General features: G+C 42.6%; 1 protein-coding gene and 1 long non-coding RNA gene across 2 annotated transcripts; both read left to right on the top strand.

The window, feature by feature from the left end:
* Positions 1-16769: 16769 nt before the first annotated feature.
* Positions 16770-74154, top strand: EPM2A (EPM2A glucan phosphatase, laforin). Its single transcript, XM_075924371.2, has 4 exons — positions 16770-17086; positions 40378-40552; positions 70668-70909; positions 72897-74154. The coding sequence occupies exons 1-4, from the start codon at positions 16825-16827 to the stop codon at positions 73169-73171; spliced, it is 954 nt and encodes a 317-aa protein (XP_075780486.1). The 5' UTR covers positions 16770-16824; the 3' UTR covers positions 73172-74154.
* LOC142827903 (uncharacterized) lies at positions 17369-21117 on the top strand. The gene is made up of 2 exons (XR_016349198.1): positions 17369-17507; positions 20929-21117. It is a non-coding gene; the product is annotated as an uncharacterized LOC142827903 (long non-coding RNA).
* Positions 74155-131222: the final 57068 nt, after the last annotated feature.

Raw genomic sequence — 131222 nt, 5'->3', positions numbered from 1 at the left:
GCAGCCGCGGGGGGGTCCCGCCTCTGAGGCTTTGCCAGAGCAAAGCCTCAGAGGCGCGGGGAACCGCCGCTGCTGCCGCTTTGACTGAAGCGGCAGCAGCGGCGGTTCCCCGCGCCTCTGAGGCTTTGCTCTGGCAAAGCCTCAGAGGCGCGGGACCCCCCCGCGGCTGCGGCTTCAGTCCGGGTGCCTGTGGTCTGCTGGGGACCGTCCCCAGCAGACCACAGGCACCCAGACTGGAGCGGCAGCAGCGGTGGTTCCCCGCGCCTCTGAGGCTTTGCTCTGGCAAAGCCTCAGAGGCGCGGGACCCCCCGCGGCTGCGGCTTCAGTCCGGGTGCCTGTGGTCTGCTGGGGACCGTCCCCAGCAGACCACAGGCACCCAGACTGAAGCCGCAGCCGTGGCTGGGTCCCTCGCCTCTGAGGCTTTGCCAGAGCAAAGCCTCAGAGGCGCGGCACCCCGCTGCCGCTGCGGCTCTGCTCCCCGTGTCCCTGGTCTGCTGGGGGGGGGGGCGCAGCTAGTGTGCTCCCCCCCCCAGCAGACCAGGCTTTTGTTTTGGACTCTGGGGCAGAGCAGCTGGGGCGCTGCCGATTGGTCCTGCAGCACCCGTGGGCACTACTGGACCAACCCGGCAGCACCCCAGCTGCTCTGCCCCAGGTCCTGATTCAGCCGCTGCTTGTCAGTTTCAGCAGCGGCTGAATCAGGACGTCTGGGGCAGAGCAGATGGGGTGCTGCTGGGTTGGTCCAGTAGCACCCCAGCTGCTCTGCCCCAGGCGTCCCCAAGTCAGCTTCTGCTGAAACTGACCAGCGCTGACTACAGGAAGCCCCAGGCAGAGTTGCTCTGCCCCGGGCTTCCTGGAATCAGCTGCTGATCAGTTTCAGCAGCAGCTGACTTGGGGACGCCTGGGGTTCTTAAGTTGATTCTGTATGTAAGTCAGAACTGGCGGTCAGTTTCAGCAGTGTCTGAATCTGGACGCCAGTTCCGACTTACATACAGATTCAACTTAAGAACAAACCTACAGTCCCTATCTTGTACGTAACCCGGGGACTGCCTGTACATGCTGATTCTTTTTTTTTTTTTTTTTTTGCCCTGGAATTTAAATATGACTTTGTATTGGCTGCCTTATTCTGCATCCATGAAGACTTTGGCTACGTCTACACTGGCCCCTTTTCCGGAAGGGGCATGTAAATTTCAGCAGTCGTCGTAGGGAAATCCGCGGGGGATTTAAATATCCCCCGCGGCATTTAAATAAAAATGTCCGCCGCTTTTTTCCGGCTTTTAAAAAAGCCGGAAAAGAGCGTCTAGATTGGCCCCGATCCTCCGGAAAAAGTGCCCTTTTCCGGAGGCTCTTATTCCTACTTCCTACTTTGAAGTAGGAATAAGAGCCTCCGGAAAAGGGCACTTTTTCCGGAGGATCGGGGCCAGTCTAGACGCTCTTTTCCGGCTTTTTTAAAAGCCGGAAAAAAGCGGCGGACATTTTTATTTAAATGCCGCGGGGGATATTTAAATCCCCCGCGGATTTCCCTACGACGACTGCTGAAATTTACATGCCCCTTCCGGAAAAGGGGCCAGTGTAGACGTAGCCTTTGAGTTTAAGGTGCTTTAGCCCCCTGACACCTCCCCACTCTAATCCAATGCCCCAACCCTCCAGACCCGATTTCCCCCAGCACCTTCTCTGTGGGAGGCAGAGGCACAGTGGGGAACAGCACGAGCAAGGAAGTAGTTCCCACTTGCACAGGTTCCCACTGTGGGTGATTCTGCTTTTGAAATGTACAAGAGTCTTGTGGGGCTCTTGTACATTTCAAAAACAGGATTGCTGCAAGGAACATTGGGTGAGCAAGGACTCAAGCAGTCCCCACTCACCCTGTGCTCACTGTGGTGCCCTCCCCTTGCTGCCTCTATCAGAGGCAACAAGGGGAGGGACAGGAGCCAGTGCTGGAGGGAGCCAGCTTAAAAGCCAGTTTCCCCCAGCACCATCTCCAGGTTGCCGCTTGCCCCCTTGCTGCCTCTATCCAGAGGCAGTGGAGGGTGGGAGAAAGGAGGGAATAGAGGATGCTTCTGCGAAGCAGCCCATCCGCAGGGGTCCCAGTGGGGAACTGCCCCCAACCCCTATGGACAGGGATTGTTGCTGCTAAGCAACCTGGTGTGGCAGCCAGGGCTAGCCACGGACAGGGGCTATTGCCTGAGCAGCCCATGCCTGCAGCCAGTGCTGGCTGCTGCGAACATGGGCTGCTCCACCACAATCCCCTGTTCACAGCAGACAGAGCCGTGAACAGGGGCTGCTGGAGTACAGGTGGCTCTGAAGCTGGCACGAGCCAGGACTGCTCAGTCCCGGCTCGAGTAGGTTCTTCTGGAACTACCCCCACTGCAGCCCTGCTTAGGCACTTATCAACTAATTGTATAGTTGATATGAAATTGTATCAACTATACAATTAACCAAACAATCGCATTTTAACATCCTTATCCTAGACCCTCAACTGCTTATTTTTTAAATTTAAGGTCAAAGTAAGTACCAAATAAATGAGTACTATTTGAAAAGAGACAATTGCATATAATTGAGCAAGGAGTAAGGATTCAAAATAATAAGGCTGACTCTGCTACATACCAGCACTGCGTGATGTAACCTTATCCCCCAAGATGTCCTCCTGCAACATCCTGTATATCAGGACTCACAAAGACATCTTTAAGCCTTTTTTCTGCAGTGCTGGCTCTTCAACAGATCAGGGCTATTAGGGCCTCCTTACATTACTTTGACCTATGGCTGTCAATTAACACACGTTAATGCCTGCGATCAATGCAGCACAGAATTAACGCGTTAAAAATATTAATGTGCCTTAATTGTAGGCATTTCCACGCAGCTACTGGCGTTTCAAAGGGGCAGCGTAACGCGGAGCCCAGGGTCAGCTGGAGTCTTGTTATTGTTTATAAGGGTGATTAATCGTGATTTTTTTTAATTGCACAATTAATTGTGATTTTTTTTTAATAACTTGATAACCCTACTTTGACCCTTTAACTTCACATGAAGAGGATTTACCAGCGATACTTACCCAGCTCAGGGAGTGCTGAAACTTAATTAGCATTTGCAAAGTAGGTCTGAGATCCTCAGGTAAAAGGTGCTGTACCAGTAAGTGCAAATTATTACAAAATCAATCTAATTATAATTTTTGGAGCCTTAAATGTACTGTTGTTAACCCTGGAATGTCAAGCTTCTTATTAAGTATGAAGCTTAGAAGAAGAAAAAAGATTTGGTTGTTTAAAATGAGGCACACAACAATAGAACAACATATTTGTCTGTATGTGACTTCACAATACTATTTAATTAATCAGAGCAGGGAATGGGTGACCCAAAATTAATGTGACATATCATATGAGTGTTTACAAAGAAAAAATGTGTTTCCTTTGTAGAGTGTGACAAACATAATATAGCCTTTTCATTTTTCAAAAGCACAGCATGAACTTCAATGGTACCCAATTACAGTAATATAGTATCTATAACAGTGCATCGTAGCAGTCCTTAGAAGGGAAGCACTTCAGCAACTTCTACCAGTTTGGCAGAAAATTTCTGTATTTTTCCTTCCTTCTTTGAGAAACAGGTATTGCTTAGTTTTCACTATTATATGGGGTTTCCTGTTGTAAATGCATTATACATGACTAACAACACTTCAAGAAGTCTCAGCAGCCGAAAGGAAAACATTAGGCACTGAATCATCTGGAAGATCTGAGTTTCACTTAAGTAATGTTTCACTTAAGTAATGTGGCTGCAATTTTTTGTCTTAAATTCAGGAACAAACCAAAAACCCCACTATAATATAAAGGGGAAGGAGGTGGTCAGTGGGAGTGCTATAGTCAGTTTCCAAGCAACCATGGGAAATGGAGTGAAATAAGAAAAAAAGATTTGCACTCTGCTCTCCAGCACCAAATGTTATGCTTTTAGCATTGCCCTGGTTGCATGGTTATGTTAGAAGTTATAATGGTAACAGAAAAATGAGAGTGATTATGTCTTGACGGGAATATACTTGAGACTAGATCCAGCTGACCACATTGTAACAATTAATATAACAGATGTAACCCATTTCTTGTTCACAAAGTAAAGTTAATTATATTAATAATAATAGTAATAGAACTGGGATGGGGAGAAGAGTCAGGTATTTAATAACTCTGTACTTCTTGGATCCTTTAACTGTATTTCCATCAACCATCTGTAAAAAGGGGAAGAAACTATGAGGAGCAGGAAAACATAGCTGGATTGGTTTATCATCATTGTTATTAAACATACAGTGCCCAGATGCTCTTTGGTGTGCAACATACATATTAAATCATGTTTGGAGATGGTCAATATACTAGAGGAGGTTGTCAAGAACTGAAGGAGGTTGTCAAGTGGTGAAATGAGAGAGCAGGTGGTCTTTCATTTTACCACTTGACAACCTCTTCCAGTTCTGTAAAAATCTAGGCTTGTAATCTTCTCCAATTGTTGTCTTCTTTACACAGAAGAGTAATCAAACATCTTACAGTGTTGTTTATCATGGCAGGAGTAAAAGGCAGAATAGAAGAAAAATGGTTTTGTGATTAAAAACTGGGAGTAGAAAGCACTTGTCATACCTGAAATGTGAATCTAATTAATGTATCACTTCCACCTTTTTTGGTCTTTACTCTAGTCACACTTATAGGGAAATACTTGATTGGCAAGATCTCCTAAACTCAAAGCTGCTTTTGCAATTAGCTATGACACTTCTTATCTCTGCATTGGTCAGCTATGTGAAGACAAGAGGGAACAAATTCACGATTCTGGCTTCCATTCTACCCTGACCTTAGGTACTCTTTTGTGGACCCCCTGTGGTAGATATCTCAGCTCAAGAACTAAGAATGCATTATAAATAAGTCATTTGTTTTTTTCTAACACCCACTGAAGTCCAATGGGGTGTCCTTCCGTTGACTTCAATTGGCTTTAATCAGGCCCATCTAGGATTAATTACTACCTTTTCACAACATCATTATAACAAGAGCACATAAATAACTACAAATTGGTGTGATTGTGTGAAAAAGTCATAAAGGCAAAGTTAAAAAGGTGAATGTTATTTTATATAAATTATAAATAATACTGCCTAAAGGAAAGGTTTTGAACCATTCATGTTTTACTAAGAATACATCAGCATGCTTCTATATGGTAACAGTACAGGCAGTCCCCAAGTTACGCGGATCCGACTTATGTTGGATCCGCAGTTACGAACGGGGCCCGTCTCCCTGGTCTCCAGCAGACCAGGGAGAGGAAGCAAAGCGGCAGAGCACACGGGCAGCGGAAAGCCCAGACGCGTCTGGGCTGTCCGCTGCCCGCGTGCTCCGCGGCTTTGCTCTGCTTTGCTCCCCGTCTCCCTGGTCTGCAGAGCAAAGTCTGGGCTGTCCCGCTGCCCCCGTGCTCCGCGGCTTTGCTCCGGACGCCTGTGGTACAGCAGCTGGGGCTCTGCCGGTTGGTCCCGTAGCGCCGCTCTGGGCGCTACTGGACCAACCTGGCAGCACCCCAGCTGCTCTGCCCCAGGCGTCCCCAAGTCAGCCGCTGCTGAAACTGACCAGTGGCTGACTACAGGAAGCCCCTGCCCCGGGCTTCCTGGAATCAGCCACTGATCAGTTTCAGCAGCAGCTGACTTGGGGATGCCTGGGGTTCTTAAGTTGAATCTGTATGTAAGTCAGAAGTGGCGTCCAGATTCAGCCGCTGTTGAAACTGATCAGTTTCAGCAGCGGCTGAATCTGGACGCCAGTTCCGACTTACATACAGATTCAACTTAAGAACAAACCTACAGTCCCTATCTTGTACGTAACCCGGGGACTGCCTGTATAACTATTTTAAATTAGATGAGCAAAGTTCATGCTGACACAGTTCATTTAATCTTTTTGTTTTGAAAGAAATCACATATCTGTTCATATCAAATCAAAGACACTAAAAGAAACAGCTTAGATATTTAAAAGAAAATAGTAGCATCTCATTGTGTTTCCGCAACTGTGGAAAATGCTAGAAATGTGAAGCATCATTATTAAAGCCCTCAAAACAGGATAGCAAATGTCTTTATAATACTGCAATCCTTTACAAAACAGCACATGCACATACAGGCTACGTTTACACTAGCAGCTTCTTCTGGAAGAAGTCTTTTGCTGAAGAGTTCTTGTGCAAAAACTCTTCCACAAGAGAGCATCTACACTGGCATGTGCTTTTGCATAAGAGATGTGCTTTTGCACAAGAGCATCCATGGCAGTGTAGACGCTTTCTTCCACAAGAAAGCTCTGATGGCCATTTTAACCATAGGGCTTTCTTGCGTGAGAAATTCATGTTGCCTGTCTATACTGGCCTCTTCTTGAAGAGCTCTTGCGCAAGAGAGCTTATTCATCGTGGGAAGAGGAATAACTCTTCTGGAAGAAGCCCTGTTTTACAAAGATCTCACCAAACTGAGTGATTGGGCAACAAAATGGCAAATGAAATTTAATGTGGATAAGTGTAAAGTAATGCACATCGGGAAAAATAACCCCAACTATACATACAGTATGATGGGGGCTAATTTGGCTACGACAAATCAGGAAAGAGATCTTGGAGTTATCGTGGACAGTTCTCTGAAAACTTCCACACAGAGTGCAGCGGCGGTCAAAAAGGCAAATAGGATGCTAGGAATTATTAGGAAAGGGATAGAAAATAAGACCCAGAATATCTTACTGCCTCTGTATAAAACTATGGTACGCCCACATCTTGAATACTGTGTACAGATGTGGTCTCCTCACCTCAAAAAAGATATTTTGGCCTTGGAAAGGGTTCAGAAAAGGGCAACTAAAATGATTAGGGGTTTGGAACGGGTCCCATATGAGGAGAGGTTAAAGCGACTGGTACTTTTCAGTTTAGAAAAGAGGAGACTGAGGGGGGTTATGATAGAGGTCTATAAAATCATGAGTGGTGTGGAGAGGGCTGATAAAGAAAAGTTATGTATTAGTTCCCATAATATAAGGACTAGAGGACACCAAATGAAATTAATGGGTAGCAGGTTTAAAACTAATAAAAGAAAGTTCTTCTTCACACAGCGTGTTGTCAACCTGTGGAACTCCTTGCCAGAGGAGGCTGTTAAGGCTAGGACTATAATAGAGTTTAAAGAGAAGCTGGATAAATTCATGGAGGTTAGGTCCATAAAAGGCTATTAGCCAGGGGATAAAATGGTGTCCTTGGCCTCTGTTTGTCAGAGGCTGGAGAGGGATGGCAGGAGACAAATCGCTTGATCATTGTCTTCGGTCCACCCTCTCTGGGGCACCTGGTGCTGGCCACTGTCGGTAGACAGGATACTGGGCTAGATGGACCTTTGGTCTGACCCAGTACAGCCGTTCTTATGTTCTTAAGAACGCTCGTGCAGTGTAGACAGCCAGCAAGTTTTTTCTGGAAGAACGGCTGTTCTTCCAGAAGAAGCTGCCAGTGTAGACGTAGCCAAGAGTATAATTAATTCAGTAATTTCTTACATCTTCACAAACAGCCAGTAACCTCACATAAGCTTTCCATTTGTGAGCCCAGTGGCTCAGAAGGCCTTTGCCTCCAAGTCAGCTAGGTCAATACAATGTAAAAATAATTCAGTTTGATTAAAGCAATTAGGACTGTTTTAGTCTTGGGATTAACTCTTAAGAGCTAATAATATAATTTCCCCCTTACATGCACTGTACATAAAAATTCAAATAGGTTTGAATATTTTCATAAATGAATTCAACAGTCCTGCAATGCCTATGTTAGATTTGGAATTGTATTGCAGATACAGGCTTCTGGAAAATCAAATACATACTCAAAACATTAGCAATTTATTTACTGTATAAAATGGTTACTGCATATTCATACTACCCTGTGCTTCCTTTTAAATAACACTATGCAGAACTATAAATATAATTGAAAGCAATCCCTCAAAATTAAGAACATAAGAGCATTTACTAACATGGATATTCTTGACATAATTTTTTAATAATCTTTTCAGCACAAAATACACTCTTACATTATAAATCAGCAACAACCAGTTACATTAACCTCTGGAGTTATTATTTCTGCCATGCAATAGCTCCAAAGCATTGCGCCTCTCTTTTTACCAACAGAGTTTTAGGCGATAATCAACTTCTTAATTTATTTCATATTCTTCCCCCGACATCACATATAAAGCTAAATTTCCACTTCTTTTCTCTGTTACTGTGGCATCATCAGATTAGAGAAAACAGATCTTAAACAGTTTAGTCATGCAGTTAGACTTTAATTACAGTGGTTGAGTCAGTGCCACATTTATTAGTTTAGGCAGTTCATCAGAGTCCCTTATTAGCTTTTGTTTCTTAATATTAGCACAATCATTATAACATCATGTTTTATATCCCTGAGTTAATTTTGTGGCGTTTCTTTAAAAAAAAGAAATAATGGTTGTTGAAATTTTCAGTGCCCATCTTCCTGGTATCTGCTATTGGCTAGTTTATGCAAGGAATTGCATGGTGTCCTGGCTTTTTTGGTCAGTTTGTTCTTGCGTACCTATATCTCCTGCTGCATTGCATAGGGAGCCTAATTGGCTACCTCAGACTTTGTGGATTCCAGTGATTTTCTAGGTGCCAAAATGTGAGATGTTGCAATACTCAGCACCTAAACACCCAAGCCCCTTCCTTTGTGGATCCAGGATTCTTAACTGGATGCAAGCTTTTCAGAGTAGGTGTCTGTTATTTGGTTGACACAAGTTTATCAGTGTATGCTACCTTATAGAAGTATGGAATGGCTGTAATAGAAACAAGCAGAAAAATCAGAAATTCGGTATTACAAAGATGGAAAGTGAAGATAACGAGGCAATAATTGTTGATAGTGACATGTTGGACTATGATTTATTTAGACAGAATAGCTGTGATAAAAACTCCAACTGCTAAAAAGAGAACGTTGATACTCAAAAACTGGGAGAAGGGAAATATACATTGAGAAGATAAATCAGAGAAGAACCAAATTCTGTAATAACTATCCCAAAGAGAACGTGATGTTTCCTAGAGAATTTCCATAGAAGTGAAATACTAAGATACAATAACATCCAATGAAAATGAAAGTTTTAATGCAATAGTCCTGTAATTTTCTTTTAGCTATAATACCAATATATTAATGTAAGACAGTGATCCCCAAACTCTGGGATGTGCCCCTTAGTGGGTCACGGAGGAATATTTGTTGAGGTCAAGGGCTAGTCCTCATAGGTGCGGGTGGTTAGGGAGTGCCACCCAGTCCTGCTGTGATTCTGCTTCTAGCTCTAGTCCCAGCCCTACTCCCAGCCACAGTCCCAGCTCTGCTCCCAAGCTACAGTCCTGCTTCCTAGTCCAGCTAATGGCTATGCACCTGGCCACAGTTCCAGATGCAGCTCCAGTTATACATCCCCCTTGGCCTCGGGCTCTGCTTGCAGCACTGTTTCCAGCCCTGGATCTGCCCCCAACATTGGCCTATCACCACAACTCTACTCCCAGCACTGGTCCCACTCCTGGCTACAGATCCACCCCTGGCTACAGCCATGGTCCCAGCTCCCAACTGTGGCTTGCGGAGAGAGAAGCAAGCATGAGAAGTGGTGGGGACCACTGATGTAGGGGTCACTCCACTCCTGGAAGGGGTGGGGTCTTGGGTAAAAAGTTGTAGGGCCTCAGGTGAAAGGGTAGAGCTAGGGTCAGCCAACCGTCAGACCAGCCTGGACTGTGCTGTGCCACAGTCCAGCCAGCCCCTAGTGCCATCCAGAGCACGCTGCCCAGCACTCTTTCAGTGATTTAAAAGGCCTGAAGTTCTGGCCACTGGCACAGTAGCAGCAGTGGCAGCTGTGGGCCTGTTTGAATTGCCAGGTCCTACGGCCGTTGCCCTCTTTGCTTCCCCCATCAGTGGGCCTGGTTTTGGGCATAAATTAAAAGAGCATAGGGGCTTACTCAATTTATATGGGTTAGCCATTTATGTATATTCTGAAGTTGAGAGAACAAGTAAATGAGGATAGCTAAAAATTCCTTTCCCTCCAAAACAATTGCCCTTTTTTTCTTTGGCATACACTGTTCAAGAATGGCCAGTGAAAAAGCAATTATGAAAGTTTAAAGCCATTTCAGTATGCTCTTACACTGAGCTGCAGAGTTAACTCTGCTTGATCTCCCTTGATGTGGGAAATTGCAGACATGAAAACCATTTAAAAATGTGAGTCTAACTCCATTAGAGTTAATGGAATTGCTTTAGATTACATCTGATTTGAGATGCTGGTTCAAAGTGCCTCTTTTGAAGACATTTCCACTCCTACCTCGTTGTCCATATTTTACCTTTTGTTTGTAAACGGACATAAATATATAGTACCAGATATATAGTCCTGCTGTAGTCCAGACACTAAAAGGAAGTATCTTGGAGCTTTGCATAATACTACAATGTAGTACTGGCAGGAGAATTCTTTTCATTTTGTAAGAAGGCTGTGCCAAAAGCAAGCAATTTTAAGGAAACATCTAGTTAGAAAGAGATGGGAATACCTTTTGAAATCATACCAACATTACAAACACTAGAAATGTATCAATGTTCAGGATAGTCCTACAGTAGACATACACACTTTTGAAAATCTAAATCAAGTATTGTGGACATGGCCCACAGTTCTTCTTTCACTTAGGTTTCAGTCCTGAAAAGACTTGTGCATATGCTTAACTTTATGCCCTGTGAGTACTGAGTAGTTTTCATTACTGTAAGTGCAAGTTAAGCATGAGCGTAAGTCCATGCAAAAATAGGGCCATACTGTAGTAAAAACTAAGTGTGCTTCTTCCCCCATTGCTTAAGCTCGAAACAGCACGTATCATTTAGCTAATTGCGCATGCCTTTGAAGCTGCTAAACTTTCTGCTAGCTTTTTTCATATAAGGGACCTAAGTAAACTTGCAGCAACCAATCACGTTGCGACACGCTGACCAGAAGGAATGTGAAATCTATAAAAGTTTCAGCTCAGGCGCTGCTCAAGGTCGACCTTGCTTTGAGCACTGAGCTCCTTTGTCGACCTTGTTTGCAAACAATAAATGGAGTTGGACCCAGCCTGAAAGTGTGACTCTCTTCTTGAGGCAAATTGGACTAGCCTCCAGAGGACGAAACTAGCAATTTATGCAACAATACCATGTTAAATATCTAGTAATTCTAGGAATTCAATGTGTTATACCAGTATAAAATTAATGCAAATGACAGGAGAATTAAATCAGGTCCATATCTTAATACATTTTTGTTGTTACCAGAAATTTACCTATACCAACTACATTCAAAATACATTAAATATATTTAATGCAATGTCAATAACTGTTTCTCATTCACACTTCATTTGAAGTCATTTTATATTTCAAAGTCTGCTTAATGTTATGCTATTGAGTTGACTTTATTTATTCAGAATTGTTCTAAAGATTTGCTCTCGTGTAGCAATGAAAAAATTGTTGTGGATGTCTCATATTTCAGGGCAAAATTCACAATATTAATTTACTAGTGGTTTCTTAGAGACAAGTTAATATCTAGTTTAAATTCTTCAGAATGCTAGTGATGCTTATAATGCATGAATTCTATTATATAGCATCTAGGGATTCTTTAATACCTACTGTTACCAAGTCTTCATATCTTAGGTAAAACATGCTTCTCTGTATGTATTTGTCTATATGAGAGCTTGGTATTTAAAAAGATAAAGTTAAGAACTTCTAAAGATGTTAAAAACAAGATGAACAAGTGGGATTCATTTAAATAAAAAAGATTCTAAGAAAGTGGTTTTAATGTGTACATCATATTGATTTGTTCATTTTTAGTAACCAAAATATAACCTGTATGTTCTTGGCCACATTTTTACAACAAGGTCTTTGCCTGCCTATTTAATATATAAAGATGAGTATGAAGCCTCTTCTGAAGCAAGTAGAATAAAGTAAGAAACCTATGGCTTGCTAAAAGCACCACAAGCAACTAATTGACAAATATAATACTGAACAGAAAAAAGCAGCATCTGTTTGAAACAAATTAGGAACTTTCTATTTCAACTGGTTTCTCTCTTTTTTTTCATTTGTTCTTGAAGAAACAATATCAAATTAAAAAAAGTCAATCTTCTGTCTGGATTTTTTTAATCTACCCTTGTTACAATTTCTACTTCAGTTTATTATAACTTAAAGAGAAAATCTCCCTTTGAGAACATAGGAATGTAAGAACGGCCATATTGGGTCAGACCCTGGGGTGAAAGTAATTTAAATTTCTCACAACCTGCCCCTCTTGGAAGGTGGTGTGGGGAGTTGTGATACAGTAGTACCTGTAAGAAATTTAAGTGTGGGATGGAGAGCAGGGGGACTGAGGGCAGAGGGTTGGGAGGCATGAAGGGCTGGGGGGGAACTCAAAGCAGGACAGATATGGAAGATGTAGGATTCAGGGAAGGGGGGCTTAGGGATGAGTGTGTGTGGGGTGTCATTTCAGGGGATGCGTTTCTCTTCTGCCCCTCTGGGGCAGCCAGAGCAAGAGGACACAGCAGGCTCTGCACTTTTTCCTCACTTCCTAGTAACAGCGAACAGGGGGAAAAACCCACACTGACCAGGTAAGTGTGGCTGCAGCTTCCCCCAGCTCCCAAAATGGCAGCTGAGGGGCCTGGGGCAGTCCCAGATGGGGGATCATCCCTAGACACCTCTGCTAACTTACCTTCTTTTCCCCAACTTTACTCAGTGATGTCCATTTAGGCCATCTAATGATCCTGGGTTTCCTATGCCCTGGGCTCAGATAATTTGTGCAACCATTGGGTTGCACACTTGGCAATTTTACCTCATTGCTCACTCTGCTCTCTTAGACGAAGGACCATGTCCCCAGGACCAGGTGCTGTCTGATACAGATGTTAGGTACTTTTCAAAGCCACTGCAGGAAAACTTAAGTCACCACAGCTCCAATCTTGACCCATTTAATGATTTGTGGCTTTATTAACTGCAAGTAAAACTATGAATGAACCAATTAGAGCCCCTTCCTGGCAGTGTCAGCTAGGTCCCAGTAATCAAGCTTTCAGCCGGCAAGTCTTAATGCTCTTACAAAGGCTCTTACCCACCTGCTGCAATTCAACTGAACATTCCATCTAGCAATCGAAAATGCATTTACTGTGTCCTCAGATATTACCATAGGCATGCGTACAGGGTGTGCCGGGTGTGCCTAGGCACACCCTAATGTCTTGGGCCAGCTAGTGACTGCTGGAGGAGGAGAGGAATTTGTGACGGAGCGCCACAAACCCTCACTTTAAATTCCCCACGGCCATCTACGGGGCACTGTGGGGCAGAGTGCGCATGTGCGGCGTGCTGAAATGCCGCGGAACAGGTGAGAGGGGAGACGCCTGGCTGTGACGTGACATCACGGCCCGGGACTTTCAAACTGTGTGGCCCAGCTCCAGAAGCAGCTGAGGCCCTACTACAAATGTTGGTTGGCCCGAGCCATTTTTGCGCTCCGGGCCCCGCAACACTGCCCCTTAGGCACCCGGGGGCGCCCCGTCCGGCCCGGCAGCACCGTGTGGCCCCCCCGAGGCACCTTCCCCTCAGCCTGGCAGTACTGCGCGGCGCCCCCTCAGGTGCCCTGGGGACACCGTGCGGCCACCCCTTGAGGCACCCTCCTCCCCGCACGGCAGCACCACGCAGCGCCCTGGGGATGCTCCTGCCCGGCCCAGCAGCACCGCACAGTCCCCCCGAGGCGCCCCGGGGACACCCCTGCCCAGCCTGGCAGCACCGTGCGGCGTCCTGGGGGTGCCCCAGCTAGGGCCTGGTCGGCCTGTAGCTTGGGCCAGCTCTGACTCCAGCCCTGCGAATTGGAGGCAGAAGCCGAAGGGAAGGAAGGGAAGGGGAGAGGAGGGGGAAAAATAAGAGGAAGGGGTGGGAGAGGAAGGGGATTGTGCTGAAGGGAGGGAGCAGATCAGGAGAAGAAAGGGGAAAGCACTAAGGGACAGGGTAGAGGAGAGGCAAATGCCAGAGGGCCAAGTGGAGACAATGAGGAAAAGGGCAGGAGGGGAGGTGTCAGTGGGAGGGGGGACAGGGTGATGCTGGGAGAGGAGAGGGTAAGGGTTTTGGGGGCTAGAGAGGAGAAGGGGAGGTGCTGGGAGAAGGCTTGAAAGAAGGGGTGGGAATGAGAAAGGCAGGGATGGAGCAAGGCATGTGTGAGGGCACAGGAGCATGAAGGGAATGGGGGCAGAGGGTGGTGGGCATCAGGAAAAAAGGGGGCAGAGGCACTGAGGGAAGGGGGACACCAAGAGGGTGCAGGGGTAAGGGAAGGTACAGGTGCCAGGCAATTCTGGGGGTGAAGCAGAAGGGTAGACACCTGCAGGGGAGGGACCAGCACCAGAGAAGAGAGGCAGGGCAGGTGTGTAGAGGGAGGTGTTACGAGAGGGGATGAGGAGGGGTAGCTCACATGATCAGAGTGGGGCTACTGGAGGAGTAGGCACGGGGGGGGGGGGGAGAAGGGCTGGTGGAGGGGGGCAGGTCTCAGGAAGGCTGAGGGCAGTGAGAAGGGCAAGAGTCAGGACAGCAAAGGAGGGTGAGAGGTTGGAGGGCAGCAGGCACCAGGGGAGCTGATGGAGCAAGGGGAGGAGACATGGCAAGAGGGAAAAGGTAGAGATTTATGAGATATTTATTAATAACTTGGGTGCCACAGTGACACATCCAAACAAGCTACATGAACTCAGTATTGGCGCACAACTCAAAATTCATTCTGCTCATCGGAGGAAACTCTTAGAGGGAACACTTCCCCCAGCCTCTCCACCCTGAGTTAATGTCTCACACATTGGGGTAATGCAACTGCAGGATAGTTGCATGAGGGGAGTTTTGGGGGGGCAAACTAATCCCTATTGGTAGGAAGATAGTGGGAAAAGTCTGGGGGGGAGGTCACATGACACCTTTTGGTCATGTGTCCATCTTGCCCAGAAAGTGTTGCCTCCAGAGGTGTGGCCACTGGGGGTCAGGAGCGTGGCTAACAGGGTCAGGGCTAATGGGGGTAAAGTACATTTTAAAAAAATTCTTTGGGTGCACACCCTAATGAAATGTGTTGCGCACGCCTATGGATATTACCTGTCTCGTGTCCATCCACAGGTTTCACTTTGCCTACAATCCCATACATAAAATGACACTACTGAACACATTAGCTAACATTCTTCACCGATATCAATCCTGCAAACACTTCTACCTGTGAGAAGATGTTTGCAAGATTGGGGGCTTAAACTGTAGTGTAAACTATTCAGTGTGGATCAGTGATGGGCAATATAGGCAGCTAGTGAGCGGGCCACAAGTGCCCCTCCATCTCACTGGAATGCAAGATTGTTGTAACCAAGATGGTTTCCATGAATAGGGTAGTTTTTCTACCCATGCCTTCATACCTAGAATTTGGGAGGAGGGGGGGGCTGATTAAACTGTAGCAGTGTGTTGTTTGGATGGATGTAGAGGGAGCACATGGCTTCCAGAATGTTTTACGCATTGAGCACACAACTCGCTTCATATACCTGCCCGCTGCGTCTAGACTGGCAAGTTTTTCAGCAAAAGCAAGTGCTTTTGCCGAAAAACTTGGCAGCTGTCTACACTGGCCACTTGAATTTCTGCAAGAACACTGACTTCCTACTGTATGAAATCAGTGCTTCTTGCGGAAATACTATGCTGCTCCCGTTCGGGCAAAAGTCCCTTTTGCACAAAGCTTTTGTGCAAAAGGGCCAGTGTAGACAGCTCAGATTTGTTTTGCGCAAAAGTGCACCTAGATTGGCACGGACGCTTTTCCGCAAAAAGTGCTTTTGTGGAAAAGCATCCGTGCCAATCTAGATGCCCTTTTCCGCAAATGCTTTTAATGAAAAACTTTCCCGTTAAAAGCATTTGTGAAAAATCATGCCAGTTTAGACGTAGCCTTACTGTATGTGCATGTACTTTAACACAAGTAGGAAACAAACTATACAGACAGAAAGCAGCTGACTCTGGCAATCCGGTGGGCAGGCAACAGTAAACAAAATGTCCCTCAGGCTACAAATAGAACCCCAATGGGATGCAGATTACTCACCATTGTGCTAGCCTGTTTCTATGACAAAGACACAAATGTAAATGGGGCACCCCAAAGAAGTGGGGTGCATAGCTTCAAGTAGTAAAAATCTCCCTATATATAAACCACTAGGAGGCATTAGCCTAACACACACATTAGCAAAGCTGATGACAACAGTGAGAATGATGACCAACACACCGGGGCATTTTCCAGGAGATATAAATAGCGCGAGTGCAAGTAATGCAAATATTACGGGCTCTGTGTCCCTCTCTCTCCCCTTTACTAGACTTCTGTTTGGTTTGCTAGTAGAACTCAAGCGATTATTGGTAACAGCGCCCCGTGTCGTCCCTGCTGCGCACGCTGGGGCCCCTTCTACTGCTAACTTTTCCACTGCAGCCAACTCCAGGGGTGAACTTTCCCGGCGCGAGCGAGGGGTCCCCTGGCCGCAAGAAGCCCCCCGCCCCCGAGGAGGCTCCGGGGCTGCTGCAGAATTGAGCTGGCGGCAGCCACAGTTCCACGCGAGCTAAACTCACAAGCTGCGCTAGGACCCGAACGAGCCGCGTGCCCAGCGCCCGACACGTCGGCTCCCCGGGAGCAGCACGCGCTCAATCCCCCCCTCCCTCCTCTTCCCGCACATGCGCGTGAGACCCTACACACCAACAAGTGGCGCGCCCGCTTTTCGTGCCTCACACCCCTGCGCCAGGTGACGTCACATCCCAGAAGCGCGCGGCATGTGGGGTCCCTCTAGCGGTGGGGAGGTGACAAGTCTCCCGGGGGGGGGGGGGGTGCAGGACTCGTTCACCTTCCCCGCGGCCGGGAGCGGGCCGGGCGCTACCATGTTGTTCCGCTTCGGGGTGGTGCTGCCGGCCGGGCTGAGCGCGGGGGGCGCGGTGCTCCTGGTGGCCGGCTCGCGGCCGGAGCTGGGCCAGTGGGACCCGCAGCGCGCGCTGCCCATGAAGCCCGCGCGCCCGGCGGCCCCGCTCCCCGCCCAGGAGCCCGCGCTGTGGCTGGCGGAGGCGGCGCTGCCGGACGAGGAGGCCGCGGGCACCTTCTGGTTCAAGTTCCTGCGGCGGCGCGGCGCCGACACCGTCTGGGAAGGTAGCGCCGGGGACCTCCCCCCGCCCCGGGCTGCTGCTCGGCCTCTGCGGGGCGGGGGCGCAGCCAGGCCGGGCCGCGCGGAGAGCAGCTGCTGCCGCGGGACTCCCGTTGCGTCTCGCTTGTAGGGAGCTTGCCCCCCCCCCCCCCGCACGAGGGGTTTTTCTGGACGGTGTCCCGGCTGCGGGCTCTGAGCGCCCCCGTCTAGTTCCCCAATTATCCGCTTTCGAACAGCCCTAACTAACCGGCGCTGCGGAGAAACCCCCTTCCCTCCAGAGAGGAAGCCTCGGCTCTACAGTAGGGTAGGGCCCCCCGGCTGTGCCGCTGTAGTGCAGGGGAGCCCGAGTGTCTAGTATCAAGGAGCACGGGGGGAGAAGTACCGCGAGGTGGGCACCCACGCTTTGGAAATGTAATCACGTCATTGGTGCGTGTCTCGGATGTTTATTTGCATGTGTGAACAAGCCTTTCAGCAATAAAGTTTAAATTCCTTTGTTGGATTATACCCTGAGTGGAAGATGCCAAGAAAGGGATGTATAATGTAGTTGTCGAATGGAAAAAACACCTTCAGCTATGCACCGTGAAGTGTTTGGTGTATGGCCGTTACAAAGGCCAAGAGAAATCAACCCATTAAGACACGGTGGGGAACCTAAGGCCTGGGCTGCCTGGATCCGGCCCCCAAAGGGAGTTCAGTTCCCCGCCCCCAGCCTTTAATAACTCCAGTTACTTTTAATAACTCCATTCATCTGAAGTAGTCAGTTGTACCCACCAAAGCTCATGATACCATCTATATGTTTTGTTCCTCTTTAAGGTGCTGCAAGACTATTTGTTGTTTTTTAAGTTTTTCCAGTTACAGATCCTGCTACCTCTGAAGCTTTTCTCCTCCTCAGTCAGGGGCCACATCTGTGAGTGTTTGTGTGTGTGTGTGTGTGTGAGGGGGGGGGGTTGCTTCTCAGTTGTGTGTGGCCCCTGGCTGATTTTTCTGTGGGCCAGTGGTCCCCAACCCAAAAGAGTTCCCCACCTTTGCATTAAGAGCTTTATTATGTGTTTACTGTGTAAAATTTGCTACTTAACACAGCAAGTGAAAGGGCTAATTATAACAATGGCATATCAATTAATTGGATTGCTTCATTTTGTAATTATTATTTGTCTTGTGGTAGCATTCAAAATGTGCTCAGTTTTTAACAGACAGTCTCTTTCTTGAAGAGCTGAAGAAACCAGATACTGATAAAAAGATGGGATTATAGTAATATAGTAAACCACTAAGCGCAGTATTTGATCCAGATAAATCTCTCAACTTGTAATTCTTTCCTTGTAATCAGTATTCATATAGACTTAAGAGTCCTATTGTGCAAAACTGTCACTGTAGCTCTGATATTATCCAACAGGATTGTAACAGTCTCCCTCAAAATATAGAAAGCTTAGCTTTCTTTGGAATAAAATTGCAGCCTCAGGATTTTGGGGATTTTTTGGTCAGGAAAAGTAGAGAGGCAGATTTTCAGTATTTTTTCTCTTGTATATTGTGCCAAACTCCGAGGTTGGTTGAGAGACCAGAGAAATACAGTTGGAACTTTCTTTGCTATTAGATCACTCACTTTACAGTCAACTTTAAGGATTCTGTCTTTATTGGGTATATGTGAAGAATCCAGAAAATATGTGCTGCTATAGTAGTAAAATAGGGGTGAGGAACCTAAAGTCTGGGGGCCAAATGTGGCCCTCAGCTTACCTGGATCTGGCCCCCCTCCCCCAAGACTCAGGGCTTCCCCTCAGCATTTGGAAGCTGCACGGTGGTCCAGTGCCCCTGCTGCCCCATTGTGGGGCTGGAGCATACAAAATCTACTAGCCTGGGCCACTCCAGGCTCTAGTGCGTCGGGGGAATGTGGGGAGTCCCTTTTTCCTCCTCGGTCAAGGGCCGCCTCAGTGAGGGTTTGAGAGTTTTTTGTTTTGTTTTGCTTCTCGCTTGTGTGGACCCTGCCTGATTTTTCTGTGGGTCAGCAGCCTGCGACCCAGAAAAGGTTCTCCACCCCTGTAGTAAAGACTTTCTGCCTTTATCAGCCATCTGATTGCTTGCAAAATAGGTGTTTTCTTTATCGAGTGGATGGGTTTTGGTACTCATCTTTTTGAAGGTATTAGAATAGTACCTTGGACTTTTTTCTTGTAAACACAGAATAGTTAAATTATGCATCCACAGATGATTTTCTAGGATTTTAGTTAGTTGTTGTCTTATTTTTAAAATGAAAATGGAAAAAGTCACATAAAGCATCTTCTAAATTTTTAAGACTACTAGAAAAGAATTTGATTTATCATTCTTCCATATAGTCTTTCTTCCATGTTGTGCATTCACAGAGTTTTAATACAGGCTGTCCTCACTATAAGTCCAAGATGCATTCCAAAAAACATGGATTTACAGTGAAACAACTTAAAGCAGGCAATTTTTTTCCTGCGACTGACTTCCCTTTGTGCAAATTAGGGGGTTTTCTTGCATGACTTAAGAGCGGGAAATGGGAGGACTTATAACACATCAGTTCCTACAAGCATCAACGTCTGTAGTGTGGAACAGATGTATCCTGCAATGTCTTATAGCACGGATGCCCTGTACAACAGAAGACGATTATGATTATGTAGTCTGACATAACACAGACCACAGAATTACACCCAATGTTCCCCGCTTCAAACCCATGATTCACTAAAATATTTAAAAGGAACTCAGCATCTGAACTACGGGTGTGGCCTTTTATATCTAGTGAGATTTTCCATTAAAATAATAAGGTAGACTAGGAAAAGGCCTAGGTTATTATATCACTTTTTTTGTATCAGTTAATTATCTAATCGAGTAGTCAATGGAATTTCCATCGACTACTCAATTAGTCGATATGGGGGGTACTACCACTGCGCCTTGGCACTTTAAATGTAATAAAAGTCCACAGAGCTCTTACTACATTTGAAGTGCAAAGCCACAGAGGGGTTAGCTCCCTGGGATGGCGTGAGCCAGGACTGCGGAGATGGTGCTAGGGGATCGACTTTTAAGCAAGCTACCCCCAGCACTGGCTCCTGCTTCACCCTTCCCTCCCCCTTGCTGCCTCTGAAACAGAGGCAGCAGAAAGTGGGGGGAAGTAACTAGTCAAGTACTCACTTGACTACTCTATGAACCTGTGTTTATCGGGTAGTTAACTACTTGACTAGTCGCCTACATCCCTAACTATAGTGACATAAGCCTTAGGCCTATCATGGAAAGTGGAATTACGTCAGTGTAGTAGGGCACTTTAGACTGGTGGGAGGAAGGCTGTAGTGTAGACACTGTCATAATTAGTTTGTCATAAGATGCCTTATGTCAACCTCACTGTGTAGTGTCCACCAGCCCGTAGTGTGTTTCAGTGAATTACATTTAATATCTTTGACATAAGAGAGTATAAGCACTTAGTTTTTTGCTAAATCTGTAAAGATCTGATTCTGTGCATTTCTCTGTGATGGGAACATGAGAACTTGAGACTTAGTGTAAGGCAGAAGGTGAATTAAAGGATATTCTCTTTTTAAATAAGGAGCAACTCATTCATACATTTTGAAGTACTATTAAAGTTTAATTCAGTGCACAGAGTAAGCAAGTGACAATACTACTGTGCTTCCTACATTAGGGAGGATATATATGTAAAATTTCAGTCATTGGCATATTCAGGTTACGGAGGAAAGCAAAATAAAAAAATTACAGAGAAACTATACAGCTACAAGTCTGTGTCTTTGAAAACAGCACTTGGTGCTATGATGTACCTAGGATATGTGACTAATGAAATCTCTTATGTCTAACTGAATTAGACATACTTAGCTTGTTTGACAATTTCTTTCTTTTGCAGAAGTCCAGGAAAGGTGAACTTATGAAATCAAAATCTCTCATCCATCCAAAGGAGCAGTAAATGAGGCATTTTTCTAGAAGGGGCCAAGTTCAAAATAATCCATTCTCTTATCAATGATAGTTCCTACAGACCGCTACTATACACATAAACACTATGTGACATGCAATAAAGATAAGTGATTCAAACTTACTTTGGTGTCAGTCTGAAGTTATTATTGTAGAGCTTCAACGAAAAGAGAAATGCTAGGGAAATGGGGCAACTTTATCACCAGGTGTGTCAGAGATACTTTAAATAATTGACTGCTAATAATCATGGTAGGACCCAGGGCACATGAAGAAAATGTACAAGCGAGGTTGTTAAGTGATAGACTTTGATCAGAAGAGCTCAGTTTAGCTAGATTGAAGTCACCCCTTTAATTTGTGTTAAACCATCCTTCAGTTTTCCATAGAATGTAGTTGTAGTGAGACTGTCCTGTACTTATTGGGAAATGTTTCTCCTTCTCTTTTCTCTCTGTGTGTATATATAAACACATTTTTCCTGCCAGGCGACAGAATGACGTCATCAGCATCAACAGGCTCTCTCAGTGAAGGAAAAGTGGCCAGAGAGAGGGGGGTTGGCAAGCATTGCAAGCAGGGGGCACAGCCCCCTAGTACATTATGAAAATGTCTTGAACCAATTTACATGTAACCCTAGAGACTCAGGTGCTGTTCAGTTCAGACATATAAAAATATAAAGGCTTCTATTCATTCGTGAAGTGTTTTGTTTCCTGGGTGGTATATTGATTTTACTCTACTTTTTTCATAAATGCTCCTTCCGGCCTAACCTGCATGGAATTTTATTCTTTATCATGGTGAGTATTCAGAAATCTGTGCTTCCTACCTGGCTGCAATACCATGTGTGTTAAAGGTGAAAATGAACCAGTCCTCAGGAAAATAACATAGTTATAGGAACATCTGCAATTCTGAAGGCATACTTGCAATCGATGGTCTGAATGATATAAAAAAGAGCAGAATTATGTTTATTACAAATATGTGGATCGAGGCACTCCTATACAATTAAGGAGATTTCATCCAATTATATGTGCTTATTTTAATGCTTATTTTTTGCACATTGATTGCTTTAGGTAAGACAACTAATTTTAAATAGGATTTTAGTCAGGTAATGTTCCTTAAAATATTAATAAAAATACTATGTGTATAATACTTACATATTCAAATTATACTGCAAACAAACTAATCCTCGTAAATGTGGTGTTTCTTTGAAATAAGTAGGTATTATCACTATTTTACAAATAAACTGAGGTAATGGGATCCTGTTTCTTCCAAGCCAGTGAGAAAACTATCATCAAAACGAGAATTAGTTAGGGTATGTCTACACTACCCCGCTAGTTCGAACTAGCGGGGTAATGTATGCATACCGAACTTGCTAATGAAGCCCGGGATTTGAATTTCCCGGGCTTCATTAGCATAAAGCCGGCGCCGCCATTTTTAAAAGCCGGCTAGTGCGAGCCCCGTGCCGCGCGGCTACATGCGGCACGGGCTAGATAGTTCGGAATGGCTACGTAGTTCGAACTATCTAGCCCGTGCCGCGTGTAGCCGCGCGGCACGGGGTTCGCACTAGCCGGCTTTTAAAAATGGCGGCGCCGGCTTTATGCTAATGAAGCCCGGGAAATTCAAATCCCGGGCTTCATTAGCAAGTTCGGTATGCATACATTACCCCGCTAGTTCGAACTAGCGGGGTAGTGTAGACATACCCCCAGTTACTGGCTTACATTTACACCACAAATCTATATGCATTGTGGTCAAAATAATGTTACATACAGTACCTTATTGTTTGCTTTTTATGCCCTTACCCTCATTACATTCAAGTCCCTTCTGAAGATGCACCTCTGTTTAATGGAAAAGTTAATGACTAACAATGATAAGCTTGAAGAGTCTTTAGGGAAAAGTTTTCTATTTAAATATTTATATAATATATTTACTCACAACTATCTTGTACACCTTCTCTTACACTATTTGTCTGTCTTTGTATTGTAAACTCCTCAGAGCAGGGATTGTGCCTTTTTCAGTATGCAAATTAGCAGCCGCAACATGCTGGCATCAGAAATAACTAGTAATATTTGAAATTCTTGACTTGTGTTTATAGTCTTTTAACATACTAGTTCAGGTTTTTTCCCCGTGAATTCACTAATTTAAATGGTAGAGAATGGGTAGGGTGTGTTTACTATAAAATGACATGATATACACTCAAAGTACTTAACCCTGATTAGTTTGGAAAAAAATCCAAACTATCTTGTTCACATTAATCTTCCCAATTTTGTTTTCTAGGGATTCATTGCTTTCCAAATGAAATTGTGCCGATCTCTCATTTTTCTTGTTTTCAGGAGCAGCTGATGCCTTATGGCAAACTCTGGAGAAAAAAAATCAGTTTAGAAACAATTATGCTACAAAGCCTGGGGCTGAGCATGCTTTTCTTTGCAGCATTCCCAGTCCCTGCCAAGTTGGGTTAGGCAACTGAAGTTGGATTTTTCTCAATTGGGAAATGGCACATTATAGTTCAAATAATAATTAAAGCAAACTGCATATTTTATAATAAGCACACTTTTGTGTTGTTCAAGAGCAATCAAGCAGGCTGGACAACTTTAAATCAGGCTTATGTTTTAGCTCCTTCCATGAAAGCATTCTACATACATACCAGGCTTTGCTCTTGTCATTGTGGAATAAAAATAACTCCGTAAATGGTAGTGGATTCTTTGTCTTTTAAAATGTAACTATGTTGGCTACCAAAGAGAAGAGGGCACTATTTCACATTAAACTAACTGGTCAAGATACTGGTGTTAATGCCTACATGCTGGGTGCTTTAGAAACAGAACAGCTGTCCCTGGGTTTAAATGTTACTCTTCCCAGTCCAGTGGGTCTCCTTGCTTCCCACAGCTAGGTCTGTTCAGTTACTGTTTCTTGAGCACTGTCTCAGTGCTCTCATCACTGCCTTACTCAGCATGAATTATCAGCCCAAGTAGTGAGTGGTTGTGTGATCAGTGGTCTACTTTTTCTCAGGATCCTGTTTCACATGCCATGTGCTTTTCTTTCTTCAATCTCGCTTTTCCTTCAGCTTTTTTCATTCCCATCTTGCGTCGTCTTTACTTTGTATTATTTTATTGATTTTTTTTTTTTTGTAGCTCCCCTCTTTCAGTTTCTTCCACTCAAGAAAACTCTGCATACTTCAGGCCTCCGCTCTTGGCTCTAAGTGGCCAGGACACATGATGTCATAGCTGAGCGGAATGTTATAAAAGACGTGCAAAGGTGCAACCTCTGAGATTCTTTCTGAGCTTGCAGAATTCTGGCTGTGTGCAGCTTGTTAGAAACTTTTAATTCATTTGCTCATGGCATTGTGTTGACAATGTGGAATTTAGTGAATCTATGTAATGAAACTTTAAATCTACAATAGTGATAGAAATGTAGCTGTGTTAGTCTGGTGTAGCTGAAACAAAATACATGACTATGTAGCACTTTAAAGACTAACAAGATGGTTTATTAGATGATGAGCTTTCGTGGGCCAGTCCCACTTCTTCAGATCAAAACTTTGATCTGAGGAAGTGGGTCTGGCCTACGAAAGCTCATCTAATAAACCATCTGTTAGTCTTTAAAGTGCTACATAGTCCTGTATTTAGTTTTAAATCTACAGTTTGTGCAGGTTTCTTCTGGCTTAGCTCTATAGCACGAGGCTAGTAGGACTCTGTTTAAGGGGAAACTTTTTAAAGGAGTGAATGTAAGTTATATGCCGAATTACAATTTTTGTTTTTAAAATTTACTTTTCAAATGTATGGCAGCAGTAGGGGGATTGCAAGGGGATAAGTAAGAATTCTACATTAAATCTCTAAGGAAGCGGAATTTCAGGCAATTAATTTATTTCTTCCCTGTCCTATTATTCCTTTCCTTCCTCCAAACTAATATGCTGATCCCCTGAAGGAAACAGCTGTAAAACAAAAGAGAGGTGAATTTCTCTATTCTTTTTAAGGTAGCCATTTTATTTACTGATCATTACTTCCACTAGGTGTCACCATTTTACTTGTATATAACAAATACCTCCCCAAATCTTGTAGAAGGCAGCTTCATAGGAATATACTTCATTTTTAAGGCCCTGTAGGATTTTATTCTCTTTTCCCACAGCAAACTTAGTTTTAAATTAGTAATGTAAGGGAGGGAAGAAAAGCATAATGATGTTGACATTGAGTAATTATGTGTAATATAGAATGATTTATTGAAAACCTATAACTTCCTTGAGAGAGTAAAGGGTAAATATATTAATGCCTTTCATGTGAGGAAACATTGTTGATGAGAGTAAATGGGAATCAATTTGAAATCAGCCACAGGATCATGCTTTCCTATTTTTATGTGACTGCATTTAAACAGTTTCTCTGTAAATTTGTGCAATCATGTTTCAGATCACAATAGCATTTTTGTCCACCTAAAATATCACTGTGACTTTGAATTCAAACTTAAAGATGGGCAAAAATCAACATGACTGATCTTCAAGTGTATGTGATTCAAATATGCACATCATACCATCCTTGTATTTTACTGATTTCTCTTAATGAGTCAGCAAAGGATTAAAATTGGCTGGCATGACTTTCATGCTCTGAAGTCCCTCAATCTATAGGGAATTTTTTAATTTCATACTTTTGTTATCTCAAAAATCCAAGCCCAAATTCTCTATATCTTTGCTGGAAAAGATCATGCCAGGATTTACTGTATGGCTAGTTGAAACTAATCACATGTTATTAACTTATGGCGGGGGATGTATTTAAAAAACAATGTTTCTGTTCTAGAAGTGCTGTAAGTCTGGGAAATGAATACTAGTGTCATGTCATTATACTTAACCAGTGTAAGAAAGTTAGCTGCTGCTTCTGAACCTATAGAAAAGATTGCATATTGAGACAGCAGGAAGGCCAGCACTGAAAAGCACAATAATTAAGTATATTCAGTTCAGGAGTAAGAATCTCTCTGAGTCATAGAAAACAAGTGTTTTATCTTGGCAATATTCATAAGCTGTGTGAAATCAAGACCACAGCTGAATTTTCCATTGATATAATTTTCATATGTCGACATGATATAGACAAGAGACTGAAATGACACTAAGAATTTCTACTAGGATCAATTGCCATAATATCTGACCCTGCTAAATTCAGGTGGTGGAAGTTCAACCCTCCCATACCTCTATCTTGTAGCAATCAATAGCAATTCAGTCTTGGTTGGATTGAGGCACAGCTTATTCCAAGACATCTAAGATTGAATTTTATTCAATTAGCCAACAGGGAGACTTTAATAAACAGTTCTACTATAAAACATAAGTAAATTTGAGTATTCTATGTGTACCAGTGGAAGCGCATTTGTTGTAACTGCTGATACTGACACCGTACTGTAGACGATATACAGCAGAAGAATTGACTTTTTGTGATTATTCATGGTTTTCAAGGCCAGAAGGGACGATTATGATCATCTAGTCTGACTTCCTGTAAAACACAGGTCATAGAACATCTCAAAACTGAGGGTTTTCTTCACTGTAATGTATTAAGAGAAGGAGACCAAGAAATGCATGCCCTTTACAATCTTTCAATTTTCTACATCCCCTTTAGATCCTACAGGTTTTTTTAAACTTGTTGTTTAAAAAAAAAGTTATACAGAGTAGGAAAGTAAAAGGTTAACCTGTTACCCGGTAAACTTTAGCCTTACCAGCATGCTTTCCTGGTAACTTGTTAACTGGAAGGCTGGGCAGGGGGAGTAGCCCTAGGACCTCAGCTGGCCAGAGCAGCCCCCCCAGCTCGCAACAGGCTGGCTGGACCCCAGTTGTATGGTTAACTGATTAAATAATTATAATTGTTTAACTGGTTCACTTTTTTAATGGATGTTTACACCTCTAAAACAGAGAGATCTTTTTGGTTTATGGTGCTTGTGATGTCATTAATTTTCAGGAGACATTCTAGCCTCAGGATTTTCTCTTCTTGGTGCAAATACCTAATTTAATTTTTAGATGAATTTATTTGTAACATTTTAGCCTACACATTTAGGGTGTGTCTTCACAGCAACATTATTTCAAAATAACATAGTCTACATCTACACAGTAGGCAGTTATTTTGAAATAACGTTGAAATATTGTCAAGCTGGAGGAATTCTTACTCTGACTTCTGTAGCCCTCATTATACGAGGAGAAAGGAAAGTCGGAGAAGAGTGCTCTATTTTGAAATGAGTGCTGTGTAGATGCTCCCTTAGAGTGCGTCTACACAGCAGGGCTTAACTCAAAATAAGGTTCAAAAAATTGAGCTACATCAATTGTGTAGCTTATTTCAAAATTGAGCGTGTCTTCTTATTCCTCTTACAATGAGGGTTACAGGAGTCGGAGTAAGAAGTCCTCCTGCTTGACAGTATTTCGACATTATTTCGAAATAACTTCCTGCTGTATAGACACAGACTAAGTTATTTCAAGATAATGCTAGCTATTAAAAATAATGTTGCTGTGTAGATGTACCCTTAGAGCCCAACTTTGAAGGTATGATGAATGTATATCTCCTGTTATGTCCATGGGAGTTTTATGTGCATAATAAATGCAAGACAAAAACTGGGCCCTTTGGGGGGATTTGTGCACATAGACTCAAACCCTGCATAGCCGAGCCAAGAACTGGGCGGATGATTAGGGTAGGAATTTTTGTGTAAACCATGTAGCCTCTTCATAGCCACTCTGAAGAGGCAACTAACTGCAAGAGCTAATACACTGACTGCCAAGCAAACTACACAAGGAGTTTATGTTGAGCAGGGATGTGGGCAAGCAGGGTGTCAGTTTGCTTTTTTCTGTCAATGGATCCACGGTGATTGTGGAGGAGGAGTAGGGCTTTCTCCTGGGAGCCTGATTTTCAAAAGTGCCCTATTCTGATTGACTTAGACACTATGGCTATGTCTAGACTGGCGTGATTTTCCGGAAATGCTTTTAACTGAAAAGTTTTCAGATAAAATCATTTTCGGAAAAGAGCGTCTAGATTGGCACGGACGCTTTTCCGCAAAAGCACTTTTTGCAGAAAAGCGTCTGTGGCCAATCTAGACGCGCTTTTGCGCAAAAAAGCACCGATCGCCATTTTTGCGATCGGGGTTTTTTTGCACAAATCTCAGCTGTCTACACTGGCCCTTTTGCGCAAAAGTTTTGCACAAAAGGGACTTTTGCCCGAACGGGAGCAGCATAGTATTTCCGCAAAAAGCACTGATTTCTTACAGTAGGAAGTAAGTGCTTTTGCGGAAATTCAAGCGGCCAGTGTAGACAGCTGGCAAGTTTTTCTGGAAAAGCGGCTGATTTTTCCGGAAAAACTGGCCAGTCTAGACACAGCCTGTAGGTCCATCAGGATCTTTCTTATAATCCCCATTACCACTTATATAATCCTTCACAATTTTTTGTTTTAAATCTGTTTTTTAATATGTTATATTCATGACTATTCCATGTGAACATTTTGGTTTAATTGCTTATATATTTTTGCAGCATACCTTTAACAAAAGTAAGCAAATGGTCTGGTAGTACTTTATAGACTAGCAAAACATGTAGATGGTATCATGAGCTTTCGTGGGCACAGCCCACCTCTTCAGATGTGTTACTGAATGCTCTTTTTGCTTTGTCTTTAAGTTCAGCTGTTAAAGGCGTTATCCTCTCTCCCATCTATTGGGTCCTATACAGCTCCCTCCATCTTTATTTGGCTGCCCTTGCGTCAGCCATTTTTGTTTGTCAAATTTGTGCCTTGTCCTCATGCCAGCACTTTTTCAGTTGATTAGTAATTGTTTTTAATCTTCATTGTAATAGAGACAGGAGTCATGTGTGCTTCATGTGCAGGAGTCATATGTGCAATCCTGAAAGCTTTGAAATAATAGTGAAGATTGATCTATATGAAATACTGTTAATTGCTTTATTTTTGTATAACTCTTTCTTCTAGCAGAGTCCATAGAATGGCTTTCAGCAGCAATGAGAGCCATCAAGTAAGGCACAAAAACATCAGGCCCCGATGATCTAGTCACCATAAAGATATTTTTATATTTCCTAATTTAGTTTCCTCTTAAAAAAACATTTTTGCTTTTGAAGTGCCGTTCTCAAAGATGGTCTTGTAACAAGCCAAATACAATTATTCTAGACCTCACTGATGCAGGAAAATAGGGCACTGCATTTCCTCATTTCAGGATGCATATTAGTCAAACCTATATCTGTTCATAAACTTATCCAGATTCTTTGCTCTTTAATTAGAATGACGTGCATGACACTGAAATAAATTGCCTTTTTTGAGGGAGGTTGTGGAATCTCCATCGCTGGAGATATTTAAGAGCAGGCTGGATAGGTGTCTAGGCATCTATCGGGATAGTGGTTGGTCATGCCATGAGGGCCGGGCACTGGACTTGATGATCTCTCGAGGTTTCTTTCAATTCTAATGTTCTATGATTCTATGACTGGAGAGAGAGGTCTGTAGATTAAGTCAAGTCATGGATTAAATATTTGAAAAGCATTGGACATGACTGGATTTTATTTCACAACATTTTTAAAGTTTGCCTTCATCTCAGAAATTAAACCAACATTTGTTCCCAGAGGAAAAAAATCAATACAATCAAGATTAAAGAAAAAGATCAATTTATAAAGTGGTCTGAGCTTTTAAAAATATATCCTTTTTGTTGTGCGTGGCCTTTTTCCCACAGGATATTTTGCTTGATTTTCTTTTACCCCAGGGACGAAAGGGTGAGTTTAAAATTGAATTTATTTTTTTTAACACTGGTTGTAGAAGGGAAAAAAAGTGAAAAAGAAATGCTGGTGATTAAAACATACAGGAACTTTGAAATGGCATAATACTGATATTTTGTGATTATTCATAGATTCCAAGGCCAGAGGGAATGATTGTGATCTTCTATTGTACGTTTACACGGCAGGGCTAAAGTCGGAATAAGCTATGCAACTTGAGCTACATCAATTGCTTAGCTTACATCTAAATGGCTTATTTCGGCTTTGGCACTGTTTACACAGTAGGCAGTCAAAGGAAGAACGGTCTTCCTTCTACGTTCCTTACTCCTCATGAAATGAGGGTTACAGAAGTCAGAGTAAAAAGTCCTCCAGCTTGACATTATTTCGAAATAAAGGCTGGTAGTGTGGACCCACACTATGATATTTCGGAATAACATGAGTTATTCCGAAATAACGCTGCTGTGTAGACATAGTCTTAGTCTAACTGCCCATAAAAGACAGGTCCCTAAAATAATATGTAGAGGAGATCATTTATAGAAAACATTGAATTTTGATTGAAAAAATTAAAAGAGAGAGAGAATCCACCACAGTCACTAGTAAATTAGTCCAGTAGTTGTTTACCCTCACAATTAAAGACTTATGGCTTATTTCCAGTCTGAATTTGTCTAGCATCAGCTTCCAGCTACAGGATTCTGTTATACTTTTATCTGCTAGATCAGTGTTTCCCAATTTTATTTGGCCACAGAACCCTTTTAAGCTTGAAAGAATTTTGCGGAACCCCTAATAACAGTCTTATATATGGAGCTGAAAAAGTAGACCACAAATAAATAAGGATAATAATAAACAAATGCTAAACAAGGTCATGAGATCAACAATTAGTTTAATTGAACATATTTAAAAACAAAATTCACATTTAATGTGTACAAAAATAAAGCTAAAAAACTAATATTCATTATATTGGCAGTTTTCAATGCAAACAGTGTTTTTTTTCTTGGCAAATTTTTTTGTATTTGGTTTAATACTGGAAAGTTGGATTCGCATATCACATGCAGCATTCAGTCAATTTCTGTATTTCATTTTTGTTGCTGCATAATTTGAGAACCCAGTTTCGTACAAGTACGTGCTGGTGAAGGGTAACAACTGATGAATTGCACGTCTTGATAAAGCTTAATATTCTTGACATAAGCCCCTCCCCAAATGTAATCAGAGAAACGTATTTAAATTTTAGTATTAATTGGCTGTCTGAAGTGATTTCAATTAATCTTGTGTAGAAAAACCGACTGGCTTTTCTGTTATACTTAATGGATTTCAAATCCAGTTATTGTTGTCATTTATGGTTGGAAAATACTTCATGCTGTATGTGTATAAATCGTGAAGATGATCTGCAATGTCCTGACCAGGAGGGAGGATACAGGAGAGAGCTTGAGGAAGGGTGTCTGGCCAGGAGGGAGGGTACAAAAGGGGACTTGGGGCAGGGTGTCAAAGCAAGCTGGGAATGCGGGGTCTTGGCAGGGGAGTGAGTGAAGGGGATTTGGGTGAGGGGTCTGGCCATGAGGGCAATGCGTACGTGGCTTGGCACCCTGCTGCATCAGGGAAAGCCTCCAGGCAGCATGCTGTCATTCCCCCAGCAGGGGGGTGGAAGAGGGAGCTCAGTCTCCCTCATGCAGCAGGGATCCCAGCACAACTGCAGCACCAGGTTAGGCTTCCCGCTGGTAGGGCGAGGGGAGAGGTGTAGAAACCCCAACCTTCCCCACCAGACCAGACTCTGCCACTTCTCCAGCAGGGTGGGGAGGAGTGCAGGGGAGAGAGAGCGGCAGCACGGGGGGCAGCAAGCCCAAGCGCACCCTGGGAGGGGGGGAGGTAAGCCCAAGCTCACCCCAAGGGGAGGGGGCAGAGCCCTAACCGAGTTCTGCGTGGCCCTTGTCAGGGCGCAGGAAGCAGTTTAAAAACACCAAGGTCTGGGAGCAGCTACTTGGTGCCTCAGACCTGGCCATCCCTTCCCCTGCTGGCAGCAGTGGCCACTGTAACAAGCCGCCGTCTGCACACAAGTAGGAGGAGGCTGCAGGCCACTGGAGGCCCCGTGGGACAGGGCTGTCCTGTGGGGTGAAGAGGGGGCCGCGCCATGCACAGTAGTAGGGCAGCCACAGTGGGTGGTGGAGTGGCCAGAGCTGTGCACCGCCAGAAGCCCACCCCCGCTGGCAAAGCTCCAATGGGACCTGCCTATGGGCTCGGCAGGGGAGTGAGTAGAATTTTCTCATGGAACCCTTAGTTTCATTTCACGGAACCCCAGGATTCCACGGAACACCATTGGGAAACACTGTGCTAGAATGAAGAGTCCATTATTCAATATTTGTTCCAATGTGAGTACTTATAAACTGAGACTAATTTACCTATTAACAAGTAGGCTGCTCTCAGCCATGGCTATAGTGGCTGCATTCCTTTTAAGGGCAGGAGTGTATATTAATGCCTATCTACATAACTGTCTTGTCAAAGGCCAGTCCAAATGGCAAGTGCTTAGTGTTACCCTGATACAAAAATATCTCCTCTCCCCAGTCCAGAACATTAAGGCAATGTCTACACAGGTTCCCTCTTCCACAAAAGCCTTTACAAATTAAGCATGGATTAGCATATTGCTGCACTTCATTTGCATAATTAATTAGGAGCCGTTTTTACGCAAAAAGGTGGCATCTACACAGCATCTTTTTGTGCAAAACCCCCGCTTGTGCAAAAACCTCTTGCGCAAAAACAGCTCCTAATTAATTATGCAAATGAAGTGTGACAGTATGCTAATCCATGCTTCATTTGCATAGGCTTTTGCAGAAGAGGGAAGCTTTGTAGACATAGCCTAAGAGTTTATAGGGATTGCAGTGGAATTATCTCAAGCCAGGGCCTTTCTTCCGGATTCCAAGCAATTCAATCAATTGTCATAGGTTTGCTGATCACAACAACACAAAACTGAAACTTTTGGGTCACATGGCCTCTTGCATGTATGTGGTTCACTACATCAGGCTACGACTCAGAACCCTTGCAGGGCTGAGAGACATCTGTCTAACTAGCAAGCTACCATCAGATGGACTCTGCGGTAAGAGTGCCTTTCTATATCCTCACATCCCTACATTGGTTGATAGATCTAGCCAATATGTGTGCATGTGTTCCATTTGTCCATCCACAACCAACTTTCGTGCTATGGCCAAATGCTTCAGTCTTGGGATGGGGAGCCCATTTTAGTTCTCTTCAGATGCCAGCTTTATGGTTCTCAGAGAACTTAGTTTTACACACCAGTGACAGAGAACTGAAAGCTATTAGATTGACGTGCCAACTATTTCTATTGCAGGCTTCTAATTCTCACAGACATGACTGCAATGTTTTACCTTAGGGTGCATCTACACAGCAGGGCTTAACTCAAAATAATCTACGCAAATTGAGCTATGTCAATTGTGTATCTTATTTCGAAATACCTTATTCTGAAATTGGAGTGTTTACACAGCACTTACTTTGAAATAGAGCACTCTTCCTCCAACTTCCTTTATTCCTCCTACAATGAGGGTTACAGGAGTCAGAGTAAGAAGTCTTCCAGCTTGACAGTATTTCAACATTATTTCTAAATAACTACCTGCTGTGTAGACATGGACTAAGTAATTTTGAAATAATGTTGCTGTGTAGACATACCCTCAATGAGCAGGCATAGCTCACTCATCTTCACTCTGTCATGAAGTGAGTCTATTCTGTATTGCCAGTTTAGAGTGGTTTCTTCACCTAGCTATGGCCAAATACATTTTATTGCAGGGAAGGTTTCCCCTACTAGAGTTATTTGTGACACAGTCCCACAGAATGTGTCAGCAGTTCTGCTCCATATGGGGCCACAACTTTTTATTATTTAAATAGTTATGGAGGAAAAAAACTAAGACATGAATGCTGAATGCTATTAAAATCAGTATATGAATTATAAATGATTATCTCACTTCTTTTCTTCAAACTCATCTTCCCTTCCTGTTTCAAATTGTGCATTCTGTGTTGTTGTTGTTTGTCAGTGGTGAGTGGAATGATTGATGTGTATATGATGTGCATAAAAATTGCTACTAAAGTAATTTGATGTGATTTTGAGTGAAATGCACTATTATAAATAGAGGGTGTTTTAAAAAAAATAAAACCCAAGTGATGATTGCTTATTCCTTCACCTCTTTTAATGATAAATAGCGATCAAAGAGAGGAAGCTACTTGAAAGTGACAGATGAGAGATACCAGGGTTTAGTGAAGACTATTAACTTGAAGAAGTGGTAAGATTTTATTATGGTTGTAAATTTAGTGCCATGTGGGAAAGGAAGTGACTGATGGTAAAGTTGAAAAGAACTTCAACTGCCAAGTTAATGATATCAAGAATTAAGGAGGAGGACTAGGAAGAAAGGAAATGGAGGACCAGGAAGCCAAATTGAAGAGAAAATAGGATGAGGAGATGAGGAAGCTAGTCAGCAGATTGCATAAAACTCAAGAGGAAGGAGGGAAAAGAGTTAGAAAAGGGAGAGCATGATGAATGGGAATATTGCCTCTATTGTTGCCTTCTCCTTTGACTGTCTGTGGTATAGGGAGAAAGCCTTTAAGAACAAAGATGGAGGAAGTGAGTGTAAGAAATGTCACAGATTGTCTGCTTTAAAAAAAATAAAGCAAGATCCCCAGAGCAGGGAACAGCATAAAGGAAGTTGAGCACCCCTACACTGCACTAAAAAGAGACAAGGGTTACATCTGGAAAAATTCTAAGCCAAAATAAATGTAACTATTTTAAAATTCTGCATTTTTTTCAAAAAAACACACTATAATCATGTCAGTTTCAATTATTTTAATTTATTTAAAAAAACAACCCTGTCAGCAAGTTTGTTTGTAACAACATACAGGCGACAAAAAAGTTTCAGGTTGCAATACCTAGAGTGTGTGAAACTGGGCCCAACTTGCAGAGTAGGGTATTGTACATGGCCGCCTGCCCCAATGCCCATGGGAAGCAGAACCCACCCCAGGTGAATAAAATGAAATAACACACACATCCAAAAAGAAAAAAAATGTTTAGCAAAAGAATTTTGTAGGGTTTTCATTCAAATAATCAAATATAAAACGTAAAAATCACAACTGTTAAGAGAAAATAAAGTGAAGTAAAATATCTGTATTATCAGGGAAGCCTTATAATGGAGGCCTTTTTAGTGGATTGTCACTCTAAGCAGAGTATGGTTCACAAAACATTGTTCGTATGACCAAAGTTCATTGTCCTTTAAGTCATTTTGAGTAAACTAATGTTCAAACTAGGGCACAAAGTTTACACCCCCAAGAAAAAAATGCTCCTTGTCCCTGTTTCTATCTGAAAAATAATCTATATGGAAGTCAATCTCAGTGCTTGGTAAAATAAAAGTTGTGATCTAAATGGTGAGGCAAGTGCAGCCCTGTTAAATGAACCCCACACTAGGAACCAGGAACTCTAGGGTTTTCTCTGGGTGCTCATTTGCTGTGAGACTTTGGGCAGGAGGTAACTTAAGCTTTCTGTATCCTTGTTTCCCAGGATGTAACGTGAACAAAGATATTATTTCTGTACCTCTGCAGAATGCTGTGTAGTCTCGTCAGGGGCATATTAACTTTATATAGTGCCAAGCATTTTTAGCATGGGGAATGCAGGGAATTTGATTTCCTTATACTTGTACCTTTAATGAATTAAAACTTTTGAACTGACAATGGGACAAAAAAAGAGAGCATGAAGGAAATAGGAGTATGAGGGCAAACTGTCCAAATGCAGGTGGCTATGTGTCCAACACCTTAAAAAGCTGATGCTTGACAAACTTCCTAGTGTACCTTACGTCAAGTTTTGAGGCAATAAAAATGAGCTCTGAGCTTGAGGAGCTCCCTGGCTGTTAGTGCATGCAAAGATGGAGGTAGACAGTGGCTGGACTGTCCCACAGTTCCTCAGAGACCTGCATTGTCCTTGGGCAGAGGGCATCACATACCTGACTGCGTGGCACTCTTGGGAGTGGCCTGAGGAGCACAGCTTGCAACCAGTCACTGTGCTGGACGCACCCTGGTGCCCGTTTCCTACACTGCTCTGCCTAGCAGTGTCCCCCTGAGGGGCAGGGAGCATAGCCACAAGGCACAGCTCCCCTTCTCTGCCAGTCGTTGGGTTCCCCTTCTCCTCACTGTGTGTCTTCCATGCCCATGGGAGCCTACAGTGTGAATGAAATGAGTGTCAGCAGTTATAGCTGCTGTATCTAGGCTCTTGGGTCCCTGCTGTCTCCATGTCTTTTGCCTAGCACTGGCAATACCGTCCTGCACCCGCATCCTCTTATTTACTCTTCAACCACATGGACCCCGTCCTTCTATAGGAGGCGGGAGCAGCCACAGTAGCAAATGCTGCATGAAAAATAAAGTTGTCTAACGACCATTGATTCTGAGCAAATCCTGCATCGCATAATGTTGCAGAATTCCAGCGGGAGTGATTGGTGGAGAAAAGGGTAAGAATAAGAGGAAGTGGAGGAAGAGAAAAAAGTGAAAAGGCCAATGTGGGCTTGGAATGGGTGTTGCCAGAGGTGAAGGGAAAGGGCGCAAGAGGAAGAGCTGAGAAGTGATGTTAGACCAGTAGAGGGAAGGTGCGCCTCTGTCAGTATGAAGGGAGAGTGAACGTTGTAGAATAAATTGAAGCAGGCCAGGAAAGGGGGGAAATAATATAGTGATATGGAATTAGTAGGTGAAGAGGGGTGATAAGAAAAGTAAACATTGAGAAAGAGGGCCAAAGCTGTTGAAGAAGGCAATCAATGTGGCCATTTAGTGGATGGCATCATTTATACATTTCATTTATCATTTATATATTTCAATGAATATAACATATTCAATGAATATAACAAAGGAACGTTTCAGAATTTATAAAGAAAAATATTTTATTTAGACTTGTTCACATTGTAAAAAGTGACTTCAGGAAGTTATCATAAGTGGGTTTCATGAAAGTTCTGCAACCTTTATTGGCACGAGTCATCCATATACAGGAGAATTGTTCTGTGCCTTCAGGACTGGGCCCTTTAACCTTACCATTGAAATAAGTTTTATTATAAACTTTAAAAAAGAGAGAGAGAGAAAGAGAAAATGGAAGCTGTAGCTCTACCCAGATAGTCCTAACCATCGTGTATTCAGATGGTGTATTTGTGTTTATAAATGTCACTGTTTTTCTACTTTAATTGTACTTTTGATGTAGTCTGCTGTCTTGAAATATTATTTGAAAGCATCAAGAAAAACATACAATGAATAGGGTTGCCAGATGGTTTCAACCAAAATACCGGACACACTTGACATTACATCACAATCTACATTACATCTTATTTAGAAAATACCGGACACTTATATCTTCTCATTTATATTTTCTCAATTTGTTTTCCAACCGGAAAGCTTAAATACTGGACTGTCTGGTTCAAAACCGGACACCTGGCAACCCTAACAATGAAAGATGTGAAATAAAAATATGCATAAAAGGACAAGATTCATAATGTTAAAAGCTATAAGCTGGTCCTGAGTACCATATTTTACTAGCAGTTGTATTGTATCATTGTATATGGAATATAATATTTAAGCAACAGGTGTGGCAGAAGTGTTTTTCTCCCTTGTACTTTTATATTCCTTATTTTATATTTGAAATAATAACACATAACTAGGGCAAAAAGTGCTGCATTAAAAAAAGAAAATTAAGAATTATTAAATGATGATCCTAATAATTTGCATTAGTATTTGTTACTTGCTCTCATCACAGTAAATTTCCTATAACTCTTATTTGTCTCTCATATCTGTTTACTCAGTAAGCAACAGTATAATGAAAGTAGTTTACATCTACTCGATTATCTATCCACACAAGCAACCATTCTGTTACTTGTTAAGACCTCAGTGTTATTCAGTCTCATTTTTTTTTTACAGTTGCAGTGAGTTTACTGAAATATATCTTTTTTTTTTGTCCCTATAAATTATAGTTTAAAAAAACACACAGTTTCACTGAACTGAGATATTCCCTGGTTGGTATTAGACCTTGCAAATTTAGCAGATATCGTATTATAAAATAAATGGCAAAATAGAAACCCTAATTATATTTATAGTTTTCTTGTGCTCCACACTAATTCTTTAATAGAAAAACAGTATTTTCATCTTTCTTTAACTGTAGATATGAACTGTAGTTTTTAAAATTGATCTTTGTATTAGAAGGATAGGGACAGATTGGTCATTATGCCAGTTCAATAACAGAGAAAGAAAATAGATATTAGTATGTGATTTTATACTTCAAGTACTATTGCTTGAATGTTGTTGCTTTTGTGAGGAAAAAATAGATATTGCTTTTTATTATTGATTGAGCTACATATTATATGTGTAACGTAAAACTTAAAAAACCCCCAACGATATAAGATCCAATCTCACAATCACAATAGGGCTATGTCTCTTGCGCAATGCCGCTACACTCATTATTTTCAGGAATGAGGGCATTGCGCAAGAGAGTTTTTCTTGCGCAAGAATGGGCAGTGTAGATGCTCCTTCTGGCGCAAGAGCCTCTTCCGCAAAATGGTGGCTCATTAGATATGCAAATGAGGCTCGGCAATATTCCACACTTAGCCTCATTTGCATATTTCTGGCACAACAACCCGCCAGTGTAGACATAACCTAGGAGTTTAATTACGCCTCTTGTGGGACTGAGGCAATATCACAATCAGGATCAGCCCTTGGCGATATAGTACCTTTAAAAGTTGTGATGTTTCCTGGGTGCTGTGGAGAGCATCCTTTGTTATTTCCCTATACTAGACAAAGTCACTGGTTTCCTTTGAGGTTCCATACTGCCTTCCTGTGCCTCACCCAGTTTCTGGGACCAACAGACTGATGGCAGAACAAGCTAGTACACCTTTTGCTTTCCACAAATCTGTGTTGAACCTTGATTTGGGTTCTTTAGCTATCTCCCCTTCTTAGCATTCCTCTGAAGGAAGAGGCATAATTAACCCTTTTAACTCTAACCTTTAAAAATGACAAGTGAAAGCATTATAACAATGAAATGGAAAGGCTCTTTATCTGTCAAGACCTGAGTTTTTTGTTTTCCTTGCAACATTTGACAAAACCACAAATGTGTAAATGGAGAGAGGAAGTTGGGTTTTGGTTGGATATATACTTAAGTATGGGAACTGCTAGTGTGGATAGGACCCCCAGCATTTAAACACCCTGCCGAGAGCAGACTGACACAACATGGTACTTAAAACCTGTTACATTGTCTATTCTAGATTTCTTTACCACATGGGGAGCTGAACTGATGATAGCAATAGTGGAAAATTTTATGAAAAATCTCCTATTGTAGATGAGATTTTCTTTAGGTACTAGTGATGCTCTCGAAAGTTGCAGGGAAAATGCAGAGCTTTGCAGGGAAGCAGCAAAGAGACATACATTTGAAAAACTGTTTAATCTCTCCCATTTTGTAACCTTTAGGTGCTTGTAATAGCCTGTTGAGGATTTGGGTTCCTATACAGCACCTCTTATTTCTTCTTTTAAAAGGTTTCAGTGATGGTGATTGCTAAGCATTCATTTTGTGGTTGTGTGCAAGGACAGTCAGATTGGGTAATATGAATTGTGTTATGCTGGGTGTTCTCCAAACAGATAGTAAGTGGGAGTCTGTCATAGAATAGCCTCATCTGGAGTGTTCCATTTCTTCAGGGTGCAGCACGACAGGCAAACCTGCCTCTATTTTGCCTTTTAGTATCCTCAGTAAAGCTAATGTAGGCTCTCTATTAAATAATACCCTTGGGTCTAGTGTATTACCAAAACGCAAACAACAAAATCCCCGACATGTTTCATTTCCCACACACAGTATAAGCAGTCATTAAAACTCAAGCCATCTTGCGCGTGAATGCTACCATACACTGGCACTTTTGGCCATGGCCACACAAGGCGTACAGATAGTTCGGAATGGCTTGCTAGTTCGAACTATCTAGCCCGTGCCGCGTGTAGCCGCGCGGCACGGGGTTCGAACAAGCCGGCATTTAAAAATGGCGCCGGCCGGCTTATGCAAATGAAGCCCGGGAAATTCAAATCCCGGGCTTCATTTGCAAGTGCGGTATGCCTACATTACCCTGCTAGTTCGAACTAGGGTGGTAGTGTGGACATACCCTCTTTTAGAAAAGGTGTTCTTCCTCGTAGAATGAGGTTTACCAATGTCAGAAAACCCCTCTGCATTCTTTCTATTTTCTTTCGAAAGAATGCAATAGCAGCATGGATGTAAGTTACATTTTTTCAGAAAAATGGCTGTTTTTCCGAAAAAAACCTGTAGTCTAGACGCACTCTTTCTGGGTTTGGGATGCCAGCCAGAAAGCCCCTTTTGCTGCTTTCCTTGCTTTCAGCCTTCACCCCGGAAACACCTTCTACCTCTGGCAGTTCTCATCTGCCCTTTCTGACCGTCACTCAGGCATCTGATTCACTGTCTCCTATTCCCCCTTTTTTCTGTAGAGCATCAAGTGTTTCCCTACCCTCGAACTTGGGCAAGTGGGAACACCGATTCTGGCAGAGAAGAGAGCTATATCTACTTCATGTACTGAGTTCAGCCACCCTGTGTTACAGTCCCTGTTCAAAGACCTTACATTCATATTTAAATTCACATCTACTTTGATTGTGTAAACAACATTGTTGATTCACAAGCTGTGTACGTTGCTGCTTCTGTTTCAGGTAATGGACCCCATCACGACCGTTGTTGTGTCTACAACGAAAGCAACTTGGTAGATGGTGTTTACTGCCTGCCAATAGGACACTGGATTGAAGTCTCTGGACACACTGATGAGATGAAGCACACAACTGACTTCTATTTTAATATCGCAGGCCATCAAGCCATTCACTATTCCAGGTAAAAAACAAACAGTGAGAATACTCATGAGCTTATTCAATCCTGGCAGCTAAAGAGGAAATCTCAACTACTCTGGGGCCCGATGATTCAAAAGGGCCTGGGAGCTCTGGGTCCTTTAAATTGCCCTTGGAGCACTAGGTGTTATGATTCAGGTGGCACTGAAGGACTGGTGGGGGGAGGCAAGCTTGCACCCTGCCCCTTCTGCCCAAGGTCTCACCCCTTCTGGGAATCCAGAGCCAGCTTTACCTCCCCTTCCCTCTTGCCCAAAGGCCCAGCAGTTCTGTTGGCCCCTCTGGTCAGTGGTGATCTCCCATGGAGTGGGAATACTGATCAGTAATTTGAGGGTAATTTAATCTTTGCAGAGCTGTTGTAGTTATTGCAAAACCAGTATAACAAACCCAGAAAACTCACAGTTCTACTTAAAAGAAGCCCAAATATGTTATTACAAGAGTGCACAATTAAAGCAGCCAAAGAACCTTACCTTTGCAACAGTGATACTGAGCAAATGAAAGAAGATGCAATTGTATTGCAAAGGGTCTCTGTGAGGATTTCATATTTCATGCTTCTTTAGGGTGACCAGATAGCAAGTGTAAAATCTGGATGGGGGTTAATAGCACCTATATAAAAAAAAGTCCTGAATATCAAGACTGTCCCTATAAAATTGGGACATCAGGTCACACTAACCATGTTAGCTATGAAAAGAAAGTGTGAGGGCTCATTGTGCCAAAGCACAAGATGCTTTTGTGGGTTTGCTGCAATGGGCTCAGTAGGTATTTTTACTAAGCCTTAAGCAAGCTTCATCCATAGATGTTTCCTTTGGAACATTGGTCCTGTGATCTGGGGTGCAGCATGTTCCTCATACCTGCCTCCTCAAAGTGTGTAGTTTGAGAGTCACACACAGTGAATACGCAAAGGGACCTGCACTTGGAGAAGACACGTTACTTCATATTATTTGGAGTTCTTCAAGATGTGTGATCCTATGTGTATTCCATGACAGCCCTCTCTTCTCTTTGCTTTGGAACCGTACTATAATTCATAGTACAGTAAGAACTGAAGAGGCAGGCAGGCAGTCTGTGCCACCTCTTTTGTCCCCTGATTGGAGCATGAGGAGGCACAGAGCACAGACACGGACCAGCAGACACCACTAGTGAAAAATTTTTCAGTCTCAGGCACATGGGGCACAGCCATAGGAATGCCGAGAGGGACTACACATCTCAAAAAACTCCAGTTACTCCGTGGTGAATAGCCTTATTTTATGCAAAAAATATCTTATTCAGAATCTCTGCTTCTTGTTTATCTTTGACTTCTGTCTGTTTCATTTGTTGGGGGAAAATATTTTTATTCCTCTATGTGCTGCAGAACTAATAAAAGCTATGGAAGAGTGAACATGGTTCTGTAAAGCCTCAGACACCAACCAGACATTTTCAGCTGAGCTGTGATTGCAGTATTTTTGTTGATAATGGTAGAGGCAGAAAAGAGTAACCTGATTTGCAGGTGTCAGGTTGAATTTGGGTAAAAAGTGAACATTTGATTTTTTTTAAATTGAGCAGATGAGAGAGTGAAGTCACTGAGCATGATTAGTCATGGAAACCTTGCATCATTTGGCAGGGACAAGCGGGTTTTAAAGGTATTTATATGTACTTTAAATACAAGAAAGTTATTTCAGTCAGGGTAGACTGAAAATGAAGATTCTGACCGCTTTATGGGGGTATGTTGGAGTTAACTTGTCAGCCTGACTAAGATGTTGCAATCACTAATCTCTACTGGTGCCCTCAAACTTTCCATAAATGGACCCTACACTTGTTTGGATTTTATTTTTATTTTTTTTATATTAATTAGTTTGTTTTATTTCAGCTCCTACTTAGTATTTCCAAATCTCCCTCAACTAGGAAACTGAGACAGGCTATGTAGGCAGTGGTGTACTGATGTAGTTTGCAGCAGTTGTAGCAACATTCGACTACTAACAGGCAGTGTCTCAGTCTACAAGAAGTCTGCTTATGCACAAGAAAGTCTCTTCCTCATGTTACAGCACAGTCCTGAAGCTGCCCTTTCCTGCCATTTATCATTTTCCAAAAAGATATTTTTTTTCTCACATGTGATTCATAAATTGGTTCTTAAATCGAGCACCTCTCTCTTCACCTTCTACTGTAATCGCAAAACAGGAAAGGAAAAATACTGCCATGGTTTGGATCTGCCCAGAGTTGTTTAAGTGCTGTGGTAACTCCACATATCCCAATCCTTTAGAAAGTTCTGTAGCCACTTTATTCTCTTACAGGTTTCAAGCAGGATTTTTAAGCTTCCCAAACAGTGTTCTTGAGGTTTTCAATCTTGTATACAGACCCTTCCAATCTTTTGAGAGCATAGGAGCTAACCCTGAATGGATGAGGAACGGTGCAAGGCAAAACCCTGATGCTCCTTTTATATTTTATTGAAACATTAATGCCTGATGTAGAATTAAGTGTATGAATTCAGAGTTCCAAGATCTCATGAGGGGCTCACTTTTTTGAGTAAATGAAGACTGGGATCTGAATGCCTGCTCTTATTGTTTTTTTTCTTCCCCACACAGTTATGTTCTGTTTCACTGGACTCTCCTTATTTAGATTCAGCTTGTTTTCTCTCCTACGTTTTATATGAAAACTGTGTTTTTGAATCTCACTGGTGAGACTACATCACAATCAAATTTTGCTCCTTACATATGCTTTTGAGTCCTTGGGGCTTGGTTATTCCAGCATAGACACTTGCCATCCTTTCTCCCTCCCTGTATCCCAGTTTCTTAGTAAACTATGCAGTTCCTTTAGAGTTGTGGTAATACTCACCTGAAAAAGGAGTAGGGCTACAGGTTTTAGGTGTGGTTTCACAGGGGAGTAGAAACTTCAAACTGATTGATGTTTTGCTTAGGTGAACTAGTGAGGAGGAGGCAACCCCATTAGCCTGTGCCAATTTGATCAGATCACATAGGTTAACAAATAAGGAATAAAATATGACTTTATTTTAAAAGTCAAGATTGTGATGGATTTTTTTTAAAAACCCATTGATTTCTATTCTGCCTTAATGAATAATATTTACTATTCACCCTTGCAGCCATCTATGAATTATTTAACCTGAAAAAAAAAAGCTAAACCAAAATGCTTATGTTTTCATTCCTGTAACTTGAACTAAATGTGCATTTAAGAAATCCATTCAGCTACTAAGTGTCCTCCTGGGTTGAATTTTTATTACAAAATTATAAATTCAGCTACTTTTAACTAATCGGCAATGAACTGGTGCTACAGTAGAAAGTTGAAACAATACATTATGGTTAAATTATAAAGTAAGGGACAGTGTCTGCTGATGTTTACTGGGCTTTCCACTTTTAGGACTAAAAGCCAAGAACAAGCTTTCTCTGTGGTTCACAAAGGTGATCATAGCAAATTGATGTTGGTTACAATTTTGACAGTGAAAATATTAAACTAGTGCTAATATAATCATGTGATTATTTGGAAGTGTCAATATAAAGAAAATAAATCTCTTCCATTTAAGGAATGATATGTACTTCTAATAATACCACTAAAATTACCAGTTGCAAATGAACTAGTTTTTATTTCAAAGGTTCTTGACAGGAATTGTTCAACACTCCTCTCTCTCAGGGCTGATTCCATTCCTGAGCCAGAGGCAGCTGCCCTACTACGCTACACTGAAACAGCACAAGGCTCACCATGGACTTGGGCTGCTGATGGAAAAAAGCAGCACCAGTGACCCATGGCAGAGAGCTTAGGGAAGGGGCTCTGAGACCCCAAAAGTTATGGTGTCAGCGTGGTGACCATATGCAGCTCTAATGGCCTCACTTGAGAATCGCAGCAATACAGTAATAGCATCAGTAACCGGACTAAGGAATAATGAGCTACAGAGCAAAGTCATCCCTTTGTATTGCAAGTAAATTTAAAAAAAATACAAGGCAGTTTTTCATTAAAAATAAGGAACAAGATGGGAGTATTTGTAAAAGGTCACTAAGGGCCTGCTTCTTCCTCAGTTAAGTTAATGGTGTTTTACAAGTGATTTTAAGGGAGAAATATGGGGATGTGAATTATACAAAAAAGCCAATAATTTTAGTGAGTCACTTACAAATTAAATGTAAAAAAGTAATTTTGTGCCATATTTGTAGTACAAAGATCATCCAAAGACAGGACATTTGAAGTGAAGGCTTGGCTATCCATCCTTGAAATGTTAGTTTTATCTAATTATTATTAGTCACAATTTTAAACTTATTTACATCTGTTCTAATGGTTACTTAACAATAGAAATAACCTTTTACTGAATAGTTTAAAAAGTCACTTTATTTATGTGTGCTATGTATATCTATGTTTAATGTCATTTGGAGTTGTATGATGCCATTTCTGGGGGAAGAGAGGGATTAAATGCAGAAGATACTTTTTAAAACAATTTAGAATTTAAGTTATTTTAAAAAACAAGTGCGTATGCACGTGTGGAAAGGGGAGGAATGAGGAAGGTATCCACATTATGGGAACAGAACCTTATCTGTATTCTCTGGGCTCATTTATTTAAAACTGTGCCTATCCCTAGCTTGAACAAAATTTTGTTTCAAGCACTGTCAGCCGAGATGGTCAGGGCAGTGTGTGTGTGTGTGTGTGTGTTACACCCAAGTCTTCAACTGCTGAGACGCAAAGTCTTGTTTCAGTGGGCAGCCTAGGAGGCTGGAGGGCACCCCGAAAAATAGTTTAACGTCTGTGACTTTACTGCTAGGACCGGGGTCCCGTCGCAGAGGGCCGCCAACAGGCTCTCAGACGCCCCGAGTTTATAGGAAGAGCTTATTACACCTCAGATTTTAGCTGCTAGGATACAGAAATCCCTTCGCAGTGGGCAGTCTGGGAAAGACTGAGAGATGCCCCAACGGATCTGTCACCTGGGAGTGACACAATCCAAAACGCCCAAGCTCTTCCTATACCTGTCCTTTTGACCGGCTGAAGTTCTTTTGTTTGTGTTCGGTTCGGGTACAGCAGCACGGGTTCAAGTCAGAAGCTTGACATGCACTGGCTTATTTATAGGAGAAAGAGAAAATAAAATAAAAGAAACTTGGTTCAATATATATATATATTTATAAGTGAATGAGGGCACCCACTTATTTCCAAAGTTTATGGCTAAATCACCTTACCAAAGGCAATTTACAATAGAAATGAAGCAGTTTGCCTTAAGAAACTATAATAAAGTAACTAAACTTATAACAGAGTGACAATTAAAGTGTACACATAAAGAAACACATTGCAGGTACAATTCTCACCCCTGCGTTCCAGACTTGGCATGGCCAGCGTCTTTCTCTCAATCCCTCGGGAAGAAGTAGGGCGAAGTTGGGCGTCCCACGGACCTCGGGAGGCAATCAATACCTGCCAGCAGGTGTAGGTGATTGGAGCTCAAATGGGGTGGGCTACTAAACCCCTCTTTATACCCCTTGGGTCACGTAGGCTTCTTCCTGGTCTCCAGTGGCCAATTAGGAAAAATGGCTTTGAATGCCAAGTTTCCCACGAAGGGTGCAAAGCATAATTCACACCTGGGAAAATGCAGACAATAGGCACCTCTGGTATGTGATGGGCGAAGATTCCTCTCCTGGGACAGTGCAGGCGTGTCAATTACTGATACTAGCCATCAGGGCGACGGGAGGCCTCCCAGTAGTCAGCTAGCCCATTTACTGTCTGGTTTCTGTTTATGGTAGAGTCAGGGACAGGTAGCACACCTGCGTTCCCAGGGCATCAAAGACTAGCTGCCTTTCTCTTGCTCTCTGGGGGGGACGGGGGGAGGGAGAGGGGAACAAGATGGGGTTCATGTCTGGCTACAAGCACATACAAATAAAAATTGGATTCAATTTCTCACCAGTGAAAGATGTTACCTAACCTACCCAGATTGAAATTCTTCTTTCTCATTAACCTCCCACTATCAGCCTTTCCCACAGAGTGCAAGGGCTTGTCTACACAGACATTTAGTTCACAGCAAGCTGGGGTGTGAATCTATCTCCACTTGCCTGCCACAGTCTGACTATTCAGGTGGATCCTGCTGACATGCATTAACAATCTGTTAACGTGCATTGATATAGACCAGATTCAGAGGACAGATTCTAGTGCTCTAGACCTTCATCCTCATTAACTTTGCATAGTCCTCACCTACAAAGCCTAGAAAATAGATAGGAATTGCATTGTGGCTTGAAGGGAAACAAATTCAGACTGAAGGAAGAGAGAAAATAAGTTTAGGAGACAAAGGATCCTCGTCCTCAACTTTCTCAGATGTAAACCAGAGGACTGTTAGCTCAGATAATTCAGCTGATTTCAACTTTGGTGGTATTGCAGTTTCTAAGATAAGCAAAGCCTGATCCTTTTATAGATTCAAACCAGCCCCTTGAATTGCAATCAGAAATGTATAGGAAGCCAGTGCAGGTCAACGGGAACAGGTATAACATGCTGCCTGAGGGAAGTACTATTGAACAAGCAGAGAGTTGTATTCTATACTTCCTAACATTTCTGACAGGTCTTCAGGTAGGACACATTCCATAAGAACATAAGAATGGCCATTCTGGGTCAGACCCATCTAGCCCAGTGTCTTGTCTTCTGATAGTGGCCAATTCCAGATGCCCCAGAAGGAATGAACAGAACAGGTAATCATCAAATGATCCATTCCCTTTCACTCATTCCCAGCTCCTGCAAACAAAGGTTAGGAACATCATCCCACCGCATCCTGACAAATACCCATTTGATGGACCTGTCCTCCATGAATTTCTCTAGTTCTTTTTTGAACTCTTTTATAGTCTTGGCCTTCACAGTCTCCTCCAGGAAGGAGTTTTGCAGGTTGACTTTGTGTTGTGTAAGGAAATGCTTCCTTTGTTTGTTTTCAACCTTCTGCCTATTAATTTCATTTGGTGACCCTTAGTTCTTGTGTAATGAGGAGTAAATAATACTTTTTTATTCGTTTTCTTTGCACCATTAATGATTTTGTAGACCTCAATCATATCTTCTCCTTACTCATTCTTTTTCAAGCAGAAAAGACTCAGTCTTATTAATCTCTTTTCATATTGAAGTTGCTCCATACGCCTAATCATTTGCCCTTTTCTGAACCTTTTCCAATTCCAATGTATTTTTTTTGGGATGGGGCAAGCACATCTGCACGTAGTATTCAAGAGGTGGGTGTGTTATGGATTTTTAGAGAGGCAATATGATATTTCCTTTCTGATCTAGCCCTTTTTTAATGATTCCCAGCTTTCTTTTTGCATTTTTTGGTTGCTGCTGCATATTGAGTGGATGTTTTCAGACCGTAAACGTTGGAATTGACAAAAGATATAGGGGAAAGCAGGGAAAAGTCTGCATCTACTAAAACAAATCATAAATGGAAAAGGGCCACTGCTGGCTACTGACCAGACATTGGGACAACCAATGAATGTAACATCTGGATCTGATTAACTGAAAATGTCAGCCGGAGGAGGTTGCTCAAGAGCAATGGGGAAAACTTTTTTTTGGCATTTGAGACCTAAATTTGCACCTTCTGCATGGCAGTGCATTGTTTTGCCACTAAACTGCCAACTAGTTTCTTTATTATGCCTGTCCTAACAGTACTTTAATTATAGTATGCCATGCATCCATACATATCATGTACACACGTCTAAACAGTTAGGCATGGAAAGATTAGATTTTTACTAGTAAATGTGAAATGTCAATTTTGCCAAATGCACACACAAATGTTTTTCCATTTTATCTAAATTTACAGATAGGCAAAATAAACATACATGCGAGATGAACATGTCCCTTCCTGCTTCAACCACCACTCCAAAGGACATGCATCCATGCAAAGGAGTGAAAACTGACTCAGGTTAATTTTCATCATTTGAGTCACTAGCCACCAGCCGAAGATTGATTTTCTTTTTTGATAGTTCAGGTTTTGTAGTTTTCACATAAGAGTGTTGCTTTGGTAAGACCTGAAAACATGCTCCACACCTTATATCTCTCAGATTTGCAAGGCACTTCAGATTCTTAAACCGTGGGTTGAGTCATGTAACTATCTTAAGAAATCTTGCATTAGTACCTTCTTTGTGTTTTAGATCTGCAGCAAAAGTATCCTTAAAAAAGAGCAAAATGTGCCGAGTCATCATCTGAGACTGCTATAATCGAAATATATGGCACAATGTGGGTAAAACAGAGTTGGAGGCATGAAGTTCTCTCCCTCTGAAGTTCATTCACAAATTTAATTAATCTATTTTTAATGAGCGTCATCAGCATGGAAGCATGTCCTCTGGAATGGTGTCTGAAGAATTAAAGGCCAAACAAATGTTTAGCATATCTGGCACATAAATACCTTGCAAAGCCGGCTATGAAAGTTCCATGTGAACACCTGTTCTCACTTTCTGGTGCTATTGTAAATAAGAAATGGGCAGCATGTTTCCCAAAATCGTAGACACATTTGTTTGTCTTAAGGTGTGTCTACACGGTAGGGCTTAACTCGAAAGAAGCTACGCAAATTGAGCTACGTCAATTGCATAGCTTATTTTAAAATTGGGAGCATCTGTACAGCACTTATTTTGAAATAGAGCACTCTTCCTCCAACTTCCCTTCCTTCTTGTTCAATGATGGTTACAGGTGTCGGAGTAAGAAGTCCTCTAGCTTGATAGTATTTTGACATTATTTCAAAATAACTGCCTGCTGTGTATTATTATAGTTATTTTGAAATAATGTTGCTGTGTAGATATACCTTAGTGATTAGCTGAACTAGTAATAGGACTGTGTGGACTTGTAAGTTTCTAAACTTTTGCTTTTTATCTTAGTACAGTTATATAAAAAAATATATATATTTTAAAATTTCACTTTCATGATAAAAAGATTACACTGCAGTACTTGTATGAGGTGAATTAAAAGTACTATTTTTTACAGTGCATAAATTCTTAATTAATAAATATAAACTGAACACCGTACACTTTGTATTCTGTGTTGTGACTGAAATCAACATATTTGAAAATGTTGAAAACATCCAAAATTTTTAAATAAATTGTAGTCTGTTGTGGTTTAAGTGTCATTAATCACATGATTAATCCTGTTTAATTTTTTATTGCTGGACAGCCCTCATTTTAAGTGTTATCAAGTTTTAACCTTGCAATGCAAAATCTACTGTCAATTATCTAGTCTCCCCACCCCCAATTTCCCACAACTCTGAATATATAAATAGATAAGAAATTGGGGGGGAAAATCATTGGTCCCCTACTTTTGTGCTACTGTGAACATTTAAAAATGCTTAAAAATAAGCATTAATATTATCCATTAAAATTTAAAAAAAATGCAAATTTAATTCTGCCAAGACTAGTAATAGTTGTTAAATAAGATCCACAGGCTACTGGAAAGCTTAAGAATAAGTATCAATTTTAATTTTGATACTGCATAACAAAAATATGTAAATATGTGAGATGTAACAAATTACAATTAAAATCATTTCAGAGAAACTATTTAAAGATAATAGTTTCTGTTTTATCATCACCTTATAGCTAATTAATGTTGAAACAGGTTCTAAATATTATTTATGGCTTACAACATCCCTGTAAAGAAGGTTATTTGACAGGTGAACCAAAGTGGGCAAGAGACTTATTTTGTTTTCTGAATGCAAACAAGATGTTCTTATTCATATATCCCAGTGTCAGAATGGGGAATGAAATTAGGACTCCTGGCTTTCAGTCCTGTGATCTAGCCACACTTTGAGTGATTATTGCAATTATAAGGAATATGGTATTATAGAGCAGATATTATAATTTAGATTGAACAGAAGATTATATGGAAGTTTGTTCTAAGATTGTGCGATGATAGAGTCATTTCAGAGCAGGATTTTTGCTTGACTCTCATCAGTTGTTAAACTACCATTATCATAATTATCTGCATTTTATCTATTCAGCCTGAAGAATTGCCTTTCTTTAGTACTCTGTCAGATTTACTGTATACTGTTGTATCAGCAGGACATAAAATATTGTCTAGACATTGGAGTGACACTATGGAATTAACTACCGAAGAATGGTAGATTGTCTGGATAAACATGATGAAATGGGAGAAAAACTAGTGTGACAGCAAATGGTCTGTTTAAAAACCTTACCAACTTTGGCAGCCATTAATTATTTTTTATGTCAAGCTATTTATTAAGTGATAGCCATCAGTAGTATTAATGTGCATCTGGTTTGGGGATAATTTGTTTTCCTTTTTCCTCTTTCCAGGAAGTTACCCTGCATGTTGCTTGTATTATTAATAATCCAGTTAACTCGAGATTTTCTATTTGGGATTTTGCCTGCCTTTGGACCATAAAGCAGCTGGTACACATTCTTGATGTATACTTGGATTTTTTTTTTCCAATGACACGTCATGTTTTATTTTGTTGATTTAGCCTGGTTCATGTGACATGGATATATGGATATCCCTTTTTAGCCATATATTTTTGATCTTGTCTCTGTCATTAAATAAGTAATTCTTTTTACAGTTCAAAGATAATTCAAACCCATTAAAATGTCAAAAGCGCATTAAAAAAAGAAACTTCCTCCCTTTTATTTCCTTTCCCCTCTTTCTTTTTCTTCTGTTTCACTCTTCTTTTGTAGGCCAACAAGTTTTGTGAAGGACTACTTCTTCCTCCTCCCTGAATAAATACCTCCCTGAGTTTGTATTTCTTTTTTTTTTTTTTAAAAAGTAGCTTATTCCCAAAAGCATTGTGTCACATTGAAAAATGATGTCAAAACGAACACATTTAAATTCCTATGGAACTCACTCAGCCATGGAACAACTGCAGCTGTACGTAAGTGGAGAGGCAGAATGAATCATAGAATCATAGAATATTAGGACTGGAAGGGACCTCGAGAGGTCATCGAGTCCAGTCTCCTGCCCTCCTGCAGGACCAAAACTGTAGACCATCCCTGCCAGACATTTATCTAACCTACTCTTAAATATCTCCAGAGATGGGGATTCCACAACCTCCCTGGGCAATTTATTCCAGTGTTTGACTACCCTGACAATTAGGATCTTATTCCTAATGTCCAACCTAAATCTCCCTTGCTGCAGTTTAAGCCCATTGCTTCTTGTTCTATCCTCAGAGGCCAAGATGAACAAGTTTTCTCCCTCCTCCTTATGTGCAGTGCCTTTCTGCCATTATTGCTAGGAACTCAGGGTATGTCTACACTAGCCACCCTAGTTCGAACTAGGGTGGCTAATGTAGTCATTCGAACTTGCAAATGAAGTCTGGGATTAAAATATCCCGGGCTTTATTTGCATGTTGCTGGGTGCCGCCATTTTTAAATGCCTGGTAGTTCGAACTTCCTGCCTGTGGCTATACACGGCACAGGCTAGGTAGTTCGAACTAAAGCCCCTAATTTGGACTACCGTTACTCCTCATTGCAGGAGTAACGGTAGTCCGAATTAGGGGCTTTAGTTCGAACTACCTAACCTGTGCCGCGTGTAGCCGCAGGCAGGGAGTTCGAACTACCGGGAATTTAAAAACGGCGGTGCCCGGGAACATGCAAATAAAGCCCGGGATATTTTAATCCCAGGCTTCATTTGCAAGTTCGAATGACTACATTAGCCACCCTAGTTCGAACTAGTGTAGACATACCCTCAGGCAGAAAGGTGACATGGATTCAACCTCTTGATCAGAGTGGGGACTTGTCACATAGCTCTTATGTAGCTTGCCATTAAATGTGGGTTTCCTCTCAAAAGCAAATACGACTTTGTGGGCCTGGAATAAGGATGGGCTTTCAGAGGTCTATTTAGTTTTGTGCATGGTATTTGGCCATATGAATGGCAGCCCCAAAGAGACTGGACTTGAAACATACATTTTGATGGCCATTCAAACAGAGTTCTTTTCATAACCAAATGGGTTCTGAAGTTCAAAATGATGTCACTTGTTATATGCAACGTAGTTGTAGTCCTCTCAGTCCTGGGATGTTAGAGTCGGTGAGATAGTATTATTTATTGGACTAACTTCTGTTGGTGAGAGAAACAAGCTTTCAGGACAGGATGAAAATAGATGGCAATAAGGTCCATTGTTCAAGGTACTGGGGGATGGGAAAGGTGCATACGGTTGCACTAGAAATAATGCTACAGTTTCACAGAAGCAGCTGGCAATTTGTCCAGCACTAACAGCATGCAAGGTGCTTGGCAACAGATATAAAGGCAAGGATTTTGCTAAAAGAGTGTACAATCGAATTACACATTCTACAACCTCAGGAGTTGGGAATGGTCGGCAATAATGTAAAATGAGTGAGTGAAGAAGTTTAACACTCCACCTAATAGTTTCCTGTAGTTATTTTGTTATCAGGGTTTTTTTTTTATGCTGTATGCGTGTGAGAAAGGGAACTGTCTGTCTGACCGAGAATAGATTATTTAGGGAGATGGCTATGAGTGAGTCACTGTGCAGGGTAGAATGATCTCCTCAATGTAAAACAAGTGAGCTGAGAGAGGCTGCTGATGTCAGAATTGACAGTTTTCCTAAATTAACTGTCAGTGTGTAACATTTGTTTAAAAACACTGCTGCTCTTTGAAATGGAAAGTCACATAGCTGTGGTGTTGTCCTTATTTCTTGTGGAAAAATGACACTGATTTTCTTCAGGAAAAAGAGCAGAGAGAAAAACAGGAAACCTCTTGGCAAAGAAACCACAAGTGTAAACAAACTGATTTGCACCATTTTTATCCTGTGGGTTATCAAAAGGCAATTTTTGATGATCCAATTCATCAAATATAAGGTGAGGTACCATGGTTGGGGGGAAATTGATTTTGGTCATTACTCTTGTAGTGTCTACTTTTCTTTCTTTGTTAGTCTGTTTTTCTGTTCCTTACTTTCTTTTCCTTCTGATTGTTTTTTCCCATTTTTACTTTCTTTCTGTACTTTAAGGGCCAAGCTATAGGAGACAGAATAGCATTGCACTGCAATAGAGAAGCAGCTTGCCTACATTACCAGCTGTGAATGAAATTGATTAGGATTCTGAAATCTGAGTAATTTTCACTCACAGCCAGTACTGTGGGGAAAGTGCTTCCAAGCTGGAATGTACTATTCTTTCTTGGAAACTGATTAACCATCATCAACAAGCTGATATAATTACAAATGACTTAGTTTTTTGCTAGGATTTTTTGTTAGGTACATGCCATATTTCTGAAACAAGTACCTTCCTAATTGCTGAGGCCCAGATTCATAAAGGGACTTACATGTTGCAACATTCAGCATTGCAATATGTACCTGTTAGCTGCCTAGATAATGACTGAAGCAAAATGCAGGACAATGTAGCACTTTAAAGACTAACAAGATGGTTTATTAGATGATGAGCTTTCGTGGGCCAGACCCACTTCCTCAGATCAAATAGTGGAAGAAAGTAGTCACAACCATATATACCAAAGGATACAATTTAAAAAAATGAACAAATATGAAAAGGACAAATCACATTGCAGAACAGGAGGGGGATGCGGGGGGGAGGGAGGAAGGAAGATAAGTGTCTGTGAATTGATATTAGAGGTAGGGAGAGTGGGATGTTTGTGAGTTAATGGTATTAGAGGTGATAATTGGGGAAACTATCTTGGTAATGGGTGAGATAGTTCAAATGTTTGTTAAGTCCTTTTTGGAAAGTGTCGAATTTTAACATGAATGACAGTTCAGAGGATTCCCTTTCAAGTGCAGATGTAAAAGGTCTTTGTAGCAGAATGCAGGTGGTTAAGTCATTGAGAGAGTGTCCTTTCTGGTTAAAATGGCAAGAAACTGTTTTTTCTTTGTGATCTTGTCTGATATCTGTTTTGTGGGCATTAATCCTTTGGCGAAGTGTCTGAGATGTTTGTCCAATGTACATAGCAGACGGACACTTTCGGCACATGATAGCATAGATTATATTTCTGGATGCGCAGGAATATGTGTTCTTGATCTTATAACTCACTTGGTTAGGTCCAATAATGGTATCAGCAGAATGAATATGTGGACAAAGCTGGCAACGGGGTTTGTTGCAAGGGAAGGTACCAGGGTTGGTATTAGTGTGGTATGTCCTGTGGTGGTTGGTAAGAATCATCCTGAGGTTAGGTGGTTGTCTATAGGAGACTATGGGTCTGTCTCCCAGAGCGTCTTTGAGTATGGTATCCTGTTCCAATATAGGCTGTAGTTTATTGATAATGTGTTGGACAGGTTTAAGTTGGGGGTTGTAGGTGATGACAAGTGGTGTTCTATTGTTGGTTTTCTTGGGTCTGTCTTGAAGTAGATGGTTTCTAGGTATTCGTCTGGCTCTTTCAATTTGCTTTTTTATTTCTCTGGGTGGGTAGTTGAGATTTATAAATGCTTGGTAGAGATCCTGAAGCTTCTGGTCTCTGTCAGTGGGATTAGAGCAGATGCGGTTGTATCGAAGGGCTTGGCTATAGACGATGGATCGTGTGGTGTGTTCTGGATGGGAGGTAACTGTATGAGTCGGTGGGTTTTCTGTAGAGAGTGGTGTCTAATTTTCCATTGTTGATTTGTATGGTGGTGTCCAGGAAGTGGATCTCTCGTGTAGAATGGTCCAGGCTGAGGTTGATGGTGGGGTGTAGGTTGTTGAAATCTCTGTGGAATATCTCCAGTGTTTCTTGGCCATGCGTTCAGATCATAAAGATGTCATTGATGTACCGTAGGTAGAGGAGAGGTGAAAGGGGACGGGAGTTGAGGAAACGTTGTTCTAGGTCAGCCATAAAGATGTTAGCATACTGTGGGGCCATGCGTGTACGCATGGCTGTGCCGCTGATCTGGAGGTATAAGTTGTTCTCAAACTGGAAATAATTGTGGGTGAGAACAAAGTTACATAGGTCTGCTATCAGGTTGGCAGTAGTGTCCTCTGGGATAGTGTTTCTAATTGCTTGTAATCCGTCTTCATGTGGGATGTTGGTATATAGAGCTTCTACATCCATGGTGGCAAGGATGGTATTATTGGGGAGGTTATCGATGTTTTGTAGTTTCCTTAGGAAGTCAGTAGTGTCTCGGAGATAGCTGGGGGTGTTGGTTACGAAGGGTTTGAGAAGAGTGTCTACAATAATGACTGGTACACAAATGGGATCTGAAAAGTCTACGCTAAGTGCCCAGATTTCCTGTACAATGACTAGGAAGAAACAAGCATCTAAAAATGATTTAAAAAGCTGGCCAGCTACAGGAGGAGCCACCTACCAAGCTGATGAGAAGGGTAAGCACTACAGCCTCCTCTGCAGTCAGTGTGTAGGTGCCTAAGCCATTTCTGCTTCCATCCACAGCCAGGAACCCCTCCTTTGGAGTCAGACTATGTCGGTGCCTAAGCCATTACTTGTGTAGCATCCTAATTTTACCCAAAAGGGACCCATTGGGGAGGAGCAGGGAACACCTGTTATTCTCTTATTTGTGTATCATACTGAGGCTTAGGTAGGCTATAGGTGTCTGTGGGTGTGCCTAGACTACAGGGTTTTTTCAAAAAAAGTGTCCCTTGTTCAAAAAAACTTCCCCTGCATCTAGACTGCCACCGTGTTCTTTCGAAATTAAATCGAAAGAATGTAGTGGGTTTTTTTGACCGCGGTAAACCTCATTTTATGAGGAAGAACTCCTTTTTTCAAAAGCGCTCTTTCGAAAATAGGTGTTCTTGAATGCAAACAAGGCTTTTTCGAAAGAGAGCATCCTGACTGCCTGGATGCTCTCTTTCGAAAAAGTGGCTCGCTTTTTCAAAAGAAGTGGTTGCAGTCTAGACACTCTCTTTCAAAACAGGTTTATAGTCTAGACGTAGCCTGTATGTATAGGAAAAGCTTATAGAACAACAAATAGTCTAGTAGCACCTTAAAGACTAATAAAACATGTAGATGGTACCATGAGCTTTCATGGGCATAACCCAATTCTTCAGATGACTGGAGTATTAGAAGCCCAGATCCAAGAATAAATAAAGGAAGGGGGAAGGGCAAAGGAGGGAAAAAAGAGAGATCAAAGAAGGGGGGAAAAGAAAAAAAAGAGAGAGACTGAGTAGGTGGTTCAAGTAGTTTCAAGAAGCTGATTAGGAATAGTTAGCACCTCCAATGATTAGTTGGTTAGTTAAGTCATTAGGATGTGGAAGATTGTGTGTGAGCCAGCTGATGTTCCTATTCATATCATTTGCATAAGAATTAAACTTGTCAATGACAGGAAGTAGTGCTCATCCTCAGATGTAAAAACTTAAAACACCTACAGAATTTTTACATCAAAAATGTAGGTGCTCAGATGAGTTTTGACACCTACAGTGTTGGGTAGCAGCTGAATAGGAGGTTTGAGGATCTTAGTAGAACTTACAACTGGGCTGTAGGTACTTATGTGCCTTTGTGGATCTGACCCAAAATGCCCTAAGTAAAGTAAATGAGGTCTGGCCCACGAAAGCTCATCATCTAATAAACCATCTTGTTAGTCTTTAAAGTGCTACATAGTCCTGTATTTTGTTTCAGCTACACCAGACTAACACGGCTACATCTCTATCACTAAGTAAAGTAAGTATAGCTTGCTTAGTTGTAAGGATAGAAGTAGAGTAGAGAATATCTCTGAAAACTAGTGAACTACAGCTAAGCTACACATTCTGAATTTTCCTGAATGCTTTAAGAATTTATAAAACAGATAATAAATATAGTTGCAAGTTTATGGCTTAAAAATCCTTGATGTTTGAAAGATAAATTCAGCAAGGCTCCCCTGGGTAAATATATGAGGGATCATATTTTAACTGTTAAAAAAGCTATTTGAAATGAAACTTGATCATCTCCTTTTGTTTCCCTGAAGTTTCATTTCAGAAACTATACTGTTTTATTTCCTGAGAGTAAATAAATATTAGAGTTGCTGCTATATTTTCTGGAGTTTATTTTATTTTTGCGGAAGAAAACAAAACAAAAACAAAATAGATGAACTGCAGCTGCCTTCTTAGCTTTAATGCTCTTCAGTGAAAAAAAATTCATTTAAGATTCAGGGAGTTAGGTATGTAACTCCTGTTATTTGTTAAGGAGTGTGGTGAAAAGTCCTCAGTGAACCATGACAAAAATTGACCAAAGTGTCATGCGGGTTGCCAACCTCTATGAAATATGGATTTCAAATACTCTTGATTAGTGGGGAAAATATCCAGCCCCAAAAGAGTTGCCAATTAGAATGAAAAGTCTGATGCTTCTTTTTTTTTTTTTTTTCCTGTGGTAAGACTGCATAATGTGAAAATAATTATAAGCATCCTGGGAGGAAAAAAAGGAGAAGAGGGAGGAACTGCAAAGAAAACATGAATTTCATGTTTAATGTGGAGAAAAGTAAAATGCAAACAACATTGCGAAAGCAATAAATGTTAGTAGTTCTTTTTTTAGGTATTCTCTTTAAGGGTGCAATTAACCCCTTCAAACACATAGTCCAAGTATTTGGACTTTGTACATGGTGTTGAGTGAGGAAGGAGAAACAGTGAGAGAGCCCAGTTCACCCACAGAATATATTGGTGGGCTGTGGCCACAAAATCAGCTCTCTCAATGGCTGCTGCCTCTTGGCTCTGCAGTTTTGGGCCACTGGATAGTGTAATTATGTATATTGGGGCCTGTCTAGTCAACCCCAGAACTGGCATATTCAGAGCCTTTTTTGGAAAAATGCTATGCTCTCCACCAGATAGGATGTGCAAAGTTTCCCAGCATGATGTTCCTTTGGTGCTCTCCCCTCTGTAACAGGCTTCAGAGATGTAAAAGACCTTTTGTGGGCCCTTCAGATTTGTGTGAATTTCACCTTCACCATGAGCATCACTATAGAAGGCTAGATCCTTTAATGCTACTTAGTGCTAACCTACTGTAAACACTAAGCTTCTGTCATGTCCAACTTCCTGGTCCTCACATTGGGAATCTTTAGAGCTAAAAGTCTGAGCTGCTACAGATTCAAGGCATTGTAGCTGTGGGCTATAACAGCTCACATCCATTATGGTAAGGTGAGAGAGTAGTTTTCACCACTCTCCACTGGGTAACATTTCCACCACAAAAGATATAACAAAATAACAAGCCAACCTGGTTTCCCCTCTACACTTGTGGTGTGGGAAGTAAGGGTATGTCTACACTACCCCGCTAGTTTGAACTAGCGGGGGTAATGTAGTCATCCGCACTTGCAAATGAAGCCCGGGATTTGAATTTCCTGGGCTTCATTTGCATGAAGCCGGCCGGCGCCATTTTTAAATGCCGGCTAGTTCGGACTCCGTGCCGCACGGCTACACGCGGCACGGACTAGCTAGTTCGGATTAGGCTTCCTAATCCGAACTAGCTGTACACCTCGTTCCATCCCGGGCTTCATTTGCATCCCGTTCAAATCCTGGGCTTCATTTGCAAGTGCGGATGACTACATTACCCCCGCTAGTTCGAACTAGCGGGGTAGTGTAGACATACCCTAAGACTGTTATCCAGGATTGGGTAACACTTTACAGAGTTACAATAAGAATAATTAGCAGAAGATCTCCAGGGGGTACTTCCATAAACTACAGCTGATCACTTTTAATCCAGTTACCAAAGTGCCCACAATTTCTATTCAAAGCAGATGAAATCATAATCCTAGGCAACAAAGACAATTTAAGTAAAAAGTAGTTTTAAAAATACAGATAACCACTTTCCCTTCCCAGTTTTTGTTAACTTTGTGCTTCCATAGAAACAAACTGCTGTACCCCAGCTTCCTAAAATTTCTAGTCAAACTAATTATTTGCCCTCCTTGACTTCCAAACCTTTCTCAGTACTCTACAATATGGTTGCTAATCCTGGCTAAAGAGGACTGGTCACAGTTCCTCCTGGGATCCCTCCGCAGCTGGAAAAAGCTCTACCTGTTATTGCACTTAGCCCTCTTTGGCTACGTCTACACTGCACATTTATTTCAGATTAAGCTATTCTGAAATAGTTATTCTGAAATAGCTTATTTCAAAATAGCACGTCTACACTGCAGAGACTCCTCAAAATTAGTCCAAGGCAGCCTTCCATAATGTAGACGTGCTGTTTCAATTTAGAGCCCCAGGAGGCACTGGAGAGGCATAAGTTAGAAGAGCCCTGGTGGGGCTATTTTGAAATAGCAGACGTGGAGTATCTACACAGCCCCTATTCCAAAATAACTATTTTGTAGAATGCACAGCAAAGTTATTTCAGAATAACAGCCATTATGCGAGCATCTACACAGCCATAGCGTTAATTTGAAATAATTTCAAAATAACAGGAGGCTTATTCCGACTTCTGTAAACTTCATTCTATGAAGAATAATGCCTATTCCAAAATAGTTATTTTGGAATATGGGCTGTGTAGACACTCCACTTCTGCTATTTCAAAATAGTCCCTTACCAGGGCCTTTCTAACTTATTCCTCCCCAGTGCCTGCTGGGGCTTTAAATCAAAATAGCATGTCTACATTAGGGAAGCCTGCCTTGGACTAATTTTGAGGGTTCCCTGCAGTTTACAGAATAAGTTAGAATAAGCCTCCCATTATTTTGAAATTATTTTGAAATAACATACTTGCTGTGCAGAGACTTGCATAGTTATTTTTGAATAATGTCCATTATTGTGAAATAATTTTGCTGTGTAGACACACTCTTTGAGTAAGGACTAAACTACCTGCTACTGCTGGGGAGAATTCCCTTCTTATACCATCTCTCAGGGTATGTCTAAACTACATCCCTCTGTTGAAAGAGGGATGTAAAATAGGCAAATCGAAAGTGCAAATGAAGCAGGGATTGAAATATCCAGCACTGCATTTGCATAATGGCATCCGAGCGCTTTTTTGAAAAAGGGTTTTTTGAAAATAAAAGCACTGTCTAGATGTAGTTCTTTTGAAAGAAAAAGCTCCTCATTGAGGAGTACGGAATCTTTTGAAAAAGGTTTTTTTTCTGAAAGAACCGTGTCTAGATATTTAAATCCCTGCTTCATTTGCACTTTCGATTTGCCTATTTTACATCCCTCTTTCAACAGAGAGATGTAGTTTAGACATACCCTCAGAGTACTCATAACCTTGTCTCCCCTCCTACTGCTTCAGTGCCAGAAGAGAATCAGATTCTAAAACCAGAAGGGGTCATTGTGATCTTCTAGTCTAGAGGCTCTCAACCTTTCCAGACTACTGCATGCTTTTCAGGAGTTTGATTTGTCCTGAGTACCACAGGTTTCACCTCACTTAACTACTTGCTTACAGAATCAGACATAAAAAATAAAAATGTCACGGCATACTATTACTGTAAATAGCTTACCTTTTCATTTTTACAATATAATTATAAAATAAATCAATTGGAATAGAATTATTGTACTTGTATGTCAGTGCGTAGTATATAGAGCTGTGAAAATAAGTACATTATTTGTACTGACTTTGCTAGTGTTTTTAGGTAGCCTGTTATAAAATTAGACATAACTAAATGAATTGATATACCCTAGAAGACCATGTGTACCCTCGGGGTATATCTACCCTGGTTGAGAACCACTGATCTAGTCTTATCTCCTGTATAAAACAGACCATAGAACTTCCCCAAAATAATTGTTAGAAGTTCTATGGTCTGTGTTATACAGCAGCTCAGAGGTTGAGAATCAGAGGTTGAGAATCTACCAGGATACTTCATAAATTGTCCCAAAAGTTAATCCCACTCACTGTTAAGAATTTGCATCTGATTTCCAGTCTGAATTTGTCTAGCTTCATCTTCTAGTCACTGGATTATGTTATACTTTTCTCTGCTAGACTGAAGAGCCCATTGTTGAATATTTGGTCTCCATGTAGTTATTTACAGACAGTAATCAAGTCACTCCTTAATCTTCTCTTTGTTAAGCTCTTTAAGGGAAGAGACAGAGCTCATCTGCTGTTGCACTGAGTGGGAGTTCTGAAGCCTTCCTCACTGCTGGCTATCTAGTCCAGAGTTTGAAGACCTGGAAATTGGAGAGAGGTTGGTGCCTTGTTCTCCAATAATTCCTCACAACTCCAAAGTAGGTAGGAGGCCACTCCTCCCTGTGACACACACCACCTAAGGGCCTCTTCCAAAAGTCAGGAGAAAACCTCTCAAATCCATCCGTTCTGCCTCACCTCAAATCCACCAGCCCCTCCTCACGCAACCCAGCCCAACCCAGTGCTTCTCAATTCATCACGCTTCCCCTCTTCCCAGTATCATGGAGGCTCCTATAGGTAGCTTTCCTATGTGACAGCTGCAGTGATGATGGTGAGAGTGGCATGTATGACATTTTATGGTCTCTGGCAGTGGAATAGCTAGTTGAGTATCCAGTCATCTCTGGTGACAGACTACATGGTAGGTTGGAAATTGGAGGTTTTTTTGGTTCTTCGGGTGAATTTCCACATGAGTACTGGAGGTGTCACTCATATGGCATTTAAAAGTATACAGTGTAATTGTTTATTTAACATTCAGAGAGGAGTATTTACCCTGAGAATAATATGTGGCAGCTACATATTATAAATCTGGTAGCAAACAACCCTTACCTATAAAAGTCTCCCTTGGTTTATAATGTAACAATTGAATGGCATGTTATGTACAGTTGTAGTATCCTGCCATCTTGTCCCTATGCTTGGGCGTTGGGATGTAACCTTGTTTTAGAACTTTTTGGAGTTCTCACTGTGGTCAGATGAGTTTTTTCAAATTTTGCTTGTAATATTTATAAGGCCTAATGTTCCCATCTGTAGTTCTCTAGCCCGTGTCTCTAGCTTTCTTAACAAGTCTTAATATTCATTGTGATGTTATTTAAAAAAACAAAACAAAGACAATTTAAATGCAAATAACTGTTCAATTAGAATGCATTTGAATGACATTAACGAACCATTTCCATCCTCTTCACATACCACAGATTCTGTATGTATTACCTCCAGAGTTCCTGGTTCTTCCTGTCCAGCAGAGACTTTCAGTCATTTTCATGTTATGTGCTAGCCCTAGCCTACACAGCCAACTGTCAGACAGAATAAATTAATTTCCACTTACTTGATTTTCATCTTCAAGGGCATGTTTCTAATGTGTACCCAATGGATTACCTCTAAAGGATTTCAGGCAGTAGGTTCACAGCTCATTATTTGGGAAGTTTAGATTTTGAATTAACCACTGTGATTAACTTAGCACAAAGATGAAATAAGACATCTCATTAGCAATGTCCAAGTCAGCTGAACTAATTAAAGTTCAGCTGTAGTGGCATTGTCCAACGTTGTAAGGCATTTTAACTTAAAGGTGTTAATGGTAGCCTCGCTCCCATTGTGAAGCACTAATATTAGAATTCCTGGTTCCTCATGCCAAAAGATTGATGGCTCATTGCTATCTGGCTTAGTTATGTAGTCTGTTGTACCTCTCACTCATGATCATTAGTTCTAATTCAAAACAAATTTGAATGCTGGCAATACGATGAAGACATATGTAGCAAGTAATTGGTGGCAACTAATGCACTGAGCAGAGTTCTGTAATTAGAGCATTTAAATATTAATTTTCAGAGAAGCCATCTTCATGACTAGCTCATCAGATCATTTGGCATGAGCCCACTGGACCTGATTCTTCTTTCACCCTAGCTTTTCAGCAGTGACATGCCATTTACTTCAGTGGAGCTTCACCTGGTTTATACTGGTGAAAGTGAGGAAAAACTCAGGTCTCCAAGGACCAAATTCTGTTTTCTGCTGTAGATAGAATGCAAGCATCTTCTGACAGCCAAAGGGACCTAAGCATGAATGTTTCACAGGGCTAACTTTGGACTTCAAGTCCTATAAGGCACTGGTGTGTGTATAAATAACCACCTGGACCTCAGATTTTCTTAACTTGGATGCACAAACATGAAATGCAGCCTTATGTTAAAGTGATGGGAAAGAGAATGCTTCATTTTTTAATGTGAAGGATGGTCATATATTTAAAGCCATGTATGACCATGGCTAGTTGTGCCAGGATATTCCCAGAACAGAAGACAGAATCAAAGTAGTGTATTCTATCATATATCATTTTATAGGGTTGATCTCATGAGACTTTAACATAACCTTATATAGCTATAAAGAAACTAAGGGATTTATTTTGTTTTGTTTATTTTACTTGTAGGGCCAAATTCACTTACATCACAAATAGGAATATGTCAACTGAATTTAGGGGAGTGTGCTCTGTGCAGTTGAGGGCTAATTTGACTTTTTAAAAAATATTTGGTCATATCCGTAGGTCCAGGTGAGTTATAATTGGCACAAAGGAGCAAAGATGGCTTAAATCCACCTTTTCATTTCCTCTTTTCATGGAGGAAGCCAGGTTCAGGCTGTGACATAAAACAGCATAGCCTCTGAGATGCTTCAATTTATGCCATCAGTTATTTATGCCTTAGTGGTAATTCCATCTACCCAGGATGACTGGAGCACGCTACACTCCTTGATGCATCTACCAAATACAGGATGAGGGAGTGGTATGAAAGAGAATCTGTAGCCACCTTGTGAAGGCAATATTTCAACATTTTTGCATCGTTGGAGCAGTGGGGGGCTGCAGATTTGGCCTATGGATGTAATTTAAAATAGTAAACAGGAGGACTTTGTTTCCATTTCTGGGATTTTCTAACAAATTTTTCCTTGCCTCTAATCAGTATAGGTTGAGGGTGCTGTGCATCTGCAGGCGTTGTTTAGCATCTTGATGTCAGCAAATCTTCATATCTCAGTTATCAGCACAGTATTCTTTGTATCTCTTAGTCTTTGTTTTCATTTGATTCCATTGTTAACTAAAGGTTGATTTGCTTAATGCCTTTTCACATTGCAAATCAGCGAACCAGCCTCTCTGATGCTATATGTCATACATAAATTTGTAAACAGTGAATAAGTAAGAGCTTATTAAGCATATCACCTCACATTTAAGGACTTCAGAATTTAGTAGACTGATAAACAATGGTGTTCTGCAGTGATAAAAACAGGTGTTTCCCTTCCAGTTGCCAAGTCTGCTCCCATCTGAGAATCCTAGATGATAGTTCATATTACATCTAAGAAGAAAAATTTCCAGCTCTTAATTACTTTACATCAGACTGCTGCACATAATGGGGGGGGGGGGGAGGGAACATTGGATATACCTTGTCATTTTTTAAAAATTCTCCTAATTTTAAAACTCTGCAGTTGAATTTATAAACTGTATATCATGGAGTAAACTAAGATGAATTTCTAATCACCAAATTTCTTCTGCTTGTGGCATTAGATAAAAGTAAACTGTTCTGGAGCGTAAGTAGCCTTAACAAGGCTGCTGCTATGTCATTACAGCAGTCTGTGTTTTCCGTATTAATCAGCTTTTTCCTGTGTAGGCTTCTGCTCAGTTTATAGCCATTTTGTGTGTCTTTATTGATAAAATTGATGTTATCATGCCTGTTAGATCAGTTTTCACTGAATAGATCATACTGCCTGCAAATCCTTGTATCTTCTTCTCTTAAGCCAGTTAGTAGTGCTTCTCCTCATTCGGTCAGTAGTTCAGTACATCTGGCTGCTTTCACTCAATCCTATTCAAATCAAGCCTCTCATTGTAAAACTTGATGTGACTTGGCTTCTGTGGTGAACTTTATCAGTAACAAGTCACTAACAGAATTGGTCTGGTCTTCAGGGTAAACAACTGCAGCTTTGAAAAAGCCATGTGCCTCAATCTGCCAATTCTACACCACTGTTTCATCAGATAAGGAGTGATTTTGATGTTTTTTTCCCTGCTGGGGTAGCACTGCAACTGGCAACTGGAAGTCATAGGATCCTGCTGCCTGAGCCATTTCCTAGAACTTTGATGGCACAGGCAGCAGGATATAAGTAGAAAGCAGCCAGATGCAGTCCACAGGCTCGATCAAAGTGTTCATCGGGCCAGTTCTGGCCCCGGGCCATATCTTGCCCAGCTCTGGTTTACCTCCTTTTCTTGTGAAAAATGTTGACAGAACCTTGGAGACTGAATTCCTCTACAAATCCACAGAATAGGTGTAGTGCAGGCAGTGGCATTCCCAGTCAAAGCACAGCACAGAGTATTCCAGTTCTCAACTGGAGAAAGAGCACATTTAACTGTGAAAAAGTAAATCAGTCACCAACTCTCTCAATCCAGAGTCTTTCTAAATCTGTTGGGTATTAGGAATTATATTTTCGAATAGAATTGCAATAATAAGCAACAGAAGTAGATGATTAGTAGTGGAAGCCTAATCACTGGAATAATTTAAAACTAAGCTGGATAAAATAAGAAAAAATATACCATAAGGGACAGGTTTTACTGAGATGGACATGGAATAGACCCAATAGATTTAGCTATACTAATATAAATCTGTAATAATTTCATTAACAGTACTGAAGTTACTCAGGTTATACAAAGATATAAGTGAGATCATAATATGGCACTGTAGATCTAAGTCATCTGGTCTCCATGATTCTGTGCTACAGTATAATTTGATTAACAGAGTAAAATGAACCATAGACCATTTAATTTGTGAGAAGAAAGTGAAACTAATTTATTAGCTTCTTTTGCATTTTAGTCATATGGGTCTGGAAAGATTGAAACATTTCCAAAAACAGTGTGCTCCATATAGTTTAGGATAAGTTGTTCAAAAGCCCTCACTGTTGACCTAACTCTACTGCCCCTGAAGTCATTATTAAAAATCCAACATAGCCCAGCAGATTAGGTTATTACCTAAGTAATATTTCTAGTTTGCTTGGAATATGCCCTCCATCATCATCATCGTCATTGTCCTGATAAGCTGCAAGGACCCTCTGGACACTAAATACTGTTATTCTCACATAGGTTTTTAAGGAGATTGAACTTGGAAGGCACAGAAGCAGCAAGAACAAATAGGTACACAGGTGGGAAGATTCATAAGAACAACTGCATATATGTACGTTAAAAAAGGTCACCACAAAGGTGTGGGTGAGCATGTTGTTGTGATGTTACACATTGGTGTGATATGACATAAGAACACTGAAGTCACTAGGTAGAGGGGAAAGATAGGATAGCAGAGTTTTGCAATGCCAATCAAGGAAGGAATCAGAAATACACCCTGAACTGAAGCTCTGAGCAGCAGGTAGCACTGAGCACCCCTGACTTTTGTAAAGGACGTAAAGTATGTGTGTGGCATGAGTGTTTGCAGAGTTGCTGTAGCTGTGCTAGTCACAGGATATCAGAGAACCAAGCTGGGTGTGGTATCAATTATTAGACCAGCTTCTGTTAGTGAAAGCTTGTCTCTCTCACCAACAGAAGTTGGTTCAATAAATATCAGGAGTGCAGAGCTGGCAGAGGGAAGACTCCATGCATATCTAGGCACTGCGGAAATCTGGTGTAATTCAGACTTGATTACTTGTATTCCTTTTCTTGGAATATAAAACAGTTTTTTTCTTTTGCGGGACGTATTGCATCCTTAGCCCCTTGGGGAATAAAAGCCTTGTGAGAGAGCCTATTCAACCTAAAGTCTGATGGGGTGTCTGTGTCTGAGTTGGGATGTGACCACATCTTCTGAATGCCTATGTAGTGTTTTAGTCTTAGTAACACAGAGTGCACAGGTACATCAAATAAGAAAGGGCCATTTTTACACAGAGATTAGGTGGGCGAGGCAAAATCTTTTATTGGACCATCTTCTGCTTGTGAAAGATATGAGCTTTTGAGCTACACTGAGTTGGTGTCTCAGCAATGGGAGTTGGTCTAATAAAAGATATTTCCTCTCCTACATAATCTCTCTAATGCCCTTGGACCACTGACATATTCTACTTATAATTCCACTTTAAAAAGTGTGTCATTTTATTTTGACTCATTGATTTTTAGGAAAAGAACAGGATTAATGGTTGAAATGATCTTACATTTACATAGGCCCTTTAATCTGTAAATGTTTTTCAAACTATATGGAAGAGTTATTTTAATAATTGAAATGTAATCACTTCTAGAGCTGCAAGGCAACAACTGTTGAACAGCTCAAGTACTACCCCAATCCAATAGGAAACACATTTTTTTAAAGCATAGTTGTAGGCAAGAGAAGTTAAACTATGAAAAGATCACCCGCTAGCATTACAATTATTTAACTTTCATTATCTATCAAACAGTGAAACGGTCGTGAGAAATATGAGGCATAAATATATAGAATACAATTACTGAACTGTTCATCAATTTCTGCAGATTGTATTTGAACTAAAACCCTTTTTTATGTGAAGAGAAAATAAAGGAGTGAACCTGATAAAACCAAATGAAAGCCCAGGCATCTAAGAAAGAAATAATCATAATTAGATCTCTTAAATAAATTGGCTAAATAAACAAATCTGCTTAGTGTCATTGTACAGAGCATGTTATCTATAATGAATGTTACCCTGATAAAAGAACAATTAAACCCAATTAAGTAATACATGCACTGTATACCAAGCCTTTATAGCCGTTACTGGTAAACTGAGGAGAAAAGCCCAGAAGCCAAGCCCTAATCCTGTTTATGTTAGTGGCAAAACTCCTGAAACTGGTATCGAGGAACCAGTTCATAAGAGTTAACTGATCTAAATCCAGGCAGGTGACACCCCTAGTCTTGCTTATGTGCTGTGTTCTGCCATTTTTCTCCATTCCATTGAATATGGTGATGTTCAATGGTAAAGCCACTAGACAATTCACCAATTGTGAACTGAGGTACAATAGGGATTCTAGAAGGTCCAGAAGTTCTGATGGAAAGTTTCAAAGCTTTTGGTAGATAATCTGGCTATAGAATATGATGCAAGTATAGCTTTTCATCTATACATATAGGCTATGTCTACACTGGCATGATTTTCCGAAAATGCTTTTAATGGAAAACTTTTCCGTTAAAAGCATTTTCGGAAAAGCACGTCTACATTGGCAGGATGCTTTTCCGCAAAAGCACTTTTTGCGGAAAAGCGTCTGTGGCCAATCTAGACGCGCTTTTCCGCAAAAAAGCCCCGATTGCCATTTTCGTGATCGGGGCTTTTTTGCGGAAAACAGTGCTGTGCTGTCTACACTGGCCCTTTTGCGCAAAAGTCTTTCGGAAAAAGACTTTTGCCCAAATGGGAGCAGCATAGTATTTCCAAAAAAGCACTGACGATCTTACATGAGATCGTCAGTGCTTTTCCGGAAATTCAAGTGGTCAGTGTAGACAGCTGGCAAGTTTTTCCGGAAAAGCGGCTGATTTTCTGGAAAAACTTGCCAGTCTAGACACAGCCATACTGGCTAAGGATAGGAAAAGATTTCGAAAGTAGCTTTTTCTCTGTTGCCCAATTTATATATTGCATCATTGACCTAAGGGTTCTAGTACCCCCTGGTTAAATCATCTACTAGAGTCTATACTATCCCCTGGAAGAGATGATAAATCTGTATATTAGTTGATCATACAAAATTGGGGGTTTATCATAAGAATGTACTGAACTCTCAGAAAAAACTGTGAAGAAAAATACCAACTGCTCTTGTCTTCAGAGTACACATTTGTTTTCTTATCCTGTACTATCAAATGTTGTGGCCCAGGCATATTCAGTGCAACTTGATATGGGGAGAGGAGATATAAAAGTGGCATTAAGCCACCGTTTTGCTCTCTCCATCATAGGATGATCCAGGCAATGATCTGTTCCTTATTGAAAATTACAGAAGTCTGAGCAACTGGCTTTCTGGTTGGGAGCTGTAACAATTCATGTTGTCTATGGATTGGCACAAAGTGGGACCTGTCACACACACTCACCAGTGGAATATACTTACTTTCATCATAGATTGAAACAGCTCATGGAAGCTTCCTCTTAAAGATGCCATATTATTTAGTTGTGAATAACTAAGGGCCTGATTTTCAAAATTATATGTGCAACTGTGTGCCTATTTTGCATGGGTGTTGACTGTGACTACATGTGCAAATTAGAAATTTGTACATGCCAAAGACTACTTAAATGTATTTAAACATGTAAATAATCTATTGGGAATGCAATCACATTAACTTCATGTGCAAATAGGGCACCCACTTCTGAAAGCAAGCCCCTCCGTGTTTCCATTTGTGTACCAAAGCTTGCTAAAGCGTATAATAGTTTTATGATCACTAGAGATGGGAAAACCACAGAAGGTTCAGAGGTTTGGTTTAGCTAAATACCAAAAGGTGCAGATGTTCTTACAAATTATCCAATCCTCTAGTATTTTCCTCACAGAATTTCTGGTTCTTCCAGGATCAACACACACAGTTCATATTTCTGAAACTGGTTCTGTCTGGACTCCAGATATTGCATAGGCAGGCGGGGAAGAAGTATTCCAGACTCTTTTGACCACAGAAAGTATGGTTTAGGCTGATGGTGGCTCACCCAGATCTGATTTGCCCACGGCGATAGTACTAGCTATAAAACAGCAAGTGTTATATGGCTTATATTTTGTACGGTAACATTCCACATTTGAGTTTTGTGAATCTCTTTCTGCACAGAGATTGTGTGAGTCTTCTGGGTTTCCCTATCCTCATCAGTGCTGCTAATAGGCTTCAGCTGTAGCAGTGAATGACTAGTGCCTCAGAGACCTGTGCTACTAATTATGCCATGGTTTTGCTGGGGCTCCAGTCTACACAGGCAAAGTGAGTTTAGCCATGTGTGCTGAGTTTACAGTTTGGTTCTTAAAATACAGATTGAACCTCTGTGGACCAGAGAACCCCAGCCGTGGAAGTTGCCCATGGCTGGCAACTCTCAGGCCCAGTGGCCTGGGGCATGGATCCTAGCCCAAAGTCCCCTGGTGGGAGGGGCCAGGGAGCCTCATCAGCGGCTGGTGGCACGGAGCCCTGTTGGCCGGAGTGAGGCCAGCAGCTGGAGAGAAGTCTCACTGGCTGAGGGCAAGGAGTGCCACTGGTGACTAGAGAGCAGAGCCCTCCCAGCAGGCTGGGGGGCAGCAGAGCCCAGCAGGCAGTCTGGGGGCAATGCACTGGTTGGGGCCATGGCCAGTAGGGGAATCCCATGAGAAGCCTAGGCCTGACCTCCCTTGGTCCTGCAAACTCCCTTGTCCAGGACTGCTCAGGTCCTAAGGATGCCGGACCAGGGAGGTCCAAACTATGCAGCATTTTAAACATTTTACTGGTTAAATTGTACTGAAACAAGAAGTATGTGATATGAAACGGGTGTGTTTAACAGTGCATCTCATATGCTGATGTTATCCAAGTATGTTAGAACCAGCGTGCCTTTTAATCTGACAGAATGTGTGAGTTTTGTGCAGGGGTGGGTGAGTTCCTTTGCTGCAAGTACTTAATGAGCTCTGCTAAGTTTTTGTGTTTCAACGCTAGGATTCTGCCAAACATCTGGCTGGGAAGCTGTCCTCGGCAAGTGGAGCATGTGACTATCAAGCTAAAACAAGAATTGGGTGTTACAGCTGTAATGAACTTCCAGACCGAGTGGGATGTCATTCAGAATTCCTGGGGCTGCAACCGCTATCCAGAACCCATGAGCCCAGAGATCCTTATGAAACTGTATAAAGAGGAAGGTCTTGCTTATGTCTGGATGCCAACCCCAGACATGAGCACTGAAGGTAATATTCAAATGTGTCTTACAACTGGATAAGTAATAAACCTTTCAGTGATGTGACTACATTATTTTAAAGTGTTTTTTTCCTGAATAGCTTTAGTTTTTTATTATAGGGTTCGTCCACAAAGCAGCCTAAACTTGAAATAAGATACACAATTTGTGTAGTGCAAATTTGTGTATCTTAGTTTGAAACTAGTTTGAAATAGCTTATTTTGAAATTTGGCACATCTGCACTGTGCCAAATTTCGAAATAAGGTGCTATTTCAAGCCATCCTTTATCCCTCGTACAATGAGGTTTGCCAGGATGGTGAAATAGCATGTCCATTATTTTGAAAAATATTTTGAAACAATGGGCAGCTTGTGTAGACATAGAGTAGCTATTTCGGAATACTTCCTGTATCCCGAAATAGCTGTGCAATGTAGACATACCTATAGTAAGTGGTAACTTTGTGGTGTTGCTCCTAATGGATTCAGTACCCTTTGTCATACACAGAACTCATTCAAACTATTTCTGATACAGATCTTCCTCTCTCAGGATATCTCTATTCCCTCCAAAAATTGGTGACTGCTTGAAAACCTTTTCTTTCAGCATTAATTTAGTGAGAATGCAAATGTAGCAGGTTGATGGTCATTGGCTTACACATCAGCATTCTGAAATTGCTATAATTCTGGTTTTAACCAAAGAGGCAGTGCTAGGTAACCTACTTTGGCTCCCTCACAACACAACTCTCCCTTTTGCAGTCATGTGCCACTACTGAGCTGCTGTATTGTTACATAATCATTTTGAAGTACCGCCATTGTTACTGGTCAGTGGGAGCTGGAAACCCTGGCTTCCCCTACACTTAGGGTACATCTAGACTATTTTTTTTCCAAAAGGAGATATGCAAATTTGGTGCTAATTTGCATATCTTCTGATTGCGTTTTTGAAAGCGGTTTTTTTGAAAGTGAAAGGTTTCTGGACATGTTTTCCGAAAAAACCCCACATCCAGACTATTTCACTTTCAAAAAACCCACTTTTGAAAAAGCAATCAGAAGAAGATATGCAAATTAGCATCCAATTTGAATATCTCCTTCAAAAAAATGTAGTCTAGACTTACCCATAGGAGCTGGAGGAGTGACATGCTGCTGCTTCCAGGAGCCATGGTGAGCCAAAGCAGGCAGGGAGACTGCCCTAGCACTACTGCACTGACAACTGGACTCTTAACCCAGTCAGTGGTGCTGATTGGAGTCACCAGGGTCCCTTTCCAACAGTGCATTCCAGTCAAAAACCAGACACCTGTGAACCCTAGTTTCATAAGCAAGTAATTTTTAAGTGAAATGAAATTTGGGGTATGCAAGACAAATCAGACTCCTTAAAAGGATACAGGAATCTGGTAAGGTTGAGAACCACTGTTTCATTACACACATTTTGTGCATAACATCATTTGTTACCAAAGAAGTCCTAGGTCCAAGTTATATGTACTTTTGTATTACCTGGGCCTAATACTTAGGAAATGTGAGGGTTGGAAATGATTTGAGAAAACTGACACTGTTAGTTTCACAGATTGGCCATGATTTTCAACAAAGATTGTGGATTTTGTGTGCCTAACCAGAGACAGGGCCTAATTTTTAGGAGGTGCTTTGCTCCCACCCTTTTAAAACTGAGCCTCTTTAAGGCATCGTATTGTGGACTTTTGGAAATCTCAGGCCCTACCCTGTGCAAAAAGTACTTAATTTCTGACAGTGCAGACAGGCCCAGCCAAAGAGTGTGCAGGGGACCCAAGGCAGCATGCTGAGCTGCATGGCCATGTGGTTCCCGTCTGGGTGGATGGGGCGGGGAGCTGGGCAGCACGGGGCCCTGAATGCACGGAGAGAGAAGAGAAACTAGCTTTAATAGATTTCTCTTTGCCTGCCACTATGATTTCACAGTGCAGCAGAATACAGAGATATATATTTAACAGTGATCCTTCCTTCCTTGAGTTCATGGGAACATGCCCTGTTTTTAATCCTAGGAAGAATACAGATGTTACCTCAGGCTGTCTGTCTCCTGCACGGGCTACTAGAGAATGGTCATGTCGTCTATGTGCATTGCAATGCTGGTGTCGGCAGGTCCACAGCCGCTATCTGTGGCTGGCTAAAGTATGTGATGGGATGGAATCTGAGGAAAGTGCAATACTTTGTGGCTTCCAGGAGACCCGCTGTCTACATAGATGAAGAAGCTCTGGTTCGCGCTGAAGATGATTTTTATCAGAAATTTGGACCGCTTCGCTACTCATGCAGACAGTAGTGGTAGAAAAGCTGACTGGAGCAGGGGAGATGTTTGCAGTGTTGCCAACCCTAAGCATTCAAAATTCCTAAGTTGAACTGCCCAGATTTGTTGCTTGGGGAGAGAGTGTGTGTGAAAAATCATGAGGTTTGAAAACAATTAATGTCTTTTTATTTGCCTTGCGGGGAGGGGGTCTTGTTTTCAAATTTTTCTCTGCAGCAAGGTGGGCTAGGAACTTATTGTTCAAAATGAAAGCTGAGATTCTCATGTAGTCATGGGACTCCGGGAGCTGAGGAAAATCTCACAGGATACAAGCATGAGGAATGGCAAGACTGGCAGGAAGAAGGCGGAAGCATTCAGGAGTACTATATACAGAAATAGAAATCAGTGGTGTGGGTTTTGTATTTTTCTGGCTTAGACAGACAGGGATGTTGGCCATTTTAGGTAGAGCCTTCTGTTTTGGTGTGTTTACAAAGACATTTATAATGAAATGGCCTTATTGGCCTGAGGGCGGGGGAGCATGCAAAGTCTCTCACTCCCTGCCCCTGCCTTGCCAGGGGCGTGTGGTGCCTAGAGAGATCTGCCAGCTGGTGGGGGGAGGAGACTCTGTGCGCTCCCCAGCCTCCAGGTTGCGATTAGTCTGGTAGGGCAGCCATGGGCTGGATCAACTGGCTGGGTGGGCCAGATTCAGTGTGCAGACCCTATCTTACCCACTTCGACCTTAATTATAAGGAAACTCTAATAGTGGAGACTTGTTAGTGATCAGACTGTTACAATATTCTAGGCAGTATTCAGGGAGAATGTCCATCATGATATATTTTGCTTTATTTTCTGCCCCAATGCCTCCAGATGGGAAAAAGCCACTGAAAGTTATTGTAAGTTTATTTATCTGACCACTACTTTATTTCTGTTTTGAAAGAATGTATGTCTTGTTAGATACTGGGTGGAACTATAGCCTGTTAAATAAAAGCCTGATGACACTTCCATAAGTGGGTGTTTTCTCATGTGTTTGGCTCATATGTTCGTTATCTGTACATAAGAGGAGACAGTAGCCATTTGAAACATTTGTTTATTTCTTGACTCCCATGGTCTGAATGGAACAACAATGTTTTGTATCTGTGTGCCTGCCTTTGTGAACCAAAAGGTTTTGATGATGCCCAACCTATTCTCAGAGCACAAGAGTGCCCTGGACAAGCAGTGGTGTAATGGGGTAACTCACACCTGACTCCCAGTTCCTCCTCCTTTTCCTATTTGATCTTAGGAGGTAAGTATTTAACACTTGCCTATACCAGAAGTAAATTACACCTTACCCAGGATGACTTAGCTATGGTTTCCAGTGAGTAAGGGATTTGGGTCAATTCTTTGCTACTTCCCCTCCCATTCTCTGTCTTTTCAATATCTCTGAGAACTTCTTGGATTTGATTCAGTATCCAAATATAGAAAACTTATCAACAGAATTCTTATGAAGTTTGCAAAAACAACGAGAAGTCTTTATAGTCTAACAGATTAATTAGAGCATAAGCTTTTGTGGGCAAAGACCTACTTTGTCAGATGCATGAGAAACAAAAATCTGCTATAGTTCTGTGTGGGTGCTTTTGAAACTGCAGGCTTAAAGGATATTCCATGGATCCCTTCAGTATAGCTGGGTAGGATACACCTAGTACTGTTTTCAGTGGTTACATTCATAGTTGTTGCATGCTAAGGATAATTGAATTCTGTACTTCAGAGCATCCACTCTTTGGCAGAAGGAGCCAGGCAGGAATTCTTCATGTTGTGCAGATCTGATGTACAAGTTTACACCACATTGAGTTCCAGGTCTTTTGGACAAGAACACCAGTAATTTAGAATCCAGTGGATACCATCAACATCAAAGAGCTGCAACTAGTAAATAAATTGTAGTGCTACTGAATCAAATCTCGACTGGTGTTTCTATATTTAAATGCCGATGAGGCACTGTGGTACAGTAGTGACAGGGGGACACAGTTGTTGGATTACATAAATGGATTAGATAAACGAATGCCAAAAATGTACTAGGAAAAGTCACAGAGTTCCCAAAGGTTGTAGACCCACGGTACATAATCTGTAATATACCCACTTGTCACATTGTCCCCAGAGCACTGATTCCTGCCTCCTTATTGAAAGCCACTCTAGTAGGTAACGCTAATTGAAAGTCCTGCCTGCCAAATGCAATTAGTAAGCACCAGACATTTAAATAAAGAGCCCACTGCAAAAGGCTACAGCAAAAGAAAAGCAAAGGTTTCATAATATTCAATTTTTCCAGCTGCATAATTATAGGATAAGCCTGTATCTAATGCTTATCTATTAAAATCCTAATTTGAAATGTGTTCTTGTGCTGATTGGCTCATTAGCCATTTGTGCACACTAAACTGCGTATGCAATTTAGGTGAAAGGATGAGGGCACCGTTGCTGTTAATATGCATGTGTGTTTCCTCCCTGTAGTAGCACCTTTATGGCTAGATGATATTAAGACAAAAATAACTCCTAAGAAGAGAATTAAGAATTGATAAACTGAAATACTCATTTTAAAGTGGGCAAAATAAACTGAAATAGTGTGTGAGGACAGGGAGAGAAAACAGATTCAAGAGCTCAAAGGTCATCACTGAAAGGTATCAGTGGGGAAAATGGATGTCATTTAGAATTGGCACATTGAGGATTTGTTGCCCAGGTAGAAATAAAACCCTCATTTTATTTTATCTAATGTAATTGAAGAAGCAAATGGAATTTGCTGCATGAACTGGAACCATTTACAACTCCCGGTTACTAATGATCAATATTAGGATAGACACTAATATACATATTTATTCCTATAGCCAAAAATCACAAGGCACACAGGCTGTGTCTACATTGGCCCCTATTCCGTAATAGGGATGCAAATGTAGCACTTTGGAATAGGCAAATCTGTGGGGGATTTAAATATCCCCTGTGGGATTTGCATTTTCATGGCTGCCGCTTTTTTCCGGCTTGTAGATAAGCTGGAGAAAAGCGCCAGTCTGGACGCGATCCTCTGGAAAATAAGAGGAAAGTAAGAATAAGAGATCCTCTGGAAAAGAACTTATTTTCTGGAGGATCGTGTCCAGACTGGCACTTTTTTCCGGCTTATCTACAAGCCGGAAAAAAGCGGCATCCATGAAAATGCAAATCCCGCGGGGGATATTTAAATCCCCCGCGGATTTGCCTATTCCAAAGTGCTACATTTGCATCCCTATTACGGAACAGGGGCCAATGTAGACGTAGCCTGAGTGTTCTGAACTGCCTTAATATCACTGCAAGAGGGACTTCCTGACTGCGCTTGCACTTCATGAGTATTTTTCCTTCTGTGATAAAAACATGTGACCAGTGAGGAAACAGGGTACAATAACTAACAGTTAATTAGGAAGGCAGCATGGTCTAGTAGATAGGGGATTGGGTGAAAGTAACTCTGCATTCTATTCTGGGCTTTGCTGCTGACAGGCTGTGTGACTGCTGCTAAATAAATTTCCTACCGCTGCTTCCTTGGCCACCCTTTGTCTTATCTGTTCCGAATGCAGGCTCCTTAGGGCTCACTCTGTGTTTGTATAGCATAGAATGTGGATGTGATATTGGCTGTAGCCTCTAAGTGCTACTGCACTTAAGTCATAACAAAAGCATTCAGTTTCAATTGTCTCATTCATTTTAACTGCATTCTATGTCCTACAAAAGTTACCAAAGTACACACAGTCCCTGCCCTGAGAAGCTTATAGATACCTGCATCTATTATTCAAGAAAATCCATGATAGGAGCCAGGTGCCCAGGAAAATTCTCATATTCCGCTCACTGAATTTAATCCTACTGTGGATAGGTCCCTGTGGGGTTGGGTAGCCTAATGGCTAGATTGTTGAGTAGGTCGGGAGGAAAGTATGTGTGGGTGGGAGGCAACTGTCCCCCTTTGTTCCTGGCCCAGCAGCCCCTGACCATTCCTTACCCAAGTCCTTAAGTTTGGGACATGGCCCCAGGAGTGCAGATTTCCTTTGGTTGGGTTTTTTTCCATAGGTCCCCCTCTTCTTCTGCCAAGAGGGGTAGAAGTGGGGGCTTACTCCTTCCTGTATCTGTTGGACTGTCAGGCTGCTGTCTGGGCTAAGCTCCTGCCTCCTCTCTAGTCAGCCCCAAACTGAGCCAGGCTCCTTCATTTTCTCCCCCTTTCAGGCCTGGCAGTGGCTACAGATAAAGCAGAGTGGAGCTAACTGGATCCAAAGGCTTTCTTTAATCCCTGTGGTGCTGGGCCACCTTTTATCTACTCTCTCACTCCAACTTTTCTGGGTGGATGATATGGGAAATGTGAGACCTATGTGCACCTGGAAGAGTCTCCTAAGGAAACTGATACAACCCCAGTCTCTGAAGAAGCACAAGCACTGTAGGAAAGTTACCATAGGGAATAACCTTTCCTTGGCAAAAGAATGGATGTTAGTACCTACCACCGTGGGTTTCTTTCATCTCTACTTTAAGGATTACACACCGACTTTACTGTTCTGCAACTGGGAAAACTGTTGATATAGTAAAAAGAAGATTGCCATAAACCCTTCTTCCTCTCTCCTTTTATCCTTCTCACTAAATTGCAGTGAGATGTTGCAAAGCTAATGTAGGATTTAAAGCAAAATAACCCCATGCCACGAATAAAAGAAACACTGAAGCTATGTAATGGGAAATCATGAATATGTAAGTAAAAACAGAAGGACTGTGGAGAAAGCACATATCTGGCAAGCAGATATCAGCCTTTAAATGAAAACAGGCAAAATTCTGCTGTCTTTGATAAGAATTGCATCTATGTAGCTGCGTGTAGTATTTAGGTAACCCCTTCTTGATGTCAGTAGCAAACCTCCCTATTGATATCACTGTTATCAGGGTATGTATTATTTCTGAAAAAAATTTATTCTCAAGTTCAACCAAGGAAAGCAAATCTTAAAAGTCAGTGGCAATGTCTGTCATTGTAGGTGCTAAATCTGACTTTAATAGATGGTGATTTTTTTTAGTACATTAAAATAAGCCATATTAATAAAGGCAAGCCCCAGGAATAGTTATAAGTTTTGATCTGAATCAGGATGCATGGGATTGTGTTGCAGAGTAGGGTAAGTAGGTGGGAAAAGGTACTGATTAACTATGCCTAAACAAATGGAAGCAAAGAACTGTGTGAGGCTTGATGCACGCTCTTTGCTGTCAGACAGCAATGGCTGTTACCTGGTGCTGCTACAGCACAGCCTGTTGAGCACAGCTGGGGAAAGGACTCCCAGTGTTAAGCCTAGAGTGGGAGAATGTAATTGCAGTAACAGTAGCCTCAAGGTCAATTCATTATAAGATGATTCATTTTCCTCTTTTACACAGATACTCTCTGCCCCTGGCATAACTGACGAAGTTCACAGTGTGTAGTTAAAAGAGATGTGCTGGGTGAGGAGCAATCGGGTGCTTTCAGGAGCATGAAGGTGGGGGAGGTCCAGTATTCAGGGTGTCAACCTGGAAAATAAGAGACATGGGCACTCCTTGCTGTTGTGTCATTGACTTGCTGCTGTGTGAGCTTGGACAAATCACCTCCCTTTTCTAAGCCTGACCAACCTTGTCTCTAGAGTCTAGAAGGATGATGATAACGTTAGGGGCTTAAACTGCTATAATGGCAGTAAAGACTCCACTGAGAGACTTGCTCTGTATTATCAGTGTAAGCTTGTAATTAAGTTAATGGTATATTAGGGGTATACATGATTGATTCAACTATCACAGGGACCCCCTTCCTTCCCTCCAAAAACTCAACTTGATTGCAGATGCAGACGCCTGGTTCCTAGTTACTAAGAATCTGGATGGCTTGGCTCTTCAATGTACATATACCTTAGGGAAAATGTTCTGAGCTGGAATGGACTTGCATCATTTTAAAACAAGGAACAGATTCAAGCATCAGCAGTCAGGTGTTTCTTTTGACTTGTCTTCGTAATAATACCGTTAAGGGCTCATATAGCCCCTCAACATGCCCTTTAACTACGAGTGAAATTCCTAGTCAGTTTCCCAACTGAGGATCTGAGTGCTAGGTTTTAAAGTTTTGGCCTAAGGTTCTAACTTTGCCTGTCTCCCTTTGATGATAGACAAAGAAGAGCTTCTTAAGATCTAGAGATCAATGAAAGCAGAGTTAACAATAAGTGAAATAGGAACCATAGTGTGCTTTTTATGAAGGATGCCACAGAATTGCTTTACAACACAGAATGACACAACATTTTGCAGAATGAGAGTCAGGCAGATACTAATAAAAGAGGAAGGTTTAATAGCAATAGCAAGAGAAGGTGTGATTTGAGAAGGAGACAGGGCAGAATGAACAACCTTTCAGTGGTGCAAGGTCCCTGGCAAAGATCCAGGAAGAGGAGACTGATGCTGAGGAAGCAGAGTTAGAAGGCAGAGCAGAGAGAGGTCAAGGAGTCCACGGAGAGTGGCAAAAACCTGGAGGACAATTTAGAAGTGAATAGAAACCCTGGTAAAAGGATCAGTGGATGGAGTAATATATGGATCCACCTCCGGAAGTGAGAGCAGATTACCTCTGTTATTTCAATTTGCTTTGGAAGTTTAATTCCACTTATTTCACCATTTAATGACTGGAAGTATGCGAGGCTGGATAGCTGAAGAAATGCTGCAACAAGACATTAAGAAAAAAAAAGAAAAAAAGAGAGAATAACTGGCAAACTATTTAAAAAAATCTGCCAAGATGATTATTTTAAAGAGGAAAAATTTGATTAGGCCTTTCTTGATTGCTGAGAAGAAATAATGTGAAACATGACTAGAATACATTTTGGCAAATGGTGAGCTATGCCATCAGCATATTCTGCTTATGACATTGAAATAAAAAATGTGATTTCAGTGGTGTACATGGTTCTCCATCCCTGACTAGCCCTAACGTAAGTGCTGTTCCATGGGCCACCAGGTAGAAGGTCATATATTGATTTCAAGGATGGTAGTAGCTGGAGTATTTTGTCTTTAGTGACACTCCAGTTTTACACCTCTGATGCTGAGATCGGAACCTAGCCTGCCATATGCAGCTGTCATCCTCTCCTTTTCTAGTTACCTCCCTCACTCCAGGCTAAAGAAGCATATCACTTCTTTGACACGGGGGAGAAATCACCATAAGCTGCTTCCAAAACTGGTTTTCCATGTACTTTTGTCTAGACACTGAGTTCTCCCTATCGAAGTCTGGGATAAATAAATAAAAAATCCATTGGCATTTTATGACAGAAAATCATCACTGATGGGAGAGGCAAAGAGTAACCTGAGCATCTGTTCTTCTGTGAATCTGCTTTCTTAGAGACAAAAAAGAAGAGAAAAAGACATGAAGGGAATGTAACCGAGAACCTGTTTATACCTATTCAAAGTCCACTTGCTTTTTTTGATGGGGGGAAGGAAAAGGGGACAGTAATTGCAGAACGTAGCAAGTAATCAAACATTCAGTGGGTGAGTCTAGACTGGCAAGATTTTGTGCAGCAAAAACTTGCCAGCTATCTACACTGGCTGCTTGAATTTGTGCAAGAGCACTAACTTTGTAATGTACAAAATCAATGCTTCTTGCGCAAATACTTTCACGCTCCCGCTCGGGAGAAAGCCCTCTTGCGCAAGAATACTTAGAATTCTTGCACAAGAGGGCCAGTGTAGACAGGGAAGAACTGTTTTACGCAAAAAAGCCCCGATAGCTAACATGGCAATCGGGGCTTTCTTGTGCAAAATCGCGTCTAGACTGGCCACAGATGCTTTTGCGCAAAAGCATCCGTGCCCATCTAGACGTGCTATTGCGGAAATACTTTTAAAGGAAAAACTTTTCAGTTAAAAGTATTTCCGCAAAATCATGCCAGTCTAGACGCAGCCTATTTGTTCTTTAGAATTATAAAAGCCTTCATTCAGCATACAGGACACATTCTCTCCCCAGTTATGACCTGATCCAGCCAAGCACCAAAGCACACTTTAAGTATTAGAATAGTCCCATGTACTTCAATCAAAACATTTGACATGGGCTGAAGTGCTTTGCTGGAGCTCAGCTTTAATTAACGATGAGATGACTTTTAAATGTGTATATATCTGCCGTCATACTGTTCTGTGAAAATTTCACAATGGCTGGCACTGAGAAGTGCACTCAGGACATTTGATGACTGTATCCCAGTCTCAATGTAATACATAATGCCAGTAAAATGATCAGATGAAATGGCTTAATCTTCCAGGGGATTGGAAACTAAAAGAAGTTGAAACTGGTTCTCCCACTCACTTTATTGCATATCTGAGATCCATATTGTGCTTGCTAACATTGTTGGCTAAGAATCCAGACCCAAATGTTGCACATGTTGTAGGTGCACATGAGCTCAAAATGGAGACAACACAATCTGGGATGAGAAGAATAAGGCAAAAGAGCAAAATTTCACAGACTCGCAATCACACATTTTGGAAAGGAAATTAATGAGCTTCAAAAGTGTAACTGGAACCTACAGTACTGAACTCTCCATTGACTTAGTCGACCTCGACAGAATCACGGGGCAATCATTCATAAAGACAGCAGTTCTTAGCAACATTTCCTGCTGTGCACACACATAATTGTTTCAAATTTCAGTGCATGAGTTTACTCGTGTTACTTTTCCTTTTGCTTTTCACTCCCTCCTATCACCCCCTCCCCGCCTCTTTTAAAACATACCCACAAATTGCTGATAATTCAAGGAAATTCCTTTCCTTAGTGTGGATTTAATTCTGCTACATTCCTTTTACAATGTCCTATAGGTGCTGCATCTAAAAAGAGCTGCTTCCACATGGGGTCATGGCCCCACAACCCTTCAGCATCCCAAATCCAGTTAATGTTCCTGAGTGTATTTGGTCACTGCTTTATTTGACAGCGGCTATGTCTTCACTGCAGAGTTTTTTCAGAAAAATGGACATTTTCCAAAAAAAACTTCACTTACGTTCACACTGTAATCGCGCTCTTTCGGAAAAAAATCAAAAGAACAGAGGAGTTTTCTGACATTGGTAAACCTCTTTCTGCGAGGAAGAAGTCTTTTTCTGAAAGAGCTCTTTCGTAAAAAGGTGTGTGTGGATGGAGAAGAGGGAGTTCTTTTGAAAGAAGAGGAAAGAGGAAAAAACACAAGTGCCCTGGTGGCCACTCTGTCCATAGTAATCACACCTTAAATGTGAGAGAGCATCCATTCAGTGTGGACACTCTCTTTCAAAAAAGGAGATCTTTTTCGATGCGCTTTGGCAGTGTGGATGCGCTCTTTCAGACGATGATCTCTTTGGAAAAGCTTCTTCCGAAAGAAGCCTACAGTTTAGACATAGCCAGACATGCCAAGACATTGTGCCCAGACAAATGCCACTCCACACTCAAAGGGGTTTGATCGCTAGATCTAGTCTGACATTAATTTTTTCTTGAGTCTTTCCAGTCCCCGGTGACATAGGCTGAAGTAGTGCTTTTTTGCCTATTTTACCCTCTTTTTGGAGTGCTTCAAGTTCAAGTGAAGACAGGTGGCTCCAAAGAACACAATATAAGTGAAGAGGTGGCAAGTGGTGTTTTGATCTTGGATGCATGAATCACTCCATTCCCTAGTGCCACACTGCAGGTTCCATGCACCCTTTGGGACTCGCATGTTGAACACCTGAGTATGGCAGGGCGTTGCCCTGCCCTGGCCCTTTAAGGGGCTGAGAGTAGGGAGTCAGGGGAAGACCAGCTGCGGCAAACGAGGAGGGACTATATGGAGGCAATAAGAACAGCTCCTAGGAGGAGGAGAGGGAGATCTACCTGCATGCTGCTCTGGAGGGAGAGCAGTGGAGACCTGACTGCCAGGGAAGCAAGAGGCTCCCTGGAAGAGGGCAGGACTGGGGAGGCTATGGCAGGATGAACCCAGGCTACCCGGCCTGAGGCCCAGCACTGCAAGGAGGCAGTCTCGAAGGGCCAGGGCTAGCATGGAGGCAGCCCTAAAAGGCCGGGCTGCGAAGGAGGCAGCCGTGGCTAGCGTGGAGGCAGCTGCAGTAGACAGGGGGAGATTGAGCTAGGGACGCCCCAGGCCATAAGACCAGGAGGCAGTGTTGCAGGAGGCAACCGGTCAGGCAGAGGCGCTCCTGTGGCCAGGGAGGAGGGGCCTAGAGATACTGTGGCCTGCCCAGAGGGGCTATTAAGGGACTAGCAGCGGGCCACTGAGGCTGGGATGGCATGGAGGGAACTGGGTGTTCCTGGGGCAGAAGAACTGGGGGTCCTAGGGAGTAGGGAGGGACCTGGACTAGAGAACAGCAATGACTCCCCCGGAAGGGGTCGCAGACTAAGAACAGAGTGGTCACTGCCGGAGGGCAGTGCCCCGAAGACCAACACCACACCCTAAGGGGGTGCGTCGGTGGTGGAACAGCCAGCTACTTCCCCTAAAAGCCACCCTGAGGGAAGAGGCTGTGTGGAAAAAGTGAGTGAACCCGCTACACTGAGCAATAGAGGTTTCCTTGGTTCGAAGCTCTGCTGGTTTTTAGTGTTATTCCACATGCACATTCATTTTGATAAGGTAAGTCCTTTTTAGTTTACCACTTCCTTCCTTACTGTAAGTAGTTTGTTCCACTTTTGTCATTGTTTATACTAAGGCTCCCTTACAAAATGCTCATGGCTGTTGCCAGCAATGAGACCCGCAACACAGCAGGGTCATATTTGCCCACTTTATTAGATTGCTTACAATTAGGTGGAACAGTACATGATGCCCACAGAATGGACCGCTGTTCATTTCCCATCTAACGCTGAGTCAATGTTTTAGCAAATCGAATCAATTAACCCAGTACAATTGCTTAACAAGACAAGCAGCCATATGCATTAGAGATGTCGAGATTTAATAATCCCCCAATTACCCAGAGGCATTGCCAAACATCCTGCATCCAATATACAGCATTTGGTTTATTCTCTATTTAAATGACCAATGGAACAATGCAGGGTGAGGGGAGAAGAATGTTTGGCCTGTAAAGCATGGCTGAGGGGTAAGGGTGTGCAGAAAGACAGAGATGGCACAATACAAATAAGTATAATGCATGGGGGCAGATGAACAGCTGCTGCAATCTGCTCTTCCTTTCCTTCTGATCCGCAGGCTCTCCCTGCCTGGGTGCTGTGAGGATTGTGGAATGTTGTCGCTGATAGTGCCTTATTTCTGCTGCCAGCGTCCTTGTTCTCGGAGTGCCGGTGTCAGCTGCACTAGCACACGGTGTAGCATGCTCATTCAGCGGACTTCCATGTTAGCCATAAGAAAGACCACAGCCTCAGTTTGGTGACGAAGGTGGTCAGCCAGGTTTACTGTCAACAAAGCATGGTACAACTACCCCATAGGTGTGACAGGGACATTAACAGAGGTGTGCCTGCAGAAAGGTATCTGCTCAATCGGCACACTAGGATCCTGTCCCCTCAAAGTTGCCCCTCCTGTGACTTCTCCTTATATCAATACAAGCAAATCATGCATTACACTCCAGGGGTACTGGTTCAATCAAAACATCCTTGTCCATTCCATCCCTATCTTACGACAGAGCGAGGTTTCCTTGTACCATCTCTTAGGAAGTACGTAATTCATAGTACACAACTTACATAGTTCGTTAGAGAGCTGGATGTTCCTGCACCATCCTCTCCAGTTAGGAGTATACTTATTTGGTGTTCGCTAATTCCTAGTGTGTTATTAACTAGCCAGGGCCAGGCCCACTCTGGTTCCCAGGCTTTGGTTCACATTGTGAGTTATGTCTAGGCCTCCAGCAAGACCCACACCTAGGCTGAGATTATTCTCTCCCTGCGGCTAAGGAACTTAGCAGTGCTCAGTGCAGATACCTGGGTTCGGAACAGAGTTTGGGGCTTAACCCCTTTCATTATCAGTTTTGGCATTTTTAATATGGAGATGATAGTACTCCCTATTCAGGGTATGTTTACACTGCAGTGTTTTTCTGGAAAAACATCCATTTTTCCGGGAAAAACTATAACTTACATCCACACTGCTATTGCGTTCTTTCAACAGAAAGTTGAAAGAATGGAGGGGGTTTTCCATCAGTAGTAAACCTCCTTCTACGAGGAAGAAGCCTTTTTCTGAAAAAGGCATGTGTGGATGCAGAAAAGGGAGCTCTTTTGAAAGAAGAGGCCTCCAGGAAATAACATGGGTGCCCTGGTGGCCACTCCATCCATACTCATCACAACTGAAATGCGAGATAGTGTCCAATCTATGAGGACACTATCTTCCGAAAAAGCAGACCACTTTTTTGATGTGCTTTTGCTGTGTGGACGCTCTCTTTCAAAAGTAGTTTTTTCAGAATCTCTCTCCCAGAAAAGTTTCTTCTGAAAGAAGCCTGCAGTCTAGTCCTAGCCTCAGAGGCCCTGATTCAGCAAGGCACTTAATGTTGAGAATGTGCTGATGTCCATTGCTATTTAAAACATTAAGCATCCACCTTTGAAATGCATGAAACTTCAGCACATAATTAAAGTCAAACATGTTCTCAAGTGTTTTGCAGAAGGAGCTTCCGAGAGGGATGCTGTGAAGCTAAATCAGTTCTTGTCCCAGTTTGCCTTGGAAGTTCTGATTCTAAGCCTCGGCTGAGGGGAAAACATGTTAGAATTCAGTTCCTATACACTCTGCTTGCTGGGAGAGCAGCTTTCCCCCTTGGGCATGTTTACTGTGCAGCACTTCAATAACCAGGGTATTAACAGATACCATAGAAATGTGTGCACCTGAAGAAACCATTTCACACAGACCAGCAGCATTTCTACTGCTTATCTAAGCTTCATTTCATCACTGCTCTTGATGAGCTACAGCAAGCACGCAGGGAGTTGCTCTTAGCTAGCTATTCCAGAAGGGGCTATGGCTGCAGGCAGTGAATGGCTTTTGTGAGTGTGTCCAAGTGAAGCAGGGGCACATGGTGACTGCACAAGTGTTGAGTTTACTCCAATGCTCTGGACCTGAGGCTAACCCTTCCCTACCTTATAGCTATGTGTATTGATTGTATCTATTTCCTAGCAGTAATGGAGTGTATCTTTAGAGAATAAGTCCTAGAGATTCCTGTAGATTCCTAAGAATATTCCTTTGATTAGAGCCCTCCATAGCCCTCGGTTCAATCTCTCTTCTATCCCTCAGGAGCTTTTCTTTTGTGCAGACAGGCAGCTAGTGTAGTGGCTCTATTACAGAGCGTGAACCAGGAGTCTAATGCTCCCTCAGGGTGGCTTCTTTATCTCAGGATAAAAAAATGTAATTTGGAAACAATGAATCCATCTTTGTCACTACATTTGTGTGATAGTTCAGTGATTCAGGCTTTTGTTATCCTGCCTGCTTAAAGATCTGCAGGCAACGAGGTGAAGGATGCTTAGCAGTGTTGGATTCTTTGAGGTTTTTCTTAGGGTTAAGGTGCTTTAAATTCAACTAGATGGGACTAGAGTTCCACCTGCGGGGCTAGAATGCACATACAGAACAGATAATCAAATCCTTGCTGAGTCTACTTCATGGGCTTAAGGAGGAGGAGGAGGATTGAACCTGTTAGGGATGAAGCCCACTGATAGAGCTTAAAATTGTGATGTCCCAACCCGCCCTTCCATCAGGGACTGCTCAAAATACCACTCTGCTCTCTGGAACTGAGTTTTGTTCCAATTTAATTTACTATTGATGCTATTCAATTACTTTAAAAGACCTTTTAGAAAGAGCTGTAAGAAGCTTCACTGATGTATAAAAAAATTGGGGGAGAATATCAAGTTCTTCTTTGAGTGTCCTCCGCATAGTCCCACTAATAGAATGCTCCTACCAGTGCAGCCTGAACGTTGGAACTCTACCTCGCTGTGCCCTTTGGCATGCGCATACACCCTCCTCCCACTTCTGAATCTTTTATTTTGCAAATGTTCAATGTTCCACAGCAAGGCTATAAAAGGGGTGTAGTGCTCCAGACCCCTCAGCTCCTTCCAATCCTTACCAGCTATATTAGGAATCCTCCTGGGATTCTTCCAGATCTGTATCCTTCAGTGCCTACTTAATTACAGTTGTTAGCCATTCGTTTAGTTCAGTTTATTATCATTATATCTACTTTCAACTTTTTAGACACAGTATGACGGACTAGGCTGGGTCTGGGCACTGCTGAGGGCATCTGCTCAGGGTGAATTGCTCAAACACAGGGCTCCTTAGAGCTCCTGACCAGAGACCTCCACAAACTGGTCACACTGAGCAAAACCCCTCAGACATCCCAGCTCTCCCTGTGTCACAATCTGCCCTGGGCCTACCACACGGGTGAGGGGTTATAGAACCCAATCTCACTTACCCTGAACAGGTCTTTCTGGATCCAAAGAACCAGCCATAGTTCCCAATCAATTTACACTTTGGATCTTACCCACAAGATCACGCTGAGACAATCCTTTAGAATCTAAAATCTAAAGGTTTATTAATAAGAGAAAGAAAAGCATGAGAGTAAGGTTAAGGAGAATACATTACATGCATCGAATCACCAAGTTTTCAATGCAGTCTCTTAGCATTTTATAACTTCTCTGCTATCTTAAAAGTCTCTGGTGTACATCCTGTGTCAGGATGGGCCCATGATTCTTCCCGGCTCGCTGTTCCTCGCAAGGCTGCATCTGAAATCAGTAGCAGAATTGAAGGCAAGATGGAGTCTGCCTCATGGCATTTTATATCCATCCCTGGTATCTTCCAAGCTGGAGCAGGTTACATGGCCCAGTGACCTATCCTTGTGTCCCAAGTCAGAAGCCATGATATTGGCTAGTTTGCAGGTCCCAGACACATTCTTCAGGTGTGTATTAGCCTCTCTGACAGTCTTGTCTCTGGAGTCTTGCTAATTAGCAAAGTCACTGCCTGAACATTCCTGGTCCATTGCTCTGTCTCAGACAGAGAATCTTCTAGCATAAGCACAGAGTAAATATTTATAATTCCACATACAGATATCGTATAAGTACATGAATGGCAGATACAGAATCAGTAGAACATAAGCTTTCATTTGACACCTCCCTTGGCCCCCTTGTACAGACTTTGGGGCAAATGCCCCCCTCCCCCCATGGATGCAGCAGTGACCTGTCTGATCCCCTTAAAATCCAGTAACGTGACACACAGGTATAAGTTTTTGAGTACCAGTATGATGAAACCATGAAGCTGGTCTTTAAGTGATATGTCCAGCTGTGTTTCCAGTGTCTGTTGTTCATGCTAGTTGTTATGCTTGGGCAAGGATCAGCTGCCATCAAAATGCTCCATATGTTTGATGTTTACAGTGAGATAGAAGGGAGTCAGAATAGAATTCAAGTGATTCTTCTTGAAGTAGCTTTGACCACAAAGTCTTCTGGAACCAAGGATTTGCTTGCTTTGGATATGCTTTGTAAACCAGCATTGACTCGAGGTGTGTCTGGAATGAAGTAGGCTAAAACCTCCTCTTTGGTACAAAGAACAAAGGGATCTAGAAAATAAGGGAAGAATTAAAGAATAAGACTACTGAACCCTCCCTGGGGTTGTCCTCCCATGGTTAGGTTCTTGAGAGAGAAAAGAAGGGTCAATCTGGTATGTCAAGCAAGAGTGCTTATTCAACACTGGCATCAGCCTCTTCTTTAAGATCCAGTCCATGAGACAAGGAACCATCTGATCCAGCAGTATTTAAGCAGAATTGAGCAAGGCTGCTCACTATAGAACCAGAAATACTCAGATCCAGTGGTTTGAGATCCAGATGAATTTGTTCTGAAGAAAAAAGAGAAAAGTGTCTGATTCACAGGCTAGGAAGAAAGTTCCATGTAGTGTGGATCAGCAGACCAGCACTGAGCATTTCAGGCCTTGGAAGTGGAGGCATTTCACACTGGGTATGCTTTTCCTTGGATAGAAAGAAGAGAAGAAAAATGGATTGAAGTCAGCGTACAGAAACCATTACTCATCTTGATATTACCATTGGATCAATCAGCAGGGATTAGCATTAAGGAGAGTTTATAGTAATATCAGATGCTATGATAATAACACACAGATCTTGCTAAGACTGGAACAAAAATGGTGGCAATTTAATGCTAACACATACATTAACCTCCCTCAATGAGAAGGTCTAGAGAGATGGTAAAATGTGTTTGATAAATCATGATGTAAACCGGGGTTAGGCACCAACCCATAATGTTTCAGAGAGTGATATGTAAAAAACATATGGTCTGCGCCACCCACATAGACCTGTTCCATATGTTCGTGGAGAAACAAAATTAAACTATAAAGAAAACTTGTCATTTTCAATTTACTCCAATGAAAACAGGAGGCAGAAGCAGAAACAAGCATTGGAAGGAAGACAGAAAATTAACAGAAGACAGAGGAGAAGAAGAACAGAAAAAAGGACAAGAAAGAAAAAGTAAAGAAATCTTTGATTTCATGTCACCACAAGTTCTGAGCTCAAAATAAAAAGTATAAATTACAGAAAAGAGTGATATCCTGATATGTAAAACAGAATTACAAATTATGGGTTGTAACTTAAAGTCCAGTGGCTTATATACTTGACAAATTGAAGTAAGTCCAGAAAAGAGCAGCAAAAAGGATTAAAGCTTTAGAAAACATGACCTATGAAGGAAGATTGAAAAAGAGGATTCCAAGAAAGGACATGATAACAGTTCCCCAGTATATAAAGGGTTGTTCCAAGGTGTGGGGAGAAGAATTGGTCGTCTTAACCACAGAGGAGAGGGCAAGACGCAATAGATTTAAATCGCAGCACGGGTGGTTTAGGTTAGACATTAGGAAAAACTTCCTAACTGTCACATTGTTTAACCGTGGGAATAAATTGTCTAGGGAGGTTGTGGAATGTTCATAATTAGAGATTTTTAAGAGCAGGTGTCCTAATCAGTAGTGCTGACCATCACCCAGTGACTAAAGGGTTAACTTACGTCTCCTGTACCTAGCCAGGTATTGGGTGGTCAGCCAATAACAATGCAGGTAGGAATTTCAAACTGGAAGATAGAATTTTTTCTCTTTCTTCTGTGTTTGAGAGAGAGAGAGCAGTTTCTTCCAAGACTGAGGGAGACGGAGACACTTCTCTCTCCAAGAACAGACTTCTTAAAATCTGTTAGGGAAAAATTTAGATAGTCCGTCAGGATTTGTTGTGTTCCTTGTTTGGGGATTTGGAAATAATGTCTGAGCTGTTAACTGTAGTTTTTTTCTTTGTAACTAAGTTTTAGCCCAGGGACTTTTCCTGAGTATCTATATCAATTGTTGGTTCTTTCCATCTAGCCACTTTACTATGCTTGCAACTGTAGTTTTGTTTTGATAAAAAAGGATTGTTTTCTTTTCTAATTAACTGGGATTGGTTGATTGTTGTGTCCTTAGGACTCAGTGCCTAGTTACAAGGGCAGAGTCCACTGTTGTCTGTGAATCCCCTCTGTTTTTCCCAACTCCAAGCAAAATGGAGGTTGGGGCAGGAGGAGAGTTTTACCTTAGGGAGGAAAATTTCCAAGTAATCTCTTCCCTGGTTTTCTTGGAATTACTTGGGTGGTGGCAGTGGATTCCCCAAAATGTGGGTAATAGGATTTTTGGGGGAAGTTTTTGTACCAGAGCCTGTAGAGGCAAAGTTTTGGAGTGCTCTTGTGGGCCCCCACTTCTGCATTCGTTCTGCTAGAATGGGGAACAGCCTTGACAGCAGGTTTGACAAATACCTGCTAGAGATGGTGTAGATGTTGCTTGGTCCTGCTATGAGTGCAAGGGACTGGAGCTGGTGACCTATTAAGGTTCCTTCCAGTTCTATTATTCTAATCATCATGGACTATAGTGGAAGAATTACTTGTCATGTATACTGCCTCCCCCCCCATCCACAAGGCATGTTACACAATCAAAGAAAATTATCAAGTTGGTTTGACAAAATTTATTCTTGATATATCCATGCTGTTACTTATCACCTTATCTTCTAGTTGTTTACAAATTGGTTGCTTAATTATTTGCTCCATAATCTTTCCTGGTACAGAAATTAAGCAGTCCTTATTTCCCAATAGCAGACTGGAAAGTTGTAGTGGGGTCAGGGGCGTTGCGAGGGGGGGGGGAAGTTCCCCCCAGACACCACGCTAAGGTGAGTGCAAAGAGAATGGCATGGGTGGGTCTTACATAGCCATGGCTGCTGCAGTGGAGACGGGCAGTCCCACACCTGCCCATGCCTTTCTCCCTGCACTTGCCTTAGCGTGGTGCCTGGAGGCAACTGTCCCTGTCCCCCCCACTTCCTTGAGTGGGGTATACAACATAGACAAGAAGCCCTTCTCCACAATGCTAATCTCTGGTCAATGTAACTGTAACCAGTGTAGATTTGGACTTTTATAGGCACTGTTTCCCAGCAAGCCTTTCCAGGAACTGGTCCTTTAAAACTGGCAGAGACCAGCAGCTGCTGCCCTAAAGTGGCCATTTTGTAACTGGCTTCTGCATTTACTTCTCTTCCTGCTGTAGGTGTTCTTACCTCCAGTTACGTTTTCTTGTAAGTTTTCTTTTTATATTCCTAAGTCAATGGCATTGTCTTACATTGTGCAAATTGATCTGGAAAGGAGTAAAAAGCTGAGTATGCCCCCACAGACTGTGTCTTTGGAGAAGATTTTGACAACTGCCCTGTCCTTACAGCAAGCTCAGGCAGTATTTTGCAGTGAAATGGGGTGGTATGCTTTGCGGGTAGGCTTTTGAGAGGCCTAGTCAGAAGAGGGCATCTCTTGAGTATTACAGGACACAGCACTGAGGGAGCTCCATGCAATCATTGGACAGACAAATGTGGGGTTTGGGTTAGCCAGCAGTGGGGCCAAAGCACCAACCACCATGCAAATCCAACTGCTGTTCTTATAAGGCCTGGATACAAAGAGCACAGAGATTTTTCCAGGCTGGGGAGAAGATTTCTTTCTCTCTGCCTTCTTAGAAATTCCAAAGCAGCTTACTCAGCTTAGAGTTTCTTCTACCTTTATTCCTCATTCTGTAAAATGGGATTAATTACTACGTGCCATATACTGTGAAATTAAATTAATTACGCTCTTTGGTGCAGGTACTGTCTTTTTCTTCTGTGTTTGTACAGTGCCTAGCACAATGGCTCCATGACTAGGGCTCCTAGGCACTACTGCTGTCGAAACAACAATAGTGGCTGTGAAGCTCTTGGAGATGTGCAGATCAAAAGCACCACTTAAGCGTCAAGTGTTAGGTTCGTGGGTAGTGACTGATGTAGAGTGGAAAATGGACTCAAGCCCCAAATACCTAAAATAGCATTTTAGTTGATATTCTCATTGCAGCCTATCTCCTGCAAGTCATTCTTGGCCATGCTTCCAAAGACAGGTGGTATTTCCTAGTCATCAGAAATATGTGTCATTACAAACCAGCGAACTATCCCTGACAATAACCACAGATGCAATTTATAATGTGTTTCAAAAAGTGCCCCTCCCTACATAACCAACATTCTCCATGGAGTTCAACAACCAGAATAGTCCATTCTTACTCAAGGAATGAATTCACTGCATGCACCATTTAACAGAAGAAAGCCAAGCTCTGTTGTAATGTGATCTGAAAAGACAAGATAATAAACCTGATAGTTAAGTGACTATTTACACACGTAATTCCTAAGGACTCCAGTGGCGTGAATAAATGTTCATCATTGTGAGTATGGGAATTTGCACACAAAATCAATAGGAGCTAGAGGTGCTCAATGGCTCTGAAATTGAGATCATAGATGTCACAAGTAAGGCACCCCAAGTTAGTGGACGCCTACAAAAATGTTGTCAGCAATAACATTAACAAGCTTGTAAAGAGATATTTAGTCAATTTGGAGTTTGGTTGGACTGAAGGGGGTTTTAACACTCACTCTTGCATAAATTATGATGGGATCAAATACTCAGAGGATTTTTAATACCTGTTACGAACAATAGTGCAACCGATAGCACAGTATCCCCAAACTCTGTGCTGGGACATTGGTTCAATAATGGGCCAGAATGACTGTGTAAGTGTCATGTGTCTAACTATAAAGATCAACATACAGATACATCATCCAGTCCTGCAATCCTAACTCAATTTAAACTCCCATTTTGCTCATGTAGAATTTTGTATGAGTTAGGACTTGCAGCATTTGGCCTATTTAAAACAAGGACAGATAAGTGCAGGAAGTAAATGTACCACAAGAAAAGGGAAAGATAACAAAGAGAACAGAAATGCCTCATCAAAGTTTTATGGATGTAAATGTTGATCTACCTTCTTCCATTACTAATATATAGAACATAGGCTATGTCTATATGGCCCCACTCGTCAAACTATGGGGTTGTGAACTGCAGTATTCTTGAGCTGTAATTCACCAGTGGGGATGCTGCAGGCACGAACTAAAAAGTACTTAGGTTGCATTAATGTCATCTTCTTTAAATTGTGCGCACCAGAATTCACATTCCTATAGTCTGAGCTGTGCGGGGTCACATAAACAAGCTTGAGTGTCCCTGAGGGACTTGCAAAACACAGAATTCATATTCTTTCAATATGCTACTCTCAAAATGTCTTCCAAACTAATTTGATTTAATCTTCCACTCTTTTCAAATGCTCCCTTTCTATACATGGACTGATTTTTTTTTTCATTCATTGTGGTTTTTACTGGGATTTGAATAAATGCTATGTAGCACTAACTGAAAGTTTTGAAAAACTGGATTTTGGAATCTTAATTTTTAAGGCTGCAAAAGAAAGTTGTAAAGAGTTTTTCTTGCGAGACCTTCAAGGATGAATTATTCTGTCTCAGAAAAGAATTTTTCTAATTTTACTCTTTTTAAAATGGGATTTCCATTTTCACTTCTATTGCTGGAGGAAAGCAAAACCTACCACCAACCTATTCAGATTAGGTTGCTATAATTTCTCCAAAGAAAAGCAAAGTGCAAGCCAGTACATCCCAATCAATCCTGCCAGATATTTGTTATGGGAGTACTAGGATTCTATGAGTTAGTGTTTGCTTCTTTCATCACACTGTCAGGACATTTCTTTTTCCTTTTTAGAGAATATCAGCACACATCTATTCACCTTTCCTCCCAAAGGACCAACAACACTTCACTATGTATCTGTATCATCTGTCTACTGGAATCACTGTATCTACTGTTGAAATTCTTACTCCTGAGATTTTGGCAGGTGAAACAGCAACTCTTTAATAGCTTATAGCAAAACTATAAACTAGTTACAGAGAGAAGTAAATAGGAATCCAGCGGAAACTTTAGGGGAAAATTGGATAAAAATGTCACCTATAAAAACCAATATGGAACTAATATTGCTATCTATCTGAACAACAATGTGTTTTGTTGCATCTCTTGTCTTATTTTGTCTTTTACATTTCAAGAGCCTTCCAGAGGAGGCTTTGCTTCTTTCTTTGTAAATCACCTAGCACCAATGCTTTTAGAAGTGCCCATTAGTTTCTGGGTGCCTCCATTTTTTATTGTGTTGTTGTGGGAGACACCTTGGGTTTCACTGTCAGAGATGCTGAGCCCCACATCTCCAGATAGAATCAGTAGGAATTAAGGGTGCTCATTGACATTGAAATTCAGACTTTAGGTGTCTCAAGTGAGGCACCCAAAATTAGTGGACACCTACAAAAATGTTGTCAACAATAATCATAAATGAATAAGGTTCCAAAGAGATATTAGGGTTTGGTTGGAATGGAGGAGGGTGTTAGCACTCACTCTTACATAAAGTACAATGGGATCGAATAGTGAGAAGGTCTTTGATACCTTTTTATGAATAGTAGCACAACCAGGAGCACAGTATCCCTGAACTCTAAGCTGGAACATTGGTTCAATAATGGGTCAGAAAGACACAAACTACCTGCATAGTCACTGTTGTGCATGAAAATAGGCTGCATGTGAAGTGGTCCAGAAGATGCCTTGGATATAGCAGCATTCTCTGTTTGAAGGACTCTGAATTTTCTGTGGCATAAGCTATTCTGGCAAAAGAATAGTCAGAAGCTGGGAATGAGTGACAGGCGATAGGTCACTGGATGATTATCTGTTCTCTTCATTGCCTCTGGGGCACCTGGCATTGGCCACAGTCAGAAGGCAAGATACTGGGCTAGCTGGACTTTTGGCCTCACCTTGTATGGCCATTCCTATGTTCTTATGACTGGGAGTGGGTGTAGAGACTAGAGATTCCACTGTATCAGCATTGATATTGGACGGAAAGATTTCAATCTCTATTAGCTGAGATAATATAGAAGAAACTAAGCTATAGAAGAAAGGTCTGAAGACTTAGTGTTTTATGCCCATTTTCCAATGTTGAGGAAAGTAGTAAGGTCATTGTCACGATACGCCCCCCTTATCACGATATGCCCCCCCCCCTTTTGTACCCCTTCGTGGTCGTTTGTGCAGTGATCAAAGCCCTCCGGGGCGGAGTGGGGGGTCTGGGCCCACCCCCTCTCCGGACCCCAACCCAGGGCCCTAATGTCAGGAGAGTGTCTCCTGATGGTAGCAGGCGGAGTGTCTACCCCCAAACACACCTGCTCTCGGGTTCCGCAGCCCACCCTGGGTCGTTTCCACTCCGCCGGTCAATTACCAGCCTGCGTACGCATGCCGGTCCCCCTCTTCCGTACCTTGCTCTCCGTTCCCCTCCTCACCCCCTTCTTCTTCCCCTGGCTCATCCCTTTTATCTCCCGGTCCCATGCCGGCGTTCCTTTTCTCCCTCACTTCCGGGTGCCCCTCCCTATTCCGCCCGGGCGTACCCATGACGTCATCACTTCCCCCGGGCGCGCCCTGATGATGCACCAGTTCTCCGGCTCCCTGCCGTGCCGGGGCAACCCTGGCCACCCTGCTTCACCGGCATCCGCGGCTTGTGGCGCTGATAAGGGACGGGGCTGCTTCGCTCCATCACACATCTCCTCCCCTGCCTCCCTTTTGGGCAGTTGTCGGTGAGAGGGTTGCCTCTCCCTCTTCCTCATCTCTTCCTGCCCCCGTATTTTTGCACTTGCCATTCTCTCCTGCTCGTCACCCGGCAGTCGAGAGAGACAATCGGCGTTTTGATTGTCTTTACCTGGTCTATGCCTTACTTCGAAATGGTACGGCTGCATACTCAGGTACCATCGGAGTATCCTCGCGTTCGTGTCCTTCATGGTTTGCATCCACTTCAGTGGTGCGTGGTCGGTCACCAACGTGAAGTGGTTTCCTACGAGAAAATATCGTAAAGAGTCTACCGCCCATTTGATGGCTAGCGCCTCTTTTTCTATTGTGGCGTAATTCTTCTCGCGGGGGAATAGCTTCCTGCTTAAATATACCAGCGGGTATTCTATCCCACCCTCCTCTTGCGCTAGTACCGCCCCGAGCCCCACCTCTGACGCATCTGTCTGTAACACAAACGGTCTCTCAAAGTCTGGTGGTCTCAACACCGGCCCCGATATCAGGCATTTACGTAACGTTTCAAATACCCGCACCCCTTGGGGTGTCCATAATACCTTTTGGGGTTGATTTTTTTTGTGAGGTCCATCAGGGGGGCAGCCAATGAGGCAAAATGCGCTATAAAACGCCGGTAATATCCCGCCAGGTCTAATAACTGACGGATTTGTCTCTTTGTGTGAGGGCGGGGGTAATCCCGGATCGCCCGTACCTTGTCCAGTAGCAGTTTCAGCTGCCCGTTCCCCACTGTGTATCCTAAATAAGACACCTCACTCTTACCGAACTGGCACTTCTTTGGGTTCGCGGTGAGTCCGGCTCGCCGGAACGTTAGTAGTACGGCTTCCAGTTGCCGGAGGTGGTCTTCCCAGGAACTGCTGAAGATGACTATGTCATCAATGTAGGCAGTTGCATAGTCCCGGTGAGCCTCTAGGACCTTGTCCATTAGTTGTTGGAAGGAGGCTGCTGCGCCATGCAATCCGAATGGCATGGTAACAAACTGGAATAGACCAAAGGGAGTGGCAAACGCTGTCTTTTCCTTTGCTGAGGGCGACAGTGGGATCTGCCAATATCCCTTCGTTAGGTCGATAATTGACAGGTACTTGGCCTGTCCTAGCCACTCCAGGAGCTTGTCGACTCTAGGCATGGAGTATGCGTCAAACTTTGATATTGCGTTTACTTTGCGGAAGTCAATACAAAACCACATAGTCCCGTCCTTTTTGGGGACTAGCACGATTGGGCTACGCCAATCGCTTCGCGACTTCTCCACTACCCGCCACCAGACCATATCCTGCAGTTCCTGCTGTACTATTGCCCATAACTTCCGGGGTATGGGGTGCACTGGGTCTCTTACTTTCTGGCTGGGGTTCATGTCGATCTCGTGGCATGCCATGGTTGTCTTTCCGGGTCTGCTTGTTAGGCTGGCTGCCGATCGTTGTAACACCTCCCGTAGTTGCTCCTGTTGGGTGCTATTCAACCCTGCCTCCATGGGGATAGCCGTCCAAGTCACCTCCTCCTCCCCGCACGGCCCAAACTCGATGTCGGCATTGAGAGCTTCTACCGGGCGGGCTTCCCTGGGTACCCAGCGCTGCCTACCCCCTACCTGCACCTCATAATCTACCTCCCCGATTCTCCTCATCACCCGGTAGGGCCCTTGCCATTTAGCTAACAGTTTGGAATCCCCCGCTGGCAACAATACCAGCACCGGGTCACCCGGGTTAAAGGTCCTTGTCCGCGCCCCTTTATCATAATGGCGGGCTTGCATTTCCTGCGCCCGCTGCAGATTCTCTTGGGCCCATTGCCCTATCGTCCGCATCTTATTTTGCAATTTGACCACGTATTGGACGGCCCCTAGCGCCGTTGAGGTTTGTTCTTCCCATCCCTCTCGTACCAGGTCTAATATTCCCCGGGGCTGTCTCCCGTACAGCAACTCAAATGGGGAATACCCCACCGAGGCCTGAGGTATCTCGCGTATTGCAAAGAGCAGGGGCGGTAGCAATTTATCCCACTCCTGAGGGTCATCCTGTGCCAGTCTCCGCAACATCGCTTTCAGTGTTTGATTAAAACGTTCGACCAGCCCGTCCGTCTGGGGGTGATATGCTGCTGTGCGGATCTTCTTGACCTGTAACCACTTACACAATTCTGTCATTAGGCGTGATACTAAATTTGGACCCTGGTCAGTCAAGATTTCTTTGGGGAGGCCGACCCGTGCGAACATTTTCATTAGCTCATCGGCTATCGCCGCCGCGTTAGTCTTACGCAGGGGGACGGCTTCCGGGTAGCATGTGGCGTAATCTACCACCACTAAGATGTACTGGTGTCCCCTCCGTGTGTGCTCCAGGGGCCCTATGAGGTCCATGCCCATGCGCTCAAAAGGTTCCGCCACCACCGGCATGGATACCAACATGGCTCGGGGCACCCTCGCCCCTGATGTCCATTGACATTGGGGACAGGAGGCACAAAAATTCTTAATATCCTGGAAAAGGCCGGGTCAATAAAATCGCTGGAGTACCCGTTGCTGGGTCTTCGCCATCCCTAGGTGCCCGGCCCACGGGTTGTCGTGCGCCAGCTCCATTACTCGCCACCAGTAAGCCTTGGGCACAACCAACTGGGCTTCCTCCTCTTCTCGCCCTGCTCCCCCCGGGATTCGGTACAACTTATCTCCCTGGATCTCGAAGTACGGTCCTCGCCCGCATTCCTCACCTGTGCCCCCGGCTCCTGTTGCGGGCGTCCACGCATTCTCCCAACCATGCCGGAGTGTTGGGTCCTCCCATTGCAAAACCAGGAAATCTTCCACGTCCACTTCTAAGGCTGCTGCGGGTCTCCGCGTCTCCGCTGTTCTCCCCTCCTGCTGGGCTTGCCGCGTGCCCTCCTCTTCCTGGGCCGCCCAAACGGCTTTTATGTCTCCTCTCTGGGTGCGGTCCCCTCCTAGTAGTAGTTGTTTAAACCCGGTTCAGTCTCAGCCCAACAATACCGAGCAGGGTAATCGTCGTGTTACCACCACCCGTAGCGGCCCCCCTCGTTGTCCGTCATGTAGGACTACTTGAATCGTCGGATAGGGCCGAGTGTCCCCATGCACACATTTAATCCACACCCGGGGTTGTTCGGGCGTTCCCCTTTTAGGGCATCTTCCCTCACTAACATCTGCCCGCACCCTGAGTCTAACACGGCCTCCACCATCTCCCCGTTCAGGCGCACCCTCCTCGTAATCCGGGTCCGGCTTACCTCCTGTCGCGGGACCCTCCGAGGAGTGGGTTGCCCATACGTACAGTCCATCATGGGGCATTCTCTGCAGAAGTGGCCCTCCTGTCCACACTGGAAGCAGGTCGGCCTCGGCGGTGGGCCCGTCTTGAACTCGGGACCTTTTTCCTCATTGTTTCGTGTCTCCCCTTTCTCCTTCCTCTCTGGGCTGCGCCATACCGGGGCTAGCCACCGCTCCAGGCCTCGTCCTGGCATACTTTTTGGGCCCGTTCCTTCACTGCTCCATACCTCCTTCCCTCGCAGATTAGGGCCTTCTCGCCCCACTGGGCTAGCCCCCGTCCCTGCCCTGCTGCGTTCCTCCGGGCCTTCTGCCGCCATAAAATGTTCCAATAATGTTACCGCCTCTTCCAGGGTCCCTGGCAAATGACGGCGTACCCAACGTTGTCCTTCTGGGGGGAGGACCTGCAAGTATTGCTCTAACACCACCAGATCGGCCACCTGATCCGCCATCTTGGCGGCAGGTTCCAGCCACCGTAGCCCCGCCTCCTTGATCCGCTGGGCCACCGCCAGGGGTCGCTCCCCTGGTAAGTACTTAGCTGCCCGGAACCTTTGCTTGTAGGTCTCTGGTGTGATGCCCAGCTGATCGAGTATCGCCTCTTTTACCTTGTAGTAACAGAGAGCGTCCCGATCCGACATGCCCCGGTAGGCTAACTGCTGGGCTGGAGAGGTACGGGGCAAGCATCGTGGCCCAGTGTTCCTGGGGCCATCGGGCCACCATCGCCACTCATTCGAAAATGCCTCTGCATCATCCTCGAGCCCCAATTTGGCTAGCTTAATCGGGAGGCGGGAGCTTATTGTTCCCTCGTCGTCTCCGCCCGCGGGTGCCGTCACACTCCCTCCGTCCCTCAACTCACGAACCAGCTGTCGCTGCTGCTCCCTGAATTCCGACGTCAGCTGCTGCAATGCTTCGGTCTGTTGCTGCTGCAACTGGCGCTGGCTTTCCACCAGCCATTCCACAACTTTATCCGCCTCCATCGCGCTTGTCCTTTTAAACAACAAATACAGCTATCCCCCTGTTGTATGCCCTTAGTGCAGGGCCCGGGTCGATACTCATATTCTCCACCACGTGTCATGATACGCCCCCCGTCACGATATGCCTCCCCCTTTGCACCCCTTTGTGGTTGTTTGTGCAGTGATCAAAGCCCTCCGGGGCGGAGTGGGGGGTCCGGGCCCACCCTCTCTCCGGACCCCAACCCAGGGCCCTAACGTCAGGAGAGTGCCTCCTGATAGTAGCAGGTGGGGTGTCTACCCCCAAACACACCTGCTCTCGGGTTCCGCAGCCCGCCCTGGGTCGTTTCCACTCCGCCGGTCAATTACCAGCCCGCGTACGCATGCCAGTCCCCCTCTTCTGTACCTTGCTCTCCGTTCCCCTCCTCACCTCCTTCTTCTTCCCCTGGCTCGTCCCTTTTATCTCCCAGTCCCATGTCAGTGTTCCTTTTCTCCCTCACTTCCGGGTGTTCCTCCCTATTCCACCCGGGTGCACCCATGACGTCATCACTTCCCCCGGGCACGCCCTGATGACGTGCCAGTTCTCCGGTTCCCTGCCGTGCCGGGGCAACCCTGGCCGCGGCGGTGGTTGCTTCACCGGCATCCGCGGCTTGCGGCGCTGATAAGGGACGGGGCTGCTTCGCCCCGTCACAGTCATTTACATGGATGGCTTTTCTGGTATGGTGTTTGGCATTACAATTCTACAAAGCACAGCTCTCTCTGGGCATGTCTACACTACATGTTTATTTTGAAATAAGCTATTTCCAAATAAAAATGCCAAATTAGCTTATTTCGAAATAGTGTGTCCACTCTACAAATGCCCATTGAAATAGTGCTGAGCATTTCAAAATAGAGCATTCACACTGACTGGAGCCTGAAACGCATGTAAAGCCACCGGGAAGCATTTCGGGCAGGGCATTAGAACAGCAGTCACTTCCTGAAGCTGCTTCCTGAGGCTCGTGCTTAAAGGGACCCTCTCCTGTACAGTTGTGTCTCAGGCTCTTCTCCTTTGCATGCCTCCTTGAGGGACAGGAAAGCCTGCTTGCTCTGGTTGCCATTGCGAACAACACAGCACTCCAGCCATGAAATTGGACTTGCCTCCAAGCAGTCGTCTGCTCTTAGACCTCATGCTGCACCTCCTAGTGCAGTTACTGCAGGCTGCACTCGTGGCCCTGCAGGAACAGGACCCCTAGTTCAGTGTGGAGCACCTCCTCACTTCTCTCCTGGCGCTGCTCCTGTAGCATGATTCCTCCCACCCTCCCCTGCACAGTGTGCACCGCTGCTTCGGGTGATGAGACACCAGTTCCGACTGGTGGGACATTGTCATGGAGCGGTTGGGCAACCAGCAGTAGCTCCAGAACTTCCACATGTGGAAGGACACATTTCTGGAGCTGTGTGAGTGGTTCACCCCTTCCCTCCAGTGCTGAGACACCCAAATGAGACCCACTAGTCCCTTCCAGAAGCAGGTCACCATTGTACTTTAGAAGCTTGCCTCGCTGGACTGCTCATATTCCATTGGGAACCAGTTTGGTGTGGGGAGATCAACCATCAGGAAAGTGCTCGTGCGGGTATGGCTCTCTTGCTCTAGTCACAGGAGGGGGTGATGTACTGGAAAGGGGTTTCTTAGGGAAAGGGGGGGGACTCTTCCTCCCTGAAGGTTTTGTTGTCCTGCCCTTACAAAGCCCTGCTGGGGGATGGGGAATGCTCCTGGTGTGTGGGGAGAAGGGTTGGGCTTGGGGAACTCCTAAAGGCTCTGGCAACCCTGTGATTCCCTGTTTGTATCCTTGTACAGGTGGTGAGGGCCATCAACACCATCCTGCTGTGCAGGGTCATCATCTTTGCCACCATGGGCTTCCCCTACTGCAGGGAAGGGGGGGCATGGACGGCACCCATATTGCCATCCAGGCCCCCAACCACCAGGCATCAGATTATATGAGCTGCAAGGGGTACTTTCTATGGTCCTGCAGGCCCTCTTGGACCACTGAGGCCTGTTCACTAACATTAACATTGAGTGGTCAAGGAAGGCACATGACACCCACATCTTCATGAACCTCATGACACCTCTTCTAGAAGCTGCCTGCCGGCACATTTTTTCCCTGACTGCTCCATCAGGGTCAGGGAAGTGGACATGCCCAGGTTCATCATGGGGAATGCTGCCTACCCTTGCTCCCCTGGCTAGTGAAGACCTACAATAGACACCTGGATCCCACCAAGGAATGTTTTAACTCCAGACTCAGCAGTGCCTGCATTGTTGTGGAGGGTGCCTTTGGCCATTTGAAAGGGAGGTTCCACTGCCTCCAAACCCACCTTGACCTCGGTGAGTGGAACATTCTCCCAGTTGGTGGTAGTATACTGTGTCCTCCACAATAAGTGTCAGCACAAGGGGGAGATGTTCCTGCCAGGGTGGAGTGCAAAAGCTGAGCATTGTGCATTGCTCCTCTGTGCCTTTCCTCCCACACCCCTCTCTTCCCCTGCCCTTTCCTCCCCTACTCCCCAACATCCTCCTCTGTTGATAAAATAAACCAGACCTTTTGTTCTGAACCAATAAACTCTATTTTTGTTTAATTGGGGTAAATGTAACTTGGGAGGGACTGGGGAAAGAACCTGGGAGGTGGAAGGAGGAGGAAGGTGAAGGAGAGGCTCAGGGGTGGGGCTGGAACTGGTGCCTGCCTTGGGTGGTCTCTCTGCCTTGTGTGTGGGGCTGTGGGTGGCCAACAGGGGGGCTAGAGGAAGATGCTGGAGGAACGGCATCTGGGGTGGAAGCTGAGGTGGAGCAGCAGCAGGAGCAGCCACCAGGTGGTTGATGGCGGTGGTGCAAGCTGCACACATGGTCTGGGCCTGCTGCAACAGCTCGTGCCAGGTGCTGCGGTCCAGAGATCGCTGCAGGGCATGCAGGCAGGTGATGCGCTCCCACTGCAGGTCTTTCTGGGGTCGCCTTCACTGTGGATCTTGGGGTTGGGAGGCTGACAAAGGAGATATGTCCCACCCCTCACTCAGAGCTGGTCTAGCTATGAAGAAAAGTGAGAAGAGCAGTCATCCCAGGAGACACTATGCATGAAATCTACCCCTCATGTGTGAGCTGACACTGAAAGGTCTTGGGTCAGACAAAGGTGATGTGCTTCGAGCAAGGCCATCTGTGACCTAGACAGTGGGCCCTTTTCTGCAGGGGCACAGATGTCCCGTGGGGAGCCTTGCTACCCCTTCACCCTGGGCACAAGCAGGCATGGGAAGGTGCCGGCCAGGCTGGGAGATTGTGGGTGGGAGGTGGGGCAACAGGGTGGCTTGGATTCCCTCTGGGCCATGTACACACCAGGTCCGGCAGTAGTGGTGTCCCATAGGTAGAAGACTTGTATCCCTGCCTGCTGGAGGAGAGGGGGAAGGATGTTGGGGGAGGTGTGGGTGGGTGGCAAACATTGCTTGCTGGAGAGGGTGCTGCTGGGGTTCCCTCCACTTCCTTGCCCTCCCCGCAGGCTCCCCTGGCAGGGGACTGGTGTCCTCTACCTCGCCACACTGGCCCAGGAGTGCATGCTGCCCGAAGAGTGCGGGGGAGGGGGGTTGTGTGTGTTCCCGTCCATCTGTCCCCCTGACTGCATCCTCCTTAGAGGTGGGAAGGTGTCCCACTATGGGGTCATGAGTAAGGCAGGCCTCTCCAGAAACCCTGTGAGCAGGAGCACAGGGTTCCTGAGTGGCTGCTTCATTGCAGCTGTGTGCTCCAAATGGGAGCTCCATGCACACCCATGTCCACAGGCTGGTGCGCGATCTTCAAGCAGAGAATGCTGGGTGAGGAATGCACAGCCCCTTGCCACTCACCGCCTCCCCCCAGGTGTGTCAAGGGAAAGTAATGTAACTCACCTGATGGGCCGTCTCTGGGAGCTGTGGGAGACATCCTGGGTGGGAGCTATCGGCTCCAGGGACTGGCAGACCTCCTGGCTGCTGGGCATGGTGTCTGTGCTGGCCTCTTCCTCCTCCTCCACAGCCACGCCCTCCAGGAGGCTGACAACAGGGTTGTCCAGGCTGGAGTCACTGGGGAGGGGAGGCAACCTGCCCCTCTCCCAGGTTGCCCTCCAGCTGTGAGAAGAAGCAGCAGGTCTGGGGTGCCACTCCCAATCAAGAACTTCTTTTCCTGGCCTTGGTATAGGCCTGCTGGAATTTCTATTTTCATTTGCACCTGGTCCGGATTGCAGCTGTGCCCCCTCTGGACAGTCTGTCGACCATCCAGCCAAAGACACCTGCATTTAACCATCTGGCACCGAAAGCCTGGATGTTGGAATGTTCCCCCCAGGTCTCAGTGAGATCCAGGATCTCCGTGTCAGTGCATGAGGGGCAGGGGTTTTGCTTTTGCTCCTGGGCAGGGGTTTGGGAGGTGGCTCCCTGCTCCTTTGCAGCCATGTGGGGCTTGGAGAGAGCACAGGGATCTGCCATGGCAGCAGAGAAAGCATTCAGGGTTCTGAGGTGTGGCACATTGTGAGCTGGGCCTGCTGTGGGCCACAAGCCCTTCCCCCTGTGGCTGCAGCTTTAAGGGCTGCAGAGGAAGGGGAACTATAGAGTTCTGATGTGTATGAACAGAGTGACCATCAGGGCACCTGTGGGAAGCCCTGGAGGCCACTTAGTTTGAAATAACTTCCACTGCCCTGTCTACACCCACCCTATTTCAAAATAACTGTTTCGGAATAGGCATTATTCCTCGTAAAATGAGGATTACAGAATTTGGAATAAGAAGCCTGCTATTGCAAAATTATTTCAAAATAGTGGGCTTGCTGTGTAGATGCTCACTTCGTTATTTGGAAATAACGCTGGTCATTTTGAAATAACACTGCTGTGTAGATATGCCCTCTGCACTGAGGTCATGCCACTGTGGCAGTAGAGGGATATTTATAGGTCATCTTCAGCACTTCCTCCCTGTGCGAGTGGTCTTTAGCTCATGGTTACCTGTATGGAGAGAATAATTATATGCTGTGGATTGAGTTTACTGGGCAATTGGTATTCATGGTAATAAAAAAATCCCTAATCATCATGGTAACCTCATTTAGTCATCATCAGAAATATTATATAGGAACCCTATTAATTAATAGCAGTTACTAATTGTTGCTCAGTTAAGTGCATTTGGAAGAATATAAAATTGAGTAAATATCTTTAAAATAGGAAATTCTATTTGGCAGGCTCAGACAGCTCACCTTTTACAGTCTCCGTATAAGATCTGAGACTAACTGAGCTCACAGTGTGACTCTCCATTACCTGGAACTCAGCAGCACTGAAATGAGATTAAAGGGCTGCAAGGGATATTGTGTTTTGAAAATTCAGACAATGCACTGCTGGTTCCCAGCTAAGCATAAATCCATATTAATGTATAACTGAACAATAGTTTAGGCATAAGTTGCCATAGCAATCAGCATTTTGTGCCATTTGGGACCTTGGCTGGCATTTCAGGGGACAAAATAAAGACTGAAACTACTCAAAATGTTGTTATACAATGACATTAGGTTATCCTGCAGTCTGACTGGTTGTTCAGCATGGTGATATAGGAGAAGACTTGCCTTTCTAGATTAGATAATTTGTTCATCTAGCTGAGCATTTTGCCTTGTGCAGAGGCAGGTGGAAGGCTCCCAGAATGCACCTTTTCAGTTATACTATATTGTGTACAGAGGAGAAAAATCCCTCCAGAACCCTGCAGGCAATTAGCTTACACCCAGAAGCATGGTATTCAATTACCCTTATTATTTCAGCTTGTATTTTCATTATGTCAATGTTTCTAGCTAGCTGTGTTGCCCTTTCTTGGAGTTTTTAAATTTTGCCTGTATCTTTCCCAAACTGAGGTGATTTAAATGCAGCACAGTGCTCCAAAGGAGAGACCAGCACTGGTTAATACACTCTTTATATTATTTTCTATCCATTTAAAAAAGTATAACCAAGCATCTTTTGTGTAATTTTTAAAAGTTCCTGCACTCTGGTCCAAACATCCATCTGGGATCAAGCAAAAAGGCCTAGTGTGGGGCTACCATGAATTGCCTTGGGACTGAGCAGTGAGACAGAGTTCTAGTAGTGAAACAGAGTTGTGTGAGCCATCGGAAGGCTGCAGGATTGCTCCCTGGGTGCTGGTACATTGATCCCTGCAGCACTTCTGCTCCAAAAGGAAGCTCAATGGGCTTTCTGCCTGGGGAAGAAGATGCAAAGATAAGAGCAGGAGGAGGATTTAAAGGCAGCATTGAAGACAGCAACAAAGAAGGAGCTTATCCAGCTAGAGAGACACGAGGTGTTAAACACGAGGGAAAATTTTGTTGAACAAAGATGTTCAGAACTCACGTCCTTTTAATTTCTCTGCCCCAGTGTCGAGGATTTCTCACAGCAAAGCTTAGTACACGAGAAAGAGATAACATCAAGGAAGTATTTCTAGAAAGCTAAATCTATCTGAAGCATCAGCATTGCTGAAGTTAGAAATGAAAGGAGGAAGAGATCAGGAGATTTGTTTAATGGAGAGGGTGGATAGATCAGCCTGAGAGGTTTGTCACCTGCACAGCAGGCTGCTATCCTGGAAGAGACTTTACTTGAAGAGCAGCAGTTGCCCTCATAGGCTACATCTATACTGAGGAGCTATTTTGGGATACTCGAAGTACCCCAAAATAACTATTCCGTATCTTTAAAGCAGCCCATTATTTTGAAATAGATTTAGAAATAACAGGCACACTATTCCGGTGTCCCTGTAACACTCGTTCCACAAGGGTTAAGGGTTGTTTCAGAATAGCACTTTATTTCAAAATTTGGCAGTGTGTAGACACTGCCAAATTTTGAAATAAGCTATTTTGAAATTACCTCGAAATAAGCTATGCAATTTACGTAACTCAAACTGCGTAGCTTATTTCAAGGTAGAGGTGCTGTGTAGATGCACCCATACAGATCAGGCTGGGAACATGCAGTGAGGGAAGTTTACACTGTCTGTGGTAGGATGAAGTATTCAGCATTATTACACCAGAAAGACTCCCTCTGCAGTTCCTCCCCTTCCACCCATGTTATCCATCAGGCCTCACTCCAGGCTCCTGATGGATTTATTGGAAATCCACTAGCTATAAACCCAAATCTCCACTGTCCTCATTTCATGGTAACCAAAGGAAAGCTAGATATGTTGTCCCTAAATGTCTGCTAATTTCTTTCTAAAATGGCCTCACAAATGACTACAGAAAAATGAGGGATGGTCCCTTGTCTGTGGGGTTGAGAGTGCTGTCTACAAAATGCCAAACCGTGCACCTTTTTCAGTTACAGAACAAAGGGCTGTAACTGAGTCTTGAAAAAGCTTTATACTGCAGAGCCTGCAGCATATGTAACACGTAGGATTTTTAGCAGTTACATGGTTACATTTTAAAAGGGTTTTTACATCCCTACAGCAGGTAGAAGTGGTTAAAGCAAAAGGAAGGGAAATCATACCTCTAAAAGTCTAAAACATAATCTAGCAAAATAATGTCTTTGTTCAAGATGGTTTCTTAAAAAACCAAAACTGGTCTGGTAGCACTTTATAGACTAACAAAACATGTAGATGGTATCATGAGCTTTCATGGGCAGATGTCCGGAGTTTTGAGTTTAGGATGTGTACAGAAACCTGTTGGACAGCACTTCAGTCTACCTAATCACTCTTTAAAAGATCTCCAGGTGGCCGTTTTGTCACAAACTCTACCAGTAAAATACACAGAGAAGTGTTGGAATTATAGTTCATCTGCAAGTTCAATTCTCATGCTAATGGGCTCAATCGGGATGAAGGATGGCTGGGCCATTACCAACATAACTTTCAATGAAGGTGCAAACAACTTTTTATGTATATTCTTGTGTTAGTATCCCTCCTATCTATTGACTTTGATCCTTATCTGCTTCCTTTTAACGATCCAGTCTTCAGGTATTTACTGATTGCCTATTTTGCCTTCTTGTTTTTCCCTTTGATTTTTTTCATAACCTCTGCTCCTTGTTTCCCACCCTGCCTTCCTTTTTTTCCTTCCCCCTTCTCCCCTATTTATTTTGGGTCTGCACATCCTAAACTCAAAACTCTGGTCATCTGAAGTCATGGGCTGTGCCCATGAAAGCTCATATCACCAGCTTCATGTTTTGTTAGTCTATAAAGTGCTTCCAGACCGGTTATTGTTTTTTAAGCTTATCTTGTACAAACTAACTTGACTACCCCCTGAAGCTTCTGAAGATGGTTTCTGTTACTCTGTTTCCTTTCCAACTTTGGCTAAGAGAGATCAAATCACTTTGTTTCCTTAAATGAAGGATAACATGGGGATTCACTCCCTCATCTTCATAGTTCAGTTAACCTTTGAAATTAATTTTTCTGACAAGTGTCCTTGGATAAAGTTCATTAGCTCAGGAGTAAACGAGCCAGCAGATCTGGAATGTAAGACTCTGTGCTGGCTCCTCCACCACTGGTAGTTTCTACCATGAAATTTACTTAGTCCCTCTGCGACCTTCAATGCAAATAATGAGTACATTGAATTTGGGCTACACCTGGTATGTGGTGTTAGTCTCTTTCACTAGACAGCATTTAGATAAAAATAAAACAACTCTCTCACCCCGCTTGATCTTACAGCCTTTCATATTCAGGTTTGTCTCTTAAACTTGGGCCAGCTTCTTCTGTTCGAGTCTTCAGTCTTCTGAGCATTCTTGTTGCTAGTTATGAAGGTGTGATGGTGGTGACGGTGGTGGTCAGCATGGGTTCATTGTGTTCTGTTCTATACCCTTAGTACAAGTGCTTGGATAACACAAGTCCAGGCATGTCTGGTGGGCATTGCTGAGTTATCAGGCAAAGCTGAGCAATTCCTCTGATTTAGCCTTGTGCAAGCGTCATTGCATTGTAACTCCCTTAATAGATAATGGCTGTTGATGATTGTTTGATATCTGCCCGGGCATTGGTTACCCCCTTGTTTATTTTTTATGAGTGGTGAAGCTAGTATCTTGGCGCTTCCCAATCTCAAACGGTTCTTATAACTGCACATGCATTAATAATACACATACTTAAAAGGAACTGTGGGTTTCAGCACATCATAACCTTTCCCCTGATACCTCACATGGTATGCTCGAGATGCAATACCACAATTACACATATATAGGAGAAATGTATACAGTGTGCTTCCCTGGAGGTATAGAGTCTCATATGCATATTAATTACATCAATGTACAGGGCTCTCATAATAGCATGATATCTCATTGTGTGTGTTGGTTTACATCTTAGACTTATTTTTAACTACAGAACAATTGTTGTGGATAACCTGGACAAAGTGATCTGCAAAACAGGAGAATTCTAGTTTTTCCAGATGCTCTGGTCTTTAAAACAAGTACTATCACAACTGTCATTTCTTTATTTAGTATCCTATTCTTCTATTCTTCTCTCATAGAATTCAACGGCAAAACTCCTATTTTTAAACTTGTCTTCCCATTTTGTAGAATCTGCTTCAGCATACATTTTACCTAATTACTAAATTGCTCCAGCAACAGACTTTTCAGTCTGTTATTGAGTGTCTTAGGCCCTAACCCCTTTGACTGAATAATAGAAAAGATTTTAAACTCCTGAATAATGGGACTGCATTGTAATATGTAGGATTCAGCAGATTTTGTTGGCCATTCTAATGGCATGTTGATATCTTCTGCCAATAAATAGTTTCAGAAAATAGCATCCTCTAATAATAGAGAGCATTTTATAAAATCACCTAATATTGTGTAGAAATGCATTAGGTTTACTTTGGAGGCTTAATTATTCTTCATTCTATAAAAATGGGCAGATCAACTAATTCACAGATTAATTTCTTAGAGAGGAAATTAAACTTCTTCAGGTGGAATATGCTAAACCTGGAAAATTGAATTATCTTTCAGGAACTGTGCTTTAAGAAACTCTCTCTCAATGATCTTTGTACTAACTAGGCATTTACTTCCAACATAATAGAGAATTAGGGATAAAGGCACTACGCTGAAGCAAAATGAAATAAGATGTTCAAGAACACTCCCACAAATAACTGCGCACAAATAAGAAAAAAAAAGTCTTCACTAACTGAGAAGCGGAAAGACACTCCCCACATTCCCCTTGCACACCAGAGCCTAGAGGGATGCAGGCTAGTAGATTATGGGACCTAGGCTAGTAGATTTTGTATTCTCCAGCCCTGTGGGGGTGATGGCAGAGGAGGTGGAGTGCCAACATGGGCTTCCCAATGCTGGGGGAGGAGGCAGCCTTGAGCATCAGGGGCCAGATCCAGACAAGCCGGGGGCTGCATCCGGTCCCCAAGCCTGAAGTTCCCCACACCTGGTTAACGACACTTAGAACATACAACAAAGGAGGAGATCAATAATGAATAATTGTTATAGGAATTATATGTCTGATAAGCATCTACATAAAAAACCATGACAAGAAAATTGGGTCAATAACTTTCTGTACTTTTGTGGGAAAGTGTGGGAGAAGCTGCTGAAATTATCTTGCATTTTTCGCGGAACAAGGGTTGAACTTTGTCAAACAGAAATTCTAAATGGGCTTTAGGTGAAGTTTCCTACGACCTTCAGTCCCTAAAGGATAGCTACTCTGATTAAGATGTATCAAATCATTATTTATTCACTATAGGACAATAAAGTTCTTCCTGCCATAAATTCAAGTAAAATACTTCAGCTTTGATGTTCATATAGATGGAGTTTTCCTTTTTAATGTGAAAATCTTCACTAAAACCAATGAAAAGAACTCACCCTTCAGCTACAGACCCTATTGCTAAAATATTCAGGATGGTAGGACAGAAGTTATAATGATATCTTTCAACTGCACTGGATTGGATGGACCAAATTTATTCCTGCTGTAAATAGACATGTCTCCACTGAAATCAAAGGATTGCATCCACATACTCCAGGGCTCAGTTTTTCCTGTTTTACATTTATTGGAGAAATCCTCCAAGCATTAATTTAATGCTCTTACTAGATAAGGAGAAGATTTTTGATTTACATAGCATTTTAAAATTGCACGATATTAGGAAATGTGAATGTAGGTCTCTGGTTTCTCACATGGTTTAGATACGTGGTTCTGTAACAGGCTCACTCTTTATCATGAGGAACTAGACAAGTGTGTTCTCACTCATTTGCCATGATGATGGAACCCTTCTACAGCAGAGAACAGCCACCTAGTGATGGGTTAGAGCAGGAACAGAGGAATAAAAATATCACTTTGCTAGAAGATGTTTCATCATTGCAGAATTTTTTTTCCCACTGGTATTTTGCCTTGCTGTTGTAGATGGTAGGGTGAAAAAGTGAGAATAATAACTAGGCAATAACTTTCTATGTATAGGGATTAAAGTTTCAAGGCATATTATCAATTCATGCATTCTCAGATACATACAGCTATGGCTTATTGAATAAAGAAAGCAGAAGATAGAAAAAATGGCTGGATTTACTTCTCTCATTAATCAGAGGAACAAATTGCATTACAATGTTGATATTTTTCTGGAACAGGAAACTAATCATTCTATGAAAGACATATAGGAAATAATATTGAACTGCTGCAAGTCTTTTACTAACTGCTGCCAAGAGCAGCAAACATCAGACATCAATGAATAATCACAAGCCACGTAGAACAGTCATTAGACACAATGATAGAAAGTCTCCTTTTGCAATCCCTGGCATCAACCTTTCTGTGCAATTACGAATTGGCAGAAACAAACAATCAGCTTTGAAACAAGACAAAGAACGATGGGAAAGCCTGACTTGTTGCTGCAAGTGAACGACCCTCTATCTTAGAGCACCACTTTAAAAAGTGAATAAATGAGATTGTTACTTTGTCCTTTGTGCCCTTCAGAAAGATCACTTTTAAAAGATCATTCTAGGTTCCTCTGCCATTAAATCAAGGAAGAGGTACTTGAAGAGCCATTTAGTGAGTTCCCTTAGAAAATAGCCAAAGCTAAAACCTGGGATCTTTGGACTTTTCCCTGGCTAGACAATCCATCCATTTCCCCTGTTTGGAGGGGTGTCTCTCACAGTAACTGGCAAGAAAACGCATTTTAAAAAGAAGGAAACCCTTACAGTAAAATCATAGAAAATTGGCACGACTCAGGGGTGATAGTACATGAAATTACTTTAAATTCTGTTTAAAAAAATGGAGTAGCTCTCAAGCTGGCAGTGTCCTTAAGTACACTCATTCTAGGCTGTTAATACAGAAGATGCTTTCAGTACACCCCTAAATTTGATGAGACTGATATTGGCTAATCCTTATTTCATATCTTTGAGCTTGAGAATGAGGTGGCATCATTTCTTACAGGTTAACTGAAAATACACAGTGTAATGATGGACTCGGAGCCTGATTCTCTTCTCATTTACACCTGTTTTACACTGGTGTAATTCCTTTGACTTCAGCTGAATCTTTCCTAGAAAGAGGAGAGTCAGGCCCTATATTTTCCCAAGTTATCCTTATTTAACTCATGCTTTCTTTAAACAACCTTGGGTTTGGTGTACCACTATTACGTATTTGGGAAGACTCTAGTGACCCTGTTGCGGGGCTGCTTCTCTTTCCCCCTCCTGGGTCTACAGCCCGCCCTGCACGCTCTACCCCAGGCTGTAGCCAGGACCTGACTCTAGGGCTTGATGGACACCTCAACCTGAACTGGTCATTCAGAAAGGCTCACTGGCCCCTTAAGGCAGGGTCCAGTGGTGACAAGTCACGGGAAGGGGCTACCCCCTGGTAGGGGAACCCGGGCCCACCCTACTCCACCAGGTCCTGGCCCAGGGCCCTGTGAGTGGCAGGAGAACTCACCACTCCCTCGGCAGAGAATCCATACAACACGTCAAGGACTCCGGGCAGGAGAAGCAGCTCCTGTCCCTACCCTGGGCCACTTCCTACCTGATCCTGCGAGATAGTGTCCCATATGCTCACCAGGTCCACTCCTTCCTTGGGGGCCGCTTCTCCCTCATAGGCTGCAGGAGAGACGTCCCAACCGGCACTCAGGTTGATGCTGTCTTCCCTCCGGTCGGCTGGCTCATGCTGGTCAGGCGCTCCCCTCTGAGGTCCTTCCTCCCTGGCAGTCAGCTCAGACTGAGATCCCTCCAGGCTTTTATACCTGGGCTGCAGTCTGAGCATGCACAGCAGAATCATGGGGGCAGGGCTTCTTCGACCAGTGGTCCTGATTAGGCTAATATACCCCGTCACAGACCCCAGCTGAGAATGGGGACCCACCGTGCTGGGTGCAGTACAGATTCATTGAAAGAGAGAGTCCCTGACCTGTAGGGTTTACAAACTAGGAAAGGAAGGGCAAAAAGAGGCACAGAGCAGTGAAGTGATTTCCCTAAGCTCATACATGCACCAAGTTAGCGGCAGAGCTGGAAATAGTCCAGTGCCCTACTTGCTAGAGTACATGGCCTCTCAAATTCATGTGGTTGAACTTGGGCGAATAGTAATACTGGACTTTGGGGCTTGTCTCTTTTTCTAAACTCTTTTGAATCTCTGTGTAGCTCGTGGTTATATGTGCTGACCCTGTCCCAATGAAAATGTATAGGAATGTTTTTGTGACCTTCAAGCTAAACTGACTCCCGCTAATCTAAAGGGGAAACTTTGGAGAAAAAAATGTAGCCTTCAAGACTCAGCAAAAGGATCATGAAATCACAGGAGTGCAATTTGATTGTATTCTTAAACTACTTTGGTTTAGTATAAGGAAAAAAAGACTTTTAATGGAAGTTCTTTGGAAACAGAAGATTGAGCATACCCATAATTTCATAACAGAGGCAAACAAATGGCAGGTTGCCATGAAGAAGCAGTTGCTGGTTGTGGCCATTTCACATTGAAATGAGGGTGTTGGCAATCTTCTGAAGCTATACAACAAATCCCTAGGAAAAAGGAAAATAAGCTACTGTACTGACTCCCTCAGAAGTCAAAAGATAATAAAAAAGTGCTCTACACCTAGTACAAAAAAAAATGTTCCAAACATTCCAAATTTATTGTCAGACATTTCTGCTTATTAGAATCGGCAGGTTAATGCCTATGAAGTTAAGAGTTGGTTAGCATTTTCATTCTAGACCCAAATTATTAGTAATTTAAGCCATACACTCTAAGTTGTGCCTTGCTACAAAGTGTCTCAGTTCAGAAACACATTTTTAAAAAATCAAAGAAAAAGACCTCATATTCTCTCCAGGTAAGTGGATTATTATATTATTACAGATCCATGTTCTTGGGATTTAACCTCCAGTGAGTTTTAATTTTAATAGTCCAATAAAGTTATAAATTGCTCAAATGCTCTTTCACTTCTGTTTCCATTGTAATACATTATTTATGGTAAACCCTCAGTCACACCAATTAAGTCAATGGAATAGCATAGGTATAAATGAGGACAGAATTTGGCCTTTAGACACATAAAAATCCTTGGCAAGTAATTACCTCTAGGATGTGGTTTAGATACTTGTTGGTATTTTATGTTGGATAAAAGGCTTAGATTTAAAAACACAGCAAATTGGCTGCCATGAAACCCCTTTTCAACAGAAACACAATAAATATTTCTACCCAAGAGACCAATTGGTACGACAGACCAAAATAATTCAGACATGTAGAAGCATTTGAGTGAATAATATGAATTATTGAAATTACTTTATGTATTAATCTATATATTCACCAGGTAAACTATAATGGCTTGGGAAGAAGCTATTACAGACTGTCACATTATATAATCATCTTCCTCTTAACCTGATCTTTAAATTGGACCAAATACTGTCTTGTTAGCAAATTAATGGAGTCAGAAGGCCAGGGACAGATGACCATTTCGCGGGGTCCAGGGCAGCACCATTTCGCGGGACGCCCCTTTGCCACGGCACATGCGCGGGGCTTCTTGAAGCACGGGGCCCGGGGCAGCCATCCCGCTCGCCCTGCCCTATATCCGCCCCTGCAGAAGGCTCCAGAAAGTTCTTTGGAAGATGATTTGAAGAAGTTTTGGGCATTTGTATAAAATAAAATAACTATTCAGTATAATTTTCTGAGAAGAATTCCTCTTAAAATAAACCTATGTCTTGGGTCAAATTTTATGATGGTTTAAAAGCAGGCAGTTATATGGAAATGAACAGGGTTTCTTAGATGTTATGTTAGTAGATTGGTTTTCAACCAGGAGTATGTGTACACTGAGATACCCCCTGAGGGATATACTTAAATAGAAACCACTTATATGGATGTGTTTGTCTAACGCGTAGAACTAAGCATAACAGTAAGCATGTGCTTAAGGTCTTTGCTGAAGAGGAATGGAGTTGAGCTCTGCTTAAGTCAATTGTTTTGCCAAATTTGAGGGCACCTGAACAATACAGTCCTCACAATTATAATTTTAATATTCACCCTCAATCTAGGCTAAATCCAGGGAGTTATCTACTAATTTACAGCACAGAGAATAAAATTAGTGACTAGTACTTCTACTGTGAAACTCAGCCTGTTCCTCTACTCTTGTACTGTAGTTAGCAGTATCTAAACTCTACTCTCAGAGATTTCCTGTAGGTGGTGAGCTCCGCTCCTCTTTCTGGAGGAGAAATACTCCCAATCCTCAGACAACTGAATTACAATCTTCTGTTTTATAAAAAATTTCCACTGAATTCCTACATGTTGCAAACAGATCATTAATTCACCTCCCCCTTTTAACACAATAATTTTTTTATTAAAAATACATGGAAACTAAACTAGTAGAATAACAAGGCCTGCATCAAAACAACCTCTTTCCATTTTCCTGGATACAAAATATTTCATCTTCTCCTATATCTACATTAGACATTGTATATTACTTCAACAAGAAATCAAGGACAAGTAGTAGCTTTTTTATATACTCAGTCCTTCTGTTGCAGGAGAAATTCTAGAATTTACAAACAAAATGAAGTACCTTTAACAAGGTAAATCTCCACATAAGACACCACCTCTTCTTTGTTGCATAATAGACTAATTATAAAATTAGTGTTTTTATTTACTTTTCCCCAGAAAGAACAAAATTTCTTCCATGTGTAAAATTTTCATAGGGGTTCAGAGCTTCTTCAAGACATCTTTTATGGAATGCATTCCTTGCTACAGGTAAAGACGTGTATATATCAGGGTTACCTCAGGACATGTCAAAAGATAAATAAAGTCTGTTAATCCAGAAGCAAAAACCATTTAAAAAAATTAAATCTTCTCCTTTTAAAAGAACCTCTCCCCAAACTTCATTGAATTCCTACATGTTGCAAATCCAGTAATTCATTTCTCCCTATTAATGCAGTAATTCCTTTATTTAAAATGCTTTTTAATTCAGCCAACAAAATTATAAGGCCTGCAGCAAAACAGGCACTTGGTTACTAAATTGCATTTCCTAAAAACCAGTATGCTTAAGGTCAGACTGGTCTCCTAAGAAGAAGCAAAAATATTTAAAAAATCCATCCATACATTTGCAGATCTCTGAGTTTCCATGCTGATTCACTTCTGTATTCAGGATTGAGGCTTTGGTGCTATAGTCACCTTATCTAATTCCACACATCATCTGGGCATCTGTCCCTGACATGCTTACATGTCCTGAACTATTGACAGAGGAATAGTTCCGAATTCTTATGAATACATTTTATTTGACTGTGTCATTCACAGCAGTATCCCAGAGACATTTGCTAATGAGGCATTGGTGTAATATATTTAAAAATTCTCGGGGAGCTGAGGGGTTATGGCTTTTTTAACATCTGCTGTAAAAGTACTGAGAAGCAGAGAATTTTTGATGGTTTACCTCTAGCTCCTTTTTGTTCAAGTTTTTAAAACAAAGATTTCTTCCAACTTCATTTGTTAATGTTAACATACTGTGTGACTTTGAAGGCTCTTCTTCCCTGGCAGACATGTTGTCTGTCATTGCCATTATGCTGCATTGTCACCAGCATTGATAGCTCATTTGCAGTCCAGACACCAACAAATGTTAGCAGCATGAATTCCCTATGGCAAAGCAATTATTCCATTGGAAGGCTCTTATTGTCTTCATCATGCCATTAATTTCGATTTAAACAGGCACTTGCCAATATCTTGCCAATAGTTATTTAGCACTGGCATCCTGTGTGTATTTCTCAAATATATAAACGTCTGTTTCCAAGTTCTGAATGAAATTCAGTTGATATTCTCAGGTTTTTATGGCTGGGGTGTGATGGTACACTCAGAGGTCAGTTTTACTTAACGGCACATATTGCTTTCATAACTCCCCATAAAGCAGCTGAAGTATAATGGGATGTTTCAGGCAACCTACTTACAGGAAGCACTGCCAGCTTTAGCTATACCAGCTGTTCCTAGAATTATGGCCCAATTTTGTGTTTCTTACTCACTCACAGCTCTCATTGACTTCAGTGGAGATAGGAGAATGAGATCATGTGTGAATTCCATATATTCAGGAGCTGAGAAGGGTGTCCATCTGCTGCCTCTTGGCAAGCCTGCTAATGGGGGGAGGGGCAGTTGCCCTGGGGTCCAGCAATTTAGAAGGACATGGGACTCTCTGCCACTATAGCTACAGTGGGAGAGGCAGCGTCCAGAGCCCTGGGCTCTTTAAATCACAGCCCGAGTTGTGGGCAGCACGCACCCAGCAGTGCTGTAGGGCTGGCTGGGGCAGGGTCAGCTCCACCCCGGCTGTGTCTACACTGGCATCCCTTCCGGAAAAGGGATGCTAATGTAGCACGTTGGAATAGGCAAATCCGCGGGGGATTTAAATATCATTCCTTGAAAGTAGGAATAAGAAATCCTCCGGAAAAGGCTTTATTTTCCAGAGAATCATGTCTAGACTGGCGCTTTTCTCCGGCTTTTCCCCAACCTGGAAAAAAGCGGCAGCCATGTTAATGCAAATGCCGCGCGGGATATTTAAATCCCCTGCGGATTTGCCTATTCCAACGTGCTACATTAGCATCCCTTTTCCGGAAGGGATGCCAGTGTAGACGTAGCCTACATGTAAAGTTGGAATAGAAGCTTTGGGATGATGTTGATTATACAGAGAGGGATTCCATATGCCAGCAGAGTACAGCACGAGCTGATCCCATGAATACTATTAAAAGCCTCCTCAGTCTATGAAGTTTGTGTAGAGATGCCATTGTCGTTCTGAACGCTGTTCTAATATGTTTTGTAGAGTAAAAATCCTGGACTAGGCACCCACACCCTTTCCAAAAACCAGTTTGTCCTTTGCTGGGAATGCTAATATACCCTGCTTCTGATATACCCTGGACTATGGCCTTATGCAATAACTTATTTGGCATAGATAGGCAGGTGATACCACACCTGCTATTACAGTCACTTAGAGCTCATACTGTCATTTGCATAATGTCTATGTCCCTTGTTGGGTGGACCCACATTTTTCAGTTTGAACATGAAGGAGGCTGAGACAAGGTGATGGTCGCTGCCAACATCTGCTCCACTTCTCACTTTCACATCTGTCAGTGAGCATCACCATTTGCCATTGATCATTATGTAGTCGATCTGGTTCTTATCTCTCTGCCATTTGGAGGAGAGCATGACAGCTTGTGAATTTCAGTGTTGAAATAGAAGTCTGCCGATGACTAGGCCATTTATATTACGTAGATCAATAAGCCTCTCTCTGTTTTTATTTATGGTGCCGCACCCATGTCTTCCCATTGCTCTATCAGTATTTATGTTATCCTTACTCACCTTGGCAAGGGTGTTCAGCACCTCACATAATTGGAATCTGTATATGCTTCTGGTCCCAGTCTAAACTAGAAAGTGCAGAGACACATAGAACATTTTTAAAATGACAATAAAAGGATTTAAGTGCATATTTCAAAATTCAAAGTCATTTGGATAAGGTTTCAGGTTTCATAGAAGGTTCTGATAATTTATTATTGTATTCAGTCTATTTTGTTCTTCTCAGCAAATCCTCCATTTTGGACAAGAAACATTAAAAAGGGCCACTACTGTCATAGTAGGAGAACTGGTTGATGCAGCTACCTAGTCAACAAGAAGTTTCTCTTCCTTCCAGAATTGCATGTAGGTTTAATGGGAAATATCTAGATCATGTGTTATGTCACAGATTTCATGCACTGCTGAGGTTTATGGACAAGATGAGAGACACAATTCAGTACAGGACTATCATTCTATTCAGATGTTTTCCAAGAGGAAAAAAACTTCCTCCTATCTCTCTTCCTTATCTTTTCTATCTAGGCACCAGATGAAAGTGGTCTTGGTCTACTTCAGGATAGACAATAACCCCAATTTGGGTAAAAGAATAAGGAATTCTGCTTGTACATCCTTATTCAATAATCACCTATTCTTTTATATAAAGGCTTCTCTTGGGGAAGTAGGTTTTTTTTCACCTGCAACCCAAAGACGCACATTGTTTTCATTGTTACCTGAGATCTGAGAATGCAGGATACCAAAATAGGCATTTATATTCAATACACATACACTGGAAAACTTCCCTTTGAAAAATAAATTAAATTAATAGACTATATCTGGATTGTAGGCAGGCCCACCAACAGGTCTGGGTATGTTCAGAATGTACTGCAGGAATGCAGCTGGTTTAACCTCTCTTTGCCATGTGATCTTCAGCTCTTCCATTTGTCCTCTATGTCCAGTACTCTTTCCTGCAGGTTTTTGCTCAGCCCCTCTTGTTGCCTGGGCAGCCCAGTAGGTTCTCCAAAGCCAGTGTTCTATCCCTGAAAATCTGGCAGTCAGTCATTGCAGGGCTGACTGACCTAACCCCAGAACTGATTTCAAGTTAACCTTGTCTTCTGACATAACAGTGAGAATATTTTCTCCCTCTTGTCTCATGCCTGGTCACCCAGCTGAGATGCCATTATCATTGCAAAGGGCACTGCTGTCTCCACTTTTTCAGCAGACTTTACTGTGAGATATGTGAGAGGAGCTAGTTGGCTTCCTTGTAAGCTTTGAAACCTTTTTGGAACACCCTAGACACTCTGGGGTTAGGATCAATTAAGTCAAATCTGTTTTGTAAGGGCTTGTTGACAAGAATTCAGGCTATTTCACATTTACAACCTAGCATTTTTATATTGTTGTTAAAAATCACAAATTGCCTATTCCATGAGATGATATACATTCCTGACAACAAGAAGATATAGATATTAAATTTATTAGGCATGGTTAACTTACTTTGTAACCCTCCACACTTAGGTTGAGACTGAGAATCCCTCTTATAAGGAATTAGGCAAACTAACACTAGTATGTATGCCAGTGACTGCAAAATACTACAATATTAATACAAGAATATTTCAAAACCCACAGTTTTTTTTATAAAATTTCACTTTGAAATTGAGAACACTCTAATTTTCACACTGTTGCTTTCCTACTATACCGTACTTTAGGTCTTTGAAGAACTGTTACTGTCAGTGGAATCCCTTAGTTTCTGATTCAGGAATTGCACAAACTCTACAATATAGTAAAAGATAAATATTAGAGATACTGGACATTGTCCTGGCAACCAGTGATGCCTTCCACAAACAATGGCATAATCAGAAAATGGAGATGGAGAATCAGTGTTACAAATACAAAAAGGACAAAACCAGGAGAAAATGGTTTGCATCTTTGGGCTTTTGAAAACTATAGCAAACAGTATCATACTTTTAAAACTAGAAATAAGTGCTTATCTTTGTCCTTTTAATAATGCAGTATTTAGCTTGGCTATTTAATTACAATCTGTCCTCTATTAAAGACTCTCCATTTGAAAGTTTTTTAATGGCCTAAGGACTTGCCTTAATACCAAATAAAATTGAAGTAGCATGTTCGTAATCCCACATATAAGGCACCACTTAAATAAAATGAAGTACAGGGCTTCAGGGCACTAGCATTAATTAAGACTTCTATTCTCCTTTATATACATGCCTATGGTATTTTGTTTGCCTTTCCTGCACTGTTTCAAAGCTTGTCTTGGAAAGAGCATGTTTTACTGTTAGACATCAATACAGAAAGCTGCTGATTACAAATACATGTTCCACTTGCTCAAACCAAAAGATTTCTCTGAGTTCTTCAGTGACTTTGGCAAACTGAACACCTAAAACAAGAAGCAGATGTTGGTAGATGCACAATGCTGATAAAGTAACTAGACTTGGGGCAGTGAGCAGTTTGGTGGTAGGTTCCTCATTTTCACAGTAGTATTCCTCCTTTCATAACAGAGCAGTAGCTTTTCTATTTTGGCTTCCCAGTCAGCAGGTGACCATAATCTCAAATCAGGAGAAGAACAAGGCCCACATTAACAGTCTCTGGTTCAAAGCTTGGGAGATACTAAAGGTTCTTATGGTCAGTAAAAACTGGAGATGTTAATCTCATTCTTCAAAAGCAATGTGAGGTGCTCCTTGGCCAGCATATCATAGTTAAGAACATAAGACTGGCTATACTGTGTCATACCAAAGGTTCATCTAGCTCAGTAATCTGTCTTCCAACATTGGCTAAAGCCAGTTGCTTCAGATGGAATGAATAGAACAGGGCAAATGTCAAGCAACCTGTCCCCTGTCATTCAGTGCCAGCTTCTGGAAAGCAGAGGCTGAGGGCACCCAAAGCATGGGATTGCATACCTGATCATCGTGGCTAATAACCATTAATGTACCTATCCTCTAGGAATTTATCTAATTCTTTTTTGAACCCTATTATAATTTTGGCCTTCACAACTTGTTCCGCAGGTTGACCACACTGTGTGAAAAAGTATTTCATTGTGTTTATTTTAAACATGATCCTTATTAGTGTCATTGGGTGACACCTAATTTTTGTGTTATATGAAGAAGTAAATAGCACTTTCTTATTCACACCATTCAAAATATTATAGGCACCTAACATATTCCTCTTAGGCATCTCTTTTTCAAGCTGTAAAGTTCCAGTCTTTTCAATCTCTTCTCATATGGAAGCTGTTCCATGTCCCTAATGATTTCTGTTGCCCTTCTGTGTACCTTTTCCAATTCTAATATATCTTTTTTTAGATAGGGTGACAAGAACTGGATGAAGTATTCAATATGTGGGTGTACCATACACTTATATACGGACATTTATGATATTTTCTGTCTTCTTATCTATCCCTTTCCTAACATTCTATTAGATTTTGATTGCCACTGCATATTGAGCAGATGTTTTCAGAGAACTAGCCACAATAACTCTAAGATCTTTTTCTTGATTAGTATCAGCTAATTTACAGTCCATCATTTTTAATGTATAGTTTGGATTATGTTTTCCCAGGGGCATTACTTTGCATTTATCTACACTGAATTTCATCTGCCATGCTATTGCCCTATCGCCCAGGTTTGTGAGATCCCTCTGTAACTCTGCAGTCTTTTTTGGATTTAATTATCTTGAGTAATTTTGTATCATTTACACATTTTTATCACCTCACTGTTTACTCCTTTATGAATTTTTAAACAGCATCGGCCCCAGTACAGATCCCTGAGGGGACACAACTATTTATCTCTCTCCATTCTGAAAACTGAACATTTATTCCTATCCTTTGTGTTCTCTTTTTAAGCCCATTTATTAATCCATGAGAGTGTAATCCACACACCTAGGCTACATCTATACTGCAAGGCTTTTCTGCAAGAGGAAATGCAAATGGAGTGCAAAAGTACACTTCTGATGTACTTAAACATATTTTTTTTGCTTCTAATTTTGGAGTCTTTGGCTGCTTCCTCTTTAAATTTTTTTTGGCATGCCTAATTAGAGTTTTACACTTGAGTTCATTTGTTCAGGGGTAAATTTTTCAGAGAAATATTCACAGAAGTGTAGAACTGACTAGAATCTGAGTTGCAGCAAGAGAATAGTTGGAATGTGTCAGAATCGAGGCTGTGGAGAAGGCAAACTTAAGCTGGACAAAAGTAGGCTGGGCTTCTGGTGACAGAATAACATCCATCATTCCAAAATAGCATTGAGTGTGTCTTAACAGCATGCCTATTCTTTCAAAATAGATTTGAAATATTGGGTGTCTTATTCCAGCTTCCTGTAAACCTCTTTGCACGAGGAATAAGGAAGATGCTGGAATAGCGCATTATTTTGAAATTTGGCACTGTGTAGACAGAGCTAAATTTCTAAATGGATTATTTTGAAATAAGCTACACAATTTGCGTAGCTCAAATTGCATAGCTTATTTCAAGCTATGTACAACTGTGTAGAAATACCCTTGAAGTCCCAGTGTGGGGATAGGGAATCTGTGTTTTCCCTTTCAAATATATCCAGGTGGTTTCAGTACTTGTTGGAGTTCTGTTCAGGATTCTGTTTTAGAGCTGACCCTTTCTAGTTAACTCCCATTATCTGGGGTCTCACTTCCAAGGGTCTTACCTAATTCCTCAGGCTCAGATGGTAGGTCACCTGGGATTGGTTAAATTGTTAGAGGTAAACTTTCTGGTTTAATTTTTCTGCCAGCTGGATTTGGCAGTGATAAGAGCTCAGTTCAATATCTAGGTATTCCCCTTTAACAATACAACACAGAACTGGCTTGAGTTCTGGCTCTCGACTCCGTAACCTGGTAAAATTACACACCATCTTACTACTTCTGCTCTCAAAAGCTCCGAGTCTGTGTGTAACAAACTCACTGAAATTGGTTCCTGTGTTATGCTGAGGCTTGTGTTATGCTTTAACTACTGGTTATTTACCCATAGTGGTGGGGGGTGAGATTTGCCATTTCAAATTCATCCCAGGTCAGGTAAGGCTGAAAGCTATCTCAGTCAGATGTCTGATAGTCTATATTAAAAAAATATTTAATCTGACTTCTATGTGCTTTTCATGTGAGGATCCAAAAGAATTTCACAAACATGAATTCAGATTCTCACTCCTACTGGGTAAATAACTAATGTAATTAATATTTTGCATTAGGGTATGTGTTAGGTCAGGCAGACTGTAGTCATGTGTGGGACCAATACCTAATTAAATGGTATAACTGGACTTTTCTGAACCCTGTCAACACAAATAAATAAAGCATAGCATAACGTTTTTAAACTAAGCTTTCAAAATGCTTCCTTCATCCTGCTACATAAAAGAATAGTTTAGTGCAGACAATGTGTGAGTCTTGTGAAAAGGATTTTTTTAAAATTTTTGGTTAGCATTTCCTTCTTCTCACAGATCAGGAATGCTCAGTGTAGCTGCCATCAGGAACAGATATCCTGTCAGTCCCTGCATTGAGGTCAGAAAGGAGAGAAGCTTGCACTAACCATGATCCTACTTGTTCTGTGAATAAACAGGAATTCACTCCAGAGCTGTAAACCGTGTAACAAACAGGAGAACAACACTAAAAGGAAAGGAAACATTCCCATTGGTATATTCTATTCCAGCGTATTGGTATATTCTATTCCTCTTGTTAGTAGGGAGACAAGCCTGGAGAAAAACCTCTTAAAATCAAAATGTCAATTTGCTTATTACTACCAGTGGTGTCCATAATGTTCTAGCAGTAGTGAAGAATAGTCTGTTTTCATAGTTGGACCTACAAATTTACCCTAATTGAGAGCTCAGTTGCATAAAATGAATGAAAGTTCACAAAGATGTTACAATAATCTATAACAACAAGTGTTGCTGGGAAAATATAGAAAAGGGAGACTGAAAGACTGAATTGGGCCTATTGGCATAACTCAAGCACTGTGTTAAGACTATGTTTAATAATCAAGGAGAGTACAGAACCAGAAATCAGTCATCCAAAATCAGCATGTTGGAAACTAAGACTAGTTATTGGATAAAATAAAGAGGTGATTGGCTATTCTGCCCATTAATCCCTTGGTGGGTCCTTAAAGGAGGCTTGGGGAGAAAAATTGGATACCAGAGCAAACTTCACCAGAGTGACTGCCACTACTTTGGGCCTTTGACATCCTGATTCTGAGTGATGTTTGGTCTGGATCAGGCCAAAGAGATGGATCCAGCTACATCCTCACCTCTGCTCATTCCAGTTAAATCCCAAACCCAGCTGGGAAGAAACAGGATTGGACTTTAATAGCAGCAGCAGCAACAGCAACAACAACAACTACTCCAGCTCATTTTAACTAACTTCTTCTTCCCCAAAGGACAGTTATTACCATCTTTGATACTATCTAAGGGTACGTCTAGACTACATGCCTCTGTCGCCAGAGGCATGTAGATTAGGCTACCAGACATAGGAAAATGAAGCGGCAATTTAAATAATCGCCGCTTCATTTAAATTTATATGGCTGCCGTGCTGAGCCAACAAACAGCTGATCAGCTGTTTGTCAGCTCAGCGCTATAGTCTGGATGCGTGGGTGTCGACATCAAAGGTATTTGTCGACCACCCAGGTATGCCTCCTGGGATGAGGTTTACCTGGGTGGTCGACAAATACCTTTGATGTCGACACCTGCGCGTCCAGACTATCGCGCTGAGCCGACAAACAGCTGATCAGCTGTTTGTCAGCTCAGCGCAGCAGCCATGTAAATTTAAATGAAGCAGCGATTATTTAAATCGCCGCTTAATTTTCCTATGTTTGATAGCCTAATCTACATGCCTCTGATGACAGAGGCATGTAGTCTAGACGTACCCTTAGATACAGTCAAAGAAGGGGTTCTTTCCTTATATAAATTCTCTCCAGTGAAAGGAAAAGGATGTTGTTAAAACAAAACCTAATTTAATACTTTACATTTAAAATGCTTTAACATGTTTTCATTTCTTTCTTTATCTTTAATAAAAGGCTAAGAGGATTTTTAATAGTGAGTTTTCAATGATACTCAACAGGCTGTGGTCTCTTGTTTAACACTATTTGGTGATTGGGTTATGTTAATACCTTGGCCCATATATTCCATCTAAATTAATATAACCGGTCTTTCCAATTGATAAACCTGAAGCTTTTTTTCTTATTGTGACTATTCCCAACATTTTTTTCCTGCCCAGTTCTCCAGAGGTCTTTACAAACATCTTCAAGTGTCAACTTTTATCTCATTGGCCGAAGTACTCTCTGCTCAAGGATTTGATGTCCCCAGCCTTTGCTAGAGTCATCTGTTACAACTGAAAATGATTCATCAAGGTTCAGGTCTTTCAAAATCAATTCTAGATACAATCTGCGACCTGCAGCTGACATTGCTCTGTGCTAGCATTTTGTCTGAACTGAATGGTGCTCCCTGTGAGTGCAGGGGTTTATTTATATAGAACAGACAGCAGGATTGGGGCCACCATGAGCCAATTTCTATTTTCACTTCTATAATTTAGAGGTGAGGAAAGCTGTCTAGGAAAGCTGTGCATGTATTTTTGGTCCATTGTTTACATTATGTTAAAATATAAATACTGCTTCAGTTTAAGGTGGGAAACATTTTATTTTATATTTTTTTGGTTCATTGTGTTGTTTTCTTAGTTTCTTCTTTGCATCTTTCTCTCCTTGTGTTTATCTGCATTAGTTCTCTTCTATCTTATTTTCATCTCTTTCCTTCAGGGCACAGAGGGATCCTGCAGAGCCTGGTGTGAAATTGTTCAGCACCATTTCATAACATGAAATACCAAAGAAGAAACACTCTTTCCCACAGGTATTTTGAGGTGGTTCACTGGAAATACTATAATAGTGGCAATGGCAAAGGCAATCTTATTTTATTTCTCTGTACATATTTTTCTGTTTTGGAGAGCAAGACTCAAACTCAGAGAAAAACTTAAAAAAGTTCATATGAAATTACCTAGTTATGTAGCAAGGCTTAATTTTGTGCTCAGGAGTTACTGTGATTGCTTGTGCTCTACAGTCTGCATTATTAGAAATAGTAGTGGTAGGTAATCTGTCTAGAACACTGATCATATACAGGAAGACAGATATAAGTCCTAACTTTGCAAACACTCACACACCTTTATATTTCTGCATGTGAGCTATCTCATTGAGCCTAATTCATGATCACCATGCATCACATGTAGTCATTTATACCAGTGCAAAATAAATGCTGCCAAATCAGAGTAGTGGAATCTTATACTCACTTTACATCCATGTAAATGACTATGTATCAGGGCCATTGAGTTCAAATGTTTGCAGTATGAGGGCCAGAGTTGGTTAAATACCCCAATCTGTGGGTTACTTTTTAAAAAATTGATAAAATATTGTCTTCTATTAACCATCCTTTTCGGAAGGATTGCAGGTGGAGGGGAAACACAAGCCTTCACTCTGCTCTTCCCCCACCCTGATGCACTACTCTGTTTCCTGATTTTACGAAGGTTGTTAATTTAGCACTTTTGAGTTTAAACAAGGCAATATAGCCTCACTCCTGGGATGTTAAATCAATTCACAGTTCAGCTTCCTGAATGTACTCTTCCAATTATTTAAGACAGCACCCTACTGGATTTAAATAAACGCTCTACATAAAACAATTCACATCCCAGAAAGAATAGAACACTGAAGCTATAAAATCATTTTTGTTTCTCATTCTCCAAAACCAGAATCATTTAAAAAAAAATTCATGACAAACAGGATTGTAAATTTTAATAAGAAATAAGTATTGAATTTGGAATATAATTGCTTTCTGTCCTCTCTACATTTGATAGATTGACAGAAATAAGTACAGGCAGTCCCCGACTTACGTGGATCCGACTTACGTCGGATCCCTAGATACGAACGGGATGAGGCAACTCCCGCACATGCGCAGCAGCATTCCCGGGGCTCGCTCACCTGGGTCCTAGGATCCTCCTCCTCCTCGGGCCGGCTCCGACTGGGGTCCCGCAGAGCTGCCGGGCAGAGGAAAAGTGCCTCCCCACGCCCGCTGCCCTCCCCCCCCCGCGGCCTCGCATCCTGCACGCCTCCCCCCTCCCCCCCTGCCAGCAACAGGCTGCCCCCTCCCCTGAGCAACAGGCTGCAGAACAGCAGACAAAAGCAGCCTCTCCGCACCTCCTCCCCCTATACATGCTGGGCTCCCTGGGCAAACAAAGACTCCACCAAAACAAATAAAGTGCTGGCCTCATTGTGTTAGCAAAAAAAGGACCCTCCTCCTAGAACCCTGGGTGGTGTGTGGAAATAAAGCTATTAGCTCAAAGCATGGTGCAGAGCTGTTTGGTATTTGATGAGTTACTCCTTTAGTCCTGAGTTTGTCACAGGGACAGAAATAGATGGGAAATCTTCTGAACAGGGGAACAGACAGCAAAACAAACATTAGAGGGGAGTTAACCTTTCCCTATGCTATCCAAAACTAAAAAAAATGTTTGGCTAGAGTTTCCCCTACAATATGTACCAGTTCCGACTTACATACAAATTCAACTTAAGAACAAACCTACAGTCCCCATCTTGTACGTAACCCGGGGACTGCCTGTACTCTAAAAGGGTGGGGTGGGGTGGGGTGGGGGGGAGGAATAACTGGTAGAATTTGTATATAATTTTCTTTTAAAAAATATAAAACCCAGGATCCTGGCTTCTTTTACTTATTAAAAGTCTGGTGATACTTCCTTGATGTTAAGTTTTAGCCCTACTGATCTGGCCAAATTCCAGATTAGCTAATTAAATGTGACCTCTCTCTACAATTTCAGGTACATATAACATTTTCCTTCACACCCTCCCCTAAACTCTGTGACTCTATATTGTTGCTGTGTGCTCTTAATTAGGTGTTGTGTTCCCAACCGGAAATTAATGTATTTCCTTGGTGGGTTATTTGTGAACAGGGCTGGCTTTAGGAAGTGCGGGGCCCAATTCAAACAGTTTGAACAGCCAGGATTTTTTTGAGTCACAGCCCTTTTAAATCTCCAGCTACAGGGCAGAGTCTTGCCTTCCCGCCAAACCCCGAGGCCGACTCCCCCTTCCGCAGTGCAGGGAAACCCCTGCGCTCAACTTACCCCTTCTGCGGCACAGGGAAGTCGCCGTGCTCCTCCCCCGGGTCCAACGACCCCTCCCACAGCACACCTGGCATGCCAGCACACTTCCGGCTTTAGGGCGCGGGGCCCTCTTAGGTGCGGGGCCCGATTCGGGAGAATCGGGCGAATCAGCCTAAAGCCAGCCCTGTTTGTGTACACATGTATAATATCAGTAAGGCACTTACAGATTAAATGTTATTTTTAGTCATCAATCAGGAATCAACTTTGCCATAAATTGATTGTCTCTCAGTGATGGGATATGGGGGGTGAGAAAGAATATGAAATACAGGGGAAAAAAATTTCAATTCTCTTCTTTTACACCTGTGTAAATCAGAATTAATTCTGTGGAAGATAATGGAGCCATTGATGTAAGTGTGAGGAAAATCAGATCCAAAGAGTTATTTCTGATGTAGAGCTCTGTGCTAGGTCCTGGTCCCTGGCACGTTGTTATATACAATACAGAAAACTGACCAAAACAAAATGACTTTTTCATTTGCCTTCACCTATTATCACTGTGTGATTTTATTTTTGTGTTTGTTTCACAGGCAGTGGGATACTTTCCAACCACTGCCACTGAGCCATGGATAAACAACACAGTATTAGCATGCTACACACTCAAATAATATTTTTGGACAGCTTAAGCAGAGAGAGAGTAGTGAGTTAAAAGCCATGTATATTGTGACAACCTGACTCGCTTTTATCCTGACATTTTCTCCCTAAGCAATCCCTAGGACAGGGCTACTCAACACGTGGCCCGTGGCCTGTTTGTTTGCAGCCTATGGTGCTGTTTGGGTTTATGCTAGGCTCAACACACGGCCCTTGTGGGTGGAAGCCAAAACAAAAAAGTAGTCAATATAATGGTCTTCTGTTCATATGCATTTTAGTAGTAAAATTCCCGAACTGTCATTGCTCATTAAAGTGCTGCCATATGGGTGGAAATCGGGTAAATATTGCATTTGATTAATATCAGCAGAACTGACTTAAATAGGGCCTGCGCATTGTGTAATCTTGCCTTAATCTTTGTATTCGTGCCCTGTAGTGTGAAAGAAGCCTTATGCAACCACACTTCACTTGCGGCCCTCGGCATGTGCTGTGAGTATCATTGTGGCCCCAAAGTTGAGTAGCCCTGCCCTAGGATATCATGGTGCTCTCTGCATCAGGTAGTCACCATGGTCTTTCCTGTGGCATAGGAGGTTGCAGATATTGACTCAGTTGATTCACTAGGAAGCTCAGTTAGTCAGCTTTTGCCTAGTTCAATAAGTATTTTCTATATATTTAATATAGACCCCTTACTAAAAGGGCCTCTGACTTTTTCTGGGAGGATCCTGTGTGCTGCAATCTAGCCCTATAGATTACAACTCCCATGAGTCCTTGAGGAAAAAGGAGGAAGTGGGGCTTGTCCCAGCATGTTGAGAGAGATGCTCTCCATTTTTGGGACAGAGGAGCCAGGCTGCTGTGGAGGAGCCTTTGTCCAATCCCAGGCTATTGTGTTGCAGCTATAGCCTGAGACTGAGAGCCTGCAGGGCTCGGATCTAGCAGGCTGTTTCAGAGGCTGTTGATTGTAAAATAAAAAGGGGAGAGACTCTGGCTGTGCCTGTGGCTGAAAAGGGCTACATATACCTGCACAGAGGCAGAAACTGTAAGTAACTGGGCTCTTTGGGAAAGTGCTTCCTGGGACAGACCTCAGAGATATAGACTAACTCTTGGTCCAAAGGGAGGCAGAGTGACCAGCCCAGTGAACTAGAGCTGCTGGCATTTGGTGGAGCCGATTCCACTGGTAGAGGGATTTTGCAGCTGTCTGCTCAGCTTGGACTAACACACACAGGACCTGCACAGTGCTGTCTCCACTCTAGCTGCAGACCTCCAAGCACGCCCATGCAAGCATCTGGGACTCTGACTCCAGAGGAGTGCACACTCTGGAGTGGAATAAATGGTGGCAGTACAAATGCCAGATAGATAAATTCCTATTATTTCTGTGTACTTTGTTAATTGATTTTATTCACTGTTAATCTGTTAAACCCTGTATCTTTAAGTTGTTAAGTAAATGTGTACTAATTCTATGTAATTAGCTAGATGTATATTATTTATAATTGTTGTCCTGGGGTTAGATCCAGATTACTGCTGGAGGCTCCCAAGGCACACCATTAAGTGTGTACAGGGCCAGCCAGGTGGAGGCACCGCCACTGTATATTCTTAGGGTATGTCTACACTACCCTCCTATTTTGAAATAGGAGGGTAATGTAGGCATACCGCAATTGCAAATGAAGCCCGGGATTTGAATTTCCCGGGCTTCATTTGCATAAGCTGGGCGCTACCATTTTTAAATCCCGGCTGGTTCGAACCCCGTGCCGCGCGG

This window comes from Pelodiscus sinensis, chromosome 3 (assembly GCF_052426305.1).
Source record: "Pelodiscus sinensis isolate ZL-2025 chromosome 3, ASM5242630v1, whole genome shotgun sequence".
NCBI lineage: Eukaryota > Metazoa > Chordata > Testudines > Trionychidae > Pelodiscus > Pelodiscus sinensis.
This window is presented reverse-complemented; position numbering and strand designations above follow the sequence as displayed.

Excerpts from the sequence above, each read along its gene's own strand:
- EPM2A (XM_075924371.2), top strand. The coding sequence starts at position 16,825 with ATGTTGTTCCGCTTCGGGGTGGTGCTGCCGGCCGGGCTGAGCGCGGGG. Across the intron at positions 40,553-70,667 it reads CAAGCCATTCACTATTCCAG|GATTCTGCCAAACATCTGGC; the intron begins GTAAAAAACAAA and ends TTTCAACGCTAG. Across the intron at positions 70,910-72,896 it reads CCCAGACATGAGCACTGAAG|GAAGAATACAGATGTTACCT; the intron begins GTAATATTCAAA and ends TTTTAATCCTAG.